This window comes from Emydura macquarii, unplaced genomic scaffold (assembly GCF_026122565.2).
Source record: "Emydura macquarii macquarii isolate MOO-44397 ecotype Brisbane River unplaced genomic scaffold, CSIRO-AGI_Emac_v2 contig_2636, whole genome shotgun sequence".
Lineage (NCBI taxonomy): Eukaryota > Metazoa > Chordata > Testudines > Chelidae > Emydura > Emydura macquarii.
Window position 1 is genome coordinate 27,011,526 of NW_027132773.1, and position 144,179 is coordinate 27,155,704.

Sequence of the window (144,179 nt, forward strand, 5' to 3'; positions counted from 1 at the left end):
CCTTGGTGACAAGCTGCCTAAACTAGCCAATGAAAGATGCTGCGAAGAGGGGTGTGTCTTAAGTCCCTCCCACCTTCTGGCATGAGACACCTAAAGCCAGGCTGCAGGGTGGCGCCTATCTCCATTAGCCAGAAACCCCTCTTCTGGAGCCAGGCAGCTTAGGCACCTAAGCATTTTCTTGCAAGAACACGTTAGGAGTCTGCCTTACGCCGCACAAACGAGCTGGAGAAGGAGGCTATGGTGGCACCCACCTTTTAGCTCAGTAGTCAGGGCGCACACCCAGGATGTGGGAGACCCAGATTGAGTTTCCTGCTCTCCCTGATGGGGAGGCTGGATTTGAACAGAGGGCTCACCCACGAGTGGGCGCTAAAAGCTGAGGTGTAGGTGCTTAAGTCCCTGTGTGTTGCCGAGCTTTAGTGCAGATTTAGGTATGCAACATTTCCCTTCCAGGTCATTGTTTTTCTTCTAAAAAGTGAGTCAATTAGCAAAAAATGATCAGCCTGGAATTTCATTTAAAATGTTGCTATTGGCTAACAATAAAACCAACACCATGGAGTGCCTGAAACGAAACTTCTGAGCAGTCCAGTGAGAATATTTAGCACAGTGGATCAAGGCACTGCTGCCCCGCCCTCCCCCCCCCCCCACGGCTATCGGGCTGAAAATGTGGTTGCTGGTCCTGTATCATTGACATGTTGGCAATACGGCTCCTGAGATATGGGGCGCATGCTGTTAACAGTATCCCACTTACTGAGGCATAAAGCACAAAACCTTGAGTGTCTCCAGGGTGAAGGGGAAGCCTGTATTTATTCCAGAAATGACTGGGTAGGTAAAAAGCCTAAACACTGCAAATGCAAATTATTAGATTTTGACTCATTATGTTTAAATTGGCACACAGCAAGGCAATTTGTCACCAGCAGAGAAAACATTTTGTGCTTAAACAGTTATTCTCCAATGAGAATCCTCATCTCCCCATGCCCCTAGGCAGGGCTATGCAAGCAAAGTGATTTTTAAAAGGTCTCGTGTACGTTTTTTATAAACGTAAGGGCCAGCAGGGCCAGTCTTATGGGTGGGTGGCGTGTGCGACTGCCCAGGGCGCCATGGTTGGGGGCACCTTGCTCAAAAGGCAAGGAGTGGGGCAGGCCTGGGGTACAAGGCCATGGAAGGGAAGGGGGGCAGTTGGGGGGGGGGGACATGGCAGCAGAGCTTGGGGGCAATGGGGAGCCCAGAGAAGCAGCAGGGGCCAGAGGCAATTTCCTAGAGTCACGTGTCTACCACAGCCACTCCCTCCTTCGTCTACATCAGTCTACCATTGGACTGATTCATGTACAAATAGACATGCTTGGAGATGTTTGGGTTTTTTTCCCCACAGAAAACCAAAACAAAAGCACCTCTTAAGACATACTTTTAATGTGTTGTTTGTCAACGTCAGTCTGAACAGTAGTTTATGAAGCCTTCGGTATTAACAATACATTATGGAAGAAGAATATGTAAGAGTGTGTTGCTATTGCATAGTTAAACAGCAGTGTAACTGTTTTACTTCCAAGCTGTTAGGAAGATGTTGAAGTAGAACAGAGCAACCTTAATGAACATTATTAAAGTTTTTTTCTGTGACTATTATACTGGGAGAGGCTATGCATTGATTTTAGGTTCACTTTCAAGTTCACAGTTTCCAGAATAGTTTCATCTATCAACATCAATAGTAGGTCTCTGCTTGATTTTTCTGACTGCAATATGTATCACTTGAAAAGCTGAAAACCAGTTTGTGGCAGGATTTGATCTCTTCCCCAAATACTGAACAAAGAAAGGCACAAGATTTCAATGTTTCTTAATTGTTCCATAGTTGGATCAGTTTTTGCTGATAAGGTAAAAGCTGATCAGTGTAGGGTAGCTGGTTAACCCTAAGCAATACTAAGATGAAGCCTTGTGCAGTAATTCATAATGCACAATTTATAAGTTTTTGCATTGCTAATAGAAGCAGCTTGGCTAACTCTTCAAATAATAAAGCAGCGGTACCACTCCAAACATATTCTATTCTCTCTATGTAACTGTGACTGACAGTCGTAACACACCATTCAAATGAGTAAATATTTTGACTGTTTTGGATCTGCTGGCAACCGCTTTCAAACAGTTTAACAATCATGGCAGCTCGCTGTAAAAGGATTACTATTCTGCTTTCTTTTAATGTGAAGTTAGACCACATTATTGGTCATACTTTTTAATTTATCTTTGATGCATATGGCCTTAAATTGTGGTTTCCCCATATGACCTGCAGAAGAAATATATAGTACCATCAAGAGTGAGTTGATGAGAAACACTTAAGGGATGATAGTGACAAACTGATTGTGTAGAAGATTAATTTTTGTGTGTGTCAGTATTGCAGACAAAGGAATTAAGTGAAATTGGAATGCTGGCCCTGTGTAACTATTCAGAAACAAGTTAGCCCAAATCCTGTAACACAGTCAAAATCCATAACTAATACTGTCAGAAACTGTGAATAAGATTCACAAAGTTACTCTTCCATTATTTGTTTTTGCAGAGTCCAACAGAAACCATGAGATCTTTCATTCATTTTATAAGCTTTCTACCTGAAAGTTTCAGTAGTTTGTAAGCCTGCCCAAAAAACAAGGCAGAAGTTTTCAGCGTTCTATTTACTGGTACTTGATGTGATCCATTGGGTACGTCTTCACTGCAATAAAAAAACAGTAGCATGGAGTCTCAGAACCCAGGTCTTGCAGTGCTAAAAACTGCATGTACATGTTCAGGCTCAGGGATTTCATAGTGGGGAGTCTCAGAGCCCAGGCTCCAGCCCAAGCCTGAGTCAACTGATCTGGACCAGCCGCAGCTGTACTGCACGTCTTTTATTACAGCATAGACTGTACCCATTATGGTTAGAGTGAAAAAACAAGGTTACTTACCAGTACCTGATGTTCTTCGAGATGTGTTGCTCATGTCATTCCACTATAGGTGAGTGCACGGCTCTGTGCACGGTTCCAGGCTGACGCGAGTAGGTCCAGTTGGGGAACACCCCACCTCTGGAAGATCATAGTTACTACCTCCGGGTGCAACGACCAGTCACAGCGGGGTAGAAACAACCTGCTGAGGCAATCCGCCTCGTCGTTCCTCATGCCCGGGAGGTGAGAGGCAGTCAAGTGGAAATCGTGCCTCAACTTGTTTAGGAAGGGGCGGGGCGCATCCAGGAGAGCAGTTGGGGAGACACCCTCAGGCGCACCATCAAAACTGTCTCTTCCAGTTGCTCGATCCCTTGGGGGGCCCCTGCTGGGGGGCTGACGAGCTGGGGGGCTGACTCCTCCTTCTAAACCCCCTATTCTGTCCCTACTTCTATAGGGCTAAAAGGGCCTAGGCGGAGGCCTTAACTGCTGCTGCGCCTGGGGCCGTGACTGACACCTGGAAGCCTGGGGCATGTACAGCTTTGCATTGGTCTGGTCAGAGAATAGGGCCGACCCATCAAAGGGGAGGTCCTGAATCGATTGCTGCACCTCCTGGGACAGGCCCGAGGATTGCAGCCACAAGCACCTTCTCATTGAGATGGCGGAAGCTATAGCCCTACCCGCTGAGTCAGCAGCGTCACTGCCCTAGCCACCATGGTTCCTTCCTCCACGATGGTGGTAAAGTCTGCAGCCTGGTCCTGGGGCAGGGCCTCAGCAAACCGCCTGAGGGAGTCCCACAAGTTAAAATTATATCTACCCTGGAGGGCCTGATGGTTGGCAATCCTGAACTGCAGGCTTGCCGTGGAATAAACCTTTCTCCCAAACAAATCCAGCTTTTGTTGTCTTTGTTCTTGGGAGTGGATCCTGGCTGACTTTGCCTGTCATGCTGGTTGGCCGCGTCTACCACCAGGTTTCCCAGGGCAGAGTGAGTGAACAGATACTCGAACCCTTTGGCCAGGACATAATACTTTTTCTCGGCCACCTTTGACGTAGGGGCAACAGAGGAAGGGGTTTGCTACAGGGCCTTTATGATTTTGAGGACCCTTTCGTGAACTGAAAGGGCCACTCTCACTAGGGCAGCCGCCGTCAGCACATTGAAGAGGGTACCATCGGGCTCTGCCAACTTCTTCTGAAATCCTCCAGTGGCGCCATGTGGTCCCGGGACACTGCCTCGTCCAGTGAGGAGGAAGAGGACTGCCGAGGTGCGTCCTGTAGGAACTCCCCCTCTTGACAAAGGGTTGCATCTGTTGAGGGTCCCTCCATGGGATCCGACTCCTCATCGAGGAGTGGTGTCTACAGGCCTCCTGCTGTGCTGGAGGCATGGACTCTACCCCTGATGACAAGATGGATTGGGGCCCTGGCCCCATCTGGATACCCCATGGGGCCCAATAAGGCCATTGTTGCAGCCATTGACCCTGGGGCCAACCCAGGGCTGACTGCGCCACAGGCTGTGATGCTTTGTGGGGGTGTTGGCCCTCCCAACAACTGTACCCCCTGGGAGACCCCGAGCCACTGGGCTGGCGGTGCTGTGTACGTCCTCGGTCCCGGGTGCCCTTTCATGCCAGGGACTGCCCTCTTGACGTCTCCGACCTGGAGGATGACGAGGACCGCCTCCATCATCACGAGTGGTGCTGACGACTGGAGGTGTGCGCCAAAGAGCTAGAGGTACCGGAGCGCCATCTCGGTACCGATGACTTCCAGTGCCGTTTGCCTTTCAGTGACCGAGACCGGCACCGCTCTGAACTCCACGGTGCCAAGCCAGACTCCGGTGACTGGGTTCCATGTCGTGGACTGCACGGTGCCAGGTCCTCCGATGGCGACCAGGTTCTGCGCCGCCTCAGTGCAGGCAAACTCCTCGGTGCCGGGGATCTGGAGTGGGAGCTGTCCGAGCGCCGCCTGGCAGACCTTGACCGGTGCTGCCTCCTGGCCTGCACTGTTTCTGATGCTGGGGATTGATGTCGGCGCCGAGAGGGAGACTCCTCATCCTGAGTCAAAGCAGGCCAGCTTGACAACGCCAACCTGGAATGACTGCTGGGGGAGCGTCTTCGCTCTACCTCCTGGTGGCCGTCCAGCGGGAGATCTTCCTCCCCATACCAGGGATCTCCACCATCCTACAGGGGGACCCAACGTGGGTTTCCCCCATGACATCGGCCCCTTCTGCCTCAGCGGAGGGGGGTGCATAGGCGGCGTAGGCAAGGCCAACAAGGCTCTTGCCACCTGAAAAACCTCCGGTGTTGATGGCGTTGGCAGGGGCGCTCTCCCACTCCCAGGAGTCAGGGGAGGCTCCCCGACCGGAGATGCAGGCACCGGAGAAAGAGTCTCAATGGGCCAAGTTCGGTGCATCTTTGTACTCGACCCTGTCCGTACCGATGGTGCAAGGGAGTGTCCGCGCTCTGCGCACGCCTTCTTCCTCCTCGGTGCCAATGATGTTGCGCAGTTCCCAGTTGAGGCCTGTGCTGGCGGTGCACTCTGCACCGACGTCACGCTCGGTGCCGAGGTGGAGCAGGCTGGCTCGGATGCCGGGTGGAGCGCTGCCTCCATTAGCAGGGCTTTTAAGCAGATTTCTCGGTCCTTCTGAGTCCTTGGTTTAAAAGCCCTGCAGATCTTGCACTTAGCTTTTCTGTGTGCCTCCCCAAGCACTTAAGACAGTGGTCGTGGGGGGTCGCTAAGCAGGAAGGCCTTCCCACAGGGGGCACACAGCTTGAATCCTGGCAACCGGGGCCCAGTCACTCTAAGTCCCTGCAGGGACTTGCCTTATCTCTAACTACACTTAACAACACTTAACTAACTAAACTACTTAGAATAACAAACAAATTCAAAGAAGGGGAATAGTACTTGCTGAGAGAAAGGCTTGTTCCATCAACCGTCAGGGGTGGAAAGAAGGAACTGAGGGGGTGTAGGGCTGGCAGCGCCTCATATACCGTGGTATGTGCGCAGGGCTCCAGGGGGTCGGCCCTACAGGACCTGCTAAGAGGAAAAAAGTTCCGGGAACCGTGCACGGAGGCGTGCACTCACCTATAGTGGAATGGACATGAGCAATCACTCGAAGAACTCAGCATTACTTCAATGCCCAAATGAAGAAAACTCCAGAACAGCCTGAGCTGACTAAAAACATGGAGAAAGCTTGAAGCACAAAAACTACTGCTCAGGGTTTGTCTGAGTACCCTATTTATCCTTATTGCTGACATTACAGCCATCTCTTTTTTCCCTAGCACACTTATCTTTATTCAATTTCTTTTGCTTTCTTCCTGATGGTAATCATGCAAATCAAGTTTAAGAACAAAACTTAAATTCAATCTCCATTTAAAAATATAAAGTGCTAACATTTTAAAAATGATGCTTTCAACTATTGCCCCCGGGACTAAAAATCAGAAGTAAGGTGACTGGAGCCTGAATTGTCTTAGCTCTGGAAGACATCTTCCCACTGAGAGACCTATGACCAATCAATATCTATTTCTGACCCCATAAATGCTATTTTTTAATTAATAAATAACAGTTTCACACTGCAGATATGTAATTAAATATTTTAAAATATACAACATTTATAGCTCTCCCCTTCACCTCAAACATTATCAGTATCCATCAAAATACAGAGCCAAAACTGAATAAAATCAATAGGGGCAGGAGGAGCATTATTTGTATATTCTCAGACATTGCCAGACCAGGTATTAGCCATAAGAGTACTAGAATGGCAGCTTTCAATGCTACATTTCCAGAGATAGTGATGATGGATGGAAGACTAAGGCCTTGTCTACACTAGAAAGTTTTGTTGACACAAGTTTTGTCGGCACTCAGTCACTGCTGTAATTAAACCGCTATTGCGTGTCTTCACTGTCTCCTTCTGTCAGCGAAGCACATTCACACTATCAGCTCTTTTGTTGACACAAGGAGCAGTGCACTGTGGGTAGCCATCCCACTGTGCAACTGCAGGCAGAGTGCTTTGGGAAGGGTTTGCAATGCCTCACGGGACAGGCACAGTGTCACATGATTAAGGTTTCTGTTTGAATCCCATCATTCCATGGGCATCCTACTAGTTTGTCAGCTGCTTTTAAACTGTCCTGTCAGCCAAACTGACACTGCTGAACACAAACACAAGAAGCCCACAGAAGTGGGGGATGAGGAGGGAGAGTGTATGAGAGAGAGAGAGACAGACAGTGTGTGCTGGGGGACAGTGAGTGTGTCCGCACATATCACTGTCTCTAAGTTCAGAAAGCAGCAGCTGGAAGCAACCAATCCTGAGGCAGAAGCTGCTGCACGGACAGCTCATCGCTGGTGTCCCTGTCCCCCCACCCCAGCTCAGCAGAGATCCGTCTGGTACACCATGGGGCAGGGAGGGGGACACAACTCCCACCTCCGCCCCGGCTCTGCACAGTACATCAGGAGTCACCCCTCCCCCCCAGAGTTTAGGGGAGGCAGGACTGCATTTGCTGCTGCTGTGGAGTGAACTCTCCATGGTGAGTTAACTTGAAAACTTCCTGGGGCTTTGAGTTCAAACTGCTCAGGAGAGCGGTCATGATGGGCATCATGAGGTAGTCCGGAGGCCATTTACAGTGATATAACCAAAGTGCAGTGTCTTCACTGATGCTCTGTCACTTAAACTTTGCCGAAAAAAGCTCTATGCCTCTCGTCAAGGTGGTTTTATTTTGTCAAAAAAATGGCAGTTCTGTCGGGGGGGGGGGGGGGGGGGGGCGGCGGCGGTGGCATGTGATTGCACTGTGTACACCACCACTGTTTTGTTGATAAAACAGTCTAGTGTAGACGAGGCCTAAGATGCACAACAAGACAGTATGAATGCAAAAATCCCCTTGAATAATGGTGAACAAGTACACGTGCCAGTTTAATGTAGAAGGAATTGCATCAACAGCATAAATAATCATAGATAACGAACGTTTACTTTAAGTACTGCATAGTTTAGAAGAAGCTAAGTTGGCCACGTGATCTTGTTTAAGTCAACTGGCACACAAGTTGCAGTCCAAGGTTTTAATAAATATTTATGAGTATATCATACACAAATATATTAAAGCTGAATATATTTTTCTGCCAGGACTTCCAAGTGCAAATAAGTATTGTCCCCCTCAATTCTGATTTTTATACTGTATATTATACAAAAATTATGCTCAGTTGCTTTTCTTCCCACCCCAGCAGACAAAAATTCTCTTTAAAAAAAAAAAAAAAAAAAAAAAAAGATTGATGTTAATATGAAGGTTCACAAGAAAGGAACTACTCAATTAAAGGAAACATAGCTTCAGATAAGCAATGATAAGACTATTCCTCCATTAAGGAAGATCAGACATCCCTGCAGAGTAAAAGCATTTAACACATTTTGGGAATAAGTACAGTACTATTAGTTCATTATCAGTCAAAAATAGATCAGATTTCTGATTTGTTATTTTTGTCTTCACATAAAAACAGTTACATTTGGATGTTCAAAAATCATTGTACACCTACACCTAAGGTATCACTATTTACAATGTGGTGAGGAGAAAGGAAAGTTGTTTAGTTCGCCGAACATTAATCTAATAATGTAGTTGGACTGTTGATTGTCACTGGTCTATTAAACCTATGATCCATGAATGCTTCAAAATAAGCATTGCTGCTGAAGTGTGGTTGCAGATACATCCAAATGAACTGTTTCAATGACATAACAGCACTTCGATTTTGCCTTGTTCGATTTTCCACTGCTGAAGAAGGATCAAAATCTCCAGTTTACAGTGAAAAATCAAACAAGGCAGTTATGAAGATCATGTAACACAGAGTTCTGAAGCCCAGAGAGGAGGTTTACTGCTATATGGAAGTCTGCTGCTGGACACTGGAGCACAAGTGGCAGCTGCTGCAACTGTTTCCTCCTCTTCTGGCTCTTCTTGTACCTCAGTGAGACCTTCTGTCTCTTCAAATGGATTTTCCAAGCGTTTCAAAACCTTTCTGACCTAGGGAGAAATTAAGAAGGGAAAGACTGAAACTTGGATGGATAAGCAGCCTATGAAGAGCTACAAATGGAAGATGAAATAACATATGTTGATATCACTTAAACTGAATATAGAGATCTGCAATTATTTTAGTCTATTGTAGCCTTCATGAAATTCAGTTTGAGTAACAGCAATTGAGAAGCTTATATTCTTCAAAATAAAGTACCTGACACCTTTACATTAGCATTAATACTATACACAGGTTAATTGTATCTACACACTGTAGCATTCAAACGTGTGTTGAGCTAAATATGATCAAAAGTTATCACATTTTAAAATACCATTTGTCAAACAGGGTTTAAGTACAAACTAATTCTCAACATTCCTGAGAGTTAAGAGTCCATTTTATAGATGCAAAAATGGCTTGCCCATAGTCCTACAGCCAGTCAATGCAGAACAGGTGTTGAAAAATCAGAAGTTCCTACCTCCCTGCTTTAATTCACCAGATCACATGTAGTTCAAAAGAATTTGGCCCTTCATATTGTATTTTTTCCTCTTTTAACCTTGCTGCATGTTATGCAACGTCTAATCTGGATTTTAAAATTCCTTAGAGGAGGTGGTGTCTATTTTCTGAAGTATCATGCATATACAGTAATGTTAAATAATATTACTGCACCTCTGTGAAGTCTCCATTTTCAGCTGCTTCAATGGCATTTTGTGCAATGTAATTTCTCAAGATATATTTTGGATTGTTTGAATTCATAATCTTCACGCGTTCAGAATTCCAGACATCAGCATCACTAACACTTTCTATCTCTTTTTCCAATCGGACTCTGAAAATAAGCAAGCAGAAACAAATTAAAAGTTTTCTTTGGTTCAAGATTCTGTTTTTAAAATTTGGGCCTTATTTTCCTGAATTAGCAAGTGCAAACGGGAATTTCAAGATGATAAGAACATGGGCCTACGATCCTCCCTGCTGGTCTGAAAAACTCAGCCATTTTAAAATTTTACCCACAAAAACTACTTCCCACCTCAGTTAAGAACCTGTGTCAGCATCTACCAACTACAGCAAAATGAAGTGTGCAGCTTGTGCTAAGTGGCAGGCACACACAACATTGCCCTTGAAGACTTCACATATTTGAAAACATCACTGCTTATTTGAAATCTGGACAGGTAAAACATGCTACATGAGTCATAATAGGAGTGTTTCTGCACTTTCAGGAATCAATTCAAACTTTTTTCTATGCACTTTTATTGTATATTTATGTTTCTTGCATGCTTACAGTGGTAGAGATGGGATCAAGAATCAGTTCTATGACTGGTATTTAATCCTGCTATGATTCTCAGACATAGTGAAGAGGGTTGATTACAGGGAGCCAGTTGTGACTGCTGTCAGAAGTTAAAGCAGGCTCCGCCTGCCGTAAGTTACACTGCTGGTGTAATAGGCGGCTACACTATACCAACCGCTTTGTGCCAGCAGCAATTCCCACCTACACAAGAGGATTTCTGTCAAAAATCTCCAGCTATCTTAAAGCCTCTGGGCACATCTATGAAGCACAAAGTGGCCTCAGTGGTATAGAGAATGTGGCCCCATTGTTTGCTTTACTTTACTTCACAAACATGCTCTTCTAAATTCAAATACAATAAACCTTGGCAGTAAGAGTATTGCGTCTTTTCAGTTGCTTTACCTATTATTGTGTGGGTTTTTCCTTCAAGGGCAAGAACTATTAGATGGGTGAACTATGCTAACGGTTGGACAGCATTGGTGTAAGCTATGTTTTAATAATAATATTTACTGATGCACACACTGATCCAAACTAATACAATCAAGTTTAGGTATACCCTAGATTTAACAAAGTCAAAACACCCGATTGCATCTAAATGTATGTGTACCAATGCACCAAACTAAATTTAATGCTAATTAACTTCTGAAATTTCCATGGAAAAATAACATTGAGCATGTGGGTATTTTATTCTAACTTTCATAGCTTATTCACATTGTATTTCTTCCGGCTTCACCTGCATCTGTTCTATCTTGTAAGGCTTTTGAGGCTGGGGCCATGCTGTCGCGTATTTGCAGAGGGTTACGTACTATTGCTCAGTAGATACGACACTGCACAAATGTACTGCAGGCAATATATAATAATCTCACCTGTACTTCTGCAGCCACTCTTTCCAGTGTTCTTTATTTCTACTGAGTAAATCAGCTGCTGTTAACTGCTGCAGTTTAGAATATTGTTCTATGCGTTCTAATTCTTTATTTATATTAGCTTTTGTTCCAATTAACGCAAACAGTTGAGGATTAGACTGAGCCAACATTAGCATCATGGAAAGTTGTCTGCAGGGAAGAGAAAAATTATATCAGATGTTAAACTCACACTAAGAGGCAAGGACTGGCTTTTTGTAACCAGACTAGTTAAGCAAGCAATCCAAATAATGTTTTTGTCAGCGAAGCTAAATATCCAATCCCCCCACAATAAAGACTAATTTATTATGTAAAAATACACTGTTTTTACTGTTACCTCTCTCTTCCCATTTGTTTAATCCACTTCATGTGTTGTGTCAAACCTAGATTATAAGGCTGAGATTTCAAAGCCACCTAGGGGATTTAGATGCACAATTCCTACTGAAATTAGAGAATTGTGTGTCCAAATGCCCAAGACAGCTATGAAATCAGCCTTGTGTTTGTGAAGTGCCAAGCATAATGGGATGGCATAATAATGGGATGGCATAATGGCATAATAGTGCTTTCATACTACTGTAATTTATTCATTACTTCTGATGCTCCTCTGACTACAGTATTCCAAAGAGACTGCTTCATGTATAATCAACAGATTTAATTTTTATTAAAAGATTTATGTTTAGGCTCCAGATTTGGTCTACCTTAAAATTATAATCCAGTAATATCAACTGGCGTTAATTTCCTCCTTTTTCAATTTACCACATCATTGCTGGAACTCAACTGCCTATCTACTCCAAGGTGAAAAATAACCACCAGCACCTCGGTGTGACATCACACATGTACAAACATTCTTACTGCTACAAGCAGAACTTAACTCACAGACACTTCTTTATTCATACTGACAATTCTGAGAAAAAGGGTAAATGTAACTATGCTGGCTTCTGCACCATTAGGCACACAAAACGTCTATCAAACCAACAGGGAAACAATAGATCCTAGAAAAATATATAAAATCTATTATACTAGAAACGATGGAGAACATGAAGGGACAGTTTCACTAGTATGCTCTGTCTGCTCTCCATGATACAGAGCAGCTGTAATCCCTATGTAACTGGCCACCAGAGCCAGGTTTACCACTGCTCTGTATTGCTGAGTGGTGCAGAGCAGCTGCAGTGTACCAGTGAATTTGGCCCTAAAGATGGAAACTGGATGGTTCTGGGGATTTGTAACAGTATGCAGAGCATCTAATATATATTTTAATTGTATTTAGCACAGGATGTTAGTGACCGAAAGCTATTGCTGCCTGTCAGCTTGTTGGCAGTACATGTGAAAGGGGTTTTGGTGATTTAAATCTAGTTCTTAGTGAATTGTGTCCTTATTACAAAACTACCAAATTTGGCACATTCATTAGCTTACTCAGCAGATAAGCCAAGCGTGGAAAAAGACAACTAGTCTCTCAGGCCATGTTTGAAATGCCATGGCAGGGCAACACAGGAAACTGCACTGCTACTGATCATTCTGTTCCTGGTCTGTGGACAGCCTGACTGCAACTCCAGCACCTTTAAAGTCACTAAACTCACTTAAACATTAAAAAGAATACAAAAATCAGCTATAGTATCGATAGTATGCCTGAAGACACATATCAAAATGGTCACTGTTTACTTCAGTTGTACCTTGGATCCATCTGAGGCCTGAAAGTAACTTTTAATTCTTCCATGGAAGCACACTGCATGGCAATCTTTTCAAGGAAATCTTCCAATTTTAGAGGATCAGAATCTAGCGAGAAAGGGCTCAGCAAACGGAAAGTATTTGTAAAGTCTCCACCTGAACACAAGATTTTATTGTTCAGACATAAGACAGTTAATTTAATTCAACTTAAAGTTTATAGTCTAATTTGTTCCTACCAGATCCATCCAAATTTTTGAAGCAAGGTTAATTTGTGGTCAGTGGGATGCGAGTCTCTTACCAACAGTTATTTTTCTAACATGGTACACAAGACTACCAAGTTATGTCCTGTTATTTTCATCACTAACCTGTGAGATGCATAGTTTCTAGAAATTCAGAGACCAGTTTATCATCATCTTCTAATTCCAAATGAATGAGACCTAGCTTCTTCCTCATCTTCTGCAAATAATGCCTCTCAAATTCTGCATCATACTCCTCTTTGAGAATGAGTTCACTGATCTCCAAGGGCAGCTCTGGGACTAAAGCTTCAGCAAGCTTCCCTAGATTCCACTTGCAGATCTCTGTCTGTTTGTTATAAGCATAGCGCCCTGTATTATCTGAACCATTGCAAATGTGTTCAGGGTCGTATCTGCAGACAAAGAAGAAATGGTTAGCATTCGTCTTCTAGTTAACTGAGTGTATATACTGTATTAGATCCTTTAGGAGACTAGAAAGTCCAAGAAGGAAGAGTGCTTTTAGTGCTCACATTCCTCTACAACTATTCATCTAAGCATGTGCTTGCATTGCTCTTCCTCAGAGTAAACCCAAGGCTTTTCAAATACAGAAAAGAACCATGTTAGAAAATGAACAGTTTAGACATGTACAGACGTGACAGCTACAGAAGGTTAGAAAAGATTATGTCAAGGAATACAAACAATGAGAGCCAACTTAATTGGACTCACCACAAATAAGGGTTAATAAATCCACTTAGGAGGATGTTGAAAAGGAATGAAAGCAAACAGAAAAAGCATGAGGATTATTTTGCACAGCAAACACACGGTTGTACATTTCAAATAATTAAGCTATACTGACCTGTCCATAAACCCAAAAGGGCCGTAGTCAATAGTAAGTCCTACTATGCTCATGTTATCTGTATTCAGCACACCATGGCAAAACCCAACACACTGCCATTCAGCAACCATCCTTGCAGTCCGCTTTGTTACCTAAAAAACAAACACTTCAACTTTGAATATGACTTAGAAATTTCTATACATTTCAAGGGATCTACCATTTTAACCTAAGCACTGTTATTTTACAAGATGCTATTACATTACAATGTAGGGCTTCAAGTTCAGGAAAAAAGTTACTTTCACTGAGGTATGGCCCTCCTGCTCCACTAACATAGTTATTTGTCCAAAAGCAAACAGTGATTTATCCCAAATCCGAGCAACAACAGCATTGTAGCAGCATCTCCCCCAAACTAAAGGTCTACTCTTATTGAAATAAATATCAAAACTCTTACTGACTTCAGTGGGAACAGAATCTGCCCCTCAAAATAAGTTAAACAAAATAAGTTTCATTAGCCTAAATGCTGGGTGTCTGTTTCCTTTGTTTATTATCACCCTATTTTCCACTCCCACTTTCCCCCCCCCAATAGCGTTTTCTTTCCTATTACATCTACCATGGAAAGCCAGGCCATGCAACTTGGCCCTATGATCCACAAAGGTCCCTCACCCTCCTTTAGCATGTAGCCTCCTAGTTGAGTTTGGAAGTGGGGGGGTGTGTGTGGAAGAAGTGGGAACCAGAGAAATAAAAAAAACAGATACAAGAGGCTTAGAGTGAAACAACAAGGGAAGTGACTACTAGCACACGATGAAACTAAGGGCACCTATCTAACAATCAGAAGGAGGGCTTCCACAAAAGAAGGTCAGAACCACTAGACTAAGTTTAGCTAAAATGGTCCAAACTGGATAAACCTACATTAATCCAGTCTTTGCAACAAATATCCCCTGCTGCCCACTTCTACTTCCATAACAAGAGCTGTATGATTCCCCATAAGAGGAAGCGGAAGTCTGGGGAGAAAAAATCAAGTGCAAGTCTAGGCAGAAAATGCAAAGTAAAATGAATCTTATTTCAAAAGGTACTGGGTACAACAGACAAGGTTTACAGAAATGCAGAAGTGTTATATAAGGATCATCAGTATTAGATTTTTCGATGGGGGAATATCACATTCCTTAACTATGCTAAGGAAATAATAAGGATGCAAAGTTAAACAAAAAAGTCAGGAATGCCAAAATTGAAGTTTCACATACAAGATGAACTCTTCCTCATTGTATCCATGCATTACAATAGTCTTTTAATTACTTTCCCATAGTATTGTTTCTGCAGTGCACAGATTAGCTGGGGCATAGAGAAAAGGATGCAATATTATTAAATAACATATCAATTTCTTTATTTCAGTATCTGCCAACCAAAATTAAGTCTGTTCTGTGAAAACTAAAACAAAAAGTTATTTTAACTTTTAAAATAAATCTAATTTGTAAATATATTACTGAACTGAACTGCTATCACTACAAAATCACGTGGCATGGATTATGATTTTCAAACTCTCAAAACCTGGTCATATTAAAACGTATTTGCACCAGATTACTGACTTCACTTCCAAAACACCTATCAACCTGTCAAATTTCAAACTTCCCATCCTTTCTTCTAGAGCTGTTTAATATAGCAAAAGTATTTTTATAACAGTAAGGGCATCTTTACACAACACTGATTGTCAAAAATGGCAAAACTGTCCTTGCTTAAACTTTCATCAAAATCAACCAACTGGGGCAGAGATGAAGTCTGGAAAATTTCAGCCCCAGGGAACAAAGTTCCTGGAAGTTGGGAGAAACTGAAAGGAAGATTTAGAATGGAAACATTTTAGAAACCTTAACTTTATGCATCCCTCCCCACCATTTTCCAGGTCCCTCGCTTGTATGCATTACAGTGCTTTCAAGCAAAACACTTTATATGGTTTCCATGCTGCTCAGAAGGGCAATGAAAAGCCACATGCCACAAGATACTCCAAGAAGCTGCATATGTACAGAACTGATTGGTAATATGCTATAAACAAGTGTGGGTGACCCCACACTGCACTATGGCTCTATGCCAAAGATATACCACCACCACCGAGTAAAATGAAGCACAAAGATGAAAACAAAAGCCCCCTGAATGATAAAGAAATGCATAACTGCACAGTATAACTGCATACAATTATTTGTAATTCTAGCCAAGTTTTGTTGTTGGTTTTTTAAACTGCCAATGAAAAGCCTGTAATGCAATTAAAACAGGGTAATTTCCAAAGCAGTGCGCGCTGATTAGAATGAGGTTGTCTGTGCTCTACCTTCATTTAACATCCATTCTCCCCATCGCCAATTTCTACAATTACTGATTTTTACAAAAAGAGCTTGGGAAGCAAGTTGTTATAATGTAACTGAAGCCTACCACTTTAAAATGCCATTTTTAACAGGGGTAAATGTAAACAGGCATCTAAAACTACTGTAACCAAGATTTGGAAGAATGTAATCTCTTTTCTCTATTCACAAAGTGATATCAAATGCACTCACTTTTACTATTTTTCTTGTATAGTCAGTTTCCTTCTCAGAGCAAAAGAGGAAACAAAAGCATTTTATATATTATAGGCAGGGATGTCAGCCCTGCCTATTAAGGTTGTTCAACACTTCCATCATAAGACCCTGTACTCAGTTGCTTTTATCTACCAAAACTTTAACTGTCTGGTCTGAAATTTTCAATGTCAGGTATCTGCCTCAGGCTGAGTTTTTGGGGAAAAATATATCATTTCCAAGAAAGAGAAAAATATGTTGTTTTGCCTTTGTTTTGAAAAACACTGGTGACCTTTTCTTTGAAAAGGTCTTGCACCCCTATGCTTTGGAGCAGAGATCTGAAATTTGAGAGGGGAAAAGCATAACTGAATGTTCTGACTTTTGAGCATTTAAATTGTAAACCTTGAAGTTACATTGTTCTCAGTCAACATCCTTTTTTCCTTCCATATTACAAAATGAGAAGAGACAGGAAGTGACCTTTTTATATTCTAAATCATTACCTTGTCATCAGCCAGAGTCTAGACCACTCCAGCATTCTGAAGCACTCACAGAATCATAGGGCTGGAAGGGACCTCGAGAGGTCAGCTAGTCCGATCCCCTGCACTCACGGCAGGACTAAGTAATATCAGACCATCCTTGACAGGTGTTTGTCTAACCTGCTCTTAAAAATTTCCAATGATGGAGATTCCACAACCTCCTTAGGCAATTTATTCCAATTTACTATGAGCAGTCTTGTACAGCTCTTCACAAGCCAGGAGACTTTTGATGTAAGTGATTTCTTAGGTACTTTTCAATATACAGTTCCATCAGGAGTGTTTTCTCCAAAAACAATAGTAATGTTAAGATAACCAAAAGAAAAAAAAATCATAAAAAGTTAACCAGCCTATATTACTCACAAGATAAAGTTCTTATACCCTATTTCTACAAGTACCATGAAAGGAAAGAATTATCAGCCTCATACCTCTCTGAAGAAAGCAGCATTTCTCTGAACACTGTTGTCAGAGTGAGCCTGCTGGATTTCTGGATAGAAACTGCTGATCACATAATTAAGCATCTGTATTCGAATATCATTTCGGTTAACACTGGGACCTTTGCGTCCTGTGTATTCATCTGTAGGTTTAAAAATCTCAAAAGATCCAAACCTGTTTTAAAATAATTAAGACACTTCTTATTCATTTATATTACAGCAATAAACTACCATTCAGACGTTTCATTACAATCATACCATCTCCTGAGTTTAGGCCCCAGTCTTGCAAAGACAGAGAGCATCAAAATAATACAGCCCCACTGAAGCTCCACACAGCAAAGGTGTGTATCCACGTATGGCCAATTGAAGGAACAGGGGCCCTAGTGAGCATTAATGACTAATTCTTAAAAGCTTCTTTAAAACATTCAGTGGAAGATAATGATTGTGTGGTGAACATATTTTAAAAAGTAACAGCAAACTAAAATAAAATACTGCCTATACTACAAATGAAAGACATCTTGCAAAAAAGTTATCACTGTTGTGCAAGAAATTTTCCAAGCTTTATATATTTCCTATTCCTCAACCTTTCATTAGGAATTTGTTACTTTGCAAGGGACTGCAGATATTCCATAGAATCCTAATATGGTTTCAAGCAGGAATAACATTCCATCTCTAATATGTACAGTCACCAAGCCAGAAAAGAAAGATAACATTTATCAAGACCTAGATTTTGACAATTTTATTCTTTATCACAGAACCCTTTATTAAGTAGCTTTTAAAATAGTCCTCTTCCACATAATAACCACCCACCAGCATTAGGAGTATCAAAAAGGAGGCTGTTTGTCATGATTTGGGCAATAATTTTTTTTTTTAATTTATGAGGCTTAACTCCACTTTTCACAACACCACATCTTGATTTTTTGTTTTACTCCCTACTAATCAATGTTTATCTGGCAGTGTGCAAAGATGCGGGTGCATCCCATCTGTTGGCTGGAAAACACAGAGTTCCACCAGCCTAGCACTAAAGAGCTAAAATCCCTGGATGAGAATCATACACAGATGGTCTTGTCAGAGAAACAGTATATTTCAAACAGGATGTTGGTTTTGTTTTAACAAGAAAAAAATTGAAAATAGGTTTCTCTTTACCTTATAAACGTGGAAGCTATTCTCAAGACAATTGTGCATCTTTCATTTTTTGGATTTCCATCATAGAATATGTCCCGAACAACTTTTGAATCAGATGTTACACACGTTCCAGCCCTTGTTGTAGGTATTCCTAGATGAAACATGGCCTCACTGCACAGAAATTCTCTTATACTCGACCGCAGGACCTTTCGACCATCAGCTTGTCTGTAATCAAAAAATACTACTTAGCTCTTGTGTAGAACATCTCCTTTCTACATCCCAAAACCCTTTACAAAAGCAGGGTATCATGACCCCCATTTTCTAGGTAGAGAAATGAAGGCCCAAAAGTCAAGTTACTTGCCCAAAGTCACAACAGAACCCAGAATCTCCTCACTCCTAGTCTCTATTTACACTGCGCAATACTATCTTCTTAATGGTAACATTTATTTTTGGTATTAATACCAACATTCATATAGAATTTTTTATTTCAGAAGGTGGAGAAAGTTACTAGGGGAGAGGCTGTTCTAGATTTGATTTTGACAAATAAGAAGGAACTGGTTGAGAATTTGAAAGTGGAAGGCAATTTGTGTGAAAGTGATGATGAAATAATAGAGTTCATGATTCTAAGATATGGTAGGAGACAAAACAGCACAATAAAGATAACGGATTTCAAGAAGGCAAACTTCAGCAAACTCAGGGAGTTGGTAGGTAGCTCCCTTGGGAAGCAAGTCTAAGGGGAAAAACAGTTCAAGAGAGTTGGCAGTTTTTCAGAGACATAGCTTGATTTTAGTAATGCTTTTGATACGGTCTCACATTACCTTCTCATAAACAACCTAGAGAATTACAACCTAGATGGAACTACCATAAAAGAGGTGCATAACTGGTTGGAAAACCGTTCCCAGAAAGTAATCATCAGTGGTTCACAGTCAAGCTAGAAGAACATATTGAGTGGGGTCCCACAGGGATCAGTTCTGGGTCCGGTTCTGTTCAATATCTTCATCAACAATTTAGAAAATTGCATAGAGAGTACACTTACAAACTTTGTGAATGATACCAAGCTGGGAGGGGTTGTGAGTGCTTTGGAGGACAGGATTAAAATTCAAAGTGATCTGGACAAACTGGAGAAATGGTCTGAAGTAAGTAGGATGCAGTTCAATAAGGACGAATGCAAAACACTCGATTTAAGAATGAACAATCAGTTTCACACATACAAAATGGGTAATAATTGCCTATGGGGTATTATGGAAAGGGTACTGGAGGGGTCACAATGGATCACAAGCTACATATGAATCAACAGTGTAACACTGCTGCAAAACTATATAATAGAGGGAGTGTTGTAAGAAAGACACAAGACACAAGTAATTATTCTGCTCTACTCCATGCTGATCAGGCCTTAACTGGACTGGTGTCCAGTTCTGGGCACCACATTTCAGGAAATATGTGGACAAATTGGAGAAAGTCCAGAGAAGAGCAACAAAAATGATAAAAGGTCTAGAAAACATGATCTATGAGGGAAGATAGAAAAAATTGGGTTTGTTTAATCGGGAGAAGAGAAGACTGATGGGAGACCTGATAACAGTTTTCAAGTACATAAAAGGTTGTTACGAGGAAGAGGGAGAAAAACTGTTCTCGTTAACTTCTGAGGATAGGACAAGCAGCAATGGGTTTAAATTGCAGCAAGGGAGGTTTACGTTTGTCATTAAGAAAAGCCTCCTAATTGTCAGAGTAGTTAAGCACTGAAATAAATTGCCTAGGGAAGTTGTGGAATCTTCATCATTGTCTAATCTGCTCTTAAAAATCACCAAACACCTGTCAGGGATGGTTTAGGTAATACTTAGTCTTGCTTTGAGTGCAGAGGACTGGACTAGAAGACCCCTCAAGGTCCCTTCCAGTCCTACAAGGCTATGATTCTCATTATCCAAACTGCAAAAAACACAAAATATAAACAAGCAAAATAAGCTAACTGAATTTTTAAAATTTAGTTATTTAATCTAAGGTTTTATTAGCAATGTCTATTACTGAAGTTGACTCTGTCCTTTTAAAGAAATGACTACGACTTTAGAATTAGCTGAGAAAGTAACCTTTCCCCATTTCCCCCCTTAAAAATGGACATTAAATGTTGACATGGTTTACTTATCTCATGCTACTGACAAACAATCTAGTTTGAAGATAAGCCAACACTGAACACAAGTTACTGCAGTAGTTTTCAAACTGGCCCATGGCCCCCGGATGTCTACAGTTTCTGAAGCTAGTAGAAGTGCATCTAAACAGTGATTTTTTTTCTGCTAATTGTAGACTACTTCTGGACTTCAATTTTCAGAGTTTGAGTTTTTTTGAACCAGCTGAACTTAAAACAGCTAAATAACTGACACTAAAATACAGAGGATGTAAACAATAAGATTATGGCAAGAAAGATTACACATGTTAAATAATTTGGTATGGAAAGTCATACATTGACTGGTTTAACTGGCACTGGCTTACATGCCTGGCCTGCCAAACATATATTGAAGATTTTATTTATGATGGGAATTACAAACATATAAGAATTGCACTCATAACAGATTAGGTATATGGGGTTGAGAGTGAATGGTTGGTTTTGAAATGTATGATGGTAGTCATTGAATTGCATACAAACTTCTCAACCATTTTTTATTTATTCCCTAAACTTTTTTTTTTTTTATAATATACATGGAAGGTGTTGACCCAATCCTTTCATAAAAGTCTGGCAGATCAGGCAACCTGTGTATAACCCCCTAACTCCTTAGCAGGAGACACTATAATGGTAATTAAGACAATTTACTTGTGTGTGGGTATCAAAGAAAGGTAAATCAGGCTAGCAATCTCCAGCCTATTACCTTGTATTGAGAATCAAAGAATAGTTGCTAAATGTATTTTGTGTGTTTACCTATATCTTGTTAGAAGTTTAACAATGTAGATTCTAAAATTCTGTTCCTGTCTTTTAATGATTTGTTACTATATTTTATTGACTCAAAGATGTAAGATGCTGCAGGAAATATTATTTACATAGTCTTCAGCTCAATTATCTGATATAATGAAATACCTTGATAGTTTGAACGGCTAATTGCCTTATGTGAATGAATGCAACTGGCTACCTTTGTACGCATAGGAAACAGAAAATTAACTTCAAAACAATATATATTACCTATTCTTCATCTAAGGAAGGCCCTGCTGTGACAATTACGATCAAGAGGCTATCAGCCTGCTACAGAACTATAAAAGAAGCCTTGGGCCTGATCCTTTTTTATTTAAGATGTACTTAAATTTTGACAGGGAGAGTCTAAGTCACAAGATTGAGGTCTCCGGCTTCCTTTGGATCCACCCTGGAATGCTCATGGATGAATCTGAACTCTCTAAACCTGGACTGCCTATTGGACTATATAACCTTTTAAATGGATTCCAGAAAGACTTTTACATAACAGCAGCCTCATCACCTCTGCTACAAAACAGACCTAAACTTTATTCATGTCTGTATGTATATTGATTTTTAACCCCAACAACTCTTCTTTCTTTTATTAATAAATCTTAGATTTAGCAAGTAAGGATTGGCTGTACATGTGCATTTGGGTGACATCTGACATATTCATTGACCTGTTGGGCAATGTGTCCGGTCCTTTGGGCTTGGTGGAACTTAAAGCACGATGAATGAGGTTTTCAGTAATCCCTCACTGTACTAGATTTGACTGCCTGGATAGGAGCCAAAACCCAGATTACTTCAAGGGAACTGTATTTTGGCTTCTTGGTAACCACTGCGGTTAATACAGAAGTGGTTTTGTTACTGGCTTGGTGAATTGAAGTATAGAATAAATTACCAGTTTTGAGGATTGTCTGCCCTATTCTTTGCAGTTCGCCCTGAGTAAGCATCCTCAGTGTGGCCCCTCCAGGCACCATGCTCATGCCTACACTAGCTTCTTTGGGCACTGCAGCACCACTCATGGGCACTCTAGTCCATTGGTTCCCGACAAAGTGGCCCCTGAGGTCTTTCAAAGTGGCCTGTGGCTCCCCTCCCACTGGCTGCAGAAGGGATCCACTGCCTAAGTACCCAGGCAGAACGCATTGCCAGTGCAGGCTCCTTGTTGCAGCCAAGGGGACAGGAGATCAATGCTCCCCTTCCCGTGGCAAGGAGCATGGCAGTGCTCTGCCTGGGTCCGTAGGCTCTGGGGTCCCTGCTGGAGCCAGAGGGAGCGGAGCACTGATCTCCCATCCCCCTGGCTGCAGAAGGGAACTGCTGCCTAGGGACCCAGGTGGAGCGCACAGTTTCCCTGCTGCAGCCAAAGGGCTGGGAGATCCTCCTCGCTGCACTCCTTCCCTCTGGCTGCAGTGCGGAGTGGGGGGGCTGCTGGCGGAGACTGGCGGCCCTTCAGGGTTGTAAAAATTATATTTGTGATCCTCAAGTCAAACTGGTTGGGAACCACTGTTCTAGTCAGACATGACCTCAGTGTACCACGAGAGACATTAAACAGGTCCAGTTCTTGGTCCTCCCATTATCAAAATGGAAAAACGGACCAGCAACGCAATCAATGTAACTCTCTATTTAGGCACCACCATACTTCTCCCCCTACCCACCCTCCTGAGTTGTCATTAGGGTAAGAACAGGAGTGCCCCATCTACACTAACACACCCTCCCTCCCCCACAGCTGCCACCACTGCAACCACACCAGTAGTGGACACTGGGGCAAGGCATTTCCTGCAGTGCAGAGGCAGCAAAAGGATTGTGGGCCCGGACACTGCAGCCCGTACAAAACGCTTGGCAGGACGGGCTGCCAAGGGGTGAAGTGAAGGAGTCACAGGAGGGGGCTGGAAACGGCACCAGCTTAAAGCAACCGTGCACAGCCCCCCACGTCTGCAGCGCAGCCCCTGGCAGCATCTCACAAGGGGAGCCGCGGGCGCCCCGGGGACACCAGTGCACAAGGCCGAGCGGGAGGGGAACTTCTAAGCTCCAGGGCAGGCGGCCTTGCGGAGGGGTGCAGCGCCCCCATCAGCCCCTGCCCGGCAGAGCACGACTCACCCGCCCCCCTGGCCCCGCCGCGGAGGGTTACCGGGAGAAGGGGGTAAGCCCGGCCCCCTTGAGCTGCATCTCCCAGCGCTCGCCCCGCGGGCCCAGCACTTCGCCCAGGTAGATGGCCGCGCCGTCGCCCAGCTGGCCCGCGAAGCTGCCGAACTGGTGCCCGCAGTAGCAGTGCGCGGCGGGCTCCGCGCCGGCCAGCAGCCGGTTCCCGCTGAAGTACAGCGCAGCCTCGGCCTCCGCCTCCTCCAGCGCCCCGGCCGCGGGGGGCTCCAGGCCCAGCAGCGCCAGCGCGGGCAGCGACATGGCCACCAGCCGCGGGCTCTGCACCGGGCTGGGCCGCACCCGCGAGAAGCAGGCGCCGGGCACCTGCCGCGGCACGTTCTCCTCGCACGGGTCCAGCGGCAGCGAGCGCAGCGCCCGGTTATCGAAGCGCAGCGCCCCGAGCCAGGCCGGAGCCGCCGCCGCGCAGGAGGAGGAGGAGGCTGCGCCGGGCCCCGGGCTCTCCGGCTGGACAGCGAGGGGCAGCGAGGGCGGGGGCTGCTGCATGGCGCCGCTGCAGTAACCGGGAGGGCGCAGGCCGAGCGGGAGCGGGACAGGCAGGAAGAAGCAGCGCCCGCGCCGCAGCACGCCGGCCATTCACCTCGGCACCCGCCCTGGCCCAGAAGGGGGGCGGCGCAGCGATCCTGCCCCGCCCCCTCCAGCGGGGAAAGGCAATGAGGTCACGCCCACCGCCTTTCACCGGGCGAGCGAGCTGCTCCCAAGGCCACTCCCACTACCTCACCCTATCAGAGGGCGGGCTGCCACCAAGGCCCCTCCTGCCACCCCATCCCTCACCCAGTCACAGGGCGAGCTCCTATCGAGGCCCCGCCCCCATGACAGTGCTCTGGTCCTCCTCCTCCGGTCCTGTAGTCCAGTCCTGTAGATGCGCAGAGCTTTGGCTCCCTGCGACTATACTGATAAGGGCTGAGCGTGGGAGGCAGGCCGGGCAGGGTCCTTGCCCGCACCCTACCCACCCATTCCTCTCCTTGCCTGGCGCCGGTAGCCAGGGACACAGTCGAAGCAGCGTCCAAGAGAGCAGAACTAACCTGACACTCCAGCCTGGAGCCAGCATGTCTACACTGCAAATTTATAGGTCCCAGAGCCGGAGGCCAGGGACCCAGACCTCCGCTGGTTTCGTGCATCATTAGAAAGGGAACAGGCCTGCAGGAGCACCCAAACGAACTGGCTGAGTGTTTTTCGTGGCTCAATTTCCATAGGTAAAGAATATAAGCCCTTAGTACATGACTTATGAATAATATAGTCTAATAGGATACACATTACACTGCATTTCTAATCCAGTTGAAGTGTATTAAAATAAAAGGAGTTTCCTATGAATCAATTACAAAATTCTCACTGACACAGCAATGATTCATCACTTGATTATATTCTACAGAAGGCAAAAACTCAATTGTAAACAAACGGTCAGTCTTCAACTAAGACTCTTGCAAATATGTTTATAAATGGCTTCAATTAAATTGAGGGCCCTAAAGATCATTTGAAGCTGAGTATTATGTTCATGGAAGTATTTCTCCAACACAGCCATGTATTTAAAAGATCCATATTTTGTTACTTGGTTGAAACTGTGATATAGAACAAGCCCCTGTAAGGATTTCCAGTTAATGTGCTCATTTACAATTTTGGAGGGATTAATCTATCTTCTGTGTGAGCAAGATAAATAGAAAGCTCCTTTTATGACTTTTGAATGAACTACTCAGATGTTACCAGAAGTCCCAAGGGTTGGTTGAGACCAAAACCTCAAATCCCACACCCATGGTCAATGGGCCTGCCCTAAGAAAGCTAAGGTAATTCAAACAGCTTAAATTTATATTTAGCTGGACCCTCCAGTTCATCCCAAAGCCTACAGCATCTATTAACTGTGCTTGTACAGGGAACCCAGACAATTTTAAAATCAAATAAAGGGTTTATTTACAAAGGATAATAGAACCACCAATACTTAGGTATTTAGGCTTGAAGGCTAATCCCATATAACAACCATGGGCTAACAAGTATGGGGTTACATTTATGGGCAGGGGCCAACACCAAAGGAACGATGATGATGGATAAGATTAGGACCAAGGATCAGGATCACACACACCAGGAACAGGAACTGGGATTCAAGTGGACATCTACGAACTCGTAACTATCAGGTAAGATCTTCTTTCTTCAAGCTTCACTCCAACCACAGGAACAACAAACAGGACATGCACACAGGCTGCCACTGTGACCAACAGCACGAGTGCTTAGGTGAGCAGGATATTTATAATCTACTTTCCCGCCATTTTGCACACCACCCGCAACTAGTGTTGCACATGACACTACAAATCTGCACACAGCACCATTAGGGTACAGCAGTTTGCTCAGAGGTCAACAAACTATGACAACCAAACAACACTAAGCCAATCTTTACAGATCTTTGACTAGTCAGGCTTCTCTGAGAGGTTTCAGGTTACACAGATTAACATGATTACAGCTGAATTTCACACCATCACTATATGTTAAAACCATAACAATGTGATAACCACCAGTAAACAGTATTGGGTGGACAGAGTTATTCACTGCCCGCTGGTTTGCCAGCCAGGGAAGGGTAAAAATAAAACTCCAACCAATCACTCAAAGTTGCCTTTCCTTAGAGCTCACTTTATTTGAGCAAAGAAAATCCTTAATGGAAAGCAAAACACCACAAAATATTGGAGTAATAACTATCAGAAGCTTTTCCAGCTTCAGTCATCTGGGAAGGTAGAAGACATACCATTCCCCTTTAGTAGCCTCATCCCTGATCTGGTCTTCTCTTAGGCTGATGAGCTCAGGACGGATATCCTTTACAGTAAGCGCCAAAAAATAGCCATCTGATTCCTAGTTACATGACCTCTGGACTCAGTTCCTATCTAGGAACTACAACTCCCAGAATGACTGTTCTTAAAGGCTCAAGAGTCCTAACAGGTACAGGTGCATGCACCTCTAGGCCCAGTGCTCTGTTGCATGTATGATTAATACATGCACTGGTAAAGTTCTGAAGTCTACTCAGTGCAATCTGCTACCTGTGAAAATTACATTTAGAAGCTGTTCCAAGGCACTGAAACTGTTAAGTCCAAACAAGGCTATACTTCAGGATTCTTTCTGAGATTTTAGAAACCAGTTGTGATTTGCACTTGCACTGTCAGATCCTGACTATATTTATATATTCTCTAGCCAGAGACAGATAAATCCTGTGTGTAGTAGAGAGAGTTGGAAACCATTCAGCAGTTTCAGGTTGCTGGGGTTTACTTAAAACTCATTAGGACCTTTTACCCACTGCAAGTTCAATAGAATTTCCTTTAACTAGGTGCTAACTGTGCCCAGCTGTAGATGTTCCTAGCTTTTTCAGGTTGTGCTTGGAAGCCCACAGCAGAGATCCTATTCACTGTTGGTTTCTATGATATAAATAAAAAGCGTAATGACAAACAGTGGCTCTAAATTAATGAATTAATATTGTTTGGCTTTCTTCTGCAATGTATTCCTTAAAGCTACTAAATGAGCGTAAATGTGGAATTTAAAAGGGGTCTCTTTTCTATTGTATGGATCACCTCTCCTTGCATTCATCATTTAACATCAATGGGACAATTGCTTACAGGGAAAAACAGCATTAGGAAAATATGTATTTTTAATTGTCATCAGAATGTGACTCAGTTATTACCCTGTCCTCATCTTAATTTATTTGACATATTACCAACTTCTGCACAGAGGCCTTCAGTTGTCAGCATACATTTTGGCACACAACATGATACTTCTAAAGTTCTGACCCAATTTGGATGAAGACCTCAATGGAGGGGGCTGGTTGCCTGGTTTATTTCTGATGTCATAATCCCACTATAGGATAGAGGAAGGATGGAACAGGAGGAAGATGATGATTGCTTAGATTCATGTCTGTTGTCAGTCATACAAGGAAGGAGAAGACGGAAGAGGTATTATGATTGGTCAAAGTAACACTTTTGCTGTCTGGACAGTTCACTAGATGCTAACAACAAAGGGTTGAGGGGAAGAGGGAGAAAGAACTGCATTAATTATACCTGTCCTGGGGCTGATTACTAGGCAGTTACTGTATAGGATGCTTCTATTGCTAATAGCTATAATTGTGTTTGGATGTAAGTTTAATACTCTAACAGTTTCTGTAGTCAAAAAATAAAAGTTTAAGAACTATATGCATTTGCCATCATTGGGGAACATTTTAAAATACTACCATCCTCTTATTGAAGTCCATTAGTTACTTCTACTTTAAAAAATATATTGCTATTGTCACACCACTTGCAGCCAGTTGATGGAACTAAATATTTTAAAGCATGCTGCACACAGCAATTAAAATAAAATAGGGCCAGATTCTGCCAGCCTTACTCATATTGAGCAGTATCTTATTCTACAAGTAACCCCACTGAAATCAGAGGGTTTGTGGCTTTAGCAGTTATGCACATGCTCAAGTATTTGGAGAATCAGGGCCTCTGATATTAATCGATACAAGAGGATGAGAATCTGGCCATTAATTATTTTGTGCACACTGTGTTACCTTCCTAGCTGAAGGTTGGTAATTTGTACTATGATTGTTTGACATGGAGTTTTACTTGCTGGAAGGAGATGTATTTATTTAAACAATAATTTATGGATAAAAATTTTTTTAAAGCTAAATCTCACTGTTCTTCAGTACAGCAAGCATCTAATTGTATCAGTGCTGGGATTGGGTGAGAGATGGAAGTGATGGTATGAGTCAGTTGTTTATCCAAACCAGCAGTCAGAAGTCTTCCCTTACAAAACAAAGAACACTCCAGATGAGTGAAAAGAAAGTGCTTACTTCAGAAGCTGGGAGTTCTTAAGAGCTGCCCTTGCACCAGCACAGCCTCATAGAACACAGGAGCCAGGACATCAAGCAAGAGGCAGGGGACACACTACTGAAGGTGAGACCTGTGAAGAACAAGGCACAAACTCCATGCTAGCTATTTGTGCCACGGCTATTCCCCACGGCTAATTGGCAGGAAGGATAATTCCATTCCTTTGCTGTTATTGGCTTCTTATGAGATCTCCAATAAGAATACAGCAGGAAGAATTACAATTTACCTGGCAATTTGACAAGTCACACATCTGCCTCCGCATAGCTGAACAGCTGTTCGATCTACTTCCATTTCACACAGCTGGTGCATAGGGATGGTTGGTGGCTACACAGTGCCATGAGAATCTACCACATAGGGGTATTTTCCCATTTTAGTCTAGCGAACACTTAGCTACTCCCCTCTATAGCTCAGAGTTGCAGTGTCAATATCAAAAGGCAAGTGAAGGAGCTCAGCACCATGCTGGATATGGCCATTCATTAGTGCAGCTGTAAAAATGAATTATTAAATAGGAGTTATTAGACTCAATAAAGAAACAGTCCTGAAACAACAAAGTCTAAAATTAAAGTTTATTTCAGTGTCAGAGGGAAATAGCAAATAATGACAAGTTTATCTTAGAATTACACAATTGACATTTTTCCTCCTCTTTTTAAATGTGTAGGTCCCACTTCTGTCTGGCACTTTCAGATAATTTGTTATATTTCTCAGAATCAGCATTTTTAAAAGTGTTTTACTTACACATGCAAAGCTTCAAATAAGCAACTTCCAGTGGAACTCTGGGTGGTTCTTAATTCAATAATTTAAATTTGATTCAGTATTATGTCAGCGTATATTAAAAAAAGACTTTTCTTCATAAATACAACCTTGGCCAAATGTATGTATACAGCGGTGGTAAACAAATACATTATAAAAGGAGGTGGTTTCCATTCCTACACGAAAGAGTGCATTAAAAATATACCAGAAGGAATGTGGGTGGGAGAAGAAAGCATGGCATTCCTTTGATTAAGCTACCTCTCCCTCAACATTTTTGTGTACTGAATTGCCCAATCATCGTGTATTATTTCCACATGGTTAGCTAACTGATGGTCTTTGCTGGAAGTGTAGTCATTTTTATTTTACTTTCAGATTTTCTTTTGCCCTGCTACATTTGTTTTCAGCTGCAAAATGAGGGTCCAATTCTGGAAGCTAATGAGGACCCCCCCTCCATTCAATACAAGAGGCACTCAGCACTTCACCAGATTGGGCCCTGACTGAGACTGGGCCCTGACTGAGACAGTACTTTCTCATTTAACAGTTTCAGTGGCACATCAGAGGGCAGTTCCATGGCCAGCACTTTATTTTAACATTTATTTAAAAACAATGTCTGCTTCCATCTAAATGGCCTATTCAGTCAAAACTCACATTGCCATCAATAGGAATTTTGCCTAAGAAAGGATAATAGCACTTAGTGCTTTATCTCCACAGGGATGCAAAAGCTCTCTTTCTGCACAAGAATGCATACAAAGAGTACAGGCAGTTGAGTGGCAAATCACAGTCAATTTACTGATAATATTATAGACCTAGCTCTGTTATATACTGGTTCATATGGAAAAAAATATTATCCAGACTTTAAATTAAAGCTTTGCATACATATTTTTGTAAAGGTCATTTTGATTAATTTGGTCTGATTTTAAAGATTAAATACATTCTGGTTTTATTTTGCCACAAATTCATGCACCTTTAGCCTCTTATGAGGCTCAACCCTTCAAAGTACTGAGAGTTCTGGTTATGATCCAAAGCATAGCACTTAGCCACTTGATCCACTATGGGACTACTGACATGCTCAAATTTAAGCATGGGTTTAAGTGCTTTGCTGGACTGGGTCCAAGCTGTTCAGCACCACAGTCATAGTATAGAAAAATACATTAGGTGGTGTGCATATTTTGCATCTACTTTAGTTAACTAGTATGTGTTTTTTAAAAATTATGACTAATACCAAAAATAAATGTCTTCAAGAGAAATAGTGATTAAACTATTTTATTTGGATAACATAGAACATACTGCTGTTTACTTTAAACTGTTGAAGATTAAAAAGGCACACGCTTGTTAAAAATACTTCAAATGTATATAAGATGTACAAATGCATAAAGCAAATGCACAGTTTGCCAAAAAGGATAATATGGCTTCACAGGGTTGAGTGAGGACTGGGGCAATTCAACATATGTTTAAATTTCACTGGATGCTTTTAACCCCTAAAGGATTGATTTTAGAACACAGAAGGAAATTAATGGAGGGTAAAACACTGAACATGTTACATAGATAGTAAAGCACATCAAGTATACAACATATACCACGTATATGTGGATTCACAGGACTGTTAGGTTGCCCCAGGGTAAAACACTTGTGGGTTTTGATGATGCCAGTTTGAAAACAAATTCTTTATCATCAACAGCTTGTTTCAAGAATCTGTTTATATATTTTAGACACACAGAGAGGGAAACAATACACTTTTTAAAACATTAAATTTTGGTAATAATCAAATTGTCATCATAATCAAAGAGTAACAGACATTGTAACCATTATCCAGGTGATGGGGGAATTGTGCGCATGTGGAAAAAACAAACACTAAGCATGCAAGAATGCTTCAAGACAATCATTTAGTGCTAACCCCACCCAAGTTTAAGGCTCATTTGTATGCAATTTACCTTAGTTTTTTTCTTTTGTGTAAAATTACCTGAGCACAGATATGTTTGCAGATATTTTAAAGCAAAACATTAATATGTTGAACTACACCACCGAGAGAAATCCCAGGAGGGGGGAAAAAAGCCAAAAAGCTTTTGGTAGGTCACTAAAGCCAGGAGAATGGGCTTAAGCTTTTTCTTTAAAAATGTACACAAAATTTATAATAAAATTATTCAAACAGGGCTTTTGAACAGTTTAATAAACTGTTACAAAAAATCAAGACTCACAATTCAGGCGGTCACTTTAGTTACTTAATCATTTACTAATGCTGCCTTCAAGCTCACTACAGATCACTGCTTGTTTCTCAAACATTAATAAATCAAAAACTGAAGATGAAGGACCCAATTCCACTGTACCTTGCATTGTCATTTACATCTGTGAAAAGTGGGTATGAAATGCTGCTCTTCTGATTAGGCAGTATTTTACACTCCCTTGCACAGGTGTAAGCCCCAATTTAGAAAAGCACTTAAGCACGTAAGTATTTTAATCAGAATAGACAAACACATGCTCCAAATTAAGCATGCACATAAGTGGTTTGCTGGATTGGGATCTAAATAACTACACAAGATGCAAGGCAATGGAGTATCAGGCCCAGTGGACATACCAGCTCCCAGAGATGTCAATGGCATAAATGCAAACAGGATTAGGCCATTCATTTCTTTAGGGTAAAAGAGAAAAAGCTTTTAAAAAGACAATGCATGGAAGATACACACACAAAAATGTTCGGCAAATATGTTGTTTGAAGACATTCCCCAGCCCCACCCCCCGACTTTGGAAACCTACCCTACTAATAACAAAGCACAGTTTGTTAACCTTACTGAACCTATGAAAACCAAAATCAGCCTCTCCTTGCCACCATTTCTCAGATTCAGCTCTTCCTCCCTGCGTAAAGATACCAGAACAGATGTGTACTTCACTTTAATCAGTTTGCAATTGCATAGGAGCTGTAGTGGCAGATGGGCCTCTTTCACATAAAATAAGAGATTAAAAATTATTGATATGACAATTAAGATTGTTATACCATTGGGGAGGGAACAGTTTGTTTCAAAGGACACTTACATCAAGGGCAATCCTGTCTTAGGGGTACAGAAAACTATAAAAACTTGATGAACACAGGGTTAAGAAGAAGCAGATGAACTGAAAAAGGTTTTTAAAGTTACAGTAGTTGAAGTCATATTCATAATTCTACACACAATAGCAAAGATAAACCCCCAACTCCATAGCTGATTAAAAAAATTGATTTTTGCTTTTCTATTAAATAGGTAAAATACTTATCCACTGAAAAATTATACTGATAAATAAAACATTTGCCTGTGTGAAAAAATCATAAGCTTTGAGAAGTGAAAAGTAAATTAGACAGTAGTTCTAGCCTCAAAAGTTTACAATACTGAACTTAAAGCCAACAGGATTTGGCTAACTAATATGGTTAAAATAATCTAATCCAAAAGGAACATAGTGCCCTGTAAACACTGGACGTTAACCAACAGCTGCTGACAAAGGTATGTACCTTTCCTACAGAGGAGAAAACTATTACTGATGTCTGTAAGGAGAGATGTAATTCTAAAGGCAACGTTTCAGTTCTTCAATAAGGCTCGGAAAGAAACTTGGCGGTGTACGTCTGACAGCCTGTACCATTCTGATATTTTTTGAAAGCTCTGAAGTTTAAAAAAACCTAAATATTTTAAGTATAAAATTTTTTTCTGTAAGAAGATGTCCTTCTAAATAATTTTATAGGTGCTTAGCACCAGGAACGATCATATGATATTATACCAAAAGACCACTCAGAGAGGTGTCCTTGCACTATTGAGCAGAAACACACAATTAAGTTACCTTATGTTGCTCTGTTCCTCTGAAGAAAGTCAAGAATATACACTCAATCCTGTCTGTACTACATCATCATCATAAATATATATTATATATACACATAATATATAATATGATATACAATATGTATGTGTAACATATTTCATTTACCTCAAATTGGAATCATGTACTTTCATACCAAACGCTTATCAGGAAGCGGACTCATTCATTAAGTCACAGCTGGTGTAGATTTTAATAGCAACCTATTTACTTCACAGCAATTCAGTACTGCTCAGCATCAAATGGAATCTATGACAAGAATCCTCAGTCCCTCTTCTTCATCCCAGTTACCATGTGCTGTCTTTAGCACTCTTTTCTGCAACTATGACCAGACAGTATTTCACCTGGGCGTTTAATGTTGAGGTCTAATTTCTGTCAGCCTCTGAAAACAGTTCTGTGTTGTTGGCATCGAGAGAATAAATTGAACTGTCCTTTGTCCTATCCGGTAGCAGCCATAGCCCATCAGTCCAAAAACTGTTGCCTTTATGACAAATCTGAGAACCTTACTCGAAGTTGATGGAGGAGGCACACTGAAGTAAAGATGATAAAGACAAAGTTATCATCCACATAGCTGGGGGAAAAAAGATCCTTTCCCATCTCCATTAAACAATGAACATTTTTGCCACAATGTTTGTCATTACAACATACTTCCTTACTAGTACAGAAGCCCTTGCAAGGAACAGGTATATTAAGAAAGAACAAATGATTCTTTTAAGGTTATAGGTTACATCCAACATCTTATTCCAAATCTAGGATAATGACCCAGATCCTCTGAAGTATTTAGGCTCCTAATTTCCATTGAAATAAGTAAAAGTTAGAGCCTAAATACTTTTGAGAATCTGGCCAATGACCTTTCCAGTCACGTAGGGCAAACTTTTAATTCCCTAAGGAGTTTCATCTCTTGTACCACCAGAATCCCTAAAACAATACAAAGAATGCTGTCAGGATTATTGTGGAGAAATCTAAATCTATGCAGAAATGTGACTATTCATCTAACTACAGAGAATCAAAATCAAAAGTTATGTCTGAGATGGTATAAGTTAAAGATCAGTATGTGGATTTAAGGGACTGTCAGGACTCCTATATTAGGAAAGTTTGCCTATATTAGGAAAGTTTCACTGATGTAAATAAGTGTACTTACGTTTAGTTACACTGGTGCAATCCTGTATGACAGGCGCATTCTAAACTGGTTTAAATTGAATCTATGTTACCATGATTTAAACTGGGTTAAGTATGTGTATATATTAGAGATTTACACTAGGTCATTAGATTGATTTTAAACTGATTTCATTACAATGATACACGTTTCCTAATATAGACAAGATCTTGCATTTTGAGGGGTTGAAAGAAGGTATAATTTAGAAAGAGGGCATGGGGGGGGGGGGAGTTGGGGGAAGATACAACAGCTACTTTAGCTTACATCTTATGTCCTCTTATTAGTTGCTTTCCCTTCTTTTTCAGCCTTTCAACTAACTTAAATCACTTTAAATTTACAAAGAATATTCAGAGAATACATAGCCAAAACCACACAAACTGTGCATCTCCCATATGCTGAGAAAGGTGAAATTTCATCCATCAGTCAAGAAGTCAGGGTTTAGAATGGCTGTACTCAGTGTTATTACTTGATTTATACTTAGGCTTGGGAGGATTAGATTTTTATCAGTAAATGGCTGCAAACATCAATTTCACACATGTACAAACTGACAAAAAATATTTCCATTGGTAATAACCAAAATTTACAGATAAGCAAAGTAAAAAAAAAAATGCTGCTTAAATTAGGATTCAATTTGAAGATATTTACTTTGTATATTTTGACATCCGAAGTTGGCAATTCGTGTTTTGACAATTATAACTTTTACTTTTTGAATCTGTCCAGTCATTAAATAATTTTTGTCTGACCCACCTCATAATTTCTCACAACTGTGAAAATGTAAATTGATAAAAATAAAAAAATGCTTAAAATTTAATCAATAATCATCAAAATTATAAAAAAAATAAAAATTGAATCCTGCCAAGCCGATTTATAACTATTAAAAAACCCAGTAGAATTTAAGGAAACTTCATGTCTTATGAAAGACGCTGGACTAACAACTCCTCAGTCACAGCCTTGAGTAGTAGCTCTCCAGTCAAAATGCCTTAAGCTTGACTTGGAGGGATCCTTTGTGTAGGCATAAAGATAGGTAGATCAGGTTCCATGCCATTCAGTCTTCGACCTCACTAATGAAAATGCAAACATATGTACCAATCATGCCAGTTACTGTGACTCTGATGCGGATCTCTGTCCACTAGCGACTGGACTGAGACCAGCCATCAAGAGGTCACAAGCCTAGGACTTGGAAGACCTGGGTTCAATTCCTAGACTTCCTATGTGATTTTGGGCAAGCCTTTCTGTGACTCAGTTTCCCATCTGTAAATGGGGGATAAAAGGATTTCCCTCCATAGGGGTATTGGGAGGATAAATACATTACAGAAATTGAAATGCTCAGATACTACAATAATGGGGTATAATAGATTTGAGGGGAGAAAAAAAATTAAATTAATTCTGGAACCTGCTGATCTGGGCTGAATTCAAAAGGCACTATGGGTATGTCTACACTGCAAATCAGGACGTGTGATTGCAGCACATGCAGACTCACCCACGCTAGCTTTGATCCAGCGAGATCAGAGCTAGCTCAAGCAACAACAACAGTGAAGCCACGGCAGCTTGGACAGCAGCCGCTCAAGCACACAGCCAGGGTCCTGAGCAGGCAGGGCTAGCTCTTACAGTCACCTGTTCTGCCACAGCTTCACTGATATGGTTAGTAAATGGATTATGAGAAACCGAGATTTGGTACTTGAAGAGGCAGTGCTGCCTTCATACAATCCACACCCAAACGTCAACCATTTCTCACTTTGGTTAAGCTATATTTGAAGCTTACTGTTTCACATACTGCAGGTCTCACCTGTGAATGACATACCCTGCACTCATTTTAAAAGCATTCAACACATTTCCTTCTACGGCAAGACCATTTTCTCATCAGAGGCATCACCCCGGAAATCCAGCTATGTTTATTTTTTTCCTTTACAACCTCTCTCATCTTCATTATAAGACAGATCAGCAAGTATTATTATACACCATTTCATTGCCCCAACAGAGATGGTTAACTCCCCCAGTCTGCTGTGGCAGAGAATCTGGCAGTAAATGGCAGCAGAGGGGGCATGGCTGATCTGCCTCCACAAAGTTGCAGAGAGAGGAGAGCAGCCCGGATGTCCAGAACAGAGACAATGGACTTTGGGAAATATAAGCAGAAACAAAAAACCATTTTGGCCTCCATCACCTGAAGGACAGAAGACGTCAGAGCTCTATAAATCTGAGAAAGGTGGATCCTTCAATCAAAGGGGTTGAAGTCTCTGAGAACTGTTTATAGGTGAGAGACTTGCTTAGACCAAGAGTGTAATGTGCTGAAATTAAGTTTTAGTCACTAGAAATCATGCTTTCTCTTTAACCTTCCATTATCTCTTTCACTCTTACCTGAAGAGACAAGATGGCGAGGTAAATATCTTTTTTTTTTTTTTTTTTTACCAATTTCTGTTGGTGAGAGAGAGACTCTTTTGAGCTACACAAAACTCTTCTTCAGCTCTGTCCAATAAAAGATATTGCTTCACCCTCCTTGCCCCTCTAATACCCTAGGACTGACATGGCTACAGCACTGCATACTCTTACTTGAAATCACTTAAAACTACAGCCAGGTTTGGACTGAGAGTCCTGAAGAGTTTGCTGACAAGGCAGACCAGCTGGCAAAGCAGGCAGCTGACACACAGCTTAGGAGCAGCAAAGCTCATTCTTGGTGAGGCGGAGCGGTAACTATGGCTCACAGTTCTGGGTGACCTGAGTGAGATGTCATAAGCATTAAAAACAAAGGCTACTGCAAATTGTAAGGATGAGGAGTTACTAAATCAACATACAGAAAAGGGAGAGAGTTACCTCATGATTTCCTGGATGTTTAAGTCAGTGTTCCAGTTCTTTTCTATTCCAGGCACATGACCCATCCCAACCACTCCAACTACAACAGATGGGATACATTTTCTGGGTTCAGCTATGAGAGAAGGGGAAAAAAGATACATCAGTCTGTTTTCTAGTAAGAAAAACATTGCCAAACTGCAAACAATCTTTAAAAATAAAAAGTAATTTCATATTTCAAGGCAACAATTTCAAGGAGGCAAAGTCTGCTCCATGTATTAAAGGTGAACATTCATCTTTTGAATTATTGGCTTACAAGTTCAAGGTCCTGTTGCATCCAGTGGGGCTCCTGGACTCTCAGACAGTAGCAGTGAACCCTAGTATACTGCAGCAGCAGCAGCTAGCTAGTAGACTGCAATCATTTCTCTGTAAAATGGACCTTGCAGCCATCATCTATACCTTCGACACCTCCAAGATCTAGGACTACTGTAACACGGACTACTTGCTTCTATCCAGAGCTAGTCAAAATGGTCTCATCTAACATTTTATTTTGACCAAACAAAAAAAATTCATTTAGGTCAAAAATGTTGTTTTTGATAAAAATTTCTAAACAAAAAGCTTAATTTTGTTGTGTTTAAGTGAGAAAAATCCTATACTTGCTTCTCCTTGCCCCAAATACACCACCCACCCCCTTTTCCGAGCAAAAAAGGAGGGTAGTTTTAAAAAGAGAGTTATCCCTGGTAAACATGAACCAAATTTTTTTCTTAAATTAAAAATACATGAAAAATTTTGAATGAAAACATTTTCTTTTGAATTCCGCCCCCCCCAAATATAACTTTTTTTGACCAACTCTAGTGCTACTCTAAGTTCTTCTGCGCTACCTTTTTAATTGCCTCCAGGCAGAATTCAAGGTTTTTAGCAACCATCCGTAAAGCCCTGAATGATATCACCCCTGGTTCCCTGAGAGGACCTCCTCTCCTACTATACCCAGCTATGGCAGTCAAGACTGACCAAGAAGCACTTGGTGTTGGAAGCTCACGTGTAGTGGTAAGTCCCTCTTCATTGCCCATCTTTGGAATTGGGGTAATCTAGGTCAGTGTTTCTCAACCTTTTAGGTAGCAAGTACCCCCTATCTGAAAATTTTAATAAGTATCCCAACACTCAATTTTCCACTCTGCAAAAGAATCTTTTCCCCCTTTACCGCTGGAGGACTGTATTTCTCATAAAGCAGGAGAGTTCTGAGTTCTGCACTGCTGTGGCAGATCACAAAACCCCTGCTGTTTTTCCCCTCCTTCCACCTCCTCCATATAGGAGCAAAGGTCAACACCAGCCAATCACTATGGCCTGATGGTGGGGTCACGTGCTGTTCTCCTCACACAGGTGGGAATTTGTGAGATATGAGCAGGCACAAGCGGCCCACCAGAGTGGATAGCAGCGCTCCCCAGGGGGGTGCGGGCTTGAGACAAATCACACTATGTGGGCCCCCTGCCTCCCACCTGGGAGCTGGTACCAGGCGGGAAGCAGATGGCTGCCACCTGGCTTCCCCAGAAGTCGGCAGCTGCTGCTCGCCTCCCTTCACTGGGTTTTTCGCCGCGTACCCCCTGCCTGTGTCTCGTGTACCCCACACATTGAGAAACTATGATCTAGGCCACGTCCCTAGTGACCATCGGGGTACAATGAAAAATACATTTGGGCCTTGAGTAAAGGGAGCTCTGCAAAGTTGGCTCTGCAAAGCAGACTCCCGTGTCTACACAGAGGGCCAATGATTTCAGTGGGGATCCTCAGAGGCACAGGGTTTGGCCCACCTAGTTCTCTTCGTATGACCGGGCAACTATCCTGTTTTTAAAGCATCTTTGATGGGCTTCTTTGTTTTTGTTTTGAGAGTGCCATTTCCAATTTGTGTTTCAAGCACTTAGTACCCGTCGCACAAATATAAGTAGAAGGAGCCTCAAATCATCCTCTAATATGCACTCACTATTTAGCCCACCTAAAGCCACAGGAGCAAAGTTTGAGGTGCTATTTGAACAGTTAAAGCCTCAAAACACTGTATGAGGCTTTAACCCCCCAACTTTAGTAAACATTGCAGCAGCACTTCAGGCAAGCAACACTTATACTGGGTGTTTGGAGGCTAGTCCCCAGCTAAACCTGACATCTACTGGGGCTCTCTCATCTCATCTCTTGGGACTAGAGTTCTCCTGTCTGCAATAGGTCTGCACCTTAGCCCCAACCCCAATCCCAGCCCCACTACCCTGGCTACATCTCACCTGGCTTTGCCCATTCTCTATCCCATTTCCTCCTTTAGATCAACAACAACAGTTGCCAGTTGCAATGAGCCAGGTTCCCTCCCTCTCCCCCCACACTTGTAACTTGTAATGTATAAATTAAAGAAAACCCCAGCAACCGGCAATGCAGGAGAAAAACCTGCCAAGCCAGTTAAAAAAACAGCCAGCTGGCTGGGACCCCCGTGAGATCGGGAGCCCTGTGCAAGTGCACATGGATTAATCTGGGCCTGTCCCCAGGTCTACAGCAACTGCTCACTCTGGTTGAGATAGAATGGAGCTACCTCTGCTGCTCTAACGGCTCCTTTGACTGTGGTGGTCCTTCCATGAGCCAGTTCCACTGCCTCTACAACATGCCCGCTGAGATTCTCCTTTGCCAGGGTGCAAAGGACCAAGCCCAGTTTGGAACTCCGATGCGCTGCTGTTATACCACTGGTTCCATGAGAGACCTCCTCTCCTACTATACCCAGATAGGACAGTCTTTCTAATGTGTCCCTTGTAGCATCTCCTTTTTTGTGACGGAATCTAATCTGCCCTCCCCTTTTCCTCCGCCCTTGCTCATCACCAGGCTCAGTCACCCACGAGGCCATTGCTGCACTGTTCTTGCATACAGTGTTTTCAGCAGAGGAACAAAACTGATGTGATTCTGAGCAGTTCCACCCTGGTCCTCTTGGGTCACATGGGAAGTGCTAGTCAGAGAAAATGCACAAACTCTATCCTCCAAGACTGCTAAGGTGTTTGGGAAGGGAACAGTGGGATGTTTCACCCCCTTTTCTTCTCAGACAACTGCAGACCGCACAGGACAGGAAGACTGTTCATGGCCTGCTTTGATACCTACTGCTTTCCTCATGGCCCAAATAGGGCTGACAGAAAACTGAATGATTTTTCAACAGTTTCACTCTGCTGCTGTGCCAGCTGGCAGCATGGAGGAAACACCATGTGAGGGAGCAGCAGAAGCCCAAGTGCAACATTTGTGAAATTTTAAAAGCGGGAGACAGTCATGTTACATGTAATATCTTCTTATGATAGTGGGTGTGAGATAACCCATAACTTATTATCCTTATGCCTCCCTAAGGGATTGTGGATCACAGAAGTGACAACCAAGTGTCTTTGGAGACCTGAGAAACAAGTATTCAGTATGCCCACACCTCCTGAAGTATATTATTGCTTTTATGAAAGAAGAGTTGAGTCCCATCCTGTGCTGTAATATCGATGCTTCCATTTTTCAAACCTTAGTAGCCTAATTAGTATTTTCCTGTTTTGAAATAGGCATGATGGGAAGGAGGAATTCATTATTCAAAGCACTCTCATTAAGCAGAGAATTTCTCTCTACTTCTACTGGTAGAAAAGGCTGTCATATTCAACTAAAAATATCTTCCCTTATTTTTTAAGCACTGTAATTTATGAAGCCATCTCACTTATTACATATGGTACCAGTCTACAAATCAAGACTACAAAACTTTTTAGATTTCCTGAGAGGAAGCAAAATCATGGGAGTACTACATTAAGAACATATTGCTTGCTAACACAAAGTTAGTGATTTGCTTTAAAGCAATTACTTTCTGAAGCACGAGGTAGTTCTATTCGCTTAGCTGCTTGCTTCAACATGTAGGTCAAGTAAATATCTCGTTCCGAGACAATTGTTCGATGGAGATCAGGAAATTCTCCAATCATTTCAGCCATCATCTGCTCCAGTAAATCTTTCTGTTTACACTTCTCCACGTCATCTTTACTGAAAGAAAGAGAAACAGTCCCAATGTCTGTATTATGCTCTGAAAGTCCAATATAGACATGCTGACTTGTAAAATCATATGAGACCTGTGCTTCCTAAGAAAGCAAAAGCACCTTCCCTAAAGACTCATATTCTAAGCGGTGTGTCTGAACTTTGTAAAAGGGAAAGAAGAAGGTGGTCAATCATCTGAGAGACATTCAATAGAAGTCATTAATTACACCTTACTGATGGGAAGCTAAACAAATACATAATCTGGCATCACACCTGAGACAATGTGCCAAGGCTTTGAGGGAAGGAGCTACTACCACTGCCCAGTTAAGGAATATTATTGACACTGCTCCTCCAGGGGCTTGTGAAGTACTCCTGAAGCAGCAGGATCAGTCACCACAACACAGAGCATTTGAGAGTGTGCACAGGGAGAGGAAGAGTAGGGCACCTCCTAAGAGGTCACTTCCAAGCCATGAATCTGAGGAAATGGGTAGAATTCTGTATGTTCCATTAAAGTTGGACACCCCGGCCAAAGATCTGAGGAAGAAAGTTCTGAGCTGCCAATCCCCTGAGTGGGAGTATGAAGAATGAATGGGAAGTGAGGATGAGTAAGCAGCTGCAGGACAAAGTCAGCACATTTACCATGTAGTACTGTGCTATTTCTGGGAGTTCCGAGCCTTTTGTTTGTTTCTGGGGTTGCAGTGCAGGCGACAGTTAGAACAAACATGTAAACAAACGTTTTGATATCACTAAGTAACAAAGACAGCAAAATGTGTTTTATTTGCTTGCTTTTAGTATATCTGAGTCATGGAATGCTCTGGGATTGGGGATGCTGGAGCCAAGGACAAGCGACAAGTGTATTGTGCATTTTATATATAATATCTTAAAGAGATGATGCCAGCCTGTTTAGACAAGATGTTGATATTTATTTAAAAACCCTTCATGTAACCATCAAGATATGAATATACTGGAACTGACTCATCATGACCTTATAACTGTAACCCTGTCTTTCCTTACCCCCTCCTACTCTCAGTTTTGCTACCATCGCCTGTTGTCACATCCAAATTTAGACTGTAAGCTCATCTGTGTAGGGACCTTGCCCACACACATAATAAGCAGCAAAATTTGCCTGTTTTAATTTAGTGATCAATGTCTCCCTGATGGGAAGAGAGGAAAATGCAGGGAGGTGTGGCACAGAAATCCTTCTTTTAGTCAATGAAAAGTTTCTTAAAATGAAGAGCAAAATCCATGCCACAGGCTGATAATAAAGAATATTAGTTACTCCCATATTTTGCATATAAGCTGCTAATTAACAGGTCAAAAGAGAGTGCCAGATATTGGCTCCACAGTTGGATTTGACAATATATGCATAAGTGGAAATAGCAATAAATAAAACCTAAGTTAAAGCAAGGATGGGAGATAGAAGGTGCAACTCTCATGGCTCAGCTCTGGGTCTCTGAAAACCCATGTAGTTCCCTCTGAGCTGCTCATGGTTCTAACCACTACAGGAATGGACAAGTGCTAAGGATCAGAGAGCATGGGCCAATGGATTTTTGCATATAGTGTTCTCATTCATTCCCCTGCAAGCCCACTATCACTCTATACATCTGCTGGGAGCACAAGTACATTGCAGTGGAAGCCGGGAATGCACTTCTGAGCCATGCAAATTAGTGCTGCTTTTGCTGAGTTTATTTGGCCCCTATTTGGATGGAACCAAATTTGGCCCTACCATTTTTTTGTAGGGGGAAAAAATAGACAAACAGAACAATGGAAATGGGAACCATTGCATTATTGTAACACTTGCTGGAAAGTTAATAAAGACCCTTTTGAAAAGGTGCTTTTAATGAACAGAACAGTCAGACATTTAAAGGTTACAGGCCATACTCTCTTCTGCACCAAGACCCACCCTGCTCAGAGAGCTGGTAATCATATCTCAGTTCTCATGTGAAATATGACAGCAGGCTATGGTCCCTATGTGACCATAAAACAGCTGTGAATTGGCACAGCGCAGCTTCACTTTCTCCCTGTCACAATCCCTCCTTCTACAGAAGGATGTGGGGGAGGTTGGCAAGAAAGTAGCTCCACTGACTTTTACACCAACTGAGATACTCCTTCTCCAGGGAAATTCTCATTTTTCCAGCCATAGCCAGATTCCAGACCTTTTATACCACTTGGCTGATGCAGAGAGGTTGGAACAGGATCATAAAAGCTAGCCCTGCATTTTTTTAAATGATCATCTACAGAACACACCATGCATTTTATGGTGCAAATACTGCTGATCTGACTATCTCATTGACATCGACTGGACTAGCTGAGTGAGTAAGATAAACAGGATTTAGTTCTAATGAAGCAGATCAAATAAGAAATTGCTGATAATTCTTCCTCTTGGCTGATTTAGGGCCTGATCGCCTCCGGAAGATTGCTAAGGACTTTTAGCTCTCACTGAAGTCAAACAGGATGCTCAGCAACTTGCAAGATTGGGTAATTACAATCTACCTTTCACAAATAAAGCTGAGACACTTACTCATACCTGATTGGGTCAGATAAGAAGCAGAGGCCCCAGGCAAGCTTGACTTTTTGCCAGAAAGAAAGTGCAGCGATGGCTCTCTTAAACGTAACAGGGATGGGTCTGTCTCCAAGATGAAACTTACAGAAAGGTACTTTACCAGCCTGCAAGAGAGGGTACATATTAACTGTTGGTAGATTGTTAGGACACCGTTACTAGTTACACTAACCTAAATGTCCTACGGAATATTAAGGAAACAAGGGCAATTATTGTCATACTTAAATATCAGGTAAATGAAGGTTACTTACCTGTGACTGGATGTTCTTTGAGATGTGTGGTTCCTATCAGTATTCCACACCTGGGGAGGCATGCGTGTCATGTGTCAGAGTCCAGAAATTCTAACAAGCAGTGTCCATTGAGGCAGTGCGGGATGACGCCTCTCCTGTTCTTCTTACTGCGAATTCAGCAGGATCCAAAGCAGAGGGGACGGTGGGCGGGTAGTGGTATGCAGATCAGGAACACAATCAAAGAATATCCAGGTACAGATATGTAACCTCCACTGCTTCTTTGAGTGCTGGTCCCTGTGTGTATTCTACACATGGGTGATTGACAAGCAGTTTCTCAGGCTGGAGCGGAGTGCAAGGAAGATGCTTGCATCTGCAGCAGTGACCTGAACTAGCACACAATGTATAGCAAATGCATGGATGGACCTCCAGGTGGTCGCTCTCCATATATCTAGTATTGGAGCATCCTGTATGGATGCTATGGAGGTGGCTTGTACCCTCATGACTCCGTCAGGAGGAGGTACGTGTGCTAACCTATGGCGCTCGATGATGCACCCAGAAACCCATGTAAAGATTCTCGGAGAGGATATTGCCTGACCACACTCTCTTTCTGGTATCGCAAGAAAAAGTCTTGGTGATTTTCTGATAGGCTTGGTCCTTTGCAGGTAGAATACCTGGGCATGCCTGACATTAAGAGAATGAAGTGTTGTCTCTTTGGCAGAAGCATGGGGTTTTGAAAAAAACAACAGGTAAAAATGGATACTTTGGTTTACATGGAATTCAGAAATAACCTTGGGAAGGTACTTAGGATGGAGGCAAAGGAATACCTTTTCCCTGTGAAAAACTGTATATGAAGGGTCTGCCATGACGGCTCCCAACTCGCTCACCCTCCTGGCTGAAGTGATTGCAACTAAAAAAACAACTTTCATGGACAGGTGGGATATGAAGCATGTCACCAAGGGTTCAAATGGTAGTATGGTGAGTGCTGACAATGAAATTTAGGTCCCATTGAGGTGTAGGTTTGACTACTGGTGGAAAAATCCTGAAAAGGCCCCTCATGAGTTTTACTGTAGTTGGGTGGGTGAAAACGAAGGGAGGAAGGCATTACTCACTGCAAAATGGACCCATAGTGAGCTAATGCAAAGGCCCAAGATTTTTTTTAGAGACAGGAGATAATCTAAAATGACTGAAATATCTGCAGTGCCTGGAGAAGGCCAATTATGCTGCACCCAAGTAGAGAAATGTCTTTAGTTAGGTAGCAGGTCTTAGTTGAATCTTTCCTACTTTGGGTAAGAAGAGCCTGAACGGGTGCTGAACAGAAGCATTCTATTTCTGATGAGATAGAGCAAGTCTGGATTGGGGTATCTGATTCTGCCCCCAGCCCTGAGTTATGAGGTCCAGGAAGGGGCAGATCCTGACCAGCGGGCAGGCTGACATCTTCAGGAGCTCCGGGAACCAAAACTGCCTGGATCAATTGAGTGATAGGAGAATGACACTGGACCTGCAGTGACGAATCTTTTTCAGGACCTGCAATAGCCGGGGAATGGGAGGAATGGCATACCTGAGAGTCTATGTCCATGACAACAGAGAAGCATCACTCTGAAAGCAGTACAGGGGAAGTTTTCTGTTCATTTGGGGAGCAAGAGATCTCATTTAGTGAATATTTTGATCAGCACAGAGTCGTGAATCTCCCATTCGTGGTCCACAGAGGAGTGCCTGCTCAGGTTGTCTGCTAAAGAGTTTTGAGCACTTGGGAGGTGTATGGCTTGGACAGGGATGAGGTTTCTGACGTGCCAGTTCCAAAGCCTGACTGCTTCTAGGCAAAGAGGACGAGCTCCTGCTCCACCCTTTTTGTTTATGTAAAGGACCATGCCGATGTTTGTCTGACATCACTTGGATGTGAAGTGAATGTATAAGCAGGAGAAAGGCTCTGCAAGCCAGGTGGACTGTACACTGACGTGCAGGCTGGCCTCCCGTGGGGTGCAGGTACCTTGTGCAGTGTGGCTGTTCAGGTGAGCACTCCAGCTGAGAAGGGAAGCATCGGTTATGATGGTGGCTTTGGAGGTGGGAGTGCTGAAGGAAATACCCACTCATTCTCTCCAGGTTCGACCCCCCAGGTGAGGGAGACGATGACTCTGGCTGGAACAGTCACTCTGGAGTTGATGTGATCTTTGTCTGGTGAGTAGACTGACCAGAGGCAGGCCTGTAGACGCTGTAGATGAAAGCAGGCCAATGGCGTCACCTAAATGCATGAGGCCATATTTCTGACCATATTTCTTGGTCTGCGAGTCATCCATGCTAGCAGGTTGCTCATTAATTGAAGTCATTCTGATGGAAGGAAAGCTCTCTCAGAAACAGAGTCTGGTGTCTCTCTGATGAAGTTTATCATCCATTTGGGTGATAAAACAGACTTTTCTTTGTTTATGCAGATGCCCAGGGCTGCTAGAAGATGGAGCAGATACTCCATCACCAACTTGACCTCTTGGCAGGAGTGACCTACCAAGAGCCAATCACCCAGATATGGGAAAACTGTGCAACTCTGACATCTTGTTTGGGCTGCCACCACAGAGGAAACTTTTGTAAACACTCTGGATGCTGCTGCTAGCCCAAAGGAGAGGACTCTGAACTGGAAGTGTTCTTGGCCCACCATAAGGCACAAGAACGTTCTGTGGGGGAGAGGGAGAGGAAGAGGAGGAAATTACTTGAAAGGTAATTTCCAAGACCCAACTGCTGTGATCAAGTTCCAAATGTGGGTGAAGAATGTGAGACAGACCCAAAAATAATGGGAGAGGAGGTGGGTGATATCAGGGTTGTAGGCAGCTGGGAATGGGCAGATGGTGTGGTGGTGTAGGGGGCCAAGATACAAGGCCTCTGAATCCTCTGACATTTCCATGGAGGCTTGGCTTGATGCTGGTGGTAGAATGTTTGAGGAGGGGGTGGACTTGACCTACAGGCTTGTCTCTGGTGTTTTCTCCTCATGGCAAGAGTGTAAATCCCCATGGAGTACACAGTATCTGGAGTCCTTTAACCAACGTAGGGACTCATCCGTTTTCTTGCTGAAGAGATTCAGCTCCTCAAAGGAAAGGTCCTGTTTGGTATTCTGGACCTCCCTGGGGAAACCTGAAGACTGTAGCCAAGAATCCCTCCTCATGACTATACCAGCGACCAGGCCTCTGGATTCTGCATCTGCTGCATCTACTGCAACCTGGAGGGGTATTTGTGCTGCTAATTTGCCCTACTCCATGAAGGACTGAAATTGGGCTCTGTCCTCAGAGGGAAGCTTGTCCTTGAAGTCCAGCAGCCTGGAACTGTTGTTAAAATCACATTTAGCTTACAAGGTCTGATAGTTAGCAATACGGAATTGCAGGTCCGTAGAGAAAAAGACTTTTCTCCCCAGAAGGTCCAACCTCTTTGAACCCTTGTCAGTTGGGGTGCTCTTTTGGTGTTGCGACCTAGCCCTCTCCGTAGCTGCCTGTACTAGAGAGTTGGGGGTGGGGTGGGAGAAAAGAAATTCAGCTCCCTTAGCATGGACAAAATAGCACCTCTCATGTAAGGGGCACAGGATGCTGGAGTGTGCCAGACCAGCTTCATGATGGCCTCGTTAAGTGGAAGTGCCACCTCACTTGGGCCTGCAGGTTGCAAAATATCCAGGAGCTGGTGTTGTGGGTCTTGGTCCTCCTCCAGCGGTATCTGGTGGTCATTGGCAATCCTTTGCAGTAGCTCCTGACATGGTCTATGATCATCTGGGGGAGATGGAGAGGAAGGATTGACTACTTCATCCAGAGATGAGGATAAGATTCCTGTCGGTACCTGTGGATCCGGGTCAATATCCTCCTCCTCCTCCTCCGACTCCAATGGATCTGGTGGATGCCAAGAAGTAGTGTGGGAATATTCCTAGATGGGCCCAGTGCATCTGCCATAGGGATCCCATGGCCCCCATAAGGCCAGAAAGAGGGGACAGCCATTTGTGGGGGACCCCATGGCATTGGCTACCAGCGGTCCCCTGGGAGTCATGTCGGGAGGGGTAGCATCCAGATTGCCTTGATTGTCGGGGCTAGTCCTTCTCCGAGGAGGTGAATGAGTGGCCATAAAGTTTGACTTGTCCAAGTTCAAAAATTGCTTCAGTTGCAATGCTAGGGCCATCGGTATCGTGGCACTCCTGCCTGATGGCTGGAGATGACATGGTTCCTGAGACATCAAAGTAATCTTCTCCTCCGGTGTAGTAATGTCCCTCAGGAGGGCCAGGCTGAAGAGGATGGGAGACGGTGGATAATGGAAGAAGATATCTTTCGGTGTTGTACATGTCCGTATGTCCCAGTGCTAGGGGCGTTTCCACAGTCAGAACTGATGGATCTGGCACGTCTCTGGAGGTAGTGCGGTCCTTGGATGAGCGAGCCAACCAATGGGTCCAGATCTACCCTCAACAAAACTGGCGGACTATTGTGTTTCAGAGCCAGAGTCACTGACGAAACCAGCAGATCTTTCTTCTTATGCATTTTACCCTCGAGCCTGGGGGTCCATCAGTGGTGCTGGTCTCTTAGGATCCACGTGCAAAGCCTCACACAATCTCGATGGGCTTTGGGGGAGGGGGGGGGATCGATTGCGTGTCTTGTGGACAGTCCTGTAAAGGGATCTGTCCTTGCGCCCATGAGAGTGCGCCCCTACTCTCATGAGAAGGCCTGGAGGAAGAGGCCTTGGGATTAGGAGCTGCAGACTCTGCTCCTAAGCTCATGCTTGGAGAGGTGCTGCGCATCTGTTGGGGCCAATGTACAGTAGAGGGGCCTCCTTGGCCCGGATCAAAATGGGGCCCCATAGCATTCTCCATAAAGTGTTTCCTTAGACCAAGTTCATGAATTCTTGGTGGAAACAAGAAATAAATACTGCACTTTGCACAGATAGGCATCTCACCCAAGCAGAAGGGTCAGCTTTGATGATCCTCGTTCACGGAGAAGGAGAGAGGGCAGGAGACGTAATTCTTGAGCACTCAGACTCTGGGCATAGTCCAAGACCATGGGAAGGAAGTCCCCAGACCAGGGAAGCTACACTAACTCTACTATGCTAATAGAAAAGCTATAACTAGGGCCCCACCAAATTCACGATACATTTTGGTCAATGTCATGGTCGTAAGATTTTTTAAATCCTCAATTTTATGGTTTCAGGTATTTACATCTGAAATTTCCCATGTTATAACCATGGGGGTCCTGACCCAAAAGAGGGTTGTAGGAGGGTCGAACTGTTGCCACCCTTACTTCTGCTTTGCAGTTCATGGAGGCGCTGCCTTCAGAGCAGGGCAGCCAGAGCAGCAGACACTGCAGACATGAGGGTTACATGGTATTGGGGGGAGATTATCACTTTTTGGGGGAAGGCAGGGCTCACCTTATGGGTGGGTGTGGTCGGGGGAGGGGTGCTGTGCCAAGGCTCCTTTAACACTCAAGCACTGGAGCCAGGGAGGGGTAGGGATGGGGGAAAGGGTGTCAAAACCTTTGTAGAGTGGGGGGGGGGGGGCCACTGGCACCAGAGCCCAAGCCCCCTTCTTTGGAGAGCAGGGAGCAGCAGTGCATCCCCAAACTGCAGGCCTCAGGCAGGTACGGAGCAGCACTTCACAGCAGCATTCCCTGCCCCCAAACTGCAAGCCTTGGCCAGGCAAAGAGCAGCACTGGCTGGGGCTGCACTTGGCACTGGGGGAGCTGATCCCGCCACAAAGCGCAGCCCCTGCCGGCACTAATCTGTGCCTGCCCAAGGCTTGCCGTTTGGGGGGAGGGGGCAGTGCCACCCCCTACCACCCGCCCCCAACTATGCCCATAGTCCTGTGCATGTCCCCTGGTTTCGGTGCCATTGGCGGGGTGCGCTGGGCTCCAGCTGCTGGTCCCAGCTGAGCTGGGAAGGAATGGGACTTCCTCTTCTCCTGCAAGAGTTGCTTCCAGTGCCGGATCAGACCCGCCTCCAGGAACCTCCCCCAGCTGCAAGAAGCTCTGTGGCTGCTCCCTGTACAGTGACCCCTCCCCCCCCAGGCTGGGAAACAATGGGAGTAGGACGCAGAGTGGGTGCGTGAAGCTTCCTGCAGCCAGGGGAGGTTCCCGAAAGTGGATCTGACCCGGCCCCGGGATCGGCCCCTTCAGAAGAGGAAGTCGCAGCCCTGCCAGGACTAGCAGATGAAGTCCAGCATATGGTAGGAGTCCCGGCTGGGACACCACCAGCCCTTCCCCTCCCTGGTAGATTTCACAGGGGAGACCAAATTTCATAGTCGGTGACATTTTTCATGGCTGTGAATTTGGTAGGGCCCTAGCTATGATGCACAAAAACTATTTACAAATCTTTTTATAGTTTCTATCAAGAGGAAAAGCTGGAGAAATCAGTAGACACAGGGATTCCGACTCAGTCCATGCAGCAGAAGGAAGGAACTGCAGAGTCATCAGCCCGCATTGCATCTTATGCCATCAGTTGGGAGCACGAGGAGATCAACTGCACAATCAAACACTGCTAATTAAAATTTCCAGACTCAGGCATGTGACTCTCAGGTGTGCCCACATGTGGAAGACACATTGTGACTAGCATAGGTCAGATTAGATCCTTATAATGGTCCCTTCTGACCTTAAAGTCTATGAGCACTCAAAGAAGAATTGTAAATTTTGTAGGTAAATAACCTTTTCATTTTCAGTGTAATATTTCATAATGGAATACTTCTTTCATGAAATGCGGCAGATATTACAATAAAAACACAGGGCTCTATTCATATCAAACAGCACCTCCCTAGGTAACCCATTCCAGTGCTTCACCACACTCCTAGTGAAAAATGCTAGGCTCCCAAAGAGACACCCTCTCTCAGTCAGCTTAGGGGGGTGGGTTTACCCTTCTACAAGACAGGCTACATTCTTATTGTGTAGGTGGTGCTCATAGGCCGGCCAGTTCTTCCTGCTACTGACAATAAAGGGAAATAAGTGGCGGCAGGGGAGCGGAGCAACAGGTTTTCACAATATAAATGTAGCAGAATCCATCCTTTATTCTTAGAGTCACAATTCAAGACTGAGGCTTTCCTCCTGTGTGTTCATGCCGCCATACTCCACCCGCCAACTTTTTTCAACTGCCAGTTTAAGCAAGCATTGCTTCTTCTCACACCCACTATCCATGTGCTCAGCTTCTGGATCACCAGAGACACAGCGATCACCAGTCCGCCTAAACGCCTCCTCCCCTCTCAAATGAGGGATATGAAAGACACAGCTTTTTAAACCCCTCCCCCCACACACACACACAGTGCCATCTGAGACAACATTTTACCCAACACTTTAGCCTAAGTATAGGGCAAAACGTAGGAACCATTGGCACATGTTGATTTTAATTAATTAATTAGGTTTTTGTTCTTTGCAAAAGTGTTCTGTTTTATTAATTAAAAGTCTGTGGCCCCCTGCTCCCACCCCTCCACAGAGGATTCCAACGCAGTTGGGGAAATGCTGATCTAGAGAACTAGAAGGACATCATCATAATCAGGACAGACTGAAAACTGAGCTGCAGCTCTCTCACCCTCCACTGGAAGTGGAGAACATGTTTAGTCAGACGCTACAGAACTCAGGGCATGGGGGTATTTGTTTGCAGATACCAATGCAAATTCTTTGGCTCCAGATAAAGGCCCCAATTTGCCTGGGAACAGGATTCCACCCGCCTAGAGCTCACTGAAGGTTCAAGACCAAAACTGGGAGAAAAGCTCGATGTGAAATGTTTAGCATCCCCTCACGCTCAGCTGGAGACCTACTGTGATTTCAATATCCCCCAGCAAAAGCAGAGAAGTAAGAACGGAATATCACTATTTCTAGGGAGAAGACAAAAGCTGTTAAAAAAGCAAAAAACCCCAAATTTTTAAATCTTCATGGAACCAGAAGGGGGCAGTAAAGGGCAAAAGCCACCATTTTCCTCAACTTTTTGCAGTTCCCCTTTAAGGTGAAGATGAGTCTTAGCTCTCTGGCCTCACCATATATAAAGCAAGGATCAGAAAAGAGCACTCTGGCCAAACAAGTGACTTTCTTTAGTTGGACTGTGGTACAAGAGACTGGTATCTTTACTTTAGAAAAAACCACTTCCAGCCCTTACCTCTTTGAAAGCCTCCCTGAATTCCCCTCCTGGGGCCATTCCCAGCTGTTCTGTGATGTGAGCAGACACCTTCAGCAGAAGCATTTGCATCAGTCCTGACATGACTCCATTCTACCAGAAAAGGGAGAAAACCATTAAAAGAGAACCATCAACCGGTATGGATTACTAGGAAGTACGCAGAGACATTGTGCCATTATCAATCACTGAAAACCATCAATCATTCTGATGAAGAAATATTGAAAGCCATCCTCTGGAGCTGATTTACTGCTGAACACAGCCCCATTATTCCAGCTTTCATCACTTATACGTGGGATCATCGCTAAAAATGCTCTTTGGTTACACACCAGACTGTTTGCTTAAAGAAAAATGTGCTTAAAAATAAATAAACCAGTCTCGTTTCAGCCTAGGTTTATTCCCCTGCCCTACCCAAGACGAGAAGAAAGTGTCTGCCCATGTGAATAGCAAGAGCAGCCCATACCATGCACCTGCAGTTGAAAGGATTACAACAACCACTGCATTCGCCTCCAAACATAAGTAACACAGAACATGAGGATATTTGCCGTTATAGGGACATTGGAGTGAGGTACATCTAGCAGTCTAAGCATGAAGCAGCTAGATTCCATCAAACAGTGCTGAACACTGACTGAGTCAAATCGGATCTCCTTTTTTCTAATCCAGAAAAGAGTGCCAGGCAGTTTCCTGTTCATGGACTTGCACATGAGATCTTAAAGAAAAACCCTGAGCTTGATTCATCCTGTGGGCACAAGAAGGGATCCAAACGGGATTGGCAATTGTAGCACTGCCAGTTTCCACTAAGGGAAGACAGCTTTAAGCTCCGCCTGGGGCTCCAGAATAAGGTAGTGAAAATGAGTGTTCATTCACAGAATACACTAGGACAAATGCTTCCACAAATTCAGGAGCGATCCTCAGCAAGAGAAGACTTTTTTTTTTTTTTTTAAACTAAAGCAGCTGAGATCACTTGCTGCCATTTTCTCCCTTAGGACAGATGTACCTTGTGGATAGACAATACAATAAATACAAGCCCCCATCCTTAGGCTATATTACAGTAATCTCTCAGCAGCATTTTACTCACAATTGTTCATGCATTTTCATTTATTTAAGACTTTAATTCTCTTTGTCTGGATTTGTGCTGCTGGTGGCTGCCTATTATTTTCTTGAGTATAAGTAAATAGGACAGCCACTGGATTTTGGGCAGATTAAGAACATGATTGATGAGTACACTGCAGTCAAGTCCTGCTACACAGCAGGACACGACGTTTCCATCATTGTGCAAAAACAAAACCCAGAGTACAAGCACAAAGTAATTACATCAGTCCTAAAGGAGCAAACGGCAGCAAATGATCTCAGCAGGAACCCAGCTTCGGCTGCTTTAGTTTAAAAAAAAATTTTTTTTAATTTTTCTGGGGATCACTCCTGAATTTGTGAAAGTATTTGTCCTGTGTAGTCTGTGAATGAACACTCATTTTCAATAGCCTCCCTCCCACTCTCCTTGCTGGCCTGGTGATTTCTCACTCCTGGTGCACTTCACTCAGTAGCAAATGGGTACCTGGCTTCAGGAGGGTAGGCCATTTCAAGTATAGGGTGGGGTGCCAGCTCTTGGTTATAGGATTGTGGCGACAACATAATATCTAGTGACCGGCACTCGCCCCGCTCAGCCCCTCCCGCTCGGCAATTACAGTAGACCTGAGACCTGACCTTATCGGGACCTTTACTGACACACCTAAGATAGCACGTCTGCAATGGCAAACAATGGGACGTTGCAAATAGCCAGGGGCAGCCATCAACTGTTACGAATACGGCACATAGCCCAGCAGCCATTAGCTGTTACGAATACAGCACATAGCCCAACAGCCATCAGCTGTTACGAATATTGCACATAGCCCGAGTGCATAAACACTGCTGCATCTCGGTGGGTCTGACTGAAGAGAGCTGTCGGCCCACCAGACTGCACGCCTGAAGCTGCTGCCTCCCTTCCCGCCCCCGAGTCTTCTACTGGGCGAGAGTCGAGTCGAGTGTAACCGGTCCGGGTCTTGAATCCGAGCGTTTCTCGTATCCCCCCATTGGCCAGGCGTCATGACCCTGTTCCTCGTGGTGGTAAGATTTTAAATAGCATGCTTGTTATAGTTTTCAGGTATAATTAACATTAATTAATTATACTATTGGAAATCATCTAATCGTTAATTAGTGTATCCTGTGTCTTGTTATCCTTCTAATCTGCTTTAGTCCCCCTATTTAGGAAAGTAGATAAGTCTGTTATATGTGATGTTCCTTTTCCCTTGTAAAACCCCACATCCTCTTGGCCCCAAATAAACTTGTAAGTAGTTAAGAAACTGTTTTCTCTGCGTGGTGCTTGGCCTGGTGATTTCTCACTCCTGGTGCACTTCACTCAGTAGCAAATGGGTACCTGGCTTCAGGAGGGTAGGCCATTTCAAGTATAGGGTGGGGTGCCAGCTCTTGGTTATAGGATATGGCGGTTTGGAATTTGCTCCTTTTCAAAAGTCCCAAACTGCTCACCTTTCAGAAACCCTCCCTTCTCCCCAGCACAGCACTCCACAGCAGTCTTTGCTAAAGGATCCTGGGATGATGACTGGGGTGGCTTTGACCCCTTGACTGAAATCAAGGCAAAGTTCTGATGTTTAGGTTGAGCTTTTCTTTGTGTTTTGGATCTCCACTGCAAAGCAAAATTTGGGATGTAAACCAGCAAGAACTGAAACTGGAAGAGAGGCCTCAAAAATCCCTGCTAACTAATCTGGGGCATTTCACAGTGCTCTAACACCACATCCCGTCACTATCAGGGAGCAGGCTGTTGAGTAAGGGGGAACAGTCAATGGCACAGATGGCAGTTAGGGAAAGAGCTCTTATTGAGAGTCAGTGGGAGTTGGGTGCTTTTGAAAATATCCACCCTAGGCAGGCTTGATTACCATTGGGAATGGGTAAAATGCAACTGTTTCTACATACACAAAGGATCCTCATCCATATAGAACTATTTATGAACCTTAGATTTTGAAATGGTCATTAAAAGAACAGCACAAAAATATTAATAATTTAATTGAACAAGGTTCAATGTTGTATTACTTGCAGTGCCCCGAGCAGCATCCCAAGTCTGGGCAGGACCTGCTGACCACTACACTATAGAGCTGCAATCATAAGTCTCCTATATAGAAAAAAATGTAAAAAGTCTATCAATGATCTGTAATCAGTTTTTTTTTAAAATAAGATTTTTATTGGCTGTTTCCTCTAATAAAGTTGCAAGGCAAAAACTGTTGCAATCATATTTAGATATCGTAAAGCAGGATATTTTGTTCCTGTTTTAACTGTTTAGAAACTTTGATGATGATGATCCCTTGATTGCACAGAGGCGGTGTCATTTTGGTCATTGCTTTAGAGCAAAACTTATTAAAAAACGTAACATTTAAATATGTTGCAGTATCCTGGTCTTTGATATTCCATAAAGCAATAACTCGTCCTTCCTGTTTTGTATTTAACTGCATGAGTCAAAGAGCTTACTGAGCAGCCCAAGAAAAAAAACACCACTAACTTCTTACTCACTACATGTGATTTCAGATGGCTAACAAGTGTTCTCATTTTGGGACCAATCCTGTAAATACAGACTCTCAAGCAGTCCCACTTATGTCAATAGGCTACTTACTTATGCCTAAAGTGCACGATACAGTCAAAGTATCTGCAGCAGACTATGAATCTGTCCGTTTAACTTGATTATTTAAGACACCATTGATCGGTGACCCAATGCTTGTAGTCTGTGCTAGTTATGATAAATATACCATTTAATCAACTCTTTTTGGTGCCTGAGTAAATTTAACTGCATTAAACATAAATAAAGTTCATTGTTTGATACAGATAATAAAGAGACTGAGTTAATATTTGCATACACATCCACACATTAGCAGCCAGGCAGTTTGGATATGACTAATCTATGATGTAACACAAACAACGAACATTAACACGCTATACAATGGAATTAACAAAAACAACAATACACTATGATGAAGGAAAAAAGCAACCAAATATACCACCCAGAAACCACATAAAAATTAAATGCCCCAAATATACATATATACAAGATTTATGCTAAAATTCCATAAAATAGTTTCAAACGAACACTAAGATTGCAAAATTAATCTCCAGTCCTGCAACTCGATCCACATGGTGAGACCCAGGTAGAGCCCTGCTTATATCAAAGGGCTCCTTGTACAAATCCAACTGTAGAACTGAGGCCTTAAGCACTGAAAAGCCAGGAATTGCTGAAACTAAAGTTTAACAAACAACCTTAACTCTAAGGGCTGGTCTCTACACAGTAAAGCTATTACAAAATAAGATAGGTTGTGAATTTAAAATGCAATAGCTATTCTGCACTAGCTCCCCATGCAGACACTCTTATTTCACACTAAAGCTACGTCTACACGGCCTCGCACTTCGGACTACGGGGGTGTAAACTGTAGCCCTAACAGTGCTTTTGTGCAGTTTAACTTAATTTACTTTATGAGTGCCAATATGGGGAGCTAGTGCAGAGTACCTATTCCACAACAGTTATTCCAGGCTATTTCCTCAGGTAGGTAAGCCCTGACCTTTATAGTTACACACCCCAGGTCTGACGTGCTACTAGGCTTGGTAGCAGTTGGTACCAGCCATGTTTCTGTTCGATGAACTACCTTTTAGCACAAATAGATTTAAATTTCACTGGAGGGAACCATACCTGCTTTATAGCTTGCTGAAGTTTCTCCAGATTGATTTCTTTGGCTTCCTTTAGCAATGTCTTTTCATCCATCTTTAACATAGAAACTCTGTACTGACAAAGTTCAACCACAACCACATCGGGCTGCACCTCCTGTATTGTCTGAAAAAGATGGATTTATTTACATAAATGCAGACAAGATTAAGTGGTTCTGCAGCAAATATTGATTTTCTTATACGAGTTATTTGTCGGGTATGGGGCTTAATAGGAATCCATTTCACAAATCGTTTTCAATTAACACCACAATGAAAAATTGCTTCAGGCAACTGATATTGCTCTGAGTAATCACATGCTTTCATTTTTCTTCAAATAAATTATGCCCTACTTATTTGACGAAAAATAAGGAAGAAGCTAGTGAAATGTATTACCTGTCAGCCATTTGGGGACAGGAACATAGAGTACCAGTTGTGCTGGAAAAATCTAATCTTGTCTTATTTCGTACATGTTAGCTAAGTTCGTTTTAAATGGTACTTGATGATCTTCAGCATCACAAACCTATTTGGGACGGGTCTTGCCTAAATCAAAAGCCCAAATTGCTAGAGAGGCTGATCCAAGCAGAGATTTCCTCCTGCTCAGCTTCCAGTGCCAAACAGGGTTGTGGGACCAACCTATGTTGCAGAGTTTGCATGGGACATGGAGCTTCAAACAGCTGTTGCTCTGCTAGCACTTCAGACCTGTCCTGATTCAGTTACTTCCACCCCAAAGTTTGAGAAACAATCCCAGTTTTTACAGGTCTGTTCTGCTTCCCACAGTCCTAGCATGCAGAGCAATTAAAAGTTCCAGCTTCCATTCTCAGCGTGATCCCAAATCACTATGTGACAGTATATGATCATGTGTTATCATAATGAGAAAACACAGATGTTAAAACTCCATGTTATAGTTTCCTGGCATGATTGTCATTAAAGTATCAATAGGTGAGAATGCTAGCCCTAAAACCAGCTACCTGCACTATACATGCATCTGCCTTAAAAATATACCACAGCATGCTTTAAAGCCAATTCCTGATAACATTTGGGACTTGCTAGCAGTTTCATTTGATCAAATTATTGTTTAAATATTATGGCCTACAACTTTACTTTGTACCATAATCCTGTCAACCCCACAAGCTAAGTTTAGGGAAGAAGTCTAGTAAAGCACAGGGCTGAGTCAAGAGACAGATTCTAGTCTCAACTCAGCCACATACTTGTGATATAGTGATTAATTATCCCTCCATAGCAGTACTGAGTCACTGACCCAGCTTGGTACTAAAGGCACTACAAAGGATGCCACATTTTGGAGGAGATGTAAAACCAATGGTCTTGACCATGGGTGAATATAAAAGAGCTCATGGCACTTTGCACGGACGAGAGGTGTGGATTCTTTGCTCTATATATAACTTTAAGAATATGAGGAAACTACACAGACACAGTTGGGTTCCAAATAACTGACTTTAGGAACTGTATACAAACATATAGTGGCTTCTGCAATAGAAGCCAGAGATGTCTACTAGAAGCTACTTACAGAGATACTATCCAATTGCCATACACTATCAAGAATGTTAGTTGCAAAGTCACGGCTGAATCATGCAATTACATTCTACGACCCAAATCCCAAGATGTCCTACACTACTGCAAAGTTATTGTTATGAAAATAAATCAGTTTCTTGTTGTCAACTTTCCAGGCATATAATAAAATGTTGCTGAATGGCTCAGCCTGCGTGTTTACCTTCACTACATCTCTTTTGCTGCTGTCACTGAAGTGGGCAGTACCAACCACAAACACCTTAGACCCTTCCTCAGTGACAAGTTCGGTCACAGTGCTTGGTAGATTGGGCTTTTTCTGTCTCTTCTTCATCTTCATCTCCAGGAGAATTTTAAATGCATCTGCATCAGCTACAAAGTTTAATAAAATATGCATGTTTATAAGCTGCATGTGAATTAAATTTTAAAAAATACATAGATGATTAAATAGTTCAGCAGAATTAATATACCATTGCTTTAGCATGCAAGTCCTGGAGTCAATTCTGGGACCATATTGTTACTGAGATCCATGTCTTGGGCTGGCTCCTCTGTGCATGGATCTCAGTACGTGGAAGAGGGGCTCAGGTGCCTCTGTGGTACTAACGTCACCCCCCTGGACAGTGAAACAGGCTCTCCCTGCAGTTCATGAAGTGGGAAGGGAGGAGACGTGACAGTTGGAAATAGGATGGTGGGTGGAAAGGCACAGTGTGCCTTCCAAAGGATACAGCCTCACCTTGGGCAGTATTCATTTTTGCAGATTCCCTCAGGGATTTCTGGGAGTCACTGTACCTTGGTGGGGGGACAGTGAAGGGGATGGGGGGGAGGGAAGAGTCCATGATAATGTTACTCCCGTGGAGCTTTGATGCCAGACAGCCATTGCAGAACTACAGAGCCTCTGCAGGGATGGCCCTTTGATCTGCCAGGTCTGCAGGGACAAAAACCTTTTTGAGATTTCCCAGTAAAATGTCCCATGCAGTAGGTTTTGCCTCTGGACAGGGTGATGTAGCCCTGGTAATGTAGGACAAAGGATAGCTATCATCCTAGTTCTTAGCAGATATTGTTCAAGTCACAAAACCACCTGCAGCTTGGCAGGTTCTGTTCAGGAAAGGATCCAGATGAGTATAAATAAGGACTAAAATGCACTGGCAGAGTTACTGGGGGATTGTCTACACAGGAAAATTTAGCACCATAATTATATTGCTATAATTCCCCTGTGGACACTCGTATTCCAGTATGTTTGGAGAAGTTGCTTTGGAAGTAACAAATTAAACCAGAAGAAGGGATTCTTACTCTGGAATGAGACTCTCCACAAAGGTAGTTATACCAGTTTAATAAGAACAGTAAGTTTCCTCACATAGACAGATCCTGTACATGTGTGAACATGTATAGTGCGTGCCTACACTAGCAATAGCTCCAATGCCTAATCTAAGCCTCTTTTGGACTGGTCTACACTGAAAAGTTACATTGCCATAGCTATAACTCTCAGAGGTGTGAAAAATTCACACCCCCGAGAGAGACAGTTAAGATGAGTTAACCCCTGGTGTCAACAGAGCTAGGTCAATGGAAGAATTCTTCCATCAACTAGCTACCGTCTCTCAGGGAGGTGGATTACCTATAGCGATGGGAGAACCCCCTCCCCCACTGCTGTAGTAAGTGTCTACATTGAAGTGCTATGGGAGACCAGCTGCAGCTGTGCTGCTGTTGCATTTTAAGTGTACACATAGCCAAAACCACTGAAGGCCATTATAGTTTTAAATGACATACAGTTATGCCCAAGTCTTCCAAGAGGTATTTACTTGACATAACCCTCAATGGTTTTTCCCAGGTTCAGCACCATACCATTTCATAGCAAGAACCAATACAACATAAATTCAGCCTATTTATACTGAATGTAACAAAGAAACTGGCATGCTCTACTAAGACTGCACTGCTGCAATGTTTCAGTGTAGACCCTTTGGTCAGGTCTACACTAAAAAGTCAAGTCAACCCAGCTACTTTGCTCTGGGGTATGAAAACGTCATGATTCTATAAGAACCCTGCCAGTCACAGGAGCGAGTTTCTACATTGAAGTGCTACAGTGGGCACAACTGCTGTAGTGGTTTAAGGGTAGACACAGCGTTGTCTATGCTAGCACTTATTCTGGCAAAACTTTGGTTGCTCAGAAGTGTGAAAAAAAAGCACAGCCCTGAGCAATGTAAGTTTTGCCAGCATAAGCGCTTGCGTGGACTGAGCTATGTCGATGGGAGATGTTCTCTTGCAGACTTAGCTACCACCTCTCATTTAAGTGGTTTTATTATGTTGGCGGGAGAGCTCTCTCCCATCGACATAGCACGGCTACACAAGCTGTACCGAGACAGCTGCTGCGCTGCTGTACTTTTTAAATGTAGCCCTTAAACGTTTTAAATGTAGCCCTTAAACTATGTATCACATGGTTCTGCATATGTATCACATGGTTCTGCAATAGCCCAAGGCTATGTCTACACTTAAAGCACAACAGTGACACAGCTGCATCAGTGTAGATACTCACTACAGGTGATGGGAAGGGTTCTCCTGTCATTGTAGTTAATCCACCTCCCTGAGAGGCTGTCTATACCAGGGGTTAGGTGAAGTTAACTATGTCTCTCAAAGGTGTGGATTTTTCACACCCCCAAGAGACACCGCTATTCTGATGCAACCTTTCAGTGTAGACCTGCCCTAATTCATGAAAGCAGCTTGTGAAGACCCAGGAAGTTAAATTAACTGAGGTAGATAGCGATTCCCATTGATTTTAATAGAAAAACCAAACAGCTTTGAATGATGCTTTTTAAGTAAGATTTAATATGTATTAAAAAAAAACCAGAAAGAGTGGAGAAGTAATTTTGTTTGCAACAAACTTGCTTTACAAGCCAATAGGAAATATTTCTCTGGCAAGTTGTTCTACAGGTTGGTAGCACTTTTAAGCTCCTCAGAGGTCAGGAGAGTTACGGTTGTCCCACGGAGAAGGATTAGTCAGGGTGTAGATAAGGTGTCAAAGATGCAGATAAATTGCAGAACCATGGGATACATTTTATTTATCTTATGGTTTAGTAGATTATCATATGACTTCGACCTCCAAATGTGTTGTGCATGTACATATTTCATACATAGGATTTGACAGAAATGCTGAAGTCTTTCTTTAATTGGAGGATATTTGCAATAGTTTCCTACTTCATGGTCAATGCCAAGCAACTTAAGTCAGTAGTACTCTCCCTTACACACAAACCTTCAGACTGAATTTATATTTCATGAGCAGAAAAAATAAAAAGTTATTAGCGTCCCCATATTTCATCAGAGAAATTTTCAGTTATCCACTAAACTGACCAGTGGCTTAGTACACTGGTCAGGACTGCCACTCTTCCTACATTTCACAGGACAGTCCTGATCTAAATGGCTCTGCCCCACAGCCTGCAAGCCTAGATTTCAAGACAAACATTTATTTTGGCCATTGCAACAGGATAACATCACATCAATGACAAAGACATGAAATCCTCATGATCTGGTGCAACATCACTATCATTGCAGTGGCATGATATAGAACCCAACATGTACATACTCAAGTATTGCTTAGAGAACAGGACCCCGCTTAAACACTGCTGGATCTGACTATGATCCCAAAAACTTTAGTTTTAAAACATGGGAGTAGATTACTGATACACACCCCCAACAGACAAATATGCCCTTTTTTCACCATTGCTATTTTCAGATTTGGCCTTTATGGTAGAGCTTTGGTGCAAATCATGATCAAATTCCCTCGCTTACATGTCTACCTTTTTTATATAGGGTCATTAGCTCCTTTTTGGACTAGTAATCACATTAATTGCTACAAAATGAAGCAGCGCAAACATTTAGCTTTACATTCTACCGTTATGACATTTCTTTTTTCCTGATCAAACTAACACATACAAATATTCTGTGATGCGTCTGAATCTTCGTTTGGGCCATCTTCTGGTGCATCGGAGGAGGGCACTGATTCTGCAGCAGCCTGCATGAAATAAGAATTCAAAGGACAATGGGAATTATAATGAAGTGTTTTACACTCCTCTCTCCTTGTTAGTCTGGTTAGGTTGAATCCATGTATAATATTCAAGCTTCTAAATTATTTAAACAGAGACAGAACCCAAAATCTGATTTTTCAACTGCTCTTTTGTAAGCTGGAAATTTATGACAGAGAAAAATATATTTGAAGACATTTAAAATCTATTTTGAAAAATATAGTATTTATAAACCTAACACAGGGTTCACATAATCAGATTATAGATTCTATTCAAGCAGACTACTCTCTGTAAAACATCATAGAGAAGAGTCTTGTGTGTAAGAAACCACTGTGCACAGATGATTCTAAAAGCATCACTACTTATGGGAAACATCGTATTTCATTTAACAGCCAGCCAGTCAGTTTTTTAACTTGTGTACCATTATGAGTCTGAGGCTGTGCCTACTTTACAGCTTATGTCAGCAAAATTTATGTTGCTTAGTGGTGTGAATAAATCACTCCCCTGAGTGACATACTTACACTGACATGAACGCCAGTGTGCACAGCCCTAAATGGGCGGGAGAGTTTCTCCCACTGACATAGCTTCTACCACTCACGGGGGCTGGAGTAGTTAAGTAGTAGTGTAGCTGCTCTGCTTTAAACTCTCTAGTGTAGCCATACCCCAAGAAGAATGCAAATTAGATATCACAAAAATACATTCAAAAGGGTCTGTTAGGTATTATACCATTTTAAGTTATATGTGTGAAAGAGAGAGAGACTACAAAATAAGGCCTGATTCTGCAAACACTTATGCACATGCTATTTCCCAAATATAAATAGTCCACGTAAATGGGAGATGAAGTTAAAAAACACGTGTAACTCTTTGAAGGCTTAAGATCTGTCTGACTGGATGTCCAAAGACTTATTTGAAAATTTTACACTTTGAGATATTTGAGGCAACTCTTTGACTAGCAAACTCCCTTTGATTCATAGTTAGTATGAAAGCTTTAAGAACATGGAACTACAGACAACACAGACTTGGAGCACTCCTCGTAATTCAGCCTGCAGTTTTTTGGGACTGATCCAATCTCCAAGCAAATCAGAGAAATATAATTAATGCAGAAAGAGACTACAAACAAAGTAAAGCCCAACTGTGAGCTATGTTTAGGCAAGGGCATTACTTCAAGTTGTTTCAGGTAATTGTTGGGAGGATCTGGAATTCTTCATCAACCCCAGCCAGTAGCAATCACACACCCAACCTGTGTTCTGACTTAAAACAAAAATCACACACATTGAGAAAGGGGACAAGCAGAGCAGCTCTGCAGTACCCAATTTAAATAATTCAAGGCAGTTCATAATGTACCTGTTCTGTAGCAAAAGCATAAACAGGACACAATAGACAGGACACAATTACCAATATATTCAAGTACCCACTCAGCCTCTGAGTACCCACTCTCTAAGCCTCTCTAAGAGTAAGCAACTCTATTCAAACATCAATAACATTTCATATTATATTTTTCAAATATGTGGCATAAAAACCTGAATAAATTCTGCCATTTGTAATGGCTTTATCATTATAATGAGGTTGAATGGGGGTACGTGTGGAAGAGTGCTATTTGCCAGATAAAACCATCTTTATTTTATTATTATTCAAAACACAAACACTATCTTCCATAGCAAAGTATTTCCAGGAACATGGGAAAGTGAGTTGGGAGAGAAGAGAAACAGAAGGAATTCAAGAGTGTAAAAAGGCAACTAGGCCCTGATTCAGCAAGGTACTTAAGGTGCCTACAATGGGACTGCTCACGTGCTTAAAGTTACTTGTGCTATTTTATCATGAACCCCTGGAGTCAGGTATTTAGGAGAGAATCTCAGCTTTCACTTACAAATAAAAAGAGTAGATTTTTACCACTCACAGTTGCAGAGAAAAGCCTGAAAATAAACCTTAGAGGCCCAAAAACTGGAATCAAACAACAAGAATCCACCGTTTAATTTTTTTTTTCAAATCTCATAATTTTTTAATACTTGGGGTTGGTAACAGTGGGCATGTGCTTAAGTACCTGGCTGATTCTGGGCCTGTTAAGTGCCTTCTATCATTGCTACTGGGGAAGATGCTATTTCCAATCCTACCTCAGGCTGTTGCTCCTCCTGCATTACTGAAGTGTAGTTTAATTCCACTAATCAGACAAGGCCTGTAAAAAAAATAAAAGGTGAGTGGTGGGGTGGAGGATAATAAAAGATTTAGAGCTGTAACTAGCAAAGGTTGGAGCATTTATGAAAAACTACAGAAAAATATTGAAAAAAGTATAGGCATTTCCATCCTCCACCTTCCCCAGATAAATAGTTAAGATAATAGAAGCAACCTAAAGATATATAGCACAAACTTGTTTATGGAAAATATTTCAAAGATAGCAAAAACCATTGGGTCAGCGGGAGTTGGAAATAATGGGGATTTGGCTTTGCCAACCCAGCTACCTGTGGTTCTGCAATGTACAGGATTATACCAATTTCTGCAGATCAACTACAGACAAATGGAAATAAAAGGGCGTAAAAGAAGAAAAGAAAGTTCTTGGTAATAGGAAAAGTGCTGTTCCACTATGTGGGTCTCCACCTTTTTCCTTACATGAACCCATGCAACAACAGAAAAGAGTTTCAGGAACCCTCTTATTTTGGTGACTCCCCTCCTACCTAGCTAAAAAGGGAGATGATCACAAACCCCCCACCCTGGACCTATTTGATGGACAACTCACAAGTCCATGCTGAGAAACCAGGTATTAGGTTTTGCCTCCCATTATAAACATTTATATTGGTGTCATGCATCAGACAAAACATTATGAACCAAGAGGCTTGATTCTCAGTTGCACTAAGGCCCCTTCACACACATCTCATTCCGGATAAAGGAGCCTTAGTGAAACTTACAATCAGGCTGTTTAGAGGCTAGGATGACCAGATGTCCCGATTTTATAGGGACAGTCCCGATACTCAGGGCTTTTTTCTATATAGGTGCCTATTACACTTCGTGTCCCTGGGGGTATGCGGCACATCCCTGGGGGTATGCGGCACATCCCTGGGGGTATGCGGAAGAAACTGTGTAATGGTGGATTTTATTTAATTATTTCATTTATTGCATTTTCATATTAGGCTGTTCAGACAAAGCTTTAAAACTCTGTGGGAATTTGCTATATAAACTATGGTAATTTACTTTAAGATGTACCAATGAGAACACAGATACACAGAATGTACAGAGCCCTCACCTCCAATCACCGTACTGCATGGATTCAGTTGTCCAGCAACTGCCCAGTTTAACAGAGCACAGAACTTAGTCAAGGGGTTTTTTTTGGCTGTATACATTGCACCACTATAACCGTATCTGTATGTAACCGTGAAATATGGACAGATGGCTAAAGATAGGTAGTATGTTCTGCTTAACACTAAGTATAAGTGATAAGAGGGATAGGGGTACGAGCACAGCTGGTAGATCTGAAAGGAGGTAAGCGGGCAGCTGGTAGATCTGGAAGGGGGTACGCAATAAGAAAAGTTTTGGAACCTCTGGTCTCGGGCATGCAGCAGATTGTAAGAGCTATTGAACCAATTAACTATTCCTTCTTTGTGCAAACTTCTTCCACAGAACCCAACACTGTTAATCCACCAAAATAAGTATTGTTAAAATAAAGAAATCACCACTCCGGGCTTTGGAATCAGACTCTTCTGTAACCTGGTTCATTGCATGTCTGAACAATATTATCTCAACTAGAATGCAAGCTTTTTGGACCTGGGTCAAATTTTACTTCATGCTCTGTACAGTATGAAGTGCATTGTTGCACGCTGGATTTCTAATTTTCATTCAAATGGATTTTTATTGCTTTCTGGCTGCCACTTAAAGGTGGATATTGTAAGAAAAATATCCAACAGGGCAGCAAGAAGTATCAGCACGTAGCTCAGACAGCTGCTCACATATATAGACAGACCTTAATGATTTACACCGTAGGGTTGTCTACTGCTGTTGGTCACCCAGCAAACTGGAGTCTGGAGGGAGGGTGGGAGGGAAAACAACTGCAGTTCAGGTAACAAGACAATTCCAAGGAGATTAAAAGCTTGACTCTACAGACTCTCTGTGGGTAAAATTCCCCATGAAATCAGAGGGAGTCTGTGCAGAGAGCAGCTACAGATTAGGCTCCTAACCTTCGAATCAAACGACATTAACAAAACCAAAATTAATATCTGAGTTTTTGTAAAGTAAGTTCCCAATGATCTATTTATAAAAGAAGTCCCTAAACTGCGGGGCGCACCTCTTGGGGGGATTGGAGGAACGTTTGGGGGGACGTGGCAGGGCCCAGACAGCCCCCACAGGGAGCAGGGAGGGAGCAACACCCATCCCCGCTCTGCCTCAAGCTCTGCTCCAGATGGTCCTACCCCTCAGCCATGGCCTCAGCCCACAGCCTCTGCCTCCCACGCTCAGCCTCAGCCCCTAACCACAGCCCTGTTTCCAGCCTCAGTCTCACTCCCAGCCCCAGCTGGGGGTGGGGGAGGTACCACGGACAGGGGAACACGATGTAAATAATTTGGGGACCACCGGTCTACACGCAGACAAGAGTTATAAGTATGCAACATAATTGATAACATGCTTTCAAGATGAATTATTTTTATTATAATGTGCACTGTTAAGAACAAAAACCCTAAAACTCCATCTGCTTTTTCTTTTTCAAAAAACATATGCCAAACTTGGACACCAACAGGGCAGGAAGAGAGCAAAATGTAAAAGAATGGGTGAAACTGAAGTGCTATTTTAACTTATGCCTCTCTTTTATGCCTCAGTAGCACTGTACATAAACATCATGAAAGGGAGTTCCTGCTCTGAAGCATTTACATGCTGAACAGACAGTGCAGACAAGCATAACTCCAAATTAGCTGAACCTCAGTTAGACCCACTTACTGACCTTTGTACTAGGTCTCTGAACTTGGCACTTGATTTGCTCATTTATGTACAAATACACAGAGTTTTTTCAGCATCCTCATGTCTCTGAGCTCTAGATGCAAACTGAAAGGTTTGGTAATTTTGTTTATGTCTTTTATCTGCAGTTGAGTGATTAAAAGAGTAAATTACAAGCTCCAGTTAAAAAGCAAACTCATACACAGGCTTGGAAGGATTAGATTTTTATCAGTAAGTATTACTGTACACACAAAAACCACTGAAAAACTATTTCTATCAATAAAAATTGAAATTTACAGATAGGCAAAGAAAGAAAAATGCTGCTTGAGAACTAGAGTTTGATTTAAGGATATTTACGCTGTATATTTTGACATGTGATGTTGACAATTTGTGTTTTAACAAATAAAACTTTAGCTTTTTGGATCTCAGTGTCTACTGTCATTAATTATTGTCAGAACAACTCCCATTGTCTGTCTCCCCCCCCACACACACACACGCACGCTCAATTTTGCGTAACAGTGAACATTTAAATTGATAAAAATTGAAAAAAATGTTAAAAATAAAACATTAAGATTATCTGTTCAAATTATTTTTAAAAATTAAAATTGAGTTCTACCACACCTCTATACAGAAGCACCAAGTGATTCTAAACCATCATATAGATACAATTTAAGAGGATCATCTCCAATTCTCACCAAATTGTGGATGAATTAATAGAAAAATTCTCTCTAAACTTTACCTAGTTAATTCTAGTCTCAACATCTTCCTTTATCTATCCTGTCTATTTGGAATGTAAGCTCCTTGGGGCAAGCATCGTCTCTCACTGTGTATACCATGCACATCACAACGGGTCTCCAATCTCAGCTGGAGTCCTCTAGGTCGTACTGTAATACAAATAACTACGTGGCACAATATAATTGAGGTTGACCGATGCTTTTCATTTTAAAATCCTGTTTTCAGTTGCTTATAATTTTGCCAAATTTAATTGTTTGGGTTGAAATTTACCATGCTGGCTGTCTGCAATTTTGGGGAGGATGGGAGAGATTTCAGACAAAATAGTTCAATAGTTTCTAAGAACAAGGTCAGGGAAAAATACGTTGGTTTTCCCTTGTTAAAAAATTCTTACCTCTGTATTGTTAAGAAGCTTTAGTGCTCCCATGCTTTGGAGCATGGACTTGAAATTTGGCCAGGGTGTTGACATAGTACTAGGATGTGCTTTTTGCAATCCTGGTGAAAATCTGCCCAAATGTGTTCACATTCTGAGCCGCTGAACAAAAACCAACTCAGTTTGCACATGCACAGGCACTATCCCCGTACTGTGACTCAGCATACTCCACTCCAGAGTTGCAGGAACCAAGCAGGACTTTCCCTGCATCTGCTCCTTTCAGCGGCCAGGGACTGCTGTAACACCGAGCAGAAGAACTGAGAGCAGGGAGGCTGCGTCTCCTGTGCTCATGATACTGTACTCCCATTACGGTAGCCTAGACAGCCAGGGGAAGGAGGAAGGAACTGCTTGAGTGGAATGCAGTGGGGCAAGGAGCTGGACTTGTGGGAGGGCAAGTAAGGAGACTGGGACATGGGGACAGAGGCAGATTTGGCGGCGGGGGGAGGAAGGAAGGAGTTTGAGACTGGGATGAGGAATCAAAAGGAATTGGGAGGGGGAACTAAGTCAAGGAGCCAAGAGGGGCACATAAGGGAAGTGAGACTGGTACAGACTGGAAAGGCCAGGGGCAGAAGGGTCTGTAACCACTCAACACTCTCCTCCATAGCCTGGAAAGGAACCCAACATCCCCTAGTCTCAACACTCCTGTGCTGTCAGCAAATGGCTGTGAACCCCACAGGCAAAGTGCGTGCCTCATCGCCCTCTCTCTGCTGGCCAGCCTGCAGAGAAGATAACCTACCGGTGATATCAGTTACTCATTTAGCCCAAGTGGCAAAGGTCTGTGCTCTGAATCTAAAGGTTCCAACTCTGCTGGTGACCTACGTGGGAGTCAGTATGGTTCCACATAAGGAAATTTATTTTTTTCAGTTTGCTTTAAAAAAAGAACAAAAACCAAAAAAAGCCCAACCACATACACTTCACATTTCACGTCTCAATGGACGAGCTACCCTCCTCTCTTACCCTCCACCGACAATTCGCACACTCTCAGCAGCCAGATTTCAGTTCTTTTTCTTCAGGACTCAACTTCTATTTCTCCAAAGTAAGACTGTTTAACATAAATTCTAGATATAAACCTTTACCCCACGCTGGGGTCTTCAGCAGCAGCCCATCTACTCCATGCAGGTCTCACTCCTCAGGCCTTCTGCTCCAGCTTTCCTCCAAACTTCCTGGCCTGCTCCCTGCAGGACTGCACTCCCAGAACCTCTCTACTTCCTTCTTATATTCAGCCTGTGCCCTGATCTCAGGCTGCTCTTTATATCCCAGCAGTCTGGCTCTGAGTCACAGTCTTCTACCGTATAACCACAGGACCTACTCCTTTCAGCTGGGAAGGTGCGCTGAGCCTAGCACAGGATGCACCTGAGCTCCCGCCCTTTTCCTGGGTCATTGCACCCTGTGACAACTGCCTTGTTGCAATACACAGAATGGAGCATGCTCTGGGCAGCAGTTCGGGTTGTGTAGTGAAAGAGGCTATTGTGTGTAGAATACCTGCCTCATTTGTTGAAGTTGGAAGGAGCACAGTGAATGAGTCAAAAGATGGCATGAAGAGAAAGGACGGTCTCAGGGCAAAGGCAGTTAGAATCCAATTCTCCAGGGCAGAATATATCCCTGACTGTGCCACAGAGTTTCTATGTGATGCGAGGCAAGTCATTTAACCAAACTTTTCCCAGGTGGTCACTAATCATGTGTCCCTCATTTTCTGGATTCCCATCTTGAGACACCTGGAGTCTGATTTACAGAAATGCTGAGTGCTCACATCTGCAACTGAAGTCAACGGGAACTGTGCACAGAATAAAGTGCTATAAAATGTTATGTTCTCTGAAAACTCAGGCCCCTAGCATCTCAAATTGGGTACCCAAATTAGTCGACACTTTTGACATTAATGGCTCCTTAGTTCCCCATGTGTAAAATGGGAATAATGCCACCGTAGCTCCCCAGGGGTCATGAAGAGAAACCCATTAATGTTTGTGAAGCACTCAGATACTGCAGTGATGAATGCCATACTGAGACATTACCCAGGGTACAATCTGGATTGATGAAAAGTTGTGTCCCGTCTGTTCTCCAGCTTTGGGTGCCTTTTACACTGCTTTGCTGTGAGTCACCACTCCTAGTTCGTTCATACACAACCTCCAGCATGGGAATTACTCCCAGTTATATCGTATGGGTGCTATAGCCAGCCACTCATGAATTACACTGCAGAGCAACACCAACAAATTCCCAGACTTTCCCCAAAAATGTACTTATTTACTGAAGACTATTCAAACCCTGCTCTGACGAGAGAATTATTAGTTGCCTCATGGGCTTTTGTATGTGTGACAGTCTGTACTCCTATGTCCACCCCTTTTACAAGACTATTATAAATTTTGTACAAAGTATGCCTTGTGAGGTATCATTTGAAAACGCATAATTTGCTAATCATTATTGTCCTGGTAAAATATGTATGGTAACATTACATGTTAAGTTGTAAGATTTCTCTACATGATATTATTAAGACATGTTCCAAGTCTGGGGGAGCAGCCATAAGCCAGTTCCCCAGAGACAAAAGGCTAGCTGACGCCTCAGCAAGCTGTCAAAAAACTCAAATGGACCATCACCTGGCCATTTTTTAGCAGGAAAGAGGATGTGGAAGAAAATCTACACAAAGAAACAGCTGGGGTTCCTGTCCACACAGATTTTGTCTCCTGAACCTCAACTGGAGATGATTCTCAAAGAAGAAGAATAGCTATAAGAAAGGAGAGCAGATTCCCCAAACAATTCTTCCCTTTTTCCCTACCCACGGCATCCACACCACCTGAAGAACAAAGGAAACAGCTTTGAATTGGGGGAGGAATCCTGACTGAAAGAGATTCAGTCAGTAAGACTGTTGAAACATGTGGTGAGAGAAACCTTTGTTTGAATTCACTTAGCTTGTCAAGTTAGGCATTAGTTGCGTTTTACTTCTATTTTCTTGTAACCAATTCTGACTTTTATGCCTCATTACCTGTAGTCACTTAAAATCTATCTTTTGTAGTTAATATATTTGTTTTATTATTTTATCTAAACCAGTGCGTTTCGACTGAAGTGTTTAGAAAACTATTTGGGATAACAGGATTTGTGCATATGATTTTTCCATTAATAAAATGACAATCTTTATATGAGCTTGAATTGTCCAGGAAGAGATGGACAGTACAAGACGTATATATCCGGGGGAATGTTTGGGACTGGGAATTTGCTGGAGTTGCTCTGCAGTGTAATTCAAGAGTGGCTGCCTATAGTATTCTCATACTATAACTGGGAGTAACTTACATGCTGGAGGCTGTGCGTGAAGAGACCAGGAGTGGTAACTCTCACAGCAGAGCAGTGTAAAAGGCACCTGAGGCTGAAGAATTGAGGGGACACAGCTGATCATAGGTCCAGATTGTATCCTGGGTAATGTCACAACCGCATCTACCTTGGACACTGTGGGTACACTGATGGTGGGGAAAAGGAAGAGCTTGGCTTGTTTAGCCTAACCAAAAGAAGGCTGAGAGGAGATACGATTGCTCTCTATAAATACATCAGAGGGATAAATACCAGGGAGCAAGAGGAATTATTTAAGCTCAGCACCAACGTGGACACAAGAACAAATAAACTGGCCATCAGGAAGTTTAGACTTGAAATTAGATGAAAGTTTCTAATCATCAGAGGAGTGAAGTTCTGGAACAGCCTTCCAAGGGGAGCAGTGGGGGCAAGAAATCTAGCTGGCTTCAAGACTGAGCTTGATAAGTTTATCAAAGGGATGGTATGATGGGACAGCCTAATTTGGCAATTGACTGATCTTTGACCACTAGCGGTAAATATGCCCAATGGCCTGTGATGGGATGTTAGATGCGGTGGGTTCTGAGTTACTGCAGAGAATTCTTTCTGGATGTCTGGCTGGTGAGTCTTGCCCACAAGCTCAGGGTTTAACTGATTGCCATATTCGGGGTTGGGAAGGAATTTCCCCCCAGGGCAGACTGGCATAGATTCCGGGGGTTTTTCACCTTCCTCTGCAGCATGGGGCATGGGTCACTTGCTGGTGGATTCTCTGTACCTTGAAGTCTTTAAATCATTATTTGAGGACTTCAATAACTCAGACATAGGTTAGTGGGTCTATTCTAGGAGTGGGTGGGTGAGATTCTGTGGCCCGCGTTGTGCAGGAGGTCAGACTAGATGATCATAACGGTCCCTTCTGACCTTACAGTCTATGAGTCTATGAATCAGTGAGAGTAGGAGTGTCAGAATGCTCACTGTCTCCTTGAGTGGAATCTATTAGTAAACTATTGATTGCAAATTAGTTTATTTTTCCTAGCATGTGGTGTCTTAGTTGACCATACTGTTTCAGTTCTTGTTGTATAATTAGGTATCTGAAACTGTACCTGATCTCTTATTCTCCCCACTGCAAACACTGATATCAGACACATGAATGTAAGGTTCAGATAGAAAATTAATTGAAAGACACTAAAAACAAGTTACCCTTAAAGAGACATCCCCCACCTCTTCTGTTGTGTTCCAAAAAAGTGATACTGTAGTAACAATTCAAGCATGGCATAAGAAAAAAGGACTTTCAGACACATCAGTAGAAATTGTACCCTCTACCCTCTTACACTAAAATTGAATTTGGCCCTACATCTTTGTTTGAATGCACTTGAATGCTACAGAACTTGTTCTATTCAGACAATGAATTAAAGTCAATCAACAAAATGCTTTTTAAAATTCTTTCCCTTTCTATTGATGAAGTGATGTGTTCAACTATTTTTATAAAACATGGGTTTTTTTAAGCCAATATTTATCCTTCATTATTATCTCTGCAGAAACTTGAAAAATAGCATTTTTCCCCCAATATTTTTATCATCTCCATTAGGGAAATACATTTTCTCTGTTTCCAGAGCTGCTTTACTGCAGTCCATGCACAAACATCACTAGTATAATTGGTCAGAAACAGTGGGAAGAAAATTGCTACAACTTGTTTTAAATTTTTCATTGAAACAAACTTTCAACAACTAGCCCAATTGTTTGCAATGTCTATCTAAGGTACTCCTATGGCCTGCCATTACCAGAATATCTGAGCAGCTCACAATCTTTAAGGTATTTATCCTCACACACTCTGAGGTAGGGAAGCATGATTAATCCCATTTTACAGATGAAGAACAGAGGCACAGAGAGCCCAAAGGCCAGATTTTTAAATGTATTCAGGCACCTAATAGGATTTTCAAAGATGCCTAGGTGCCTAACTCCTATTGAAATTCCAGGTCTCTTATTTTTGCAGAGCAAATTTTGTGCCAGCAGCCCTTCAGACTGAAGTCCAAACAGGGATAGCACACGTCCTTATTAGCTATGCAGACTTCCTCATGCTGACCTGCCAATATGCCTCAGCTCTGTTCTTTCAGGATCACTGCTAGGGAGGAAAGAAGACAATCAGCCTTGATGCACATTCAGTCCCTGGCTTATCTGCCAAGACTGTCGAGGATGCCAATTAGTACAAACTGCCATGCGGGTGTTCGTCTTATGGACACTAGACTGAGACTACTAAAGTACTTCACTTAGGTCACAGAGCAGTCCTGAATTGTAACAGTAGTCATTACTGACCTTGGCTGGATTCAAACCAGCAACCACATATAAAAGGTTTTGTACTCTATTAACAACCTCTCCGCCACCTAGCCCCATGACACTCCAATATCCTTGGACAGAACACAATTTACCTATTTGTTTTCAGTGAAAATCTCACTTAAGTCTACATACATTAAAATCTACTGCATTCTTTTTGTATACTAAAACTTTAATTTTGTCAGAAATGGCTTATTCAGTTTGTCTGGTACAGCCCGTTCATTCTGAATCCATCTTGCTTATGTAACATGCTAGATGAGTATGTCCCATCCCCCTCTAACAAGTGATCCATAGAGGATAAGAGCCTACTACTACTACTACTCACTAACAGAATAACTCCTTTTGCAACAGTGGTAGGGAGAGACCAGTGCTTTGGAGCTGAAGATAGAGGGTTCTATCTCACTGATGACCCATTACATTTATTACTCATCATCTATTGCTTCCTTTTGTGTGTCTATGATTTCTTCCCCCCCACCCCACAATATATTACGTAGTTTATATGTGTAGTCAACCAACTGGTATGTTCGTGTGTGTCTTTTTCCCCGCCCCCCCCATCAAAAAATAACATGATGGTACTACGCATTTAAGGCTGATACAATTCAAATGCTTGTAAATAAAATCTTACACTATTTATAGACAATTCATCTTCAGTTCCAAGTAGAATTTATTTCCCATTTACATATTACAAATATCCAACATGACGCATCAGCTGAAATCTGGTGCCCAATGATGCAACAGACACAAATTTAGGAATTGGAACTTGTTTCAAAACCATCACCAAGGTGACCTACTCTATGTTTTACACATTTCCCCTGCACCACCCACACCTCTGAAACTTAACAGGAGCAACTAGCTCTGACCACAGCTGGTTGCAGACCCTGGTGCTGCCTTCTTGTGTATCAGGGATTACTTTGTATCAATATATTTCAGCAGTTGAGTTTAGACTGACTCAAATTCTTAGTCTACAGAACCAATTTATGTTGAGCAATGTATTTATACTGACCTAGCCCCCAGGATAGACAGCGCTATGTCGACGAGAGGGCTTCTCCCATCAACACAGCTATCGCCTCTCGAGGAGGTGGAATATCTACACCAACAGCAGAAACTCACCCATTGGCATAGGAAGCATCTTCACTAAGCACTGCGGCTGCACGACTTCAGAGCTGTAAGTGTAGACAAGCTCTAAGCTCCTGTGTAGCAGACTTTGTTGCTATTCACAACCCACATTCAGACACCTGAGAGCGAGATCCAACATTCACTTGCACACTTTGGAAGCAAGAAAATACAAACCAGAGTATTTAACATAGGGCAGGACAAAGCACTGCAGATTATATGTCAAGTAAAAGTCCTGTGCTGCTTCATAGGCATAGGCAACAAGAAAATCCAGCAAGACTTTCCCATCTCCAGGTTCTAAAGTTCTGTAAAACTGTAGCTTACCATTTATTGTCACCAGTGATATATAATGAGGCAGCAGACTACCCTGGGCCTTTTCACTGTTTTAAATTATTACTATTTACATTCATTAGAATCACCTCATACACTTGTATTATGATGAGCAAAACCAGGGTACTGGAGAGAATAGGGACTGAGAATAATCCTCAAACCAATCCTGCTGGATTAAAAGCTATTCAAGGAAGAGATAGGTTGCCAGATTTGGAAAGAGATGACCAACAGGCCCTAACAGTACAGTCAAATCTGGTCATCTGTTGAGGAATCCACATTATCTCAGGCACTAGATGTATGCCTAAATCCCTGGTAAAAACATGACTTTACCAAGAAGAGCTCATCTAACTGAAGAGAATATTCTAAACTTGTCACAATCTGAATTCAGGCCAGGACATGGGACCGAAGCTGCTTTAGTGACACTGATGAATGATCACCCATCAGCATAGGCAGCATCTTCACTAAGCACTGCAGCTTATGGTTAGAGGACAGACATTTATTCTCAGGGTCCAGGGTAAAGTGGTAAAATGGTTTGAGTCCTTCCTGGAGAGATGCATCCAATGAGTAGTGATGGGAAACTGCACCTTTACCATTAGACTGTAGTTACAAATACTACACTGCACACACTTCTCCCTCCTGGAGAGCTGATGACAGCACAAGCCACATGTGATACATTCTAGTCACGTAGCTTAATGCACTCCTGGAAAGTGCTCAGTTATTAAGGGGATAAGCATGATATAAGAATCTATAGCCGCCTCAGAGCCCTATATGCTAAGTGCTAGTAACTTCTGGCCTGTGGGGATTTTGTGGGACTAAAAATTAATTATTTGTGTTTGTTATAAAATGTGAAATATGTAGTTGATGAGTGGAACTAGAGAAAGAGGGTCAGGTTTCAGGAGGAACCTAATTTGGTTTGGTACCAAGAATGCAGGAATGCATGCTGATTCCACTGTCCAGGCTGCTAGTTCTCAAATTATATAGACAGCCCCAGCAGAGCTATGACTTCTTTGTGCCTTGAACTTTCCCTGGAAATAATTCTGCCATGAAGCATGTGTAGTATTTTATATTTCTGTTTACCTTATTGTTAGAGATAGATCCAGATCAGAACATTGGATCTGGACACCCCCTGGAATTTGGAAAGTTTGGATCTGTTCATTCAACATATTTGATAAAGAATTCTTTCCTACAAGTCTACCCACTTGCTTCATATATTATTCCTCAAGAAAGAACACTGACTTTCTCTGCAAAAGGCAGTCTCTATCTCAGTATTTATAAACAAAAATTGTAACCAAAAACCCATCCTCTAAAAGACATTTTATTCCTATTCCAGTCTGTTCCCCATTGCTCTCATCTCCCCTTCCCAAAAACAAGAAAGGCTGACTCATTTATAATTTTTCAGCATGTAGCAGTAAGAACTCACTTAAAAATCCATTTAACCCTGTCATCGCTGAATTAAACAAGACATGAGTATACAGTTAGAACATTGGGATAGACCTGTAATATCAGCATCTGTGTAACAAAAAAAAAAAAAAAATCACAACCTGAAACCTAGAAAAATTGCTGAAATATAATAGACTGCTTAATCCACAATCAGAAAAGGGACAAGACAATGAGTGCAAAACCATACCTTTACATTTTTTACCTTAGAGAATGAGGGAGACAACCTAGTGACAGAGGATGTGGAGAAAGCTGAGCTACTCAATGCCTTTTTTGCCTCTGTCTTCACAGACAAGATCAGCTCCCAGACTGCTTCGCTGGGTGGCACAGAATGGGAAGGAGGCGAACATCCCGCAGTGCTGAAGGAACAGGTCCAAGATTATTTAGAAGGATTGAACATACACAAGTCCATGGGGCCGGATGCAATGCACCTGAGGGTGCTGAGGGAATTGGCTGAGGTGATTTCAGAGCCATTGGCTATTATCTTTGAAAGCTTGTGGCAACAGGGGGGGGTCCCTGATGACTGGAAAAAAGCAAACATAGTACCCATCTTCAAGAAAGGGAGGAAAGAGGATCCAAGGAACTACAGACCGGTCAGCCTCACCTCAATTCCTGGAAAAATCATGGAGCAGGTCCTTAAGAAATCCATTTTAAGGCACTTGGAAGAGAGGAAGGTGATCAGGAACAGTCAACACGGATTCACCAAGGGAAAGTCATGGCTGACCAACCTGATTGCTTTCTATGATGAGGTGACTGGCTCTGTGGATGTAGGGAAGGCGGTGGATGTGATATACCTTGACTTTAGCAAAGCTTTTGATACTGTCTCTCACAGTATTCTTATCAGCAAGTTAAAGAAGTATGGGTTGGATGAATGGACTATAAAATGGATAGAGAACTGGCTAGAGCATAGGGCTCAACGAGTAGTGATCAATGGCTCCATGTCTAGCTGGCAGCCGGCCACAAGCGGAGTTCCCCAGGGGTCGGTCCTGGGGCCGGTTTTGTTCAACATCTTCATTAATGATCTGGAGGATGAGGTAGATTGCACCCTCAGCAAGTTTGCGGATGACACTAAGCTGGGGGGAGTGGTAGATACCCTGGAAGGTAGGGATAGGATACAGAAGGACCTAAACAAACTGAAATCCAAAAGAAATCTAATGAGGTTCAACAAAGAAAAGTGCAGAGTCCTGCACTTAGGAAGGAAGAATCCCATGCACAGCTATAGACTGGGGACCAACAAGCTAGGCAGCAGTTCTGCAGAAAAGGACCTGGGGGTAACAGTGGATAAAAAGCTGGATATGAGTCAGCAGTGTGCCCTGGTTGCCAAGAAGGCTAATAGCATATTGGGCTGCATTAGGAGGGGCATTGCCAGCAGGACGCGGGAAGTGATTATTCCCCTCTATTCGGCATTGGTAAGGCCACATTTAGAATATTGTGTCCAGTTTTGGGCCCCCCACTACAAAAAGGATGTAGACGAGTTGGAGAGAGTACAGCGGAGGGCAACAAAAATGATTAGGGGGCTGGAGCACAGGACTTATGAGGAGAGGCTGAGGAAACTGGGCTTGTTTAGTCTGCAAAAGAGAAGAATGAGGGGGGATTTGATAGCAGCCTTTAACTACCTGAAAGAGGGCTCCAGGGAGGATGGGGCTAGGCTGTTCTCGGTGGTGGCAGATGACAGAACAAGGAGCAATTGTCTCAAGTTGCAGTGGGGGAGGTCTAGGTTGGACATTAGGAAACAAATTTTCACTAGGAGGGTGGTGAAACACTGGAATGGATTACCTAGGGAGGTGGTGGAATCTCCATCTTTAGAGGTTTTTAAGCTGAGGCTTGACAAAGCCCTGGCTGGGATGATATAGCTGAGGTTAGTCCTGCTTTGAGCAGGGGGTTGGACTAGATGACCTCCTGAGGTCCCTTCCAACTCTAATATTCTATGATTCTAAGAAATCCATGCAACCCACTGTAGTCAAACATATTAAATATCTAGATATAAAGTTATGTAAAAGTATTTTTTCTCTGTGTGTAAGTTTAACGTTAGTTGAAAGTGCAAGATTGAAAGTCCAAGAAGCTAATTTCTTCTATTTTGTGCGTGTGTGTTTGTTTTGTTATTTTAGGTTAATTAAAAGGAACAGAATCCATCTTATTTACTCAAAAGATCAATGCAAAATGAACACTCTCCAGGCATGCAGTTAAATTTGATACTTCTTGGGGAAACTATTGACAGTGCCATGCATATACAGGTACAGTGTCACTCTGCAAAACGAGGCATTTTTCCTCCAGAAGTAGCAGTTAGCAACTTCCAAGTTGTTTTCTATTTCTATAAATACAAAATGAAAGTCTCTCAAACAGGTAAATCCTTATAAAAAACAAATGAACCAAAAAAACCAACTCCCAACACCTCAAAAGTCAAGCATTTTTCTTGAAAACTGGTTAAAAATAAATACGCCAATCCTGCAAACACCAACACATGGGAGTAGTCCCAAGTATAAAGTTCACTGGAACTACTTGTGTGAGTAAAGTTAAGCATGTGCTGAAACATTGGCAGGTTTGGAGCCAAAAATTTGCTATCAAGATCTCTGTGAACCTCAATGACTACTTTTAGCACTTAATTCAAGATCTTTATTTTACAGGAATTTACTGTAAGAGGACACTAACAATCTGACAAAGACACAGGAGTGTGGAGATACAAATGTGGGGGTTTTAGTTGTTGGGTTTTTTTTTTAAGACTAAAGTAAAACAAAAATCACAGAAGTATTCAAAGCTCTTAGCACTTTCTGTTTTCAAAGCACCGCACAACCATCAAGACCCTGATCCTGCCATACTGCCTGTTAATACAGACTCATGCATCAGGTTGCAGACCTAATGAAACCAATGGGAATTTGTACTAGTGCAACCATTTGCAGGACCAGTGTCTTAAAGATGGATTTTTGTTTTAAATTGGGTTTATGCCCTTGCTCTGGAATTATGCTGAGGAAGTTCTATGGCCATTGGCCGGTGTTGTATAGGCAGTGAGACCAGATGAAAACAGTGTTCCCTTTTGGGAGGGGAAACTATGAATCTATGATGTACAAAGAAAACCTTTTTAAATGTTTCATTCCACTTGGTCCTGAATGCAGCTCAGGGGACAGATAGTGGGGGAGAAATGGATTTTATTTCCTCTCCCTTATCACTTTTAATGCTTAAAGTCCCCCTCTGAGCTGAATATCATTATCTCCATTTTACAGCTGGGGAAACTGAAACACTGATAGTTTAAAGTGACTTGCACAAGGCCACCTGGCAAGGAAGTGGCATATGCTGGGCTACAGTTCCCAGTTCCAAACCATGTGCTCAAGTCTACTACACCATGTTGCTTTACTTACATTGCTTTGTTGACAGAAAATCTGTCAGCCATGCTATGTGGTTATTCACCATCAATAACAGTACCTTTACCACATTCTATATCCTCACATGGAACTTAAGGTTTACAGTTTATTTAAATCCAATATTGATTTTCAATTATTTTCTCCACTGCATAATGAGGGGAAATGGGAGGGGGCGGAGGGAGAGGAAGGCCCTGAAAGTTGTTTAAAGGTATTCAACAACAGAGATAACAATGTTTGGTTTAACTTAAAGACACTTCCCCCTTCATGATTGCTCCTGATTTTCTTTTGAAGTTTGTTTAAAAAACAAAGAAACAAAAAAACTCCCTACAAAGCTCCAAACCTTTGCTGACTAAGCCAACGATATCAAACTATTCTGCTTGTGAAAGGATTTCTCCCACGGAAAGAACTGTTCAGGCATGTAAACAGTACTTTGTGTAAAACTTTCTAGTGCTTATTATAGGGCTGAAAGTGCTCTGTTCCCAGTTACCAGACTGCCATGAGCTACGTGAGCCAAACCCCGTACCTGGAGAAGGCATGAAGCAGTTGAAGGAGGGCAGAGCAGGAAGTGAGTCGAAGTTTTTACCTGAGACACGTTCTTTGTGACACACACTTTAACACGGCATGGTCAGTTTCGGTCCCGTCACACGGCCCCAGGAGAGATTACACAAGTCCAAGGGTACGGCTCTTCTCAGTCCCCCACCCCCATATGCCACCAACTTCCTGATCAAAGGCAACTCGGCAACTTCTTTCTTCCTCCACGCGCACTGCCTTTGCCCAAAGAAGAAACCCGCGTCAGGGCGGAGACTCCCTACGAGGGGCAATGGTTTATTGTCGAGTGACACAGGTTTAGTCGAGGAATTGGGGGGACGGCGGGAGCAAAAGCGGATATCCTGGATCTGAATATTCCACTTCCCTGAGTCCGGGCATTCAGCACTAAATCTCTGCCACGCCGAAGAGCCTGCAATAGGTGAAGCGGGCGGAACAAATGTGACACACACACACACACACACAAACCCCACAACCCCCACGCCTGAGTCTCGGACACAGTGTAGCAGCCCCGCATGGACCCGGAGTCCCCAAACTATGCCGCCCTGAGCCCGCCGCCGCCCAGCTGCAGCATGGCAACACCCCGCCGCCGCCGGGCGCCAGGCTACGGGAGAGCCGGGGCACGCCGGGGTCGGGGCACTGAGCCCGGATGGGCAGAAATCGAGCCTGACGCCCCCCGCCGCCACTCCCCTGACTTACTTTGTGGGCGCTGCTCGAGTCCGAGCGCCCCGGCCGGGCGCGAGGGAGGCGCAGGCTGCTGCTGCTGCTGCTGCTGCTCGCGGCTGCTCAGAGGCACCACAGCGGGAGGGAGAAGGAGAAGCAAAAGCGCCCAGCCCGCCGGGCGGCTCCTCGGGACACAGGCGGCACGTTAGCCCGACAACATGTTGTATTAGTCATTCATAGGGGCGGAGGGAAGGGGGAGACAGGCCGGGCGCTCTGCGCCCTGGGAGCTGTAGTTCCCCTTGGCCGCCCGCTCTCCAGGATGCGCCGTAAGGGGAAGAGGGGTGAGCCGGGGATGAGAAACTACAGCTCCCAAGGTGCACCGCCAGCGCATGTGCCGTGCTCCGGCTAGTAGTTTCCCCTCTGCCCTGGGGGAGCCGAGCTGAGCGGAGCCGAGTGGATGGTGCTGCCCTCCCCCCGCCCCCCGGGTTCCTGTCCGCCGGCCTGCAGCCAGACACTGGGTGGGCGTTGTGAGATGTGGCTGGCTGTAGGCTCTGACCATAGCGAGTCTGGGGCGCTGCAAAGCTTGCCTCTCTGCTTAGCCTGTTGCCGATGCGCTGATGCAGAGTCACCCAGTCCTGTCGCAGCTCCTACTTGGCTTGGAGCACAGCGGTATGGGGCACTAGGCAGCGCTCAAAGTGTGTGTTTCAGGGTTCTAGCTCAGGGGTTCCCAACCTTTCCTCTGCCGGGCACACCGTGACACCTTTAATTATTTTGGGGCACACCACCATACAGTCTCCAAATGAACTCATGAATGTCCAGAACCACTGAAGTAGTTTTTCAAAAAATTCCCTGGCACACCTGCTCAGGCCTGATGCACACCAGTTGGGAAACACTGTGCTAGCTCCTACGCAGGGACCACACCCAATCACCCCATAAAACAAGTCTAGGGAGGCCACTCTGTGTTTGACGTTTAAAGCCTTCTTGTTATTGTTAAATCACCTGCTTAGATTGAAGCCCAATGGATTTCTTCATACACAAGTAGGGGAAATTTAGAGATAAGCCTGAAGCTTGAAAGATCTAGGATAAATCTTTCAAAAGCACCTATGTGACTTGAGCTCTTAAGAGCCGCTGTAGCACAAAGGCAATGGGCCTTAGATTCCTAGGGGCCTAAGTCACTTCAATGCTTTTTGAAAATTTGACCTCTAATCTTACTAGATCCACACATCCAAATCCTATTGGGTCATCTCAGCCTTTCTTCCATCTGAGCCAGACTAATCCTGTTCTGTAAAGTGTACTGCCTATGTGTAATGGGGATAAGGGTGTATTTTGGTCAAGATCTTAAAACCCAAGGTCTATCTGCTCTGTGTAGACTTCAGTCATGTGACACTTTCCATATGAGCAGCATTTTACTCTGATGTGTCCTTAACCAAAATGTTCTCTCAAGTTAGTGTTAGTCTCTGGCTGGCTAGATGGCTACCATTCTTCACCCAAGAGCTGACTGCATTTCAGTGATGCTATTTGTAGAAAAGTATGTAGGAATAAAAGGCACAATGTAAATACCATTATGATGACCTGTCCAGTTCAGAACTGTGACCATTGCCAATACACTTGCTATTTGTTTCTTTTCTGTCTCAGTCCCTCTTCCTGATTCTGGTTAAAAGTTCCAGAGGGGTAGCCGTGTTAGTCTGTATACAGCAAAAACAACAAGAGTCCTGTAGCACTTTAAAGACTAACAAATTTAATTTCTGCAGGCATAAGCTTTTGTGATCTGCAACCCACTTCGTCAGATGTTTTTGCTGATTCTGGATGTCTCCTTCATTCCATTTCCCCCATGGCCCTTGCCTTTTAGGTTGCATAGTTAACGTTTTACTTGTAAAACGTGGAAAAATCAATACCTGTTTAATCACAAACTGCATAACGCTATACTTCAGAAACAAAAAAATGGGACTAGACATGTACAAATATGTCAGCTAGAATATGTTCTTGGCCAGGAAAACCTCTTCTTCCTGTGGGGCCACGTGTGTGAGAGTTCATTATAGGAATTGATTGTTTACTAATACCTTGTCCAGCCCTTTTTCCTGTTCCTCCTCCATGTCACTGACATTTTATGCTTTAGTGAAATGTGGCAGTAAGACATCTGGAAAATATATTCAGAATGGACAATATTTCTTCTTTATATGGAGTTTTCACTAGAACACTAGAACTAGAACTAAAACTAGAACACAAACTTTACAGTGTCCATCTGTTTTTCTTCCCCTCCAATATGTTACTTGATTAGCATATTACAGCTCAGAGTTGGGCTGAATAGGTTAGGAAATATGTAGTATGTAAAAATCATGTACAAATATGTTAGTGTTTCTTCATATGGCAAGGAATTACACTTTCCATTAAGAGTAATAATGGTTTGTACTTACCACACAACCAAGGATTAGACACTGACGTGGAAGAGAACATGAACAGTTACATTAGGTGTGATCAGCTAACTGTATAAGGGGTATAACCCCTCTTGCTTCTGGTCATAAGCCAACCACTGACTGATGGTTAAGAAGAAACTTTGCCAATAGGCGGTTTAGTCCACAGATGTTCACTATAGGGTTTCTTACACATTCTTCAGAAACCACATGGTACAGATCACCATCCAAGACAGGATGGATGGGACCACTATCTGCTCTGGTCTGGCAATTCCTGCATTCCTTTGGGATAGTGTGAGACTCTACTAACCCATCGTTCCCCTGCTTTATGGCACTGTACCCTGGTCATGTCAACAGGGGCATATGCTTTCACTTTTGATGATTGTTTCCACCTTCGACAAGAGCAGAACAGTGGTTGAATGTGCCTTTGCCAGGACCAAGATGAGATAGAGGGGTCTCCTGAAGAGGAACAATGTTCTTAACCATAGCCTCTGTATTGTTTCAGCCTGCTCTATGTTGCACAACATTTCTGAAAGCAAAGAGGAAGTGTTCCAAAGGGAGGGGACCGATTAGGCAAAGGAAGCCGCAGCATGGCTACAGTCAGGCTCCCAGGGGTTGCGGGACTCTGCAGCTGCTGACAAAAACAGGCTTGCTAATATCATTAGAGATGCCCTCTGCCAGAACTTTGCAAGTGACACAGATGACAATGCTGACAGCTGTGCTACCATTGCCGGATGGTGTGTGAATGTAAATAGTGCTCTAATTTTTTTATTTTTATTTTTTTTTGTAGTTGTGGAGAAGAGAAGATTGTTGTAAATTGAATGCTACCCTTACTAGACAGGTTACTGCTATCTGCTAAGTAGCTTAACATACTAGATCTATCTGGCCTTTTGAGTTGTCTTTAATACTGTGTGTCTCTTTTTGAGATCTTTTTTTTTTTTTTTTTTTTGACCTGGAACAATTTTGGTGCCAATGGGAAACAGGGAGGCAGCAATTTGGGGGTTGATATATGCTTTCTTTCAGGATGTCATATTTCAGATTATTTTAAAACTCCTTAAATACATACGTGTTCTTTTAAGTTAGGTGAAATGTTGGGAACTAGCAGCAAAATGAGAAAATAAAATCAGAGTAAATTAATGTTACTTTCTTCCCAATTCTATAGGCCACTCACAGCTTTTGACTATATGGAAGAGCTGTTCCAGATACAGGATCCATGCAAGACAGCTGCTCCAGTAATAGAGTATTTCAGAAAGGAGCTCCAACACAGCAACAGCAGTAGAGCATCAGTGACTAGCCATCAACCATGAAGAACACTTTTAAAGTGATTTTAGTAATGTGTATATGTGCATATTCCTCTAGGGGGCTCCAAAGCAGGACCTCATTGATCAGCTGCTGTGTCTGTATTGCATTGCAGGGAGGAAACATTAAAAGGACCATACACAATACACTCAAAGAAAAAAAGAAAGAAATTGAGCCGATGCCCTTTTATGTTTCTAGATGATTTATACAGAAAATCTGAATAGTGGTGGCGGCTTGGGGGAATGGGGAGGGGGATGGGATGTCCTTTAAAAAACAACTGCAGGAAGGAGGAGTTTACCTGTGTTTTACATTAGAAATTCAGGTCTTGCCTATCGTGAGAGATTCCATGGAGATGGAGAAGTGATTGCATCACAAAGGCAAGTGACTGAAAGTTGAGAGGGCATATGATTTCCATAGAGTGCTAGAATTTAAGGCCAGAGGGAACCATCAGATCATCCAGTCTGACCTCCTGTATATCACAAGGTACCAACACCTGCACACTACACCCAACAACAGAAATTAGACCAGGGTATTACAGCTCTCAGGAGACAGAACTGTTATGTGCTACAGGCAGAGAATAAGAGGGACCAAAGTGCACTAGTGCCACCGGCCCCTGCAATGGCAGGAAACCAAGTAAGTGAGTTATACCCAGATAATCCTAACAAGCAACCCCAAGGACACTGCCAGTCTGACTTGGGGGAGAATCCCCTCAAATTCCTGACCCCACATATGATGATCAGTGAGACCCTGAGCATGTGAGAAAGAACCAGCCAGGCAAGCACCCAAGAGAGAGAATGCTCACTGCCATCTCAGAGCACCGGCCCACATCGTCCAATTTTAATGACACTGGGTGAAATCCTGGCTGTATTGAAGTTACTGGCAAAACTCCCATTGACCTGAGTGGAGCCAGGATTTCACCCACTGTTGTTCTGTTTGTTCTTGTTAATACCTATTTAACTTCAGTAACTAAATAACATTGTGGGTAGAGATTCAGCATGCCTCTCCCTTCAGCTAAGATGTAAGGGCTCCTGACAAACCTTATAATTCTGAAATTAAAAATCAAGCCATTTAGGCCTTATATATCATACAGAAATCTTAATTTTTTTAAAAAAAATCCTAAACACATCACCTCTAAATCTTATTTCTGTAGCTACTGAAGTCAGTGAGAGCTCTGTCACTGACTTCAGTGGGCTTAAGCACTGACCTTAAACGAGCACACACTGAACTTAGCCTTAAATACTGGCCTGTCAATGGTTACTGGTGCACTTGGGGAGAGGAGAGGATGTAACAGAAAAGTATTTTTATTGAAGTAAAGCTCTTAATGCACCTTTAAATCTAAGACTTTGAGCTCTCCCCTTCCCCTGCCTTTCTTGAGCTGTGCATCCAAATCTTCCATTGACTTCAATAGGAGTTTTAGATGCTCAAAGGCAATTATCCTTAACTCAGCTATTTCTTTACAAGAATTACATCAAAACCTCCCATTGTTTTCATGCCACGTGTCAGAAAAACATGGGTTGAGAATGGCATTAGCTCAGGTTCTCCTGTTCTGTTGGTTTAATTCAGACTCAGTATTTGAAGAGACTGAGCAGCGTGTGATTTAATTGTTTCTGTGCAGCAACAAGACTCCAGATACAAGCAACATTGTTTCATCTGATCTTCCACAGCTTTGACATTATTTTCCATCCTGGAACTTCTTTGCATCTCTGGTGAACAGAAAGATTAAATTGTGCATGTCGCACAATTTCTAACCTAAAAAGTTGTAGTGGAGTCTACTCACTTGCCTCCTCAAATTCAGCATGGTGTAGCAGCTCTTCCCTTCCTGGCTCACAGCTGCCCTGCCCCTGAAGTGGTCTGCCTCTTCCTGTGTCTTGGCCGTCCAGCCAGCTCACTTTTAGTTGTCCCCCCTCTGGGAAAACCAGGTCCAGCAGGTCAGTGGTTTGGCACTGTCACGTGGGAGGTATGGCCCAATATGAGGCTTTTGGGGCATGCCAGCCCTTGGCTCTGAGATCTTCACACCCCATCAACGTAACACTGTCTACACCAGGGGTTAGGTTGGTTAAACTGCATTGCTCAGGGTTGCGGATTTTTCACACCCCTGAGCAACGTAACAATATCAACCTAATTTCCTAGTGTAGACCAGGCCTTCGTGACTACTGGGCTGGGCTTTTCCTCTTTTATCTCCTCCCTTCAGGCTTGACACCTTGCACAGGTGTAACTGAGTAGGGCTATTTGGACCCACAGGCTTTCATTATCCCCTTCCTGGTCAGTGCAGGATCTTTATACCGCAGCACACACCTTCACCCTCAAGACAATATCCTGGGAACTGGTTTAGGAGGACAGATCCCCCTTCCCTCCCTGAAAAAAAAATCTGTATTTTGTTGTGCTTTCCCTGCCCAGTGTTCGACCGTGAAAGAGAAGAGCTGAAAGGACAGGTACTATTGCATTAACTGAGGGTTTGTGTTCATCATGGGGTTGACCCACCTGAAAGGGGCATAATCTATGACCAGGAGGACTTGTTTCTCAGTGAGGTAATAGCGGATACTAGTTCACTAAGTAAAGAACAATATTGATGTTGATACAATGTTAATACTTTTTTTTATTGATACTATTTACCCAATTTCTGTATTCACAATAAACGTGGCTTGTTGCCTTATCCCCTGAAAAAGATCCTGTGATATCTGTTATTTGAATAACAACAGTCTGCCTTGAGACTGGCACTCTTGGTCGTGAGCCACTCCAGACAGCATGACCCAGGATATCAAAGTCTTTCCATACAAAATGTCTCATGCAGTCATTCCATTCATTGCCCCGACAGTGCCACTTCCCCAGTGGCTGCTAGGGGAACCCAGGCCCAGCCTGTACTCCAAGTTCCAGCTCAGAGATTCTCTAATCAGCAGCACCATCTTAAACCTTGCTGCCATTTCCCTAAGCCTTTTCCAACATCCTATCATAGAATCATAGAAGATTAAGGTTGGAAGGGACCTCAGGAGGTCACCTAATCCAACCCCTTGCTCAAAGCAGGACCATCCCCATCTAAATCATCCCAGCCAGGGCTTTGCCAAGCCGGGCCCCTAGGTTTCCTTCCTTCCCTCTCTAATATCCAGAGAGTGGCTGCAGGCTCCCTCACTGCAGGTCTTTTTTCCTCCCAGCTTCCTGGCTTTCTACTAGCCCAGTCTGTTCCTTCTCAGTTGGGTTCCATCATAATTCAAGGATTTACATAAGCCACCTAATTAGGCCACTTAATTCCCTTCCACTGTGGCCTATCTGGTTAATTGACTCCTTCTCAGCCTCATTAACCTCTTCTAGGCTAGAGTGGACTGAACATCCAATCAGAGGGATGTAAAACTAGTCCCCTGGTCTGTGAGACTCTTCGACAGCATGCCAACCCTGATGAAGACCTTCAGCTGCTCTATGGGTTTGGCCTTTGCTGTAGGGCAGCACAAGGGAATTGCCTCCAGACTATGGTGGCATAATCTAGGATCACTAACATATAGAGATGCCCTGCCATGTTCTTTTTCTAGGAGACCAAACAAATTGATCCCTATCCTTTCAAGTGGGGTGTCTGCCATGGGAAGGGGAACTAATTGGGCCTTGACCATTCCCATAGGGGCAAGAAGACATGAGGCACAGAAGTCCTTAACCTCTTGGTAAATGCTGAGCCAGAAAAGTAGCCTAAAATCTTGGCCAGAGTTTTCTTATGCATGACCTTTTGCTGATAAGGTCATGGAATGAGGAGCTGTTCTTGGACTTCCTGTCTGGTGGTTTTGCTCCAGACAATACAGTCACTTGGCTCAGAGCTCAAACTGAAAGCCTTGATGGGATTTGTGTAGGTCTATTACTACCCTGTTTACAGGCATGGCACAGGGTCTTATCTTCCCTCTGCTCCCAAACGAAGCTGGAACATGTAGTTATGTCATCCATCTCTGGCAGGGGGCAAGCAATGCCTCCTGACTAAGTATAGTACTCAGAGAAGCTTTCTTGGCCAGACATCCCCAGTTCTGGGTTAGTCTCCTCACCTGCACCTGCCAGATAAATGGAGTCTCAGTCTCCCTCTCCCAAGGTCTCCTGGATCAACCCTTGCAAAAGTTTGGGGGTTGCTCAGAATCTTCCCAGCACCTCTGGGTCCAGAATAACTGGGTAGGTTAGCTTTGAGACCAAATCTACTACATGGGACCCTCTGTGCTCTCCATCATCATTTGCATGCACATGCTAGGATAGGATTTGATGTCCCCATGGATGCATTGTCAGTAGAGGATTTTCCTGAGAGTACCTGGTGTTGGTACCAAATGGTCCCACACCAAAGTCTGACTACATCCAGAGTTCACCAGGCCCATCACCTCCATTCCATTTATCTTCTCTAACTGAATGGACTTTGCTAACACCTACCCGCCCCATTGTTGTTCCTTACCCTGGATGTATATATATACCCCCTATCTGATTTCTATTTCTTGCATCTGATGAAGTGGGTTGCAGCCCACGAAAGCTTATGCCTGCAGAAATTAAATTTGTTAGTCTTTAAAGTGCTACAGGACTCTCGTTGTTTTTGCTGTATACAGACTAACACGGCTACCCCTCTGGAACTTTTCATGTAGTAAGTATATTTTTTAAAAGAACCGTTTATCTTAAATTAGCCATGAGAGGGAACCTAAATCTCCCCTTAAATGTAATGGAAACATTGTAGAGCAGGGGTCACTTCAGGCTGAGAGAGCACCTTTGAAACCATCTCTTGTCAAATAATTTTATCCTGCTGAGACCGAATGGTATGCTCTCCATCTGGGATTTCTAGCAGCACTGCTCCCACTGGATAGCCATCACTAGCAGCTCGCCTAGTGCTAGGCACCAGACCTGCTGGAATCTACCTTTTGACATGATTGGTAGGTGAAAAGGAAGACAGGAGAATGGAGAATGGGGTGAGCGAGAGGGTAGAGTGTAAAAGTGGAGAAAGAAAACTTAGAGATATCAGAAGAACATGAGAAAAACAAAGGAGAAGACAAAAAAGGAAAGAAGAGGCAAAAGAATGAAAGACAAAACATGCCTCCCTCCAGAAACATCCCTTTGGTCAGCCACAGACTAGAAGAATTGCCTCCACAAAAGCGAACTGAGGCATCAGAGGTGGCAGGAGTTATGGGTACAAGCTGAATCACCTGACTGAACAAACAAATCAACTGGGACATCAGTTATTTTTTAAAATTTGCCATCTGTCGTCACTCAGAAATTTCTGAAATAAGCCCATGATATACATGGTATATATATGATATATCTATCTATCTATCTATCTATCATATATATATACATGACATACCATGCTCCCTGTTGCCAGCATTAGTCAGTACACATGAGGCAGGGATGTACTGCCACCTACCCTAGTTTTTTCAGGACTATCCCAATTTGCCTATAAATATGCATGCATATCTAAGGTGGTGTATAGACTATTCTGTTCTGTGCTTGTACAGTGGATAGCACAATAAGACACTGGTCCATGACTAGAGTTCCTAGGCACCATCACAATACAAATAATATATAATAATAAATAATAATCGGATTTCTCATATGTTTAAAGTTACATATGTGTTTAACTATCTTCTTGAATTAGGGCCTTAAGGCTTGATCCAAAGTGCCCTGAAGTCCATGAAAAGACTTCCATTAATTTCATAAGTAGGCTTGGCAAAATAGGATTTTAATTTTTTTATAATTTTGACAGATAATATCAAAGTTTATTTTTTAAGCTTTCCCCCCCTATTTTTATCCATTTAAATTTTCACAGTTACAGGAAATGATGGGGGTGGTGAGACAACAGTGTGGGTAAAACAATCATTTAATGACTATAGATGTTGAGATTCAAAAAGTTAATGCTTTATAATTGATAAAACACAAATTGTCAACATCACATACAGAATATACAAAGTAAATATCCTTAAATCACATTCTAAGTTCAAGCAGCTTTTTTTTCACTTTGCCTGTCTGCAACTTCTGAGTATTATCAACAGAAATATCTTTTCACCAGTTTGTGTGTGTACAGTGAAATAGACATTTGCAGATAAAATTCTAATCCTTCCAATCCTATTCATAAGCATTGGATCAGTCCCTAAGTAATCTTTTTTTTACAGACAGCAATATTAAATGAATTTCTTTATCTTTTTGACAATATGGGCCACAATTATGCAACCACTTACATACAAGAATAACTTTCTATAGTTCAACTTTCTTTGACTCATGAATACCAAGGGTTAGGAAATATAAACAGGGATACTTGAAGGTTTAATTATTTTCAGCTAGCTATAGTTTAGTCATTGCACTTTTTGTACAATAAATAAGAGAAGACTGGGGAGAGCCAAAACTGTTAGAATGGCACCTTTTCTAACTATTCATTTTCACGTTAAGAATGATTAATGAAGAGCTCCCTGTTACTAACCAGGAGTATCTGATCCATAAATCCCAACTGTTTTCCCTGTTCTATTTAAAAGTCACTTGATAATAGGATCATATATACCGGGAATGTATGTGTAACCCTCCTGCCAGTCGGAGTTGGCAGCAACAAGGGCCAGGTTCAATATCCAGGGGTTCCTTCCAACAATACAATACAAAACTGTCTCGAGCCCCCATCCAGTAACCTGGGACAATTACACACCACCCCTTGGATACCTCTAGGGGTAATACTTCTTCCCTCACAAGTACAGAGACTGAGTGTAGAAAATAGATTTTTAATAAAAAGGGGGAAAAGTAACCCAGCATTAACTTGGGAAAACACCACAAGCAGGATTCACATGCACCATGAACAAAACACCCACCCCAGAGTACATTGGGCAATTTCCTTTTGCTTCAGGTTCTTAAGTCCAGCAACAAGAAGGTCCTTTAATGTGCCCCTCTCTTCACAGCACCCCACTCATAGGTATTGTCCTTAGTCAGGGCAGATTGAGAGTCTAGAGGTGCAGCTGAGGAGTTCACTTCCCACCCCAGTGCTGCCCCACTGGCCGACTGTCTGCTGATCTTCTGGCCACTCCGCCTGTCGCCCTGCACACCCACACTTCTGCTACCACCTTCTTCTCCACAGTGACCTTTGCAAGTCTGTGACCTTTGCAGGTCTGTCTCTTTAAGTTCCATGCAGCTCTCTGATTCTCAGCTCTCAGTGCGTGAACCTCACTGCTGAAGCTGGGTCAGAGCGCTGTCCCACAGTAGATGATGTCAGCTCTACTGAGCACTTAACAAAAAAAAACCTCCTAATGGAATCTTAACTAGCTCTATCTTTGAACAGTGGGAGGGGAGGTTAAACCATGCCTAGGGCTCTTAGGCAGAACTCACACTTCCAGGCCAGAATACCTGTCCCCACCCTCTATCAATCTCCACAGGGCTCTGGCGTCCGAGCCCGTTGCTTAGCCAGTATGGTTCAGTTGAAGGTGATCCCTCCATCAGGACAGGCTAAGCACAGTTCTGTTGCCCTTTATTCATACAATAAGGGGGACAACATTTCATTACCCCTGCATTTAACACTAAAGTGATTTGTAACCCAACATCTGCCAAAGGTATCATTTGGGCAAAGCAGTCCCATCATGCTGAGCACCTAAGCAGGGTGGGTGTGCTCATGCAAATACCAGCTCGGCAGGGGAGAGTCCATTCACACCCTGCTTACATATGGAACAGATGTTTTATTGTATCTGGGTGCCTTAGCCTGAGTTCTGAAAGAAGACGGGAAGAAGGGTTGAATTTGCTACTAATATAATTTATATTTGACTCTGCTTTTATATTTTTGTCTCAATTTCATGAGATAATCGCACACACCAAAATTGGAACTCTGGGTGTGAATGCCAGGATACTTGACTAGCTGGACAAGGTGCTTCAAATCCATGTTCATAGACTGCAGACCACAATTCATGAAAATGCCCTGTAAGTGCTCTGCTAAACATATTAACTGGAGTTCATTTTCTTCAGTATTTAACTTTGCTGCTAACAAGAAGAATGTGACACTTACCTACTTAAGTATGAAAGAAACAGACTGAAGATGTTAATAAAGAAAACTCTGCAGACATCCACTGATGATGATTACCAATGGAATTTTTCAACATAAGTCAACCAAAAAATTCTGTGTATGGATTCTGTTGTTCATCTAATAGCTCACTAATTATGAAGTTGAATAATTGGCAATGGAATACTTGAGAACTTTTGTAAATTTGACCAAAACGAGTTTAAATCGGGAACTTATGCTCATACAGTACGCACATGCTGACTCCCTATCACAAGGATAAACTAAAATCAAGTTTGGTACAAGATGACAGTCTCTTAGAAATAATTATAATGATTGGAACTGTATTACAGAGGATTCCTGTGCTGCTCTGCTAACTGTGCCTGGAATCATTCCAGCACACTTTGAACTGCTGAGATGAGGCATTGTGATGGGGTCCCTCAGGGTACAACCTGGTAATGGGGTACTGCTGTGCCCCCTTAATTCTCCAGCCTGGGCTGACCCTAACAATGTTTTGCTAGTGACAAGCAGCAAACCCCTCCAGGTGCTGTTCTCACTCAGCCCAACAGCATATGAAGCCTCACACCCCGTTAGATTGCATGAATGGTCCCAGAGACACATAAGAATCTCACTGACAAAGACACTAGCCAGTTCACCCCAGCTCCCTGCCTTGCACCCCGAGTTGCACTGTCTTGCCCTGGTCAGAAGCCTGACCAGGATAAGTTTATTACCTAGTCCGCCCCACTCCTGCAGTGTGGGGAGGATATACACCAGCTTTTGTTAACTGAGATGACATTTTCCAACCAAAATTCACTATTTTAGTTAAAATATAAAAACAGATTTATTAACTACAGAAAGATGGATTTTAAGTGAGTATAAGTGGTAGGCATAAGAGATCAGAGATAGGTACCAAAGCAAACAAAGATAAACAGAGAATCTAAATCTTAAACCTTTAACACTAGGCCAGTGGTTCCCAACCTTATCGAGTGTGCAGACCTCTTTTCAACCTCCAAATATTTTGTGGACCACCACATGCTACTAGTTTTATTTGAAATTGTACATTTCCTTGGTGAGGATGTTATTATTTTTCTTTCCGCAGACCCCCTGTAGTAGGCTCGTGGACCACCAGGGGTCTGCGGACCACAGGTTGGGAACTGCTGCACTAGGAAGTATCTAGATTAAGCAGTTTTCTCACCCCACTGGATGTTACAGCTCTTCCATACACAAGCTTCTCATTGAAATTCAGGACCAGTCTCCTGTTGAAGTCTTTGGCTCTCAGCACTCTCATTGCTTCCAGCATAGGTGAGGGAGGAGAAAGGCCAAAACATGAGCCACTGTCCCCTATTTTATATGCATGTCCATGTGCCTGGAAGACACTAGTCTGGACAAGTCCTGGTGGGCTTTGCTGAGTCACATGAGTTGAGCAACTCCCTATGTGGTGCTTGCACAACAGTCATTGAATTGTATATTCTTTGGTTACAATTATAACTCCTTTGCAGGATAATAGTCTCTTAGGGTGGGACCACTGCCCTTGTAGAAGTAACTTTTAAATTTATAGCATATTTATTTTAACAACTATACAGTAAAACTTTATAACTTGATACACACTTACGATACACATACTTTGAGAAGATAATGGGTTTTAGTAGATTATGACCCTTCATTAGATATTTTATGTGGCATGCTTGGTATGAACTATTATGACCATACAGAAATGATGAATATGAGGTTTACGGTGTGCTGCTTTGGGGTACAGTGTATGACAGGCTTTTTTGTGCCAAATCATCTCTTTTTACTAGATGGTTTTCCATCAAACCATCAGAGATGTCATCAAGGAACTTAGGCTCTAACTTATTATATATACGAGATTCATGACAGAAACATGAGGATCTTCAAGGTCTACGATAACATACTTGATATTATAATACAGTATGGAGAAAAGTGGGCTAAGATGATCCGGACTAAGAAGTTCCTCTGTCACAACTCTCAGGGCTTGATTCTTGAGTCCACTCTTGCTGCTTTGTGCCAGAATGGTAGCATGTTATATCCATTTTACACTGGTGTAGATGACTATACAAGATGCAAGATAGGGGAGAATCAGGCACTGTATGTCTTGAGAATATTGTACTCTACTGACGAGCTACAGCTTGGAAAGAACTTAATTATCCTTCTATATAAGAGTTCTTCCTTTATGTGCTCCTTCTGTAGTAGAGCTCTTCCTATAGTGCCCAAACCACATGCCTCCCCCAACTGGAGAGATATGGATCAGGGAACTGCGGTTGTTTGGTTTATTATACAGCAGTGAAAGCCTCTCAATAGTTAAGGCTGATTTTGATCCCCCTTGTTACTCAAAGAAGAAAGAAAGAAATCTTCATGTTTTCAAATTTATAAAATTTCCTAGAAAATTTTGAATAAATTAAGTAAGAAAAAGACTAAAATAACTTGTTTTCTCCTCATTGTTAATGTGTGGCCCCATCCCTTATTTACTGAGCACTATTCAAATCCTGCTCTAAAAAGAGAATTATTAATTTCCTTGTGGGCTCTTCTATGGCGCTCCTTCCTGAGTGCTTCATGAACTGAATTCATTTTCACAGCAACCCCGTGAAAAGATGGGCTGCAATTTTATAGATGGGGAATTGAGGTGCAGAGAGATTAAAGTCAGACGTATCCAGTACTTTTGGATGCCCATTTTCAGATACTAAGGCCTGATTTTTCAGAGTGCTTAACATTCTATAGCCGGTCAAAGTGTGCACACACACCACTCCTGGCTCCTCACTTCAATTGCAGTGTCTTTGTCTAGCCAGTCCCAGTCCCCACTTCCAGGCTCTGTGTCTGAATACCAACCTTCCCACCCACACTGGCTCTCAACCTCAAGCTCCCTTCCAGGCTCCTCACTCCATTCTTCTTGCCTAGCCAGCCCCAGTCTTCTGCTCTTCTGCCCTGGCTCCTCATCTGATCTCAGTCTCTTCCCCCATCTAACTAAGGAAGCCACTTGTCCGGTTTCATACCAAAGAGCCCTTTTTTTGGCTGGTTCGTCCCCTGTCCGGCACTGGGACAAAACTGGACATGGTTTTGTCAGGTATCAGACAGGGGATGCCATTTTGAACAGCACGTTGCTCTGCCCCCACTGGCGTGACCTGGCCATATGCTGCAAACGGCGACAGGCCAGCGGCAACAGGGCAGCACGCTCTCGAAAATGGCACACACACCCTGAGTATACACACACCTGGAGTATGAGGTCACGCTGGCAGGGGGAGGGTCACACAGGCAGTGGCAGGCCGGTGCCATTCCTGGAAGTGCTGGAATGTCCGGTATTTCAGGAACATGTGCAGGGCCACCTTAGTACCCACTGATTTCCAGTCACCCTCCCACCCCCTATTCACCCTGTTTCTCAGTTCCAGTGTCCTTGCCTAGCTAGTCCCAGTCTCCTCCACTCAGACGCCTTGTCCAGATCTACTTCCTCCACTGCCCCTCTTCCCCTCTCTTGTCTCCTCTGTATTTGAGCTAAGCAACTTCCTGGGCACCAGCTGAGGGAGCACTGAGAGCACAGAAAACAGTCTCCCTGTTCCCACTTCCAGTGACCAGGTCCACAGTGGCCCTTAGCAGCATTTCCAGCTGAAACCCTGGGCTGGAGTATGCTCAGCTGTAAAACTCTAACAAGTCTTTAGTGAACATGTGTGAACTGAGATTTTTCAAAGAGTTATAACGTGGCCGAATTTGAGCAGTTTTTCACTGGTGTCATCCCTGACACCAAAGCCACCATCCTGGAAAATTTCAAGTAACTGCTCCAAAGCATGGAGGCACTAGAGCATTTCAAAAGATGGTTGTAAGTTATTTTTTAACACAGCAAAACAATGTATTTTTCCTTAATCTTGTTCTCTGAAACAACTGGGCCATTTGTACTGAACTTTGAGGGGGGGAATCAGCTGAAAGTAGACACCTAGTATGGAAAATTTCAAGTCACAAGCAACTGAAAAGAGTCTTATAAAGGGAAGTGTCAGTCAATCTTAACTACAGGTGGGGCTATCAGATGCCTATAATTCTTGTACAATGCTTTGGTACAGAGTCAGGGTGATAAGCACTTGAATAATCACGATAGACTGTCATCCTGAGTGAATGGTAAAATGGACAGTTTCCAAGGACAGGAACAGTAACATGTTTAAGAAAATGTGTAAACTGCCACAGCATGGGCAGGCTGTGTAGTGGGACCTTGCCTGGTGGTTGTGGTGGCACAGTTCAGCATAATGGCAAGCATAGATCCAGCAGTCAGGTACTGGTCCAAGCGCAAAGTCGGAGTCAGAATAAAGAAGCCAGTCAATGTTCAGAACCAGAGCCAGGATCAGGAACACCAACCCAAAAGATAAGCATCAAATATAAGTCCATATATATCATCAATGTCACACACATTTCCTAAGAAACACGTATATTATTATAAAAAACCTACTGTCCATCAGTCCATATATTAACTGATAATATTCCCCTCTTGTGGCCCATTCTGTGTGTCTGCAGCAGAGAACCCCCTCTCTCCCTGGATCCACTTATACCACTGCCCTGGCTACTCACATACTAGAAAGCAGCACACATGGGAAAGAAGCCTTCACAGATGTGTTACTCACCCTCCCACTTGGATTGGGAGTAGGCAAGTGGGGATGGGGAGTGGGTGGAGCCTTGGCTGATGCCAACCTATGCTGTTTCCCAGTTGGCTCCTGAGGTTGTGCAACTATGATCTACCTTTGCTCAGGACTTGTGGGAAAGCAACAATCTAGCCCATAGACATCATTATGACATCCACTCAGGATCAAGTGAGGAAAGAAAGTGGACTTGAAAGAAGGAAGTCCTTTAAATTCAAATAGTTTAAAAACCAATGAAGGTGAAAAGGTGGCAGAAAATTATGACAAACAAGTAGAAGGGAAGATAGATTCTTGTTGGGTGACCTTTCTAAGTGCAACGTGAAAGTCCCACTTATGCGAATGTGTACATAGGTAAGGATAGATTAATGTCATGTGACTTATGGACTGGTAAGTATGCCTGGCTGCTGACAACACTCATTATCACATAGGCCCCAATTCTGTGAAACACTGAGTACTCTCAACTTCAGTCAGTGGGAGTTGAGAGTGACCAGCAATTTACAATCAGTACTTCAAGCCTAGAGTCTGGTAAATGTTTAACATGCACTCGTCTTCCCTAAGCAGTTTCCTAAGCAAAAAAAGAGAAGCCTGGATGTTTTATTCCTTTTTAACACCTGGGATTTATATTACCAGCTCTCCCCAGCCATCTAACTATCCCACATGTGGTTGGATGGGCTAGCATCCAAATCTATTTGAAAATATGCAGAATTTAAATAATTTTCTGTGAAGTAATTGGAAAGAGCATTGAGTTTGCCTTGATGGTTAGACTTGCTCAAGGCACTGATCATGGATATTCTTTGGAGTGGTTGCAAGGCTTATACTTTGCATCCAGAATTTAATGTTTTATTATATTTTAAGGTTAAAGAAAACATTACACGTAAATCATTAATCCACAAAATTTCTTTCTTTGCTATTAATAGTACAAGCAGCTGATCTACTGTAGATTACTATTTTTTTCCAGGTAATTTCATTTAACTATATGAGAAACTGAGGTACACACTCCTTTTATTGCTGCTTCTTGAGGCACATTATCAAGAAACTTAAGGCCAGGTTGCTCACACTTGCTCTGGGCTAGGTTATGAAAATCCCTACTCAGCTGTGCAGGGTAGGGAGGTCCCCCTCATTCTCTTGCTCAGATTGTCAGTCTGGCTGTCGGGGCCGGAGAAGGAGCTATGCACCCTGCACTCTCTTGTGCAAACAAGTGGGCGAGGAGATAGCAGAGAGGGGCGGGGAGTGAGTGGAACCCAGCCTCCACCCAGGCCCCAGGAACTGGCAGGGCACACAGTGAGAAGTAAGCTGCTCTTTGAAAACAACTGAAGTAAATTAGGGCTTGTCTACCCTTGAAACACTCACTATAGTGATGGGAGGGTTTCTCCTGTCAACATGGTTAATCCACCTCCCTGAGAGGTGATAGCTAGGTCGATGGAAGAATTCTATTGACCTACCGCTACACTAGGGGATAGGTCAGCTTAACTACATTGCTCAGGTGGTGAGTGACATAGCTGGGTTGACAACTTTTGAGTGTAGACCTGGCCTTACTCTCACCCCAGAGCAATGGGAGAACTGGGAAAAAATTGAATTCTCTGAGTCACACTTTGTTCTCTGGTCCTTTCAGGGCATGGTGCAGCTTCATGCTATCCTTTACTCATTGGGAGATTGCAAAGTTACAAATGGAGCTCTCAGTAAATAGACCTATTCTGTTCAATTTTGTACAAAGGTATCACACTCATCAGATCTAAAGGGAGCAGAATATGGTCCTAAAATAAAAAAATCAAAGGGCTCAGCGCAAATGGAGAAATACGTTTCTATGGGCCTAATTCTGATATCTTTACTCACACTGCATAGCACCTCACTCCACTATCCAACATGAGTAAGAGTATCAGTCTCAAAATGTGGAACATCCTTTTGTTCTGTGTTTGTACAGCATCTAGCACAGGAGTGGGCAAACATATTGGCCTGAGGGCTACATCTGATATAGATATGATAAAATATATGATATATATTTTATGGTGGGCCATACAGAGGGGCAGGGGAGAAGGGGCGGGGCTGCGCGGGGGGAGTGGCAGCCGTGTGGCGCTGCTTGGGTCTGGGAACAGCTCCAGTCAGAGCGCCGCTGGGCCTATGTGGTGGGAGAAGGGCGGGAGAGGGAAGGGGCAAGGCCGGGATGGGGGAGTGGCCACCGCACTCTGGCCAGGGCGCTGCTGGGCCCACGTGGTGGAAGGGGAGGGGCTAGGAGCGGGAGCGGCCGCCACGGCAACCACTGGTTGAGCTAGAGGGCCTGATTAAAAGTTTGCCCACTCCTGACCTACCACGATGGGCTCCTGATCCATGACTGTGGCTTGCAGTTGCTTCCACAGTACAAATAAATAATTATATTAGTAATATACAGTGCTGGCACTGAAAAGCTTGCCTATACCTCAGCATCTACAGTATTCCTTTGTAAATAGCTTCATGAAAATCTTGTTTTGTGGCCTAAGTGAACCTAGTTTGAGGATTTGAAAGTGCTTTACAAATTTAATTAAGCCTCACAAAATCCCTGTCATGCAAGGAAGTATTATGATCCATATTTTACAGATAGACTATATGAGGCACAGAGTGTTAAGTGACTGCCAAGGGTCAGACAGCAAGTCAGTGGCAGAGGAAGGAAAAGAATGCAGATCTCCTAACTTACAGTCTTATATTCTAACCACTAGATAGTCTCATGTCATAGCAGTTGGAGGTCAGATTTTAGATAATTAAATAGACTCATGGTATTCACTTCTTGATTACATCAGTAAATTGCTGAGTGAAGGGATTTGAGCTATATTTTACAACTGTTTTTCATATATGCTTTGGTTTAGATCATTCTGTAAAACTAATAATTTTACAGCATTTAATCTTACAGCAGTTTCCTAAAATGTCAAAAGAAAATGTAGTTCCCCACCCCAAATTGTTGAAATAAAACAATCTGCATTTAGTAAACCAAAGCGTTAGAATGTGCCACAATATTGTAATTACTGTCAGTCACCCATGCAGCTTCAAATTTCATTTGTCCATCAGATATTGTCTATAATCAAGGAAATGTAAACATATAGATACTGTAAGCCATGTCTACACTAGCAAGCTTACAGCTGCACTACTGTACTAAAGCAGCTGCACCGCTGTAAGATCGTTCATGTAGCCACTCTATGCCGATGCGAGACAGCTTGCCCGTCAACATAATAAAACCACCTCCATGAGCAGTGGTAGTGCGGGAGAAGCTCTCTCCTGCCAACATAGTGCTGTGCACACTGCCACTTATGTTGGCGAAATTTATGTCGCTCACGGGGAGTGTTTTTTTATACCCCTGAATGACATACGTTTTGCCAACATAAGTGGTAGTGTAGACACGGCCTTAAATTAAGTCTCCAGCAACTTTTGCCTTCTAGGCAAAGAAGATCCAGGTTTCATAGGCTCAACAGGTACTATACCTTATCATCCCTCCAGTGAAGGATAACTAAAATTTCTCTGTACCGCCCCCTTATATTACCCAAAGTTTATTGTCTCTGTTTCAAGAGCCAGGAAGGTTTCCTGGGGTGCAGATTTTGTCCCTGGTTTGATCATTAAGTGGTCTTCTCACCCATTGGTTTACCTTAATGGCTTTGTTTACCTTGTATGTAAATGTACTTTAATTGTTCTCTGGCTTACACAGCTTGACAACAGGTGAATCTATAGTCCTCTGTCCAAACCAAACTGGTTTATCAAGGCTGCCCCCAAAACATATGGTAGGAACATATTTCCAGCATGCATGCATAACTCTTTACATGCCATCTGTACCTACATCACATAATGATATTCATGACCATTGTGTCACCAGTTTATATATGATACCTTACATGACATCTTTGTGTTATATATTATGACAACAGGGTGTTGGGGCAATGAATGTGTCAGGCCTGATGTGAGGGATGGTGTGTGTGGGGTCTCTGCCAGGTGGCATTGATCGGCTCCCAGGGTGACAGGAATATTGAATAATTTCACATCAGCATCACAAGCAGCAAACACAAGCACAGACTCATAGAAACTGGGGGGAGAAAAGACATATTAGGTCATCAGGTCAATCTCTCTGCTGGTGCAGGATTGAAACATCCAGATGTGGTCTCATCAGAGCAGTAAAGAAAGATGTACACTGTGCTGCTCTATGAAACTTGCACTGGCCTTTTTACTGCCACATCATATTGCAAATTTTTGTCTAATTTGCTGCCCTCTATTAGCTCAGGCCTCCTTAAGCCTCACTGTCTTTGATTCTTTTCTCCAAGATACAGTAGTTGGCATTTTCCAAGGTTAATCTTATTTTATTTTCTGCACATATTTTTAACTTCTCTTACTTCTCTGTTCATAGGTGCTGAACCTAGGGGTGCTGGGGGTGCTGCTGCACCTCCTGGCTTGAAGTGGTTTCCATTATAAACAGAGTTTACAGTTTGGTTCAATGATTCTCAGCACCCGCACTATAAAAATTGTTTCAGAACCCCTGTCTCTGATCTCTCTGGTAGTTTGAGCATTTCTGAATCTTCAACTGTTTCCTTGTTCTACCTCCTCTGTCTGTAACCATCTGTTGTCTCTTGTCTTATCCTTAGAATATAAGCTTTTTGGGTCAGGGCCCATACTTTTGTTCTGTGTCTGTACAGTGCCTAGCATAATGGGATCCTGGTTCATGATTGGGACTCCTATGTGCTATGGTTCTTGATGGAGAAAGCTGCAAAACATAAAAGAGCAACAATACTGTGTGTATGGGTCTAAAATAAGTGATCCTGTGTGAAAAGCAAGTCCACTTACAGTCTGGGAATAAAATGACTTCAAAACTGATATGGGGGCTTCTGATACTATTTGTTTGGCTTTCCATTTACTCTTCCATTACATTTATCACAGAAGCTATAATCCTTGTCTCCACTAGAAAGTTCTCAGCACAGTGAGGAAACATGAGCGGTTTATAACCTCTAAAATGATAGACAGAAGTGTCATGTAGAAAGTTTCGCATTCTTTGCACATATCATTTGGTTTCATCAGAAGAAGAGAACTGGGATGTGATGGCACTAATAGTAGTAGCATCTTATTGCTTTACTTCTTCTGTCAGCTTGAATGTTACCTGCCTTTTCTCATTTCTGTTCAAAATATACCTCTTTGATTCTGACCATATAAAATTCTGTCCTGGAGGACAGAATCATCATATCATATCATATCATCATGATCATATGTGGTTTTATTATTTCATTCTGAAGGACCAAGTTCTCAGCAGGCATAAATGGGTGTAGTTCCATTGCTCCTCTACTGCTGAATTCCATTGATGTCAATGGAAATATGCCAATTTACACCAAGGCTCTGGCCCATAGGGTTCAATTTTTGCTATTCCTCCCCCCCAAGGATGAGATATTTTTCTTCAGTGCAGCTGGCTGGGGGAACCATGCTTTCTTTGTCCAGGAAGCATAGCTGTTGCTGACTCTTGTGATGGTGGCTTTAAGCACCTACCAACAGTGGTAGGGTTGATTGTGTATTTTTGAGGAGTTAAACAGTTTGTTTTTTTCCAACTATGTCAGAGAGGACCTGTTCTTTTTAGCCTCCAATTTTTAGATTTCAGACATCCATGTATACCTATATCCATGTAGCTTCTGACAGGCATACGAACTCCTACCATTAATTATGGATACTGGCATTGTGACATGAGACGAAGGTTAGACATTATATAGTGTAATCTATTGTGGTGTAATCTGGTGGATGGGAGGGTGTAGCTGGGAGGGGTGGTCCCCCTCTGAGGGAGCCAGACCCACCCTGGCTGATAGAGCCCCCAAGGGGAAACCCTGGCCGGAAGCAGGGGGGCGGGGCCAGGCCTTTAAAGGCCCCAGGGTCCCCATCTGACCGGAAGCAGGGGGCGGGGCCAGGCCTTTAAAGGCCCCAGGGTCCCCACCTGACCGGAAGCAGGGGGGCGGAGCCAGGCCTTTAAAAGCCAGGCCTGTTAGCTCAGTCAGAGAAGGATGGCTGAGGGGGAAGGATGCTTCTCCTCCTGAGCTCCCAGCTGAGGCTGGGCTGGAGAGCCACGCTGAGAGGGAGCAGCCGGCCTTAACCCCAGCCTGGGGATCCATGGAGGCCTCACCGAGTTCCCCGTTGCCTGGGAGTCGGAAGAAGGCCCATCGGGGTTCCCTGCTGCTGGCGAGCCCGAGGAGAACCCCCCTGAGACACCTGCGGCCTGGGAGCTGGAGGCGGGCCCGCCGGAGCAGTACAGAGCCGGGCGTCAGACAGCTTACCGGGCCAGCCCTGCCTGGGGGCCGGGCGTCAGACGGCTTACCGGGCCAGCCCTGCCTGGGGGCCGGGCGTCAGACGGCTTACCGGGCCAGCCCTGCCTGGGGGCCGGGCGTCAGACGGCTTACCTAGCCCGGAACGGGGGCTCAGGACTACTCCTGGTGGGAGGTAGCTGGGAGGGGTGGTCCCCCTCTGAGGAGGACCCAGAGAGGGAGAAACTTGGACGCTGCTCCCCGCTTTCAGGGGCACATCCACAGAGGGGAATAGGAGTAATCTCTACTTTAGGGCCTGAAAATCCTCTATATTCCTCTGAGATTATTGTCGGTGTCATGTTAAAGATTATGAGTGTGACACTGGTAAACCAAGTGCCAGCTCTGGCCAAGGCCATAGGTTATCTAAGAACTTACAAACTCATAGCTGGAAACCAAACCAGCTCAACTGTATGTTAGTTTTTTTCAAAATAGGTATTGGTCTTATAAGAATGTATTTAGTGTTTAGACTCTGTGAAATGCTTGTTAATTGCTGCATGCATTAATCTTACTTGTAATGTCTGTATTCCATACTATGATGTACAATATAAATTTGTTTTATAATTGTGAAAATGCCTGCTCTGAACTTGTGAACTTAGGTGGGAAAAGTGGTTCCCCCACCCATCAAGAAGGACTATCAAGATTTAATGGGCCATCTGAGACAAAAATATTTTTTGATTTCCCCATTCACCCCTGAAGAAGTTATGTGATGGAACCCTTGTCCTATCAGTTTGAACTCTTGGGGAAAGTCATATAAAGATGCTCACAAGAAGAAATGGTTCTCTTTTTTCTGTTTGAACTCTCACAGAGCCAGAGATACTGAACAAAGACAGAGATCCCCAGAGGTTACTCCTTGGTCTGACCTGAAAGACCTTTTGAATTGACAGATTACTACATCTTGGTCACCTTTAGGAACCATAGATGGTAACTCATTTGTGTGTATATGTTTGCTTCCTTTAATCTGTAAATAAGCCTTGGTCTACACTTACCGGGCAATTCGGTGGCAGTCGACTGGAGTTATGCAAGCTACGCAGAGTAGCTTGCATAACTCCCATCAACTGCTGTGCTTCCCTTCTGCGCGGCGTCTTCATTGCACTGTGCCGATGGGAACTGCGTTCCCGTCAACGCAGCGCTATGCCACTTGAGGGGATGGTTTTACTGTGTCGACTTCTGGATCGACTGAGCAGGTCTTCACTGACCGCTCAATCAATCCAGAAAGATCGATCTGACAGTGGTGACATTGCCGCCGACAGTGTAGACATACCCAGAGTCTCTCATTTCTTTTTTCCTAGTTAATAAACCTTTAGATACTTTATTATAGGATTAGCTACAGGCATTATCTTTCGTGTGAAATCTAAGATACAAATTGATCTGGGGTAAGTGACTGGTCACTTGGTACTAGGAGTGACCTGAATATATTGTGATTTTTGGTGTAAGTGACCATTTATCACGGTTTCTTGCGTGTCAAGATAGACTGGAGAGACTAAGGGGACTGTCTATGACTTGATGGTAAGAGTGTTACAGTGATCCAGGAATTCACATTTGTTTCTGGATTGGTGAAATCTAATTATAGACCAGTGTTACCATGGACCGGCACTGGTCCCTGAGATCTCCCTGACACAGTATAGGATGCCGGTCCCTGGTATCAAAAAGGTTGAGAAACACTGTTCTAGAACATACCACCAGTGTGGGGTTTCTGACCAGTTTTTGACACTCTGCCCCAAGGCTGGCACTTATGGTTGTGAGCCACTCCAGGCAACATGACAAGGGAATTGTAGCTGCAAAGATATCATCGACCCAGAGTTGATCTGTCAAGAAATCAGTCAAGAACTCAATCTGTCAAGAAGGAAAGAGAAAAACAAGAAGAATACATGGACTTATGATTTTTATCTATTCCTAGCATTTTGTATTTGATTATAGAAAAAAACATATCTTTTAGCCACTGTGTATAAATTATCTATATTGGTTATTTTGAATTTGGAACATAGAATATTAATCATCATCAATCTTCTATGGCTGCTGTCATGGATTGCCCCCAAAGTGATTTAATGTATGTAATTTTGCTCTTACTGCAATAATCACTACTATATCTCAGCACTTGTAATTATATGAATGTTTAGTGTTTTCTTTCAAGATGTCTTTTAAAAATAAATGTTATTGAACTACTACAAAGGTTATTTTATTTGCAAAAACAGCACCACAGGTAATTCATATAGACTTCATTGTTCTCAGTGGTAATTAATTCAATGATTACAGTGTAACCTTCAATTTGGATAGTTAGTTCAAATATCTGGTATACTGATATTAACAAGAATTTTTGTTACATCTCATTGTGCCAACCCAGTAAATAATAGCATAAAATATAGCAGATGCTTTTGTCTCAATTACCTAAAGAATAAGTTCAAACAAAAATCAAAGTAGGGAAAGCAAAGCTAAAGTTTGAACATATCACTTGACTTGCCAAAATTACAGCCTTAAAATATGTACAGGTTGGGTGTAATTTATTTATGGTGCCCAAGTAGCAGCACAAAACAGACACATAGGCTGCTCTAACATAGTGCAGGGGGCCTGGCCCTGCACACAGCTGTACCTGGGTCAGGAAAATTCAGAGGTGTGCTTTATATTGCTTCTTACCACATCGTCTTCCTCCACTTTTCTCACCAAAAACACAATTCTCTACTGCTGAATTGAATCTCATCAAGTATGGATGAGACCTCAATAATAATTACAAGACAAGCCAAATTGGAAGTTTCTAGCTTCAGCTGGTTTTGAGTTGTGTGAACATAAAACTCCAGAAAGTAATAGATGGGGAAAATGTATTTCTTCCCCATCCCACATTTTCAGATCTCAAAAAAGACTGAAATGTTTTGCTCAAACCCCCCCCTCCCAAAAAAAAAAAAATCACATTGGGACAAAAGAAAACATGAGAAACTTCAGCCCCAATGGAATTTGATAAGGATATGAGCTACCGAAAAAGAGACTATAAGGGCAATTAGGGTTGAACCCTCACTGCAATATTCACGGTCAGTAGCTAATTATAGACAGGTTTTTTTCTGTTCTCACTTCCACCAGCATAAATTTTACTGATATCAGTATATCTACTCCAGATTTACATAGGGTGCAAATGAGAGCAGACTCTGGACCAGAATTTGTACTATGGAAGAAGGAATCAGGTTGACAAAAATTCTAACTATGCAGAGCCTCAATAAAATTGTATGTCAGGATTCTTTTGCCGACTGTTATTAAAAAGGTAATAAATATTTTGTAAAAGTAGAAGCTAATATGAGAAATGCAGGTATTCAAGACAGAGATAGAATACATTTCTCCTGTGGCTGAAGGCACTTAGCATTCAGTTTTATGTCTCACACTACACCTGAGGAATATCTGTATCCAGTGCACTGATAACACTATGATGAACCTAAATAAAAGAGCAAGGACTAGATTGTCACATACTTTGTGTGTTTTTTCCCAGACCACATTAAGGAGAAATGGACCAATTATGGACTCAGGCTCAAGTTCCATGAATCACTAGTTTCTAAGAAGCAATGGGGTCCATGGAAAGGGCAATGGACTAGGACTCAGCAGACTGGGGTTTTATTCCCAGCTGTCGGTGATCTTGCTTCACCTTTTGTCTGTATTACCTATTTAAGTTGTAAGCTTTTAGGGATGGAGAGTGTTCCTCCGCACCATGGGGTCCCATCTCATTTGGGCCTCTAGATGCTACGATAGTACAAATAATGTCTACCAATGAACATTCATGCATAACTACTTTTTCTTCTCTTATTGCTCATGCTTATCTCCAGGTAAATAAAGTTAATGCTTAGCAAAGCGAAAAGAAAGATTTACTGGACATCTAATAATTAGCTATACTCTATGGTAAATAACTCATGTTCACCTTGACTGTATAGCTTTATGATTTATGTCTAGGAAGGGTCCTATGCTTGATCAAATATGGGAGAGAAAATTAAGGGGGAAAAAAACCAACTATAATGCATATTTGTATGTTTTCTTTACAAAAATATTTTTATTAGACTTCTGTTTTAGTGCTTAGAATTAAAATCAGAACCAGTAACCACAAAACCCTTTGCTAAATGTAATCCCCTACTATCATATATTCTGACAAAAATATTCTTGCGGTTCCAGCAGCAGAACCTTTTCTTTTGACAGAGCAGTTCAAAGGAGCGAGAACAATCGATCTGACATACATTCCTCTATTTATTGCACCATAAATCTATCGAGAGAGATCTAAAGCGTTTATTTATTTGTCCCTTCTGAAATCCCATTTTGCTTGCTATGCACTAGCAATACCAAAGGGAAGAGGTGTAGTTGCTTAGAACAGACGTGCCCTATCATTTCAAAGCTGTAGCCTGGTTTTCTACAGCATTTTTCTAGGATTGATGTGTAGGCTGGAAACCAAACCAGACTGGGAGTGGTTTATTACAAGACGCTTATTCCGCTTCACAACACAGTATTGCAGGCTCACCTATGCACAAGATATTTCTATAGCCCAAAAGAAGAACCAGAAAGAATATCTGATGGTTTTGATGTAGGGGACACAAGCGATGGGAGTAGTTTATATTGTGGGAAATTGTACCATTGACTGGAAGGGGAAAACACCCTTGTGATCAGCTTTTTAAATAAGTATGTGAGAAGGGTTGCTGGGCTCTCCAGGTGAGGACTCCCGGCCAGCCCTGCGTGGAAGGCATCTGTGCTGTGCACGCTGGGTCTGCCGTGTGGCACTTCACTGCAAAGCGAGTTCAGAACTAGAAACACCTGTTCTGAACAGGGAAGGCAGGGACCGTGACGAGGACTTAGCAGCTGGCGCCCTTGTGCCAAGCCAGGACGCGCTGCTGCCTGCTGGAGCAGCAGCCGCAGCAGGAGCCTCTGGAGGGCTGAGTGACAGCTCGGGGAGGAGGTGGTCCTCTCCTCCCAGGGGATCCTCCAGTGTGACAGGCGCAGCTTTTCCTACAAACCCAGCCGCTCCTTACCCAAGGCAGCAGTTGGCTCACGGGGGTTCTCTCGGGCGGCTGAATTGTGTGTGATCCCTTTACTTCCCTCCGGGAAGCCCAGCAGCAGGATCAGCCGCTGGCGGTGCCAGCAGCAGGAAGCGGCGTCAGTGGACCCTCATCCCGCAGTGACTAGCAGGAGCGGAGGACTGAGAGCTGGACTCTGATCCGCTGCAGTCGGGGGAAAGAAGCCGCAGCGGGTCCCCGCAACAAGGACTGGCCTGGAAGCCCAGTGGGGGCGGAAGCACGCCTGCGGAACCCAAGGGCACCGCCCGGTACCGTCACCAGCCGCTCCGAAGGCGGGCACCCATCACCACCCACCAGCCGCTCCCAAGGCGGGCACCCATCACCACCCACCAGCCGCTCCGAAGGCGGGCACCCATCACCACCCACCAGCCGCTCCGAAGGCGGGCACCCCTCACCATCCACCAGCCGCTCCCAAGACGGGCACCCCTCAGCAGCACCCTGCAGCCGCGGCAGCATTCGCTAAGGGCGACATCCAGCCGCGCACAGCGCCAGCTCTCGAGGGCGGCCCCGCTGCCCGGCAGCACCCTGGGGCAGCACCCACCGGGGCCCCCAGCCGCGCCGAGGGGGGCACCATGGCCCTGCTCAAACTCTCCCTCATGGCCTTCAGCTTCGTCTTCTGGGCGGCGGGGCTGACCATGCTCACCCTCGGCATCTGGGCCAAGATCTCGCTGGGCAGCTACCTGGTGCTGTCCGCCCACCAGTACCCCAACGCGCCCTCCATCCTGCTGGCCACGGGCGCCGCCGTCCTGCTCTGGGGCTTCCTGGGCTGCTTCAGCGCCGCCACCGAGCACCGCTGCCTGCTGCGCACCTACGCGGCCTTCCAGCTGGCCGTGCTGGCGGCCGGGCTGGCGGCGGGGCTCTCGGCCTTGTTCTACCGCAGGGACATCGCCGAGGGCTTCCGGGCCGGGCTGCGGGAGGCGGTGAGCGCCTACGGCGAGGACGAGCAGAAGGCGGACGCCCTGGACTCCCTGCAGCGCGCCCTGGCCTGCTGCGGGGCCGAGAGCTACCGCGACTGGCTCGCCTCGCCCTGGTCCCTGGCGCTGCCCGGCCAAAACGGCTCGGTGCCCGGCAGCTGCTGCCGGGCGCGCCGGGGCTGCCGGCACAGCCCGCTGCCGCCCGACGCCCGCGGCATCCACCGAGACGGCTGCTTCGCCAAGGTCTCCGGCTTCGTCAGCGACAACCTGTTCCACATCGCCACGGCCGCGCTGGGGCTGGCGCTGGTGCAGGGCGTGGGCATCGTGCTGGCCTGCCTGCTGGCCGCCCGCCTGCGAGCCGCGCCGAGCTGAGCGCCGCCCGCTCCGCCGGCAGCTCCCCGGCTGTCCCCAGCGCCCCTGTCCCAGCTTCCGCCCCGGGATCCCCCGAGCCCGTCCCCCACGTCCCCGCTGCGGGCTCTCCCCTGCCAAGCCCCAGCCCCCTCTGAGCACCCACTCGCCCCCATCACTACGTGCCCCGTCCTCTCCCGCCGCGATCTGCCTGGAGAGCGCCCCGCCGTCCTTCTCCGGGGCCTGGACCAGCCCCCCTCCGCCCGGCCCCAGCTCCTTCACCCCATCCCTCTTTCGGGGATTGGAGCAACTGCCCCCCCCCCCCGTCCTATTTACTCACCCCACCCCGCCCGGCCTCCTCCACCGCCACCAGCCGCTTTGGGAACGAGCTCGGGCAGCACCAACTCTCTCATCCCGTGCTGCTCCCCGTGCTTCTCCCCTCAGCCCTGCTGCGGGGAGCTCATCCGCCTGCCCTCGCCCCTGGGAGCCAAGGCGGCGCGGGAGAGGCGTCTTTTCTGGAGCCTGGCGTTGCTTTCCCTCCAGGAACAAGCATCGCTCTGGCGCCGGCTGCCTGGGGAGACTCGGATCCAGAGTTCCTTGGGAGCGGCCGGAGAGCCTGGAATGGGATGTGGGAGGCGGGGACGCGAGGGCTTCCCCCACGGGGAGGTGAGCGCACTCTCCCTGGCAGAAGAGCGGCCTTGATTTCCCGAAGGAATGCCTTGTCTCCCCGCACGGTGGGCGCTTGTAAGTTTCAGGTTGTAAAGGAGGATTTCACTGGGCACCTCTGGTAGGCCCGTTCCGGGGATAGGACTTGACACGGCCCGCTCAGTGCTTCCGTGCGGCCCTGCCAGTCCCCCCCTAACGCATGCCCACCCCTGCCTTCAGCTTCCCCACGGGCACGTGGCATTACAGCTGGGGAGCGGCGATGTTCCCTGGTGAGCAGCATTCAGATTAGAATCGCCGCTCCTACTCCTGCGGCGGGTGGTCCTGCGCGCACGGCTCTCCTGCCTGGAGCTGTAAGCCTTGTCCGCCCCGCTTACTCCGCATTCACACAGCCCTTTACACCCCAAAGGGCTGGAGCAGCAAAATAACTCGGATCCGGCTCTTCGGGAAGAGACTGGCAAAACCCGCAGTGACTTCACGGGAAACAAGAGGCAGGTCTTACACCCCTTCTAACGCCTTGGCGGGGGAAAAAGAGACCCCCCCGCCTTTGTTAGCTTAGGACACGAACAAGCCTCCATTGAATCTTTGCCCCGCCTGGAGTCTCCTGCTGTTTTACAGAACGAGGTTCAGGCTAGAAATCTTGAAATGGTCCCTTTTTCTAGGAAGCATCCTGCTCTCAGCCAGCTCTCCTCGTGCTCCCTCAGCCCCTGCTACTGCTAGGGGAAACCTAGGTCGGGACTGCGTGCGTTAAGCTGAAGAGTAGGCGAAATCTACCAGAGCTAGCTCTTAGCTTCGTTTTCCAGCCGATCAGCTTCAGAACCACAAATGGCCTCCGAGCAGAAGCCCCAGCAAAATACAATTTCAACTGTGAAGGGCTCCTTTCTGCTTCCCCCCGCTGCCTTTCTAGTTTCCCCTAAAAGGGGTATTGAAGCTCCCCTTTTATCCTCTCTCCCCCTGCTAACTCAAACTCTTCGTAGGCAAAGCAGCGTCCTTTCTATGCGGCAAACTAGATGAGTGCTAACGGATACAAGAGTTAAGCAGAAGCCTGGGGGAAGGGTAGGAAAAGGACTGATTTCTCCAAGAGCGAAGGTAGTTTTAGGCAGGAATTTTTGCAAGAGGAATTTGCCACCTTTAGTGAAATTAACCGCAGAAGGAGAGAACTTCTGAGAACTGGGGGGGGGGGGGGGGAAAGGATCGTTCACGGGGCGCCAGCAGAACAGGGAATTTAACAAGGAAATAAACAGCGATCGCACGCTGCGTTTGAATAAAATGAGCTATTTAGAAGGCTGGGATTTCCGGACCGCGAGAAAAGAGCTGTCGACAAGATGTACCATACCACCACCACCAACGACGAAAAACCGCGATCCTGCAAACCTTACTCCTTGGAGCGGTCGTCTGTGCGGATTGGTGGGGTTGCAGGATCCGGCCCAAAGTTCGTGAAATAAATAGACGGTGCAGTTGCTTTTTATCAGTGTAAGACTTCGCTCCAGGGAAGCATAACCAGCCCGCACACCCATCTTTGGCTTTGTAACTCGCTCTTTTGCTTGTTCCGTAGGGGACTGATGGAGCGGGGAAGTGGTCAGTTACTAGACTGCTGCATGTCAGAGACTCTTCCCTCTCAGTGAGGAAGGACGGCCGGACAGAGTGGGGAGACCCGCTTAGCCAACAAGCTACTCAGAATGTGATTGTCTCTACGGTGCAACCCCACGCAGAGCTGGTTGGCTGCAGTTTTCAGTTGTGCCCACTAGAAACTGTGGTTTAATTTGCACGTGCAAAAGAAGAGAGAGAGAGATCTTTCTGATCCCTGCCCTTTTCATGAAGAAAATGCCGTCCTCTTCCGTTAGTGCTCCCAGTTCAGGCTGACTGTCCGCCGGCAGGTGAATTTCAAGACCAGAGCTTTGCAACTGCACTGGACAAACCGTGTAGTTACTGGAGTCGGTTAGCGAGGAGCCTGAAGGGATTTGCTCGATAATATTCCAAAGGGTACCGCTCTAGGGCATCCCCGTGTTCTTCTGAGGCAGAGAACCTTCACCTAAAATTCTTACCTTTCGGATCAAAGGCTGCTTTAATATTTTTCACGTTACTTTCATAGCTACCTCTCGGAGTCCCTGGCCTAGACTGTACACTGTTTGCCCTTTGGTTCATATGGAAGAATTGTTCACATTGTGTTTTCCACCAGAACGTAGTGCCCACAACTGGAAGGGCTCTGCATTGATTCTTTGCAGTAAGGACCCGTACTGGGGTGGAGGCTGGGCAGAGGTTTCCCCATGAGAAAATTTTTGGGGCAGTGGCCCTCCTCTCCCTGTCTGTGTACATACTTTGCACTAGGGGCCTGCTCCTGACTGGGGCATTTAGGCACTACCACAACACAAACAACAACCAGCAGCAACTTTTTGCATGCAGTTATTTCCAAGGTACTGTTATTTGCACCAGTTAATTTTCAGGGGATCCTGTTGGTTTGCAGTGTCATTAGGGAGGATCATTCCAACCCCTTCCTCTGGTTAGCAGGCATAACTGTGTCCCTTTCTGACTTAAAAAAAAAGTTTCTCTGTTCCTATATTTAAATATCCTGCTCCACTCCTTTCTGGGATGCTTATAAAAAAGTGATCCTCTTACATTTCAGAGTCCAGTCACTCAAGTTAATACAACACCACAAAATATCCAGTGCCATATTTCTCCAAGTGAAGTTAGATGCAAAACTTCTATTGACTTCACAAGGTAGAAAGGTCTGGTTCTTATTTTGAAATAGAATTTCTGGAGTCTTTGCCCTTTAAAAATACCTGGAAAGTTCAGTCTTTTCCATTGGTTAGAGGGTTTATTAGCCCATCTCCTATTCTGCTACTCAGCAGTGTTCTTACTTAAGAGAAGCTCTGTCTAATTTCAGGAGAATTTGTCTAGGTGCAAATTCAGGCTTATTGTAAATATTTTCTTCAAGGAGTCAGTTACAATTTGAATGGATAATCATTGTGCCTGATTTGTCTATACTGCTCTAAAAAAGATGCAATATCAATGAAGTGATGAATCAAACTTTGTATTTTACTATTTGTTTAAGAAATATTAAGTAAATTACCATAGGCTTGTATTAATAATTTTATAATGCCTTGAGTTGGTTGACAGTTTACAACTAACATGATGTAAATAGCTATTTCCAAGATTAAATAGACACCTACTGATATTTAAATGAAAGTTGCATTCAATTAATCAGTAGCAAAGAATGCTATTATTAAAAGTAATTTTTTACAGTCAGGTTGGCTGTTTAACTCAATAACTCAGTGTTTACAACCTAAAAAGTGTAATACTACTCAAAGGCAGAACAGGATACATTGTAATTCAGGCATATACATTTATTCTGAAAATCCTTACTCACACAAGTAATATTTACAATACCAAGCCCTTGTTTAGGAAATAAGGGACAATAGTACATCAGTTCATTTATTCAGAGAGCAATTCTGATGCGAGTTGATGGTTTTCTTTATGAGCTGGAAACTAATTTTGAGATAATACACAAAAGCACAATTGACTAAAAGTTAATTGCTATTTTATCTTGATTGCCCATTTGCCCAGATATTAGAGATATGTTAATAAATTCATCATGCTTCAGGTGGACAGTGAAATGCAAAAAGGCTACTGATAAATTATTTGATTAATCATTCACAGATTCAAGCTAGGAACATGTAGGTAGACAGTAATAAAATTAGGATATATTTAAAAACAAACTACTTGCTCAGCCAACTCCATGTTTAAAACATCAATATTATGTTTTCCACCCTTTTAACAAAGGACAAAAAGCATATTTTTATGGACAAAAATTATATTTCACCTTAGTAATTAACTAGCAACTGTCACATGCAAAGCAACCTATATCAATAAGTAAATTAACATGATGTGAGATCACTATAGACTAAGTTATGGATTTTATATGAAAGTCCCTTTCAAATCAGAGTCCACATTTGTAGTTCTGTATATCTTGTGTATCACAAGTGTGGGCCACAGGAACTGAAATTCAAGGACAAAAGCTTGCTAAAATGTTTCATGTTAAGTCAAAATACATCAAAGAACCAACAGAGCTTACAGATTTTGGAGGTGAGTTGCACTGAGTTTATCATTGCAGTTTTCCTGATCTGAACAAATAAAGCTTTGAAAATGTGCAGAGATTTTTTTGTTAATTGGATTTTGTTTATTAAAAGAATAGGTGATATCCTGATTCCACTGTATGAACTAAAAATCCCACCCCCATTTAAGTCAGTGGTAGTTTGCCACATACATCAACAGGAGCAAAATAAGGCTCTATGGGCCTCATCCAAAACCCACTAAAGTCAGTGGAAAGACGGTCATTGACTCCCATGGACTTGGATCAGGCCCAATACTATGAATTAGTCCTGTAGATAACAGCATCATTCACTTCACAATCCCAGTTCACTCCATGAGCACAATCCACCCTGTTTATTTAATGAGGCAACAGTCCTATGAAAAACGAATAAACAACCAAACTCAAGATCTTTTAATGACAACTATAAGTCAACCTTAAATATAGACATAGCTACCAGCACTGCCCTACTCACCCACCCACCCACCAACACATTAACTTGAGTTAATTGACTGCCAATTAGCTAGGTTGAGGGTAAGCCATAAACATTTTCCTAAAACAAGTTTTTGGTGAGTATCCAGACTTGCAGGTACACATGTATTACTTATACAAGTTAATTAGCAATGAACACCAGTTAAAAAACTAGTGTAGACAAACTCAGAGATAGAAAGAGGAGCATCGCTCAGCTTGCCCTGTATTTTAGAATCATGCAAATTAGTTCAAAGGATGTGGGAATTTCCATTCTCATAATTAAGATACTCTGAAACCAAGGGTCATAGCTGAGCTAGAATAACTGATGGCTTGACAGACTTACTACAAAGGGCTCATAAAGAAAGCCTTTCCATGGGAAAGAGACTACTGAGGATTTAACCACATTCTTCTGTATTTGTGGGCATATGTATTTTTCTGAATTTCTATATATTCAACAATGCCAGCTTGATACTGGAAATAGATAGCTACCTGGTAACAGGGATGCAGTGTGCCTATCCAGTGTTAACAGAAAGTATTTCATCCCTTGTCCAACATAAGGTGTAAGTGTAAATGATTAACAGGAATTAGTGAACAGCCTTACACAGCAATGTATAAAAAATACATTGTGAGGTGAGCAACAACAACATTGCTTGTTCCTTATGTCTTTTTCCCCTCCAGTGACTTGTTTTGAGCAGGTTTCAAGCCCCATCTAGGATGCACTGAAGTATGAGACAACATTAGCAGTCTCTCTGGAAACAGTCATCACAAAGTGTTGACGGAGGCCAGGTGTCTTTGAGGAAGACGCAAGCAGAATCAAGATAGTGGACACTTTCTTGAGCCTCCCTTCCCTCTGTGATCCCCTCTAGTCCAAATTCTAGTGTCCTCTTGGGCACCTGCAGTATACCAATTTTTTGCATCTGCTCTTAATAGTGGTGGTACAAGTTATCATCCTTATTGTTCAGCTGTGCTCATCTTAAAGTGATCCTTTTCACTAGATGCCTGCTCCCATTCCTACTGAACTTTGTGGGTGCCACTGGAAACAACTATGTAAGTACCTGCTTCTAGACGCAAAAATGGCACTGCTTCTGCCCCAAGGAAAAGTAGTCTAAAAGTCATCAATGGCAAACTACCAATGGTTATAATGACCAACATGACCAGAGCCACGTTTTATAAAAGCTTTTTAAAAATATAACTTTGATCTTACCCTGAGGGAGGGAAGATGTGGTTGATGCTAGGGAACATTATAAGCCTAGTCTGCAAAATCTTAAAAATTATTCTTGATTTAAGACTATACAATGGTACATTTGCTAAAATACCTATAAAGATTCACTATTTGGCTTCATTGCACTATTTGGCTTCATCGTTTCTTCGGACTTAAAAATTGTGGGGACTCTTCTTTCTTATAAAATAGGTATCTTAAAACCACATGCATAAGTTATTGACAATGGATTAGCTTTACATCAATACCTACATTATAGTGGTTCAGCTCAAGTTAGAAATACAGCTATAATATTCTGGCTTCTTATCCATTTATCCTTCTCATTTTATGAAGCTATAATGAATTCATGTGAAAGAGACACAGTTACTACATAGATCAGGCACTCCAAGCCTAGGGAGCTGGGTCCAGAAACTCCAGCTGCTTAAAACAAAAGCCACTACTACTTGGCTATAGAAAATCTCCTTTAGGTGGTTGCAGTAGTATCTCAAACTCTTTGTGGGCCAGAAGCATCACACTCAAAATCAGTACATTAACGAGCTCCATAAACAGAGGGATTTAAGGGGAAAACCTAGAGGCTGCTATTTAATGCAACTGAATATATTGGCAATATTTTCAGAACTGGCCTGACATTTTTGTGCACACAATTGATTTTGCCTGCAAGAGTGAGCATGCACTTGTTTTGTATACTTAATTTGCACAGACAAGACAGAAAGTTGGTTGCCCAGAGATTTAATTTGTGTGTATAAATGCTGGGTTGACATGCACAAGATGGGTATGCTCCTACTATGTCTTATTTAAAAAAGAAGAACCAACAACAACAAAAACTACCTGCCCATCACTGCCTGAACTCCGTTGCAGGTGATTTAAAAAAAAAAAAAAAAAAAAAAAAAAAGTGCACCTAGTTGAATATTTGTCTCAGTAAGAGAAAATTTCATCTAGTCTATTGATGTCATTCATTGATTTTTTAAAAAAATATTTACTGAAGCATTTGTAAAGCACAGTTGCACTGCAAGTTAACATATAGTTTTGTTGCTTTATTGCTTATTACTGATGTTGGCAGTCAAGCTTTGTGCTTAGATCAGGCACTGGTAGGCAAAAATCTGAGCCTACGTTCAGAGTCCAGAGCCAAGGGTCACAACCAGAGTCAGGAGTATGTCTACACAGCAGTGTTTAATTTGTAGTGAAAGAGGACAGGGCTCAAGCAATTTTTTTACATTCATAACTGATGCAGCAAGCCAGAGATCCTAGGGCTCTGAACTACCAAGCTTGGTCATGCTGGGACTCACCCCAGGCCCAAGTTAGGCACTGCTACACTGGGATAAAAAACCTCCACAGCGGGTCCATGTCAGCTGACTCAGGCTCTAGGGCTGAAAAATTGCAGGGTAGACATTCAGGCTCAAGCTGGAGCCCAAACTCTGGTACCCTGCAAGGGTGGAGGGTCCTAGAACTCAGACTCCAGCACAAGCTCAGATGTCTAGACAGCAGTTTTTAACCCCATAGTCCAAGCTCAAGTCAATTGACCCAGACCAACCACAGCTGTACTGCAGGCTTTTATCCTCATGTGGACGTACCCTCGGATGCCTGAGCCAAAGTCAGGAAGCAGAGCTACATGTTACCTAGAATGAGGAAAAGCTGGGTCCAGAGCATAGGCAAGAACAAAGAAACACAAGAGCTGTCACATCTACAGACAAATGTTTTAAGCAGCCATTGAACTGCTGCTGGGCTTAAGAGCCAGTCTGTTGACTTTTCCAACCAATCAGCCGGAGCAGCCAGTCAGGCAGCCTTCTACAGGCCAGCTGTGTTCATCAGGTTGCTCAATAACTGGCTCTATTGCAGGCCCCACTACATGACAATTGCATCTCCAAACTCCTGCTGTGCTTGTTATATTTTAGAAGATTTGGTGGCATTATGACGCTCTTGTTGTTTTAACTGCATTTCCTGTAGTACTATCATTTCACAACATTTATTCAAGGCCAGAATCCTGTACCTGGCCAGTGGAATGTATTGCAGAACAAACAACCATCCATCTGACTACTTGATAACTCTAAGCCTGGACCTAGCAGCACTGTATTCCCCTGCCCCACACACCCCCAATTTCATGAGCCTTCATAAAACTAGTTACGAAAGGGTGGGAAATTGTTTCAATTTTAATGATTCCATCTTTTTCTGTTACAATTTTGGCAACCCTTATCAGGATCTGATCCTGAGAGGTATTGAGTACCAATAGCTCCCGCTGAGGTCCATGCTGTACTAATAGTCCCACTGATTTCATTAGATCTACTTCACTAGAGTAAGGCCTGACCTACACTACAAATGTAACTCAATGTAAGTTGCCTTGCATCAACCTATGTGTGCATGTGTTTACACACAAATTTGTCTCCAGTTGATATAAGTGTTCCCTTACAGCGATTCAGTAAAACCACCTCCCCAAATAGCATAGCGTCAGGGGATATCACAAGGCCAGGGAGCACAACAATAGATCTGGTGCTGACGCTTCTATAAGGAACTGCATGCCTTGATTGGCAGAGATCCCATCTGCACCCTGCAGACCACCATGCATATCTTGGAGGAGCCTGAGGCAGAGACCCCTGCCATGAACAGCAAGGAGGAGGGGTAGAGGGGAGTCGTGGAGGGGGCATCTGGCCATGCCACAAGCCAGGACCTATTTGACACTCCACCACAGCCTAGCCAGTCCAGCCAGGTGAGTTTGGATGAGCCCAGTGAAGGGGAACGGAACTCAGGTAAGTGAGTGCATGCATTTTCCCTTAGAGTGCTTAAATTTAAAGATGACACCTAGTCCATCCCCAAGCTAACAAGACAAAGTTATCCACTTTTTGTTGTTTTACTCATATGAGAAGAGGTACAGGTACAACAAACAGAGGTAGGATTGACATCTGCTTTTCATTACCCTGATGGGGCGAGGCACTGGGGACTATTCAGAATACTTTGTTTATGTACCTGGGGGTTCCTTGTATCCTCATGCAATTTTCATAGAGATACTCTACAGTTCTCTCCCAAAGGTTTCTAGCCATGGCAGCCTTATTTCTTCCTCCATGGTAGGACACTTTCTCACGCCATTCTGTGATGAGTTCAGCTTGCACCATTGCAGTAAACAGGCTGGCAGCAACTGGGCATGGGTGGCTTCAGGAAACCAGTAGCAGCTGTGTTCTCTGTGCCTTTGTGACCCTCAAGAGTGAGATAGCAGCTAAAATCACTACCATCTGTGGAAAATAGTGCCAAGTTTCAGTGCCATTGTCCTACATGCATACCCATGGAAAGGCCTGAAATTTTATACCTTCATGCAACAGAAAATCCTTCCCCCTGCTGATAAATTGGATAGTCAATTGCTTGCCATGCTTTGGTTTGTTATGAAATATATTCCAGAGACCAAATAACCCATGTCAATCAGGTTTATTAGTATGGTACAGGAAAAAGATTCTGTACAATACCAGTCTCCAAAGAGCACTTCTGTGCAGTGATGTTACATTCACCTTATGCACAAGGTGTGCTCCCTGAAGATACATCCCTAAAGCTATCTTTTTATATCCTACTGGCTTACCAGTAAAAGTTACTGTATACGTCACCTGAAACTGGATTCAGTTAATCAGCTTTTTACCTTGTTAGTTTTTGGCACTGTGGTGTACCCTTTTGTCTTTTGTTCTGAACTCCTGCATTCCAGGTCGTGATGCCCCTTTATCTTTGTTCTGGGCACATGCATTTCAGGTACTAAGGGGCATAAATACACCTCCTAGGTTTGTGTGAGCAACTCCTTTTCTGCTGCCAGGAGGACAAAATCATATGTCCTAATACTGACAGTTTTCCAATCTACTCAAGCCAAGGCATACTTCAGTGAATGCCGGGTATTATGGGAAACTTAGTCTGATGCTGGCTGGATTAGGGAGGCCCTTGAGGTGTATTCAGGAGCTCTGATTACTCCCTTCTACACCAATCTCGCGTTGGGGTGTTGGTTGGCTAGATTGGGGGGGGGGCATTTATTATATTATTTAGCATCAGTGTGTCAAAATCATAATAATTCATATGAGATATGCCGTGTCAGGTACTGTTAGAAAGGCTATAATGTGCTAAGTAAGATGATAATGTTTATGTTCATGTGTTATATGTGTCATGGAAGTTATGGATATGGTTGATATATCTGTATTTCAAATTGTGCTGTGTCTGGGCGACACCCCAGACAGGATGGTCAAATGCATGCTTAATGTCCCATTAAGTGATTAAGGAAACTCACAGGTACAATGGGCCCAGAGGGAGAAGCCAGGGATATACCTGATGAGTCACCAGGACCATGTGACTCTGGACTCCATGCTCACTGACCTTGTCATCTCTCATTAAGCCCTGCTTCTGTTCTGCTCCGGACCGCCCTGTCTTCACATGGACACTCTGCCTCCCTATGCTCATCTCTCATTAAGCCCTGCTTCTGTTCTGCTCCTCCACAGCTCCAGCCCAGACCCTGCCCTGCACCCAGCCTTGCTCAGAGGAGTTAAAATACCAGGCAGACATGTTCAGAATGAATTCTATAGTGATTTCAGTACAAAGTTTGGAGCAATTTCTATAGAACCCTACTGGTTTCCTTCCTATTAAAGTCTATAGAACTTTTCCAAAATACCATTCTTGGAATGGATGTGCATTGGCAAAGCTTTGAGATAAAGTTGTGTTGGAAGTGTGAACATTTGACTCTGACTCTTGTTCTATGATCCCTGTTATCTTGTCTCAAATTGCTAAAAGGAATCATTTACCAAGATAATTATTTTGGTGTTTGTTAAGGGATGATAATATGCCTCACACTGTCCAAGGCACAAAGGAAGACATGATCCTGGCCATGAGGCGGTTACAGCAAAAAGAAAGGAAACCTTAACACGTGAGCTGACCAGGACTGGCAAACCTCTGGAATTGCAGATTCCTGGAGAATAGTTGTATAATATGATGGCATTATAATAAAATTAATCCAGTGTTCACAGTGACTAATATTATTACCTAGATGGCTCAGCCTTTCAGTCCTATACATGCAAGCCTTTCATGTAGTAGATCACTAGGATCTTAAAGCTACTTCATGCTTTTCACAAGAGTACACAGGAAACAGTGTCTTATTTGGAAGTCATCCTTAGTGTGTTTCAGCATTCTATTTATCCCACTCCTTTTCAGTTCACAAAGAGATGATCAGTACTCAGTGGTGTGCAGTCTGGGTCTCACAATTCCTTTCTAATAGTGTTCAAAGTTACATATCTGCAGGGGTAGGCGAGTTCCAATAGATTATGCATTGTTCTGTATGCTTTTTCCATACCACTTCCGTTCTGTTTTAGGCTTGATCCTGCAAACAGTACTGTGCATAGTGCTTACTGTGAGTAGCTCTATTTTACTTCAGTGGGACTGCATGTGGTAGTCAACACTATTCTAAGTAGTTGGTGCTTCCAAGATGAAGATCTAAAGTACACTGCTATGTAGAATGTAGCCAGAAGAACATGAGTTGTCTACTGAAACTCATGTAGCACTGCCAGTATATAATTTAGAAAGTAGGAAAGGAAAGGAAATTTAGAAATGTAGAAAGCAGTGTGATACTATTTCAAAATTCAATAGTCTGCGTATTTTCATAGTATACCATGTTTTGGTGACAAATACACTCTATTGACAAGATAATCAATACATCCATCTCCATGGAAACATGCTTCACATGTAATCTTACTCAGATGGCCAAAGTCACAACCCTCAGCTAATGCCTATTCCAACAATGCTGCAGCTTCCCATTTCTAGCTTGACAACTCATCACTGATAGTGCTCTACTCTAATTAGACTGAGGTTTCTCCCTATACTTTGCTAATGCTCCAGTCTTCTGTAAGTAACTTTTTTGACAAGATGTTTATCACAGTATCTATATAAGATAGTTAAATGTGTTCTTCTGGTGTCACTTTTCCTCCCAGAACTAACATGAAATAATGTGCCTCCTTGTCACCTGTTATATCTGATATAACACCAATGTATTGCTAACCTCAGTGAAGACTCTGCTGTAGAGGAAGGCAAGGATGGATGCAGCTAATTTGCGCCTGCCATCTAGATCACTGAGTTCTGGCACAGAATAAGTCAATATTAAAGACTCTCCAAGAAAAATGTGAGTGATGTGATTAAAAATCACATTTTAAAGCATCCCTCCAACAACTGGAAGCAATTTCAGTCAACAAGACAGGTGATGAAAGATACCAGGAGGAGTTGGTAGTAAGTGGAAAAGCTCAGAGCAAAACTGAAAGATTAATGTCTACATTCACTGAGCTAAATTAGAACTCAGCATAAAGTGTCACATAGCAATAGTAAATAACAAAATCAAAGCACTTTCTTCTAACTCTGAACAAGGAATCAGGAAAAGAGAATTCTCCTTGCAACTAATCTGTTTTCATTCCTGGAGAACCTCTGACTAAAACCTTCCCCAATCATCACTCCCACCTGGCTTCATTTTAAAGAAACAGTGCCCATACCCTCACATCTCCCCTCCTCTCCCTACCCCTCTTTTCTGTGTAAGCAATATTAAACAAAACTGATATTTAACCACAAATTATAGATAATGGATCCAGATGCTAGATTCACCATTCATCCATACAGGCAGGTTCCTGCACACAGCCCAAATGGGCAGCAAGCCTGTGGATTCTTTAGCATGCTGGAGTTGGGATAATCTGCACAGCTCAGCAGAACCACATTTCCAAAGTCTTTTACAGAATACATACCTCCTGAGGGAGGGAGTACATGATCTGCCACACACCATCCATATCTTTGCTGATCATCCTACTGTGATCAGAGTATATAAATTTGCATCGGTTGAGACATCAGGGTCTGCTGCTCTCCAATAATATTTCTAACACAGATATTTATCTTTTTCTCTGTCCAGAAGATAGGCAAGAGTGTTCACCAGCACTGTATTTCAAAAGCTTTAATTTTCTTCCTGTCAGCAGCATTAACGCCCCACAATTCATATCCTTAAATTGCTATGGAAAAAATTTGGCTTGTCTCCAATCACAACTTCATACATATTCAAGATGCTACAGTTTTTCCATTCTTTCTTAAGGGAGGCCATAGCTGAGCGAGCCATGTCTAGTCTTCTTCCACTTTCTTTGGAACAGCCTCCTTGGTTGGATATATATGATCCCAGATGATTAAATTAATCAACTACCTCTACAGCTTGTCCATTAATTGTGAGATATGATTGGATCCTGTTTTTGTTAGTCATGTCAATGTACATGCAATTTATTTTTGTCACATTCAAGAATAGTCCATATTTCTAACTAACTGTTTCTACAGACTCCAACATTTGTCACACTGCATTGGTTGTTGTACCAAAGGATGTTGTGTCATCAGCATACCTGAGGCTGGTTAAGAGGTGTTCACCAATGGAAATCACAGCTCGTTCCACTTTATCAAAAACTTCTAAGGCTTGTTGCATAATAATTTTTGCGTATATGTTAAAGAGGCTTGATGACAAAATACACCTTTGTCCCACACCCTACCCAGTGGAAAACCACTCGTTGCCTACTGCTGTTTGTACCATTATCTGTTGTTGGGTGTAGAGACTTGCAGTGAGGTGAATGAGATGCTTTGGAACCCACATGTCTGCTTGTGTCCTCCAAAAACAGTCCTGTCAGATGGTATCAAGCACTTTTGAATAGACAATGAATGCTATGATTGGTGGGTGATTGCATTTTTCAATTATGTGATAGATATTAATGATTTGGTCAAGTGTGCTGTGGCCCTCTCTGAAACCAGCTTATTGTACTGATTGTTCTGCTTCTAGTCTTTGTTTTATGTTATCCTGGATTGTGTAGAGCAGAACCTTGCTCACATGCAATGTCAGGGAGATAGTACAGTAGTTATTACACTGTTATGTCTCCCTTATTTGAAAAAGGCAGAAAATTTTCTTTTGTCCAGTCCTCCAGCCAATGTCCATACATCATTTCAAAGTTTCCACATAAGTTCAGTACTATGTTCACCAATCATTTTTACCAATTCTGCAGGCACATTATCTATCTGTAGTTCTTTCCCAGGCTTCATTTTCATAACAGCAATCACCATTTCCTCTCTCAGGATTGATGGCTCCGGCTCCATACTCTCTTTTCTGTCAACCTGTATTATGCATGGTCTGGTGAGGTGTACAGATTAGCACAGTAATCTCTCCAGCTGCGTTTAATATCATGAACCTCACTGAGGACTCTGCCATCATGATCTTTTATTATATTTGATCATGCGGAAAACTTTCTGGTAAGAAGACTGACCACTGTGAAAACACCTTTTGTATTATTACTCTCAAGTTCCATACATTTTGCCCTTATATATTCATTCTTGTCTTGTCTAGTTTGCCTTTGAATCTGTCTGCTCAGTTCCTTGTATTCTCTCCTACATTCTTCTGTCTCCAAGCCATTTTTTCACTCTGCATCATTTCTCTTCCAGCTTAAACACATTCTCAGTTAACCAGGGTGTGACTCAACACTGATTTTTCAGAATATGTGCTTTGGTAGTTTCCAGCATAATCGTTTTCATTTTACTCCAAGTTTCTTACTATTGGATGATATTATTTACCTAAATAAAGTGTTCCAGCTACTGATTAGATTTAGGATGAGGAGTATATGTTGGATAATTCTTTAAATATATGCATTCAGTTTAGATTTCAATATAGTTCATTATTTATTAAACTACAGCTGAACAGTTGTTAAAAATTGACAGCCACCAAGGACTTTGTAGTTCACACTATTAGAGCTGGTTGATACTTTTTTGTTAAATGAGAACTCATTTTTAGCGATGAGAAAAAAATTTTGGTAAAATATTTTGGGAGTTTTTTTATTGGGGTTTTTTATTAACCAGAAATGTTTCTTACTAAAAAACCAAATGTGTTTCAGATTTCAGTCAAAAAACAAACAATTTTACAGGAAGTTTAGAATAAAACTATATATATATATATATATATTTGTTCAAGAATTCTCATGAAAGATATTTGGTACTCGTGGACCAGCTGTCATCACTATATTGCACGCCATGGCCTTTCAGCATTTCACAGAAATAGAAGAGATGGAATACAGATCTCCCTCTTTCAAATACAAAGATCCCTAGAAATTGAACTAAAGGAAAACCTCCATTAGCTGCAAGCAGTATAGAGCCTATGACATATTGTAAAGCAGTTCTGATTCCACCTAATAGAGGGCAGTAGGACTACTCAGTATTCAGTGAACTGACTAGTGTGAATCTTCAGAAGGAATGGAAATAGAAATGTGAGTGGTCTTTCAGAGCCAGTTTTCTAACATGCCTTATATATTTCATGTCCATGATGTATATTGGGTACTGTACTTCATTTCCATGATCTAATGCTCCTTGTGTGCTTATGACATTCAGGTTTAGTCATTGTTCAGTTCTGGACTCAAAACAGCCTTCCATCAGGCTCTTTTCTTGTTTACAGGAAGCTTATAGTTGGTGTAGAACTGTCATTTCTTCCTTTGTATATTGATCCTTTAAGACTTCTCCAAAGCACCTATAGATTTAAACTTTTATAAAAAAAAAGGTAGTGACATTTCTTAAGCATACACTGCACAATATCAGTTGATTCTAATTTATAATACAAAATGCACATACAATACTGTTGTGGCAGCAAGATTAATCATTTAAATAATATTTCTTACCTCTAGGCCATTTTGTACTTCCAAGTTTTGCTCACTGGTATCTTCTAAACTTTATCATTGTAATTCCCGATACTGTTTTCTTGCCAACTTTTCATTCTGAGATTGTAGAACAATCAAAATGTGGCTGATCAACTTATTGCTTGTTACACACTTAGCAATTGCATTTCTCTTGCTCCTCATCCCAGCCATTATCTTATTGATTATTTGTATCTGACATTTACATGTCTTCAGGGTTTTGCTGCTCTGCTTTAAATTGAGTCTTAAGAACCTCTTATTCCCTCAGTTTCAGATCAATTTTTTTTAGGATTAACTTGGTTAAAATTATTGGTTTACTTGACTTTTGGGAACCTATTCCAGAGCCAAGGGGCATAAAACTAAAGACCATTGGAAACTCACAACCAGTCCCTGGAAGTTGTGTATTTTTTTACTGTATATTTGTGTTTTATAGCAATATTTCTAGGAAAGTACAATACACAGATGCAATGCTAAATTTCTAGAAAATCACAGGAACAACAGTGAGATTTATGAAGACTGAGTTAGGCACTAAAGCTCCTTGTACAATGAATAGGGAGAAACAGGCAACTAAGAATGAGATCCACAAAAGCCATCACACTAGACCAGAGAGAGAGAGAGAGAATATGGCTGTGTAATATGGTGCTTAGGGCACCCACTTGGGAGGTGGGACACCCAGAATTCAGTCCCCTTGCTCTAATGACTATTTAATTATTTATACATATGTGTATACATACATACATACAGCATGTGTATACATACATTTATACATATGTGTATACAGTGTGTTTACATTAATGAAAACGGGATCACAACCAGCCTTGCTTGAAAATGCTGCAGAAGACTTTGGGTGAGACAAAATTTTTTTCGACAGGAGGTCTCTAGAAAGCATGTTACGATTTTGTTTAACATGTAACCCTGGGTTTCAAGTATCCTTACTCACTATTCACTTGACTCTTGAATAATAAACTTATTCTCATTTTCACTATAAATATATTTCAATGTTGTGGTATTAGGCAAACTGCTGGTCCCAAAATGAACCTTAGAAGCTGGTGTGTGTACTGTTCCTTTAGGAATAGCAAACCTGGTAATTCTCTGTGTCAGGTAGATGATGGGCTGGATTTCACAGGGGAATACTTCAAAGGGACTAGCATACATCTATTGTTAAACTGCCAGGCAAAATAAGGGCTCACATAGCCCAGAGCAGGGTGTTTGAGAGGCTGGTGGTGTCAAAGAGCTAAGCAAAAGCAGGACTCTCTCACGCTGGAGGCCGGGGGGTAAGAAGGTGATTCACAGTTCTGGGTATGCCGAGAACCATCACACACATCCTGTGAGACTTTCTATTTCAAAATGTAAAGATGTAGGCTTAAGTTTTTCAGAACTGTTCACACACAGACACACAGACACACACACAAAGTGTGTATTTGCACATACAATTCCCATGACTGCATGCAAATCACAGTTAACGCACATGCAAGTTATAAAATGAATGTCTGACTGACTATTTGTGCATGCAACAAACCACCCATGCAATTGTGTGAGCAAAATATGTGTAGAGCTGTGCGTATATAATGCATGTGGAATTGTATGCATCCAGTTCTGAAAATTTGGGCCTGACTTTTTGTGTTATAAAAAGAGTGATGGGAAAGGTGTAATTCACTGCTTGCAAATGTTCAGCCTAAAGTGCCTGTCTAAAATTACTACCCCCACATGCTGTATTTGCTGTGCAAATGTATAAGCTCTATGCAAGTGACAATGAGGAAGAAAAATGGTTCCAATGGCCTTGGTGTAAAATGAAGGACTCACACAAATTGCCTTATGAACAAGACACAACCCCATCTGCTGGAGAGCAAGGAAAAAACAATTCTTACTGTATTTGACAGTTCAAAGTCTCCAGAACTTGAGTGCATTCATACAGTGCCCCTGGGAGCAATATGGGCACCACAATTATTTACAGTTTTTGATAAGTCTTTTTATTGCTTGTATAAACACAAAATTCCATATGTATTCAGTTGATACTGGGTTAGTGTGCAACTCTGGTAACATAAGAGCTAGCATCTGATTCTACAGTATGTTAAATGGGAATAAAACAGTAAACACTCTTCCATCTAATCATACAAATTAGAGATGGGAAAGTCATCCATTCACTGCAGGATTTCTCAATACAGTACATTTTCCAGAGGTTTGTCCCATCCAATTTTATCCCTTCTTTTGGAGTTGCTTTATGGTACCAGCTCACCAGGAATGCATTACAGCCTGAACCTTTAAAGATTTTACTTTGGAATAATAACAATACTTAGTTCTTTTAGATGAGACATGGTGGGTGAGGTAATATCTTTTATTGACCAACTCCACTAGGTGAAAGGGACAAGCTTTTGAGCAATACAGAACAATTCTTCAGGTCTGGGAAAGGCACTCAGCATGTCGCAGCTACATACAAGGTGGAACACATTTAGTATAAGTAGTTAACACATTTTCTAAGGGACCATTCAAGGCGAAGTGGGCCGCTATAGCACTTTTTATCAGTAGATTGCAAGGAGGGCAGTATCATTATCCCCATTTTAAAAATGAGGAAACTGAGGCACAGAGAACAGAAGGAACTTGCCCACAATCACCCAACAGGCCCATGGCAGAACTAGGAATAGAACCTTGCCCTCCTGTGTTCCAGCTCAGTGTTTTAAAATGACTTGGTTTATTATAACACAAACCACCAGGCAGGAAGCAAAATGCTGTTAATGCCTTACACTCTTTGAAGATGACATGTTTTCTGTCAAGCTAACACATATGCTGCAGGGTGATGCAGTGACTGCAAAGTTGTAGTGAAAAATAAAGCATAATGAAGAGATATTGGATGAAGTAAATCAATGTCCCATACAAATTATAGGGTGGTATTATATGCTAGAGTGTGTTTAACTCTTACAGCATGGGGATGGTGAGGACATAAGGAGCCATCCACCCCTTATACCCTTGCATGTAAGAGCTGTCCCCATTTGCAGTCCTTCTGCGCTCCTGAAGGATTATACAGAATACAGTTACTGGAAGGCCACAGCTTTGCACTCTTTTTAGCAAGATGGATAACAGTAGTGTTTTAATCTCTCTACCTACAGAGAGGACAAAGGGCTTAATTCTCCCCCCTCCCTCCCGCCACTGGGGAGATAACAGATACACCTCACTCTTGCAGGGTTGCTGTGCCCCAAGGGAGGCAGGCATTGATTGTCCCTATGCTCCCCTCCAGGCATTCCCAGCAGGGGAAGATAGCTTTCATTTATAGTTAGGCATTGTCATGCATCGTCCCCTGAGTACTATTTCCATGCTCCTTTCCTGGCTGCTGCTAGCCAATTTTGAGAGTGCACTGAGTCTAAGCACCTTGACAGAAGTGTGAATTGTTCCTGTTGTGTGGCTGCAGTCCCTCACTGGGTAGACTTTTCATTGCTAAGGACCTGCACCGGGGTTCCTGCCAGATGAATCAAGCTCTATGGGTTTAAAGAAAACCTGAAAAGGACCAGCCAAATGTAGAATGACGGTGTTTAACTAGTAACAAAGGTGGTTAAATCAGGGGTTCTCAAACTTTTTTTTGCTGGGACCCCCTTTGAAAATATTGCAGGCTGTGATGACCCCCCTCAAAAAAGTGACAACCCCGCCAGGTCATGCCACTCCCCCATGTCATGCCACCCTTACGTCTGCACCGCTGCTGGGGTGGTACTGCCTTCGGAGCACTTGGCTAGCAGCTGCTGTTCTCTGGCCACCCAGCTCTGAATGGCTCTGGCTGTCAGCCATGCCCAGGGCTGACAGCTGCAGCCCTGGCATGCACAGGGGCTGACAGCTCGTGACCGCCCATAATAACTTTGTAACTCCTTGAGGGGTCCCGACCCCCAGTTTGAAAACCCCTGGGTTAAACCATCCAAGCCTTCTTCATATTGTGCCCAGGACACAGCAATTCCTTGGCTAGAATACAGTTAATGCAATTTTGTTTTCTGCATCACTGAAATGTGGTCTACATTCTGTGAGTGGGATAATTGCAAATTGCAAAAGCACCATAAATACTAACCTGCCAAGAGAAACTTGTTACTGAAAAAAAAATTATAATACTCCCTTTTGTGCGTAAACCAAAACTGCCTTCAGCTCAGGCTTTATTTTACAAGAAGCTTTGATACAATGGCTTAAAGCTCAGATAACAGCACTGCACTCATTAAAAATGAGTCTTTCCCCTGAAATTTCTACGTGTGTGATTTGTACAGCAGGAGACCAAAAGCCAAACGTCTTCACCTACTCAGGGAATATACAGTCAAGCCCCCAGCTGAAATGTGCTGCCTACAGTAACACAGTTTTTTTGAAATGGGAATTATTACAGCACCATAAGCAGGGAGGGCTCCTTTCAGTTAACCCTTTGTGTGGTGACAGATTTCATCCGCATTCTGTAGTATTAGCTAAGCACTGATGCATTGAGCTGAGTCCTGTATAAAACATAAAATAAACAAACAAATAAAAGCAGTCCCTGCCCCAAGGAAATTATGAAGTTTGACATGAGCTGTATGCCGTACATGACGGAGCACCACAGACATGCTTTTCCCCATGTGCAGTGCTAGGTAATTTGGGCAGCCCTCAAGAGCTTAATGAAGATTATCAAATGTACTTTGATATCCCTTAAAGCAAATAATAAAACCCCATTGGTATCCAGAGCCTGATCCATTTTATAGTGATTTTTTACCTGAATGCGAGATGGCAAGAGATTTACAGAATATGGCAGCCTGCATGCTAGAGCTAATCTTTCCATTTGTCAGGTGAGACTAGTGGCACTGCTGCTACTCCTACCAAAATAAAACTAGCTATATAGATCTAGCAGCTTTGTAAGTTCTGAAAATACTAGGAAATATAAGTATTAACATCCTACTACAGTGATGGCCATTAGTTCTTTCTATGCTGCGTAGGAAAATGTGTTGGAGGTATATGGCAGATTTTGTCCCCCATTAGGCCCCTTTACACTGTCCTAGAGGCATAAAGGGCATTTAGAGGGGGTAGAAAAAACATTCAAAGAATATCCCCAGTGCAGGGGTGGCACAAGGGCAGCATAGATGGCCAGTGCCCCTTGTAGCCTTTCCTTGGTGTAAGTGTATGTTGGGGATTAGAGGGGGTATACTGAGGTTGGAAGGGGGCATGGCCAACATGCTGTATGCTTTGGAACAGCTCATTGGTAGCTGGATGTGAAGTTACTGGAAATTAGAGCAGTCCCTATAGGCTGTTGTGATTTATATTGGGGGCCACAGCCTTCTCCAAGAGCAGCTGAGCATCAAGGAGGCTGAAAGGTGTAATAAACCCAGAATGTCCACCCACAATTTAATCTCTTTGTTGGCCCAGGGGAGACATCCACAGTGCCTTTTTTATGAGTCAGTGTTTACTGGTATGATCATATTCTGTCCTAGATAAATGTTAGACTCACCCTAAAACTGGAAGCCCAATAAACAGCTTCATTATGAGTGAGGAAATCAGCAAGAGTAAATAAATACCATTACTCGAGGATCCATTCTGGGGGGAGTTGCTTTTCAGATTGTTTATCTGTAATCGAAGGTAGGGCTATCACTGGGTCTAGGTAATATTTGACACCGCCACAAAAACTGGAAACAACATTCATTCAGTAATACAGAAGCTCCTCAGATAGGTTTAAATTCACCAGGGAGTCATTCAGGAAACACCCCTACCTTCTGTAGGGAGGTGTTTGAAGGCTTGGAAATGGAAGGACAGGGGTTGTTTAATTAGCAATAGGGGATATGGTAGGCAGAATTTCATTAATCAGACTGAGTGGCCAGTACATCCTGAGGCTCTAGCACTCATAGGCTACCCACCTAGGTCTTGAGACCTTATCAGATTAAGTCCCTTCTGAAAGCAGACAGTATCCAATTCCAATCATCATACTACAGGGGAAGTCACTTGTCACTGCCACCCCAACCCATACACTTTGCCTCCCTCCTGCAAGTGCAACTGAAAGGGACTATTGTGTCCTTGAGAACTGACTTATGAGGAGAGGCTGAGTGAACTGGGCTTATTTAGTTTGCAGAAGAGAAGAATGAGGGGGGATTTGATGGCAGCCTTTAACTACCTGAAAGGAGGTTCCAGGGAGGATGGAGCTAGGCTGTTCTCAGTGGTGGCAGATGACAGAACTAGGAGTGATGGTCTCAAGTTGAAGTGGGGGAGGTCTAGGTTGGATATTAGAAAACATTTTTTCATTAGGAGGGTGGTGAAGCACTGGAATGGGTTACCTACGGATGAGGTGAAATCTCCATCCTTGGAGATTTTTAAGGCCCTACTTGACAAAGTCCTGGCTGGGATGATTTAGTTGGGGTTGGTCCTACTTTGAGCAGGGAGTTGGATTAGATGACCTCTTGAGGTCCCTTCCAGCCCTAATTTACGATTCTATGAAAAGCAAACAGGGAACTCAGGCTGAGTTGTGTTCTCCCACTAAAGGAGAACAAATAGAATTGTTTTTATCTTAAAACTCCACTGGAGCAAACAAATGAGTCCAATAGGCTAGGAGAATATCCTTCAAAAGAATAGGTTACAGGATACAAGAAAAACATCAGCCCTAGACATAAATCTAGCCTGCTAAGTTTAGTAACCTTTTCATAATGCCCTTATGTAATGCCTTCCTGATTCATTATTCTTTTCTATATTTTCAACAAAGGTGTCACTTAAAATGTGTAATTACAAGCCCCACATATCTTATTTCTTTTAGAATCAATAGGATTTCACACCTGATACTACAGAGCTTGCTGTGTAAAGGACAGACAAGAAGCCAATTGTTCACTCACCTCCCCACTATTTCATTTCTGTACAGAGTGTCTTGTGTGTTTTATGATTTTGGCTCTAGGAAAATGTTTGCATACTGACAGAAGACTGGGTACTTGGCAACAATATTAATGACATTTCTGGCAACAGAAACTGTTATATCTGTACTCATGCTAAGCTATTGTGTCCCACTCCTGCAAATCCTCACCCTGCATGGAGGCTTTATGATGGTTCTCTGAATGCAGTCAATGGCGCCCAGTAGCTGGCAGTTCTGCTAGGGCATAGAAATATTTCTGTGTTGGCTATAATTCAGGGGCCTGAAAACTTTTTGAAACAGAACTGTGTAAGGTGGGCTGTCACCCCCCGTCCATCTGGGAGGGAGGCCATGCCCCTCACTATGGTGCCTCTGTGTGATCTGAAGCCCGAAGCGAGGAGGGGGATGTAGGTCCTCCCAACTGCACCAGGGATCTAACACTGGTGGGGCATTCCACCACTGGCTCAGCGGAGCTCCAGCCAAAACTCACTGACATGGCTTCAGACCACAACACAACCAGACAATTGTCTGGTTCCCTGGGCTCCTTCCTACCCTCATCCCTGGAGTACCTGGGCTTCAGGGTCGCCGTCAGTCTCCCTGGGATAAAGTGCCAGTTGCAACCCCAACAGGCCCTCAGCGTCACAGGCAGCTCATCCAGGTCCTCTTGGTTACAGGCAGTAGGCAGTTCCAGCAGCTCCTCAGCAGTTGGGCTTGAGCCCCAGCACCGGGGGAGAGATGTCCTCCTCCTCCGGCAGCTCCAGCCCAACTGAGCTAGAGGGCTTGCCTTTTATACTTCCCGCCCCTCTGCTTCCGGTGGGGCAGAAGAGGGTGTCCTGGCTCCACCCACCCTACCTGTCCATCTCTGAGGAAGGCCACACCCCCTCACTAACCCCTCACCTCCACCCCCCCCAAGTCCATCTCTTGGCCCTCAGGACTGGGCAGGCTTCCCTCACTTAACCACGACAGACCATCAGCATTTGCATTTCTTTACCGGCTCAATGCTGTACAGTGAACGCAAGTGGCTGGAGCATGAGGTACCACCTCATGAGCCACGTTACTGTCCTTCATAGTGTGGAGCCACTTGAGGGGTGGTCGATTACTACAATGAAGGGACCTCCAGGAGGTAATATCGGAGGGCCTCTATTTCTCATTTGACCACTAAAGCCTCCTTCTTGATGGTAAAATAGTTTCACTCTCGTGGAAACAGCTTTCAGCTAATGCACAGGACCAGGTGCTCCTCTCCATTAATAGTTTGGAAAGGATGGTCCCGAGTCCAACCAAGACATCTGTCTGGACCATGAAGCCGTGGGTAAAGTTGGGACTGTACAGGATGGGTTCCTGAGACAAGCGGTCTTTTAGTATCTGGAAGGCCATTTCACAGTCCGGTGTCCAAAGCACTTGCTGCGGCCAGCCTTTGGCTAGGTGTTCCATCAAGGGGACAGCAACTGAGGCAAAGTTGTGGATAAGGTGGTGGTAATGCCCGACTAGATCCAGGAATGCCTTACTCGATTCTTGGTGGTCGGGGCTGGGTGGTCCTGGATAGCCTAGACCTTTCCAATTAGTCGGTGCATCCTCCCTCACTCCAGGACGTACCCCAGGTAGGTTGTTTTTTCATAGCCAATCTGGCATTTCCTAGGGTTAGCCATCAGCCTGGTGTTCCAGAGGGTCCTCAGGACAGCTGCCACCTAATTCAGGTGGTCCTCCCAGCGACAGCTGTAAATCACAATGTTGTTGAGATAAGCTGCGGTGTATTCCATGTGGGCCTGCAACAGTCGATTCATCAACCGCTAGCATCTGTAGAGCAGTTTGTATGGGGAGAATGGGGTGAAGGCTTGTGGTACCTCCCTCATGGCCAGCAGCAGAGGTGGTATCAATTGATCCCAACGGTGGAGGTCCTCTGGTGGGAACTTTTGAAGCATCCTCTTAAGAGTCTCGTTAAAACGCTCCACCAGGCCATCCGTCTTGGGATGACAGATGGACATCCGTAGTTTTCAGATCTCCAGGAGGCCACATATTTCATGAAGTAACCAGGAGGTGAGGTTAGTGCCCTGGTCCATTAAGATCTCCTGAGGTAGGCCCACCCAAGCAAAAATCTTCATGAGCTAAGTAGCGATATTCCGGGCGGTAACGGACTGAAGAGGGATGGCCTCAGAGAAGTGCATGGCATAGTCTCTTAGGATTAAAATATAGCAATAGCCGGCTGCACTCTTGGTGAGGGGCCCCACCAGGTCCATGGCAACCCTTTCAAATGGTGTCCCTACCATGGGCAAGGGGACCAGAAAGGCTTTTGTGATGCCCACAGGTGCCACAAGTTGGCACTCTGGGCAGGAGGTGCAGTAGTTCTTGACATCCTGGTGTACCCCAGCCCAGAAGAACTGGGCCAGGACCCAGGCCAAGGTCTTCTCCTGTCCCAAATGGCCCATGGCTGGAACATCATGGGCCATCCTTAGCTCTGTTCACTGATGGCGTCGGGGCATGACGAGCTGAGAACACGGTACACAGCACTCGGTACAGGCGCTCCCTGGTTATCTTGAAGCGGGGCCATTGTGCAATGACTGGGGGTCCATTGCCATTCCATCAATATAGGCCAGCCGGTCGTAGGCTCAGCTGAGGGTGGGGTTCTCCCTCTGGTTCCGACTGAAATTGACCCCTTCAGCCAACAGGGGGAATTCCTGGTCCTCCAGTCAGGCCGGGGTCATCTCCCGGCGTTCACTGTGGGTTTGGGATGAGGCTGCCACCCCAGGGCAGGGGTGGCCAGAGGGGAGGGGAACACAGGCCCTCCTGACTCCACCGCATCCCAGCTCAGGACCCTAACAATGGCAAAGTGTTTCACCACTGGGTCAGCGGGGCTCCAGCTGAAACTCACTGACATGACTGCAGGCCACAACACAACCAGACAATTATCTGGTTTCCTTGGACTTCTCCCTACTCCTCTTCCCTGGAGTACCTGGGCTTCAGGGTTGCTTTCAGTCTCCTGGGATAAACCGCCAGTGGCAACCTCAACAGGACCTCAGTGTCACAGGCAGCAGCCCCCAGGTCACAGGCAGCAGGCAGTTCCTCCAGGTCCTCTGGATTCCAGACAGTAGGCAGCTCCGGCAGTTCCTCAGCAGTTGGGCTTGAGCCCCAGCACCAGAGGAGAAACGTCCTTCTCCTCCAGCAGCTCCTGCCCAACTGAGCTACAGGGCTTTATTTCCCTCCCCGCCTCTCTGCTTCTGGTGTCCTGGCTGCACCCTCCAGGGAGTGGGTGGTCCCTCCTTGTTCCTCTCTGAGGAAGGCCATGTCCCCTCACTACAAACTGCATTGCTACTTGTTGTTATATCCCTATCCAAATACAAAAAAGGTACAGGTCAATCACATGTGGCATGGATTTGACTTTTGAAGGTTATAGTTTTTTAAAGTCATATGAGCTGGAACTATTTGTATAAAATATATTAATTTGCTAAATATATTGCTGAAAATATATAACACTTGCTGAAATGTAAAAATGAATCCCAAGCCCCAAAGGCACACACACACACACAAAAGCAAGCATAGGGGAGAGGTGAATGGAAGCAAGAGCCACAAATAATCAAACAAAAGTATAAGAGTAAAATATTAAAACACTGACATACATGGGGTAGACCAATGCATGTTTTGTTTTGTGTGGAGCTAAAATACCCTTTTAAAGCTCTTGCAGCTGGGGAAAAAACAGCTATTGAGTTGGATAAGATTTTAAACACATATCTCGTATGTGTTTAAAATAAGCAATATCTTACTTATTATGACATTCAACTTCTGGCATCTTCCTTTGATAAATAGTACATGGTACAGATTAAGCAAATTGGGCCTGATTCACCACTGAGTCACTCCAGTTGTACATCTTTGAAACGAATGCAGCTTCAGTATGCTACTATAAAACTGGTCTAAAAAGGGGACACACTAGTGTCTAGTCTAGTGGTTAGAAAACTGCATTGGGACTTAAAAGATCTGAGGTTGCTCCTGGTTCTGCCACTGAAATGCTGAGTGACCTTTAGCCAGTCATTTCAACTCTGCTTCCCTTTTTTCTGTCATACCTATTTAGACTAAGTTGTTTGGGGCAGGCAGTGTTTCCCACCAAGAGAGAGAGAAAGTATGTGTGTGTGTGTATGTGTGTGTACAATGTCTAGCATAATGGGGATCTTGGTTGGGGCCTCTAGATGCTACTGGAACACAAGCAATAAATAAATAATAAAAGCAATGAATTAGGCCTATTAAGTCCAGCAAGTGATGCAATGAAGAGTGAAGAGTCAGAGGTACAAGAATTTAGCAGCCAACAGTAGATCAAGGAACAGAACTGCAGATTCCATGTAATCATTGATGAAATGATTCACAATATTTGCGAGTGAATTAGCCTTTAAAATAGACTCATACACATGTAGTATAAGGAGCCAGACTGACAGCCCGGCCGACTTTGACTCTCTGCTCTGTTTGTCCAGAGAAGAAGTGCAAGTTCTTAAAGGAGATTCCCATGCATATTTGTGAGCATACCAGGATCTCAGACTGTGGCTCTTCCTGACTGCTAACACATACAGTAAAGCTCTCTGAAACGCCTGTATTACAAATGTTTCTTATAGGCTGAATCAGAATTTTTTCTCCATGAGCGGATGGTTCTGTAATGCTGCTCCATAAGCATATTCTCATTCTAATGACCTCAAGGCTGATAAATGGCTCCAAGAGAAAGACGCTGAGTTCATGATTCACAAAATCCTTAAGCTGAAGACAAAAACAGTATTAATGTCAGGAAAGGTTTATAGCTGCCATGAAATCTTTCATAACCATAGCTGTCTTTGGACTGATGATGTTTCCTATTCAAGTGAAACCAATGCAAAAATGACATAAAATATTGCCATTCCTATTATATTTATAAATCTACAGAACATGGACTTAATCCTACAGCCTCGGGGCTCCCCATGTCATCAAAATATGCAACCATACTTCACACTGCTAGAAGTTACGATGGTGGACAGGCATATTTTGACAGAGGGCCCATTGTGACATGACAGTGAAAAGCTGAGGTTTGATACACTTGCCCTAGACACTGCAGAGATGACACATGCCTCTGCTGACGCAGCTACTGGCCAAGTCCTTCAAGCTTTTGTGTCGTCTCCCTCTTTAGAGCCTATGAGTACATGATTTTTGTCCACCCAAAGAACAGATAGTTTTTCTTACTTGTAAATGTATTTCTCCAATAGACAAGGTCTGTCACAAACAACATTTGGTTATTAGAGCTGACTGGTGTTTTAATGCACAGTCTGATTTTCTGCAGAGTAATTTATTTAGACTTAAAATAATAAAAATAAATAACTATCCATGGCTCTAGGCACCCTAGCACACTGATAAGTTATACAATACAATGAAATACCAGCAGCATTGAAATAATCATTCAGACAGGAATTAGCCAGACAGGCACCTACTGAGACTCCGTTCCCTTCATTATTGTGGGAAGCAAAACCGCAACCCCTCAGACATGCTGTTTGCAGCATATCTAGAAGGTCACTAAATTCAAGCTAGTTCAGAAGCAAGGGAGCAGCAAGCCCTGGTGTCTCAGAGCCCTCGCACATTGTAACACGTGGCACCCTCCATGATCACCCTTATTGTGTAATTGTGTATTGTTTAATGCAAAGATGTTTTTGGAATGCTCACGAAAGCTTATGCCTGCAGAAATTAAATTTGTTAGTCTTTAAAGTGCTACAGGACTCTCGTTGTTTTTGCTGTATACAGACTAACACGGCTACCCCTCTGGAACTTTTCATTATTGTTATAGTAATATGTTTGTTGCGATGTGGTGTCTGGTTATGAGGCCTCACTCTGTGATAACCCCAAAGATGTTTCACATGGCTTAAAACAGATCCAGGCAAAAGGACCATTTTAAAAAGGGGAGACATTTTGCCATTCTCTCTCTCTCTTCCACCTATATCTACCAACACCACCAAGCAACTGAAGTGCTGACCCATGGGGAGAGCCTGGCTGGAAAGGAATCCAGCCAGCTTGAGGTGAGAATCATCTGAGTTTGTAAGGATGATGAAAGTGTTAAGCTTAGTTTAGAATGCATTTGGTTTTTGTTTATTTTGACTAAACCTGACTTGCTTTCCTGTGACTTATAATCACTTAAAATCCTTTTGTAGTTTAATAAATGTGCTTGTTTATTTCACTCAAGCAGTGCATTTGGTTTAAGGTGGGTTAGAGACTCCATTTGAAGTGACAAGGCTGGTGCATATCAATTTCATTGATAAACTAACGAACATATGAGCTTGCAGTGTTCAGCGGGCAGCACTAAACATTGGATAGTGGCTGGGGTCATTCTGTTGCATAACCCAAAGAGTGGCTGGCTAGAAGCACTCACTCATTGAGTTGGGTGCAACTTAGTGGCTGGAGGCTGTGCGTGGACACCCAGAAGTGGGAGTTCACACAGCAAAGCAGAGTAAAACGGGCTCCGGGAATGGTGGACTGGGATGATACCAAACCAGATTGCACTATGGTAAGTCACACCTACCACTTAGAGGGATTCAGCCTGGACAACCCGGCTGACCACAGCTGTGGCGGTATTGCCTGGGGAGAGAGGTGATCTCTCAGGTAAACCGATCTTAGGCCATTTAAGGCTTTACAGGTCATGAACAACACCTTAAACTCCACCAGAGACCAATGAGCAGCCCATGGAGATCTCAGAGCTCTGGGATTATATGCTCCAAGTAAAATGCTCCAGTCAGTAAGTAGGGCATTGTCTCCTGCACCAGCTTCAGAATGGTTTTAAGGTGCAACGTCAGACAGAGAAATATCTCACTTATTTTCCCAGTGTATTTTCCTTGTATTGTACTCTCTCTTCTGTTTGGATAACATGCTTTTCTGTTTCATATGACTCACGTAGAGCTCTTTTTGCCTTTACATTTAACTTCAACCGACCCCCCCCACTCAGAGATAAAGATCTTCTCTTTAATGCTATGGCTTTTTTGATACAAGTTAAAGCAGCCATAGGGCAGCCTAATATGGTTCCTTAAGGTTTTTTCATTGGCTCATGTGACCCCCTAAGAACTCCTCAATTCAACTGCCAAAGGGTTCATTGTACTGTAATTGTAGCTCCTGATAGGCCAGACGAACTCGCAACACCCAGTACCTTGCTGTCATATTATTTATCTATAAAGAATGTCATCTGAGGTCTTAAATGAAAGCCAGGATCACACTGATCCTCATAATTATTGTATGACGTCCATATGGATGATATTCAAGAAGTTGTGTATCTGTATTAAACATATGCCTACATCAAGGCAGGGCTGATAAGCAGGTTTTGAGTCAGACAAAGGAAGTTGATCCACAGATCTCACTATCAGTTATGTAAATTAAGCACTATACGCCAATACAATGGAAGCCAAATCTGCATATGGAGTAAACAGGAGAATGGGAAGATACAGAGGCTAAATCACAGGGAGTTATCCACACTCTGAGGACAAAACAATGAACTTTGGGAATATAAGGAGGCAGCAAAAGATCACATCTTAATACATCACTGAGGGAACAAAAAGGACAGTGCTTTTTGCATTCATGAAAGAAGAATCCCAGCCAAGCTGGGAGATTGCTTTAAGTGAGAAACTACTGTAGACAAAGATTTTAGCCTGTCTAAGTTTAAACTCTAAGAAGCGTTTTATATGTAACCATTTCTGTTTCCATTATCTTTATTCACTACCCCTTAAATCTTAGTCTTTGATAATAAGTTTATGATTGTTTTCACCATAAATGCACCTCAGTGCTGTGATGTTATAAAGGACATGATCCTGAGCTGTGCAAGTCAAGCTGTGTGTATACTTTTCCCTGAAGGACAGCAAACTTGATCATTTCTGTGAGTGTCCAGGGATGGGGGCTGGATACTACAGGGGGATATGTTCAGAGGGGCTCATGGTCTGGAAAGAAACTATTTCTGGCAGTGCCCTGAGGAAATCGTTTGGCTGGCTAACTGTCAGGGCCTGTAACATGGGTGGCCCAACCCCGTGGTCAGAGCCAGGAGTGGAGTGAGGGTTGTGGTCAGGAGTCATGCCAAGGATCACAGCCAGAGTTAGAAGCCATGCCTAAACCAAAGTCAGAATCACGCAAAGAGTCAAGTGAGAGTTGATAAGTGGAGTTAGGGCAAGGGAGCAGTAATGAGGCCAGAGACAGGAACTTGGACTCAGGAGTCTGATCAGCAACAGGCCGAGCAACTAGTTACTCAGACAAGAGGTGTGGCAAGAACAGGAAGCTTTTTACTAAGAGGTGTCCAATCAGCAGTCTGCTGCTAGTCAGCTGATCTTGCTGAGTCAGCAGGTGTAGCCCCTCTTTGTGGGGTAATCAGTTGCCATTTCCTTATCTGGGCTTGCAGCCCAGTGGGCAAGGCTCTTGCTTAGCAATCCTGTAGCCCTATCTTCCAGTCCTGCAGCACTTGATATTAACAGACATGGCGGCATCAGGGAGGTGATGTCCTGCCAACGGCAAGCAAGTCTCTCACTGAGTCAGTGGGGGATTAACAATGTGATGTGCAGTCCTGGGCATGCTGAGAAGTTGTCACAGCTGGGTATTGCATAGTGTATCATGCTCCAACCAGTTCCAGTATGTCCCCTGCACTTAGAGAGGGCCAGGAGGGAAGGCTATTTAGCTAGCCCAGGATTTCTTCACACTGGGGAATCCTAAATTTCCCTTTAGAGAATCTTACTCTCTTTGAACCACTGTGGTGTTTCAAAATATCCTTGGATGGGGCTAAGGATTTGGTCCACAAACTTCAAGTGCTTATGTGCCACAACAATTGGTTCCATAGAAATTGTAATATACATATTTTATTTATACATATTTAACATATAATTCAGGACAGTAGACTTAAGAACTCTATTCTTGGCAAAAATGCTGTAAGATGTGAAACCACAAACCAAAGAACAAAGTTAATAGATGAGTATAATACAAAAACCTAAAGAAATAATTCACTTCTACCTGTCTATCAGCAAAATCTTAGAAAGCAGAGTTTAAAATCAGATATTCTGCTGCTGAAGTTAATTGGTTGCAGATTTTTTGCTAATATTTTGCTTATATATAATTTCTACAGCAGTTATTCCCATGGCAGCAAAGTGCATTAAATACAGAGATTAAAATTAAATCACCAGAAAACTGTTAATAGAGGCTGAAAGAAATAAGTGTGCCTTGTTCTAAATGTCATCTTTAACATTAGTTACATTTGTTAAATGTTCTATTACATTTGATGCATTGGAAGTCAGATGTTGAAAATATTAAGCAGGGGGAATGGAGAAAGGGCAAAGAACCCCACCACTTTCCACAGGATGTTTAGAGTTCTGTCCTATTTTTCTGCTGACTCTGTTTAGAGCAGTTTGGCATGACTTTAAGACATGCTTTTTTCTATCGTTATTTGCATTGCTGCCAATTGGTACTGGCTAAAATGCAGTTTTATCATTTTGGCTTGATCCTGCACCTACTGAAGGCAATAGGAGTGTTGCCATTGACTTAACAGGAAGCAGGATCACACCCAACATACTGGACAGAATTAACCTTACCAACAGTCAGTCATTTTTAACACTTCTGATTTCTATGTGTACATTGGTAACTCACTTCTGCCTGATAATGTTAACCACAAACTAAAAACAGTTAAAAGTTATTAAAGACCCCTGGCATGTTTGGCAAAAGGAAAGTTGTAAACCCTGGTATCCTGGCTAAATTCCAGATGGCGTAATTACATCCTGCATTTCTGTATTCTCCCTACAGATTAACTATATTCTCTATGACTGTATCCTATTAATCAGCCATTGCATCCCATTCAAGGTGGCTGCATCTCCGAGGTGTGTAAAGTACCTTGCAAAGCAGCTTACAAAATGCTTTTGGATGAAGGATTTATGTAAATCACTGCTGTTACTCTAGTCATCTTGGGTACTGTGGAATAAAAATATCAGTCAATTGGGAAATAAAAGACAAGGATTGGGTATTAAAATTGTGTGTGTGTGTGTGTGTGTATGTGTGTGTGTGAGAGAGAGAGAGAGAGAGAGAGAGCCCTCATTGATAAAAGTAAAATAATTCCTATTTTCCCAAGAGCCACCTTCTCTCTCACTCTGTCAATCAAATAATGATGATTATAGTATTTTCACTGCAGCACCATAGACAGTACTTTAAATCCATATAATAAATTACCCTAAGTATATATGATACATAGCAGATATATGGAAATCAATTCCCATTCCGTCTCTTGCATTAATGTTTGTATAGTGAAGCTGTAAATGAAGTCTCATAAAACAGGGGTAAATGTGTTTACTGTAATTGCAGGTGGCTTCTGAAAGCAAAGGTGTCAAAACCTCACTACCTGCTGCTAACAGAATGTCTTTGTTCAGAAGACTAGAGCTAAGCTTGTTTAGTAAAACCAGAATTTCTGTTCTCTGTCCTTCACTGAGATTAATTTGAATATCTTTATAAAGACTCCAGGAAAACAGGTTCCCCTACTTCTGTCATTTATAGTTGGGAGGGTTTAAAATTTAGCTCTAAATTCTTAAAGTTTTCATCTTGTTATATATTATGACAAACCAATTACTGATCTTGAAATATGTAAAATCAGGTTGCATGGCATACATAGTTTTCATGTATGGGAACATGAACAATAATGTCATAGACAAGTATGTATTCCAAAATATAAGTTAAGTAACCACATCTGAAAATTACTTGTAAATTCAAGGTTATGATTATCCTTCATAAGTAAATTGCAGCAGTAGCTACAGATTTCAGCGAAAGCTGAAAATCAGTAATGTTTTAGCTGATAGTTAATTCACTGCTTTCTTCAGCTGAGGTTTAATTGGTGTCATTGACTTATGCCAAAGAAAATATATAATTAGTCCTTCTTAGAAATCATTTAGGAAGGCTGTTGTTGATATCAAACTCTGGATACGATAGCTGGGAACTAGGGCCCTTTGTTTTCGGTTTTTATTATTCTTACACTGTAAAAAAACTTTTGAAAGCTTTTGCAAAGTTGTCCTGCTCAGTGACTGTCAACATAACATGGAAAGATTTGTTTTTTCTGAAATCTCACCAGATGTTCGTTTGCGAGAAAGTTCTACAGAGGTATTGTTTGCCGGAATGCCATACACCTCTGTATTAGAAAATGTGTCGCCTGTTAAAGAATTGGATTCCAATTTCTTCTGTGCCTCAATGTCATGGTTGAAATATTTCGATCAGGAATTTGAGTTTTGTACAAAGGTTTTACCTAATTTCTTGCATAGCCGCTTGAGATTGCAGCTTTTTGG

The 144,179-nt window shown here is 43.2% G+C and overlaps 2 protein-coding genes, 1 long non-coding RNA gene and 1 pseudogene across 4 annotated transcripts; 2 read left to right on the plus strand and 2 right to left on the minus strand.

Moving 5' to 3' along the window:
* Positions 1 to 7,758: 7,758 nt before the first annotated feature.
* On the minus strand, positions 7,759 to 24,131 carry SELENOO (selenoprotein O). Its single transcript, XM_067564346.1, has 9 exons — positions 23,456 to 24,131; positions 18,420 to 18,623; positions 17,268 to 17,448; positions 13,794 to 13,924; positions 13,070 to 13,350; positions 12,710 to 12,860; positions 11,007 to 11,192; positions 9,531 to 9,687; positions 7,759 to 8,875 (listed from the first exon to the last, which is right to left on the minus strand). Exons 1-9 carry the CDS (start codon positions 24,058 to 24,060, stop codon positions 8,681 to 8,683), a joined length of 2,091 nt encoding a protein of 696 aa, XP_067420447.1. The 5' UTR covers positions 24,061 to 24,131; the 3' UTR covers positions 7,759 to 8,680.
* Positions 24,132 to 24,181: 50 nt separating this feature from the next.
* Positions 24,182 to 27,628, plus strand: LOC137163896 (uncharacterized). The gene is made up of 3 exons (XR_010922868.1): positions 24,182 to 24,680; positions 25,494 to 25,610; positions 27,184 to 27,628. It is a non-coding gene; the product is annotated as an uncharacterized lncRNA (long non-coding RNA).
* Positions 27,629 to 28,871: 1,243 nt separating this feature from the next.
* TRABD (TraB domain containing) lies at positions 28,872 to 81,663 on the minus strand. Of its 2 annotated transcripts, none has more exons than XM_067564347.1 (10): positions 81,150 to 81,663; positions 64,106 to 64,167; positions 61,906 to 61,984; positions 58,190 to 58,356; positions 56,447 to 56,587; positions 51,712 to 51,822; positions 43,370 to 43,509; positions 40,679 to 40,851; positions 36,865 to 36,976; positions 28,872 to 33,430 (listed from the first exon to the last, which is right to left on the minus strand). In XM_067564347.1, the coding sequence occupies exons 2-10, from the start codon at positions 64,127 to 64,129 to the stop codon at positions 33,253 to 33,255; spliced, it is 1,125 nt and encodes a 374-aa protein (XP_067420448.1). In that variant the 5' UTR covers positions 64,130 to 64,167; positions 81,150 to 81,663; the 3' UTR covers positions 28,872 to 33,252. The 2 variants fall into 2 exon arrangements, with proteins under 2 accessions (XP_067420448.1, XP_067420449.1); XM_067564348.1 differs by lacking the exon at positions 28,872 to 33,430 and adding an exon at positions 33,739 to 33,818.
* A 27,631-nt stretch (positions 81,664 to 109,294) lies between these two features.
* Positions 109,295 to 110,008, plus strand: LOC137164001 (tetraspanin-7 pseudogene; annotated as a pseudogene).
* The last annotated feature ends 34,171 nt before the right edge of the window (positions 110,009 to 144,179 follow it).

Bases quoted from the DNA above. Each gene is read 5' to 3' on its own strand.
- TRABD (XM_067564347.1), bottom strand. From the start codon at position 64,129: ATGCAGGAGGAGCAACAGCCTGAG. The intron at 56,588-58,189 runs GTAAACACGCAG...CATCTTTTTCAG, and splicing joins GCAAAAGAGATGTAGTGAAG to ACAATACAGGAGGTGCAGCC. The intron at 43,510-51,711 runs GTAAGGGCTGGA...CCTCTCTTGCAG, and splicing joins TCAGGGAGGCTTTCAAAGAG to GCTGGTAAAGTACCTTTCTG.